The sequence below is a fragment of the Vulpes vulpes genome, chromosome 2, assembly GCF_048418805.1.
Source record: "Vulpes vulpes isolate BD-2025 chromosome 2, VulVul3, whole genome shotgun sequence".
NCBI classification, from domain to species: Eukaryota; Metazoa; Chordata; class Mammalia; order Carnivora; family Canidae; genus Vulpes; species Vulpes vulpes.
In genome coordinates, this window is record NC_132781.1 from 105155704 (window position 1) to 105299882 (window position 144179).

Sequence of the window (144179 nt, forward strand, 5' to 3'; positions counted from 1 at the left end):
TATGCTCTCCCCCCAAATGCCATATGTTGAAGTCCTAGCCTCCTGCACCTCCAAATGGAACTTCTTTGGAAATTGGGTCATTGTCGATGCAGTTAGTACTGGGGTAGGATGAGACCCTAAGGTAATATCACAGGCATCATAACAAAAAGAACACCACTGAAGAGAAAGACACACAAAGACATAAGATAATATGGGGGCATCTGGATGGCTCAGTGGGTTAAGCAGACGACTCTTGATCTCAGCTCAGTCTTGATCTCAGTCATGAGTTCAAACCCTGAGCTTAAGACACACACACACACACACAAAAGAAAAGATAATGTGGAGAGACCAAGAGAGAAGTAGGCATCTGCAAGCCAAGGAAAGAGGTTGGAGCAGACCCTTCCTTCACAAGGAACCAATCCTGCTGACACCTTGATTTCCATCTTCTAGCCTCTGGAACTGTGATACACTAATTTCTTAATTTCTGTTATTTAAGCTACTCAGTGTGATACTTTGTTATGGCAGCCCTAGCAAACAAGCAGTTTCTCGGGAGCTAAATGGTATCAGAAAATTCCGAAAATAATAATAGCTAACATCCATTGAACAATTTCTGTGTGCCAGAACCTGTGCTTTATATATGCATTGCTTCTCTTAGACCTCACAGTTTCAATATCAGTTGCCTCGGACATGATGTCTGGAGCTGTGGCAGCTACTTGTATCCATGAATAAAGACAAGCCTAAATATCGAAGCAACATTCTGAGGATGTCAGGTGGAAGGGCAGAAAATACCTGGGTCCTTCTTGACGACACTGGTTGACTGAATTAACCAGTTCTAGAACCTTCTATCTTGAGGCTTTTTTTTTTGATGTGAGAGAGATATCCTTACCATTTAAGGCACACTTTGTGGGGTCTTTTGTTACTTGTAGTCAAGAGCATCCTAACTGATTGAATTCATCTATTTGAGTGTGTCCTCAGATAATATCAGTAGCATTTAAGAGAGAGAATTGAAATGATTTTCTGAAGATCATGGAGTGAATCTGTGACTCAGATGATGGGGATCCCCTCATCCCCCTCAGTTTTACACCAAATTGTCTTTAGTACTGTTTTGTGTCATTTTGAAATCTTCTCCCCAATATCACTGTCCTGTCCAGTGCTTCCAACTTATACCCAATGTGCATATTTCCTATTTCTGCATTGTTTAGAATTTTTTATTCAATCTATAAATACTTTACTTGTTCATATCAGCAGAAGCCAGGTATCACATCTGTATTATTACCTTTATACAGTACCTGAGATAGCTCCAGTTTAATTTTGCAGTAAACAAATCTCTGTGGATGATGATGACATCCTAAAACATAAAGTGAACTCCTCAAAGAAGTAATCTCATCTTCTGAGCCTATATCCTATGTGTTCTTCAGGAAGGAATGAGAAATGCATAGGATTGGAAACATTTTATACCTGTGGCCTGGGCCTCATAGGTAGTTGGTTTGGTTTGGTCAGTTTAAGTTTGTGAGTTCAGGTTCTTGATATTTTGAGTAACTTATATTTGCACAAAAGAGATTTGCAAACCCACAGGCCATCCACAAAATTGTCCTCCCCCTTTTGAGATCCTATCTCCACATTTAGGACTGGTACATGTGGAGTATCTCCACACTCTGCTCTCTATCTCTAGTTGTCTAGTGGTCATGTCTTTGGATGTCTCACTGTGGCTTCAAATTCTTCCAATTATGAAAACACTCAAGATCACTGATGAATGAAAGGTAGCTTTCTTTCTTGACTTTCATACCTGTCACTTTTCGCCTCATCCTTGTGGCCACGCAGCTTCAAAAACTTCATAATCCTTGATTCATTGCTCTGCTTCACTTTCCGTATCAGGCCAAGTCCTGTTCATTCTCTCTTTAAGATACATTGAATCCATTGCCACCCCTTCCTGTGACCATTGCCAACCACCCCATTCCACTCCCTTAACTACCAGTCATATTATTATTCGTTCACAACTTGTTTCCCTGAATCCAGTCTATTCCCCATAAAATCTATCCTTATGAAGCCAGTCTCCCTTAAATGTTCTTTCATCTTGACAGTTCCCTATTCACACTTCACAATGACCTCTTTGATGTCTAGGTACATCTGTATTTCCAGAATCTTATCTTTCCAGAATCTTTGCCTCTGTAGCCACATTTTCCACTGGTCCCTAATACACTCGAGTTCTCTCAGACTGTCTCATTTCCTGCACATCCCCCTGAAATGGATAGCATATTTGGCCATCTCATCCTCTGTCTTAAGTGCTCCCTCTTTTCTCATAGTCTATCAGAAATTAGCCTGGTCTACTGCAGCGTTCCCAGCTGGGGGTGATTTTTGTCAATGACATTTTTAACTGTTACAACTAGGCAACAGAATTTGACTGCTCTATGGAGGGTTGGGACCAGGGATGCTTCTATAAACATTGTGCAATGCACAGGACAGCCTCTCACAACAGAGAATAACTGGCCCAAAGTGGCAAAGGTACCAAGATTAAGAAAGTAGTAGAAGGGGCGCAAGAAACAGAAGTCAATCTGAGCTCTGCTGAGTAACATCACTTAGCTCCTTAAGGCTGATGCATCTCACTTGGGCCACCATGCCATGAACCCTTGCCTCTCTTGGGACTCCTCCTAATGTCTATAATGGCTGTCAATGTGCACCACACAGTTTAAAGCTTCAGATTATGTGTCGGAGATTGTCTCCTGATTCTTGTATGGGTATCTCTTGCTCTGATCCTGCTCTTCACCTAAATGAGTACCATGTCTCATTCTTGCATTCCCTACAGCACCTTGCCTACTGAATGCAACAAATGCCTAAGAAGTCTGTGTTGAATGACTGGATGGGCAACCAAGGAAGATGCATTCCTCAGAGGCACCTTCCTCTTTCTGTTAGGCATGCTTAGAAGATAGAAACGTTGAGTGTTGTCTGTTCCATTGGAAGAGAGCTTGGCACAACACTAAGGTTTTTTTATATATACAAATTTATTTTTTATTGGTGTTCAATTTGCCAAACATATAGAATAACACCCAGTGCTCATCCCGTCAAGTGCCCACCTCAGTGCCCGTCACCAGTCACCCCCACCCCCCATCCACCTCCCCTTCCACTACCCCTAGTTCGTTTCCCAGAGTTAGGAGTCTCTCATGTTCTGTCTCCCTTTCTGATATTTCCCACTCATTTTTTCTCCTTTCCCCTTTATTCCCTTTCACTATTTTTTATATTCCCCAAATGAATGAGACCATATAATGTTTGTCCTTCTCCAATTGACTTATTTACTGGAAGGTATTATGCTGAGTGAAATAAGTCAATCGGACAACGCTAAGTTTTTAAATACCAATCAGACTATAGGAAACGGAAAGGTGTTTACTTTCTCAGACCAACCAGTGCATCCTGATACCCGTCACAAGGCCATCAGAAGCCAGTGGCCAGAAGCTGGGAACTACCTCCTCATGCTCTTGTAGTTTCATGTTTGTTCTCATGTTGAGACATTTTAATCTGGAAATGATAGGAACTGATGGCTAGTGTAGTCCCAGACAAATAGTGCCAAGCCACCTGAGACATAAGAGTGTATCTATGTATGCTCGGGAAACTACAACACTCTGCTTTGTCAGTCTAAATGTTGAGAATGTGTTCTTTTGCCTAATGAGGTAAAGGACATCATACTCTTTCAGGCTAACCCATTTGGGGTGGCTAATAGAGCCAAAGTCCAGAGAGAAGGATGTCTCTCCAGGGACTAAAAAATTTATTAGGATTATAAATTAATACATATTCATTAAGGAAAATTTTAAAGTATAAAAATATAGAGAGCATAAGATTCAAAGTAAATCTTAAACCCACCATCCAGAGAGCACCATTGTTTAACATTTTGATCTATTCACATTTTTAATGAATTATATATATGAATATATAATAAAAAGTAAAAAGCAATGTAATTCAAATATTTCCATTTAAACACACACAGACTCTCACTGCAAACATCTAGGAGTTGCTAGGATGACAGAAGATTCCCCTCCCTTCTTATCAATATTTTCCCACAGGGTTAACTGCTGTCAACAATTAGCATGCGTTCTTCCAGATTTTTCTATTCCTATACAAATATATATCTTTTTACTTTTTATAAAAATAGTATACATATTGTTATGCAACATATGTTTCTACCTAATATATTTTGGATAACCTCCTACATCATGTAAATCTACCTCTTTCTTTTAAAACCTACATGGTAATGCAATTGAATAAATGCAGCAAAACTTTTTAAACCAGTCCCCAGTGATGGCTTCGTGGATTGTTTCAATTTTTGCTCCTATAAGCACCTTTGCAAATAATACTTTTGTACATTTATATGTATTTTTCTATACCAGTGCACATTTTACCATAAGACAGATCCTAGAAGTAGAACTGCTGAGTCAAAAAAATACAGTCTAAACTTTGTCAGATGCTGCCAATCTACCCTATTCTCCAAATTTACTAATTAGGTCTTAAAATAATGAATTTATTTTAGCAACCTTATAAATTAGTAGAGTTTTAGTGGAGGATGAATATATAAAACTCTGACTCTTATTTTAATATCTTTGCGAGTATATTGCAAGGTCAAAATTAGATTTCAGATTGACTTTTGGATTTCACATGAGTCTATTCATATTCTCTGTGCAAAATCTCTCTCCCATTGAACATGGTCGGACTGTCCTTGATGTCTGATTAAGTAGCCACCTTTCTCGATAAGAAAGTCTCATGCCTTGGTGACTTTGAAGTTGGACCGACTACATTTAACTCCTACCTCCTCTAATTATTAGCTGTGTGTCCTTGGGGAAATTATATAACCACTCTGAGTCTGAGTTTTCTTTTTTGCAAAATGAAAAAAAATAACCAAAAATACACTTTGTAGAGAAGTTCAGAGGATTAAATTAAAACTTTCTCCAGCACCCAGCAAATAGGCACTTGTTGGTTTGTTTTAAGGGAGTGATGATGTGTCTCAAGCAAGAATGGAATCCATTACTGAATATGGGACAATAAGAGATGCCAGAAGTAGATGCTACATCATGCAGGGTTTGGGTGTTGGTTGATTCTAGAAGACTTTCAGTTTATCCTTATTCAGTTTCCCTAATGGCTGCAAAGAAAAACAAAGCAGAAAGTGAGGTCCCTGCATCCCCCTACACCGCAACCTGTTGTAGCTTGGGACAAAAGGGGACCATTCCATCACGAGTGGGTTGACAGGTTTCTGATCAGCACCTTAGTGAACCAGGAAGGGAACACTTTGCAAAGATTAAGGCAGCAAGGAAATGTTGTCATTTTGGGGTAACTGAAGTCTGTTATTTTGCTATAACCAACACTCTCTGCAGTAGCACAAAAATCCCTGTTCCCTGTGGATATGCCAGAGCTCAAACTTGTCATTGAAAGGCAATGGCAAGAAAGTCCACAAAAGAAAGGGTGACAGTAATTGGAAAATTTAAGTAGAAGTGATATGAAAAAGTAGCTTTTTATTATTAATTCTCCTTTTATAATATAAATGATAGTTTGTAACACATTTATTTTGACAGTAGTCTAAGACTTTAAAATTTTCCCCATGAACCAGTAATAAACGGTGATAATCAATTTGTTGGGGATTACACTGATTAAGGAAATAATTCATCCACTATATTTTTCATCTCAGATATTTTTCAAATGTCACTCTAAAGCTTTTCTTACCTTGTTATTAGCCAGTACGCATGGTAAGTTTAAAAGTGATGGCACAAATATTATGAATAGTACTTCTTAGGACAAAATTTGATTTGTTTGAAGACAGATGACATTATAAAGGATAGTCAAGATGTCAGTAGAGGGAGTTAGTATGCTACTTGATTTACTTAGCATCTTTGTCACTTTATAGATTGAGATATGATTGATGGTAACATTAATATAGAAAGTATGTTAATATTAGAACAGGCTTTAAGATCCCTTACTTGAAAATTCTCCCCCTCCTCAAATTGGTATAATTTGAAATAAAGTGCCCTAAGGATAGAGTGCTTCTTAGACTACAAGCCCTTTGGTATAAGGATTCTTCATTACTTGTCTTTAGAAAGTTAATCAATTTTTGAGGTATACTTTATATGTGTAAAATGCACCCATTTTCAGAATACATTTCAATAAGTTTTGACAAATTTATATACTGATGTAACCACTGCCATAATCAAGGTATGGGATATTCGGGATATTTTCATCACCCCAAAAGTTCTCTTTTGTCTCCTCCCAGTCATCCTTTTTCCTCTTCAGCCTTAGGTAACTGCTAAACTATTTTCTGTTACTATAGATCGGATTTGTCTTTTTTAAAGTTTTATATAAATCTAATCTTACAGAGTGTCATATTTTGTGTCTGACTTCTTTCACTTGATATACTGCTTTTGAAATTCATCCACATTGTTGCATGTATCAGGATTCATTACTTGTTTATTTGTTTATTAGTATTCCATTATGTGAAAGTAGCACATGTGTGTATCCATTTTCCATTCACTGGATGATGAATATTTAGTTTGTTTCTACTTTTGGTTATTATAAATGAAACTGCTTTATACATTCATGAGTAAGTCTTTGTGTGAACATATGTTTTTTTATTTCTCTTGGGTAAATGTACAATAGTAGTTACACTCACTTATTAGATCTAGTGACTTTTTTGTAGACTATAGGATTTCCTATATTGAAGATCATGTCCTCTAAAAATAAAGAAAAGTTTTACATCTTAAAAAGATGCAGTAGTAATATGGTAGGATGCATAATAAGTGCTTATTTAATGTCATAAGAAACTGTCAAACTGTTTTCAAGAGGCACTGAACAATTTTATATCCCTACCGCCAGTTGTTCCATAGATTTGTCAACACTTATTATTGTCAGGTCTTCTTAATTTGGGTTATTATAATGGGTATGTAGTGATACCTAATTGTGAGTGATGACTAATAATGTTGAGCATCATTTCATGGGCTTATTAGCCATGCATATATCTTGTTAAGTTCTGTTCATATCTTTAGCTTACTTTTTAAAATCGGGTTGTTCATCTTAAAAAAGCTGTTTATATATATTTTTAGATATAGTCCTTTGTCGTGTGTGTGTGTGTGTGTGTGTGTGTGTGTGTGTATCTGACAAATATTTCCTGCAGTGTGTGGCTTGCTTTTTCATTTCTTAACATTGTCACTTGAAGACCAAAAGTTGTGAATTTTGATGAAAAGGGACTCTTTTTAACACCTACTCTTGTCTCCTCCACAGCTTTGAATTTCAAGTAGAGCTTTTTAAACACAAAAGTAGTCCCTTAGTGACTCTCTGTTTATTGACAAACTGAGAAAAGCCAAAACATTAGCTCTGAATCGAGAATTCTATTTTAAATATTGACATTCTGGTTTCCTTCAAATAAGTTATATAAATTTTTTAAGCAATTCTGTGAGGTAGAAAAAAATACTGCTGCTCCCATTTTATAGAAAAATAATCTGAGGTGTGAAAAAGTGAAGTACATGACCCGAGGTGAAGAAAAGTGGCTGAGGCAGAGCAGGGAATGCAGTGAAACTAATTGATCACAGTGATGGGTCTGATCCAAGCTCTTTGGGGTCCACCTCCTGGCACCCAAACCCACTGAGCTAAATAATTACAGCAAGGCCAGGGCCTGAAGGGATCAACCCACATCTGCTGGTATGGATTCTTTGCATTTTATTTTGTTTCTTTTCTTTTTCCACCCTCACACCCTTTCTTCTTTCATTTTCTTTTTCTCTCTCTCTCTTTTTCTGCCTTCAGCATCCTTATGTGTTCCATCAGCTGTTACTGAGTTTTGCTGTTCTTTCTTCCTCCCTTTCTTCTCTTCCTCCCTGCACTCTACCCCTTCCCCTCCCTTCTCTCTCTCTCTCTCAATCTCTCTCTCTCTCTCTCTCTCTCTCTCTGCCAGTCTTAAATGAGGAGCTCACCTTTTATAACTAATCAAAGACTGATTTTTCTATCATGCAGGAAAACACCTTTTTGATTCTGTCTGATGGTGGTAGAACCAAAAGCAAAAACCAGAACCCACTTCAGAGCCACAGATGCCAGTCAGGGAGGAAATACTGACTGCATAGACCAGTCAAGTGGACTGAAAAAATTCACCTCATTTCAGGCGAAACTCCTGATATGTTCTGGCTTTTTTTTTTTCTTTTAAATTAAAGTTTGCTAGCAATGATTATATTCTATCACTAATCCTCTGTAAAACAGCAGCCACCTGGGTAGATTTTTAAAGGAGTGATCCTTTCATTTTACAAATCTCAGCATACTTCCCTGCTTCAAACTTGGATAAAGTCTTCAATCCTTGAAGCAGCCTGCAAGATCCTACATAATCAGGATCTCTCTCTGTCCTCATCTCATCTCTGGCCACACCCTCATGTTCCATTTTGTGTTCCTGTGTTTGTTTGTTTGTTTTCTCAACTACCTGGCTATTCCTTGGAGTCTTCCCATTGGCATCACACGTTCTTCCTCCTGTCCAATTGACCCTGTTCCTACCTCTCTCCTTACCCCCTTTCCTCTTCATAACCATAACAACTATGTATGTTTACTAAAAAGTTTACATGCCTGAAATAAATGCAAGCAAAGTTCAAAATATAATTTGGAGTTCAAAATATTTTTAAAAATTAACCCACTACTAAGAACTTTCATGTTTAACCTTATTTCAAACCTTATTAATATATATAAACACACATATACAAATATATATTTTTGTAAGTGTATATATATATATACACACACACATACATATCCTTACATATTATACATAATAAAATACATGTACACACACAAGTAACATGTACTTCATGTGTATTATTATATGAATGACAGGATAGATTCTTAAAACTTCATTAAAATGGGATTATATTATATTGTACATAGTGTCTTAAGTTAAAAGGTTACATTTAGAGCACTTGGCAGGCTCAATCAGTGGAGCATGTGACTCCTGATCTCAAGTTTGTAAGTTAGAGCCACACAGTGTAGAGATGACTTAAAAAAATTATAATCAAATAAAATCTTAGGGGATCCCTGGGTGGTGCAGCAGTTTGGCGCCTGCCTTTGGCCCAGGGCGCAATCCTGGAGACCTGGGATCGAATCCCACATCGGGCTCCCGGTGCATGGAGCCTGCTTCTCCCTCTGCCTGTGTCTCTGCCTCTCTCTCTCTCTGTGACTATCATAAATAAATTTAAAAAAATTAAAAAAAAAATCTTAAAGTTTTATATTTGTGTGGCTTTATAAAAAAAATAAAGAGAAACTGAAAGGAAACTGAAAGAAGAGTTGAACTTCAGATAAAGGTTTTTTGCTATAACTAATATGACTTCCTAGAAAACTGCTCTGAAGTTAATAAAAACGCAAAATACCAGTGGAAGCATTGTTTTGTAACAACTTTATTGAGGTAGAATTTACACACAATAATCTGCATATACTTAAAGTGTACAACTTGGTATGTTGCATGTATATACACACCCAGTAAAGCATGGCCATACTCGCAATAGCGTTCATACCCTTCACCCCTGTAGGTTCTGCGCACCCCCTCACCATCCTTTCCCTTCACCCTCTCTGTCTCCCTCCCCCAGGCAAAGGGGTCTGTTTTCTCTCACATAAATAAGTTTGAATTTTCTAGAGTCTTCTTTAAGTGCAAATAGCCTGTATTATCTTTTGTCTGCCTTCTTTCACTCAGCGTAATTACTCTAAGATTCCTCTGCGTTGCTTGCTACGTACCTCAGCATAGTATTATTGCATCATAGTATTCCCTGGGATGTATATACCACAGTTTGTTGATGGCTGCCTGTGGCTGGGCACTTAGGTTTCTTTTCCCAAGTTGAAGCTGTTACAATGATAAGTTGAATTTTATGAAGACGTAGAACTCGTGCCCTTCCAAAGACATTGTTAACAGAGAGTAAAAATACAAGCCCCAGGCTAGGAAAAGAGATTTTGCAAAGCACATAACTGATAAAAGACTTGTATTCAGGATGTAGAAAGATCCCTCAAAACTCAAGGAAACAAACAACACATTATGATTTTTTTAACTACGTATTTTGATTTTAACAGAATCTGCTTACACCTTGCTACAAAAGATGAGGGATTTAGAACTAACACTTCTTCCTACGATTTTTCCTTCTTCTTCCTATTTTTGTGGCTATCTCACTGTTTTATACCTACATTGTGGTCATAACCATAATTCCCAGTATATTTATATTTATTTTTAGTCCTTTATCTAAATAGACTCAGTGCTCATGGCTAGTTCTCTCACTGTATGTTTCTTATTTCTAAAGGTTTAATTTTTATTAATTCACACCTGGCTGGATCTTGCCAGCAAGCAACTTTGTTCAAGAAGAACTCTAGCACTGCGTGCCCTAAGTTAATGTATGCTTTCTCATAGCTTGTGGATTCTATTCTTCATGACCACTGGGTTGATCAAATGCCCTTAGCCTAAATATCAGTGTCTTTTAAGTGAAGCCTCCCGTAACTTGAATATTAGGTAATACCCCTGCAGTTATCCTTCAAAGTACATAAAATTATAAGTAATTGATTCATTGTTTGATTTTTGTTTAATAGGTCTTTCTAGACAATATAAATTTTAAGGGTATGAATCATACCTGTCTTATGATAGTGGTGACATATTTCCTAGCACAGTTTTATAGCTCAAAATGGTGCTCGATATAGTGTTCATTTATTTAACAAATATTGAGAAGTTGAAGATATAGCAATAAGTAAAACAGACCAAAATTTTTTAAAAATCCCTATCCTTACAGAACTTACATTCTGGTGTGGGGGGAGGCAGAAAATAAATAAGTAAATGTATATAGTATATAGAGTATTTTAGAGGAAAATATATATATAATAATTCATTACTAGGCTTTACTAGCAGAGTAGTATTTCAGAAAACACCTGAAGATGTTTTAGGACCAGAATAGAGATAGTAAGGGGGAAAGAAAAACTATAACTGATACAGATATGAAGAAAAAGAAGAAGGCAAGGTTAGAGTAGATCACTAATCTCTTCCTCATTACCCAAGTTCTCATTCAAAGGAGCAGGAATGTGATTTGGATTTTCAGACTTACTTCCTTCCTTCAACCATCCCTGTTCTTGACCCAGGAAGGTAAAGGTATCAGAAGGTACCCTTGAGCTTCTGTTGCGATTGCAAGATCTGTCACAAATTGTGAACAAAGAATAACCAGAAACTTTTTAACACAAGGAATTTTAATAAAACAACTCTCCAAATGTGAGGAGCTTCTGTTTTCTCTTTATTTCACAATAAGGAAGGCAGAGAAGACTTACTTATTCTTTCAGTGAGTCTCTTTTGAGCATCTGTCATGTGCCATGAACTGTGCAAAGTCCTGGGGAAACATCAATAAGCATAGCAGATGAGGATCTGTCTTGCCCTCCTCAGGCTTCCAGCTTAGCAATGGACACTTGAGGGTTATATACCGAGATTTACACCACAGAAATTGGTGGGCATTACAGGTGTGCACTAAATTTATGGTGTTGTTGATTTTCTAGATTTAAGATTAAGTGATGCAGAAACAGTATCCCCACAGATTAAACGTTTGTTGAGTTCATAGCTGTTCCACTGTGTAGCACAAAAAAATTGAGGCAATATTCTAGTATTCAAGAATGATTACCTGATTCAGCAAAGAATTCACTCATGTCATTGACAAATGAGTGAAATTCCAACATATGTCTTCTCCGTTGTTTCACTTTCCTCTTACTCATTAACGTAAACGAAAATGTCAACCAACATTCATGTCGGAACTCCGCTCATTTATCATTTGCAGCCATAGCTTGGCTCCAGATACAAGAATTTGTCAAAAAGGCAACAAAAGCATCCTGCAGAAACAATCATCTCCCATTTGAACCCATTGTTGTTAGTTTTCCTGTCCAGAGCATCACTGTGAATTCAAAATCAAAGGTCACAAGGCAAATGTTCTGCACTCCCTGTTGAATTGTAACCAAACATGTCATGTGGGCATCTCTTCATGGCCCAAGGTGGGTAATGGCAAAACTGATTGACACACTGGTGCTAGTGATTCTCCCGAGCAGCACTGGGTAGGCCAGCCAGTGTAAAATGAAATGTGCACATGAGAAGATGGCTACACTGATCCTCCATTAGGAGTTAGATCACATAAATCATTCTTTCCTTCTCTGTCTAATGCTACCTTTGGGCTACTGATAGGGGAGACATCTGGGTAGGTCTAGTGATTGAGTCAGCATTCATGCAACAGTTTTACCTCTGAGAAACTGAGAGCCCATGTGGAGCGTTAATCCACGGTCCAGGCCACTGACTAGCCTTTCAGTGAATGTGAAGATGTTAGCTGATGGGATGATGCAGCAGCTTCACTTCTGTTCCATCACTGAGCCTTTGCATCTGAGTGTCCCTCCCTCTCCTGAAGTTTTTGGTTGTTTGGTTGGTGGGTTTTGTTTTGTTTTGTTTTAAATGTAAGCCATAACTGGCATGCCACAAAAAGGGCAAGAAAGTTGAAATTTTAATAATGGTCTAAGAAGTCATTGCTTTGAGGAAGTATCTCTTAATTTATAGCAAGATTTGCCAACATGACCAAACAAGTAGGTTTCTGAAACATTTTATTTGACTTTACATGTAATATGTTTTTGAATGACCAGGATACCCTGGGTATCCTTGGTTTAGTGCTTGTAGATTCTGGGCTTTGTGGGTTTAGACCAGTGCTGCAAGTTCATACTGAAGGCAGGAGAAGATGGTTGGGGAGAAGGGGGAGGTAGAATTTTTCTCCTGAATCCCTAGAATTGGCTCCCCTTCTAGTACAGGAAGGCTGGGGATGCCCAAAGATTAGTGATGTCATAGATTAGTCAGCCAGGCGAGACTTGGGATTCCCAGTGAGGTCAAAGATCTATCTGTGAAAGCCTTCAACAAGTTATTTCACTAAATGCAAGCAAGTATATTGTTTTTGAAGTTTCTTACCAACCCAAAAGCATTTGGTGATAGACCATTGAATCCACTTTGGCTCATTCTTCTACCAAAAAAGTTGACGTGTATGCATACGTATTTCCATATGTATATATACATATATACCTATATACAAGGATGGATGGGTGGATAGGTAGATAGACAGACAGACATGACTTATGGGATGCTCTATCAGTCAGGGTCTAATCAGGCATCAAAAACCTTTTGAGTCTCTTAGAAAGAGGGACTTTGAGGCAGGGGAGTATGTTCACCGAGTGTGGAGTCGCTGAGATGTGGGGTGGTGTACACATGGTGAGGGGAGCCAGAGAATGGCAACATCGGGAAACAGGAGGGGCAGTGAGAAGAGGTGGAAGTATTGGAGCCTGCAGCCCAGGGAAAGCGTAATGAGCTTTTCCTCTATTCCCACTCTTTGATTTTTCTACTTCTCTTCTCCATCTTGCTGATAGCAGTTTTTGACATCTCTAGCATTAGAAAGGAAAAGAAAGAGGGGGTGATGTGGGAGGGTGAAGACAGGTCTTATCTGACTGGTCACCTGATGGCAGCTGAAACCTCTAAGGCCATCAGTGACTATCCCAGAGGCTGTCCAGGGCGGAGAGGCAGTGGAAACACTCTGGTTTCCTGCTCCTCCCCTCACCTGGCACCTCCCTCTCTCTGCAGCCCTTCTCACTGACTGAACCCTGCCAGAGCCCAGCTGATGTGGGAGCCTGGGCAACCAGCTTCCCAGAAGCACACCTCTCTTCTGTCTTATGTAAATTTTCTATATTTGTGTAAGATATTACAATAAACTTAGAAGCTTAAAACAACATATATTTATTACATCATCCTTTCCCTGGATAAGAGTCCAGGCATGGGTTAGCAGGGTCTTCCACTCAGGATCTCCCATATTGAAATTAAGGTGTTGAACCAGGCTGTGGTCTTATGTGAGGCTCTGGTCCTCTTCCAGACTCACTCAGGTTGTTGACAGAATTAGTCTCCTGTGGTTGTAGGACTGGTTTTCTCATCCACTTTGGAGTTTAAAAAGGCCCCTTGAAGTCGCACTCAGGCCCTAGCCATCTGGCCCTCCCAGCATGGTAGTTTTCTTCTTTCAGGCCAGCAAGAGAGCCTCCCTCCCATCCGCTAAGGCAGATTCTCTTATTACAGAACCAAATCCGTTCCCATTCAGGGAGAGGAGATTGTACAGAGTGTCTATACCAGTGGTTGGAGATTTGAGGGCCATCTTGGAATTCTAAAATACTGAACAAAGTAGAAGAAGGGGGAAAAAAAGGACCTGGGGGCAGCCAGGCCCAGGACCAGCACAAATGCAAAATCAAAGCAACTTTATCTGCCCTTTGCTTAAATTTCCCTAGTGAGGCTCCTTAATTGCTTACCTTGGATGAAAGTGTTAGCAGACCTCATGACTTCTCAACCCTCTTAGGTCATAACACCCCATGTCAATATAGTGATGCCAATGTCCAGGTTCCAGTAGAAGTCAGTACATTAAAGGTGGTCAGAGTTGATACTTGGCCTTCTTATCCCAACTTAGGGCCAGTGGAGTCCAGAAGCTGCCATTGAGAAAGATGGTGTGATGGGGTTCTGCTCTGTCACCTGACTCTAATCTCCTCTCCCCTTTGTTGCTAAGTGCACACTCTAACACCCCACTATTGGAGCAGAGGGGAGAGAGGGCCACAAAGTGAGGGTGAAAGGTGGGTAGGAGAGTCCTTATTTGGGGCTATCACAGCTGACATCATGCTCTCTGGGCCTGGCAGATATCGAACACCTTCTAATGGATGCTTCTGTGGGTTCTTTGGAGGCATCTTCTTGATGAGGGAGAATGAATCTCTCTTCCCACTGGTCTCTGAGGCTCTTTCCTCACCCTCTGTGAATCTGGATTCACCTCGACCTTCTTTCCACACAAATCCCTTCACCTGCCAAGTGGCCGTCTTAGGCTAGATTAAGACCATCACCTGTCATCTGTCTCCAACACAACTCATTTCCAGCCTATGAGACACTGGTGGATCTTTCTCTCTGATAAACTCACAGGCAGGGTGATTCCCAGCTCAGCCACCTTCCTTCAGCAAGACAGCCTGCTTCCCAGTCTTTAGGAGTCGGAGCCAGATACCAGTCCATTGGAGCCCACCAAGTCATTCTAGTTATGGGGGAAGGGAGGGGGTTCCTGATGAAGCCCCACTAGGTTTAAACTACAGGGCATAGCCCCTCCCCCCTGCTCCCCTGGGGTGGGTGTGGGGAAGTGAGGCTTCATGAAGGCACCCTAACAGCTCTCCTTTATCCCCTTTTATTCCTTAGATATGGGTAGGGGCTTAAAAATCATGTAATACTTTTTGGTTTCCTCTTTTGGGAAAACTTGCATCTTGACTTGATACCTGATTTAGGAATATCATCTAATTAATTCAGGGCTTCAGTTGAAACTTTAAGTTATTTCTCCCAGATGGGGAATCTTAAAATCAAGGGAATCCCCTGATTGCATATAGCAGACATACCCACGTTTCAATGGAAACTGATCTCTCCTCCAGCCCCCACTTTTTTTCTCCCACAGAGAGACCCAGCTGCTGTGAGGAGCTGTCCCAGATATACTCCCGGGAAGATCATTTGATTTTAGAGACTAGAATCCAACACCATACTCAACAGCTTTCAGGCCTATGCAGTAATTCTAATAAACTTAATAACTTGGACAAGTGTCTGTGAACATTATAAATCATGTTTCATCAGCAAGCTGTCATAAGCAACTTTAGCTGACTTACAGCCCAAGCAAACGGATGGAATCAACTTTGTTTCCCTGCAGCATTCTTGTTATGCCGTTGGTGTTTCAAAGATTTCTCATGTCTCAACGCTAAAACATCCGTCTTGACTACTGGCAAAATTAGACCCATAGGGTTTTACAAAAGACAAAAATTTGTCCTCATCGCCTATGTGGGTATCTCCTGGAATGCCGTGTTTCTTGGACCATGCATTCCTCCCTGTAGATGGTAGACTCTCTATGATTTTTCCTCTTCCTCTCTTGCTGATAAAAATCGCACACGAAGACATTTTCCATGCTACCATTTAAAAGGAAAATATCCCAGGTTGTATCAGGGAAAAGAAACATGTCGTTCACAGAGTAAAACAAAACAAAACAAAACAAAACAAAACAAAGAAAACCACCAAAACTATAAAGTCAACCACCCACACCTTAGAAAGCCGTTATTTGGCAATAAACTGTCAACAGAGGCTCAGATCCTCCTTCCCAAACTTGTTCTTCACCATTGTCTTACACACCTCGTCACTCACAATTTGACATCTTTCCCAAGTATCCATTTTCCCGCAGATTCCCCCAGTTCCAGACATGTTTCTACCTGCTGGGCATGCCTTTCTCTTTTGTTGCCTGATAGCCAAGGCTTGATTCACATGTCTACCTCTTATGTGTGGGTGGTGTTGGTACTTGATCCTTGTAATCCCCTAACATAGAGCAGGGACGTTGACAAGCCATGCTCCTGTGTTTCAAATCCAGCCTATCACTGTTTTCATCAAGATTTATTGGAGCACAGCCACCCCACTTATTTACATATTGTCTACAGCTGCTTTCTTGCCCCAAAAGTGGACTTGAATTGTCCCAACAGGGACTGTATGGCCCTCCAGGCCTACATATCTAAATCAGTGACAGGAAGTATGCTGACCCCTGCCCTAAAAAGTTTGCATACATAGAGTAGGGCTGTTGACATCCTGGATGAAAATTGTTTTGCTTCCCAGTTTGCCCCCTCCCATCATCAGAATCCTAGTCATTCAAAGTATAGACCACGAAGAACCCAGGTTCTGCAGGTGAACAGCCTGGTTTCAAGCATCAGCTCTGCCATTTATGAGCTGTGACTTTGAGAAAATCACTTCATAAGTCTGGGCTTCGGGTTTCTCACTGGCAAAACAGGGATGATGATAATAGCCTCACAGGGTCGCAGTGAGGATTAAAGAAGACATTAAAAAAATTCTTCAGTGGGGCACCTGGGTGGTTCAGTTCGTTAAGCAGCTGCTTTCAGCTCAGATCATGATCCCAGGGTCCCAGGATCAGGCCCCACACCAGGCTCTCTGCTCAGTGGGGAGCCTGCTTCTCCCTCTCCCTCTGCCTGCCACTCTGCCTACTTGTGCTCTCTCTCTCTCTCTCTCTCAAATAAATAAACAAAATCTTAAAAAAAAAAAAAAAACCTCTAAATAATACGTAGAACACAAAATCTCAGCCATAAGTAACCTTTGTATCCCACAGGCCATTAAAGTGGCCCATACTGGTGGAGTTCCTTATGAGGAACTCCGTGCATTCTCCATAAAGGTTTCTTGTATTTGTAAGGAGTGAATGAAGAAAAAAGAGATCCTCTTGGGAGACTAAAATGATGGAAAATATCCAAAGTTGTCGACCAATTCCATGCACAAAGCAGAAGTTTGACTTAGCTTACTTATGGAGCAGCAATACAGCAAAAACATAAAAGTCTTCATGGAAGACATAGAAAGGAGGAAACGGGAAAGTTTTTGCTAAATAATAGACATTGAGTTACATGGGCGGTTCAATAACAGAAAATACAGATGCGCCGTAGGAAAATCTTGCCTTCCACCACCCTCCCCTCTTCCACTTGGGTTTGAAAGGAGGGAAGCTGTGACACCAACATAACCCTCTCCTTCAGTAGATGCAAAGGGAGCAACTTCTCCAAATCAACATGTGCCATGACTATTAAATTAACCACATTTGTGCCTACACGAAATACCAACCACCTGGCCCCAGATGAGACGAGATCGTTCTGTAGCTTGCGTCCATCCAGGGCCTCACCTGCCCATGTCTCTCCTGAGCCAGAGATCCCCATGCCCTGTTCTACCCCACAGCCTCTGAGCAGCAACCAAAGCCATAGCACTCGAGCTCCGTCGCTACGAAGGGGAGCTGTGCTAATTTGCCATGATTAGAAGATCTTTGAAGGTCTTTGCCAGTTTTTATCAAGGCGCAAAAAGCGATTATTACAATTAATGCAATTTACCATGTGTTACTTTTCCAAAAAAGCTATTTCAGGGTAGATCTCCCATCTGTCCCTTTCAGAGTTCTGAAGCTAATAATTAGCTCCATCCACGATCCCAGGTTTTCCATGTAAGACCTCAGAGAGAGTCCTCAGAGGGACCCACCTCAGCATTTGCCTGGTGGGCTCTCCGAGGTCCCTGATTCTCTGATGCCCTTCACCTCCATTGTGGGAAAGACTTTCATGGCCTGGCCAGGTGAAGGAGCCAGCCTCTTAATGGCTCTTCAGATGTTTCTGTCTGCAGAGGCAGCTCACAACCGGCAGAGGGAGCTTCCTTTTTGCCTTCAGCAAACCTTTCCCTTAACAGCACACTGATGTTCAAAGACGCTGTCTACCAACATGGCTTTTGACAACCAGGAAGTATGGAGGAAACACTGAAGCTGGCATATGTTGTCATCCGAGCCAAGGGAAATAGAAAAAAAATGTGTGCCAGAGGGATGCAGGCTGAACAGGAAAGAAAGAAGGAGGCAAAAACATGATTCCTAGTTGATATGAGCTGTTTTTAAGAAAATGAACACAGACCTTTGAGATCAAAGTTCAGCTATCAAAGATCAAATTAAAATGTAAAACAACTGCTTGTTACCGGTATGCTTTGTTGGGGGGGGGAACCCCACTTGATTGCTGTCTTTGTCATCCTTTCTTTTTAAATAGATGATTTGGGGTTCTGGGGAAGTACGAAGCGGTATCACCCATTGTAAAAAGCATGGTGCCAACCAAATGTCTGGAAAACTCATACTTCACTTCTCACCAATCTCCCCTCATTCCTCTGAAAGAAATCTGGCTGCAGAGCTGCTAAGTGTGTAGTGAAAGGAGAAACAGGACAGCCTTTTCCCAGTGAAAACAGGATTCACAAAGACTGTGAGAAACAAGTTCCCTGTTCACGCATTTGGTGGAAGCTGCCATTTTCAGGTTTGGCACTTCTTTCCTTTCCAATAACCAAGAAGATTTTCTATGAGATATTTATATATCTATAAAGTACTATCTAATGTTTTTTAATGACTAAATGTTTTTATAATTTTTTTATCCCAATGCTTTGGCTTGTACAGTAACTTTCTTTTTTACTGAGATCCGTGTAGCCCTTGGGTTTATGAGGACTTGCTGGAAAATAAATGAAGTTCTTTGAGATGATCTTTAGAACCCTCAGGATTTGTTGTTCAGGAGACACTTTTTCCTCCCTTACCCACCTTCAGATGAAGCCAAGGGACTGGGACGGGGGCATTTATCTGAGGTGTAATGACAGTGTGTCCTTCTTCAGTTGAAAGAGCTGTGGAGGGACAGAGAGTTATGCTCACCATTGCTGAAAACTGCCTTTTCCTCACATCACGTGAGCCAACGTCATGCCCTCACTTATGTGGCAAGGGAAACAGACAAGTCAGTTTCCACTGTCAGCTTCTTAAAACATTATTTACCTGAAGCGTTTGAACCATGTATTTACTGTCATATTTTTATATTTGCTATCAGGCTTCTACTTACCAGTAAAAAGATATATTGAAAAATTACCCTCAAGATGTCGCATCCAAGTTAAGATCTATTTGAAGGTTTTAAACAAGATTGGGTTTCATGTATACTAGCTATGTGCAAATGAAATACAGCTCACAAAGTAAATTAAATAAAGTTAATAGATATGAAAACAACTAGTAACGAGATTATCGTTGTGATCTTAAGCTTCTGTCCAACCCTCATAAACCATTTCAGACTATGAGCCCTTAAAGAAGAGCCTCAGTGGCAACCAAGAGTCAAGTGAACAGGATGTAAAAGTAAGGCATGGTGGACAAGCCTGTCATGGTCACAGATACTCCAAATGTTCCTTCCCAAAGAGGGGACTCTGACTGGACCATGTCCAAGTGTGCACATGGCCCATGGGCAGCCCCACAGTCACTGTGCATAACCTGCAGAGCCCTATGAGATGGTCATGGGCAGCCTGGCCGTGAGTCTGCTTAATGACCTGAAGTGGCTTCCTATAAGGGACTCTGCCCAAAGCTACTGTAGTCATCAACTAAGCAAAGAGGACTAGATCCCTCCAGAATCTGAGAACACATAAATGCAATGATCATTTAGGATTTAGAGGAGAACAGAGCCCACTCACAGACAAAAATCAGAAAAACAAGAATGGATGCTTCTGAGAAAACACAGGCACTAGACAATCAAGCCAGTCTTTGAAGACATCTTACTTTCCAATGGTTTGTGCATGTTTTCATGATACACACCCTTTATTTCAGTTGCTGAAGTGAGCCTTTGTCCCTTCTTTCAAAATTATCCTACTATAGTGTCTACTACCACAGACTACCATAAATAACCTAGTTTAATCCCTGGAATAGATATTGTTGTTATTCTTAAATATTTTGTTAATGTACTGGTAAACCTATATAGGACAAAGATGACCATTTTCCATTTTCACTTGGTACTAACTGGAGTTGGTTTCTAGGAATAGAATATTTCTGCTGTACCAGTGTTCAACAATTAAACAGATAATATCATCACCTGGTGCAAACCACCTAGAGAACCAGGTGTCCCTAGAGACTTCCCTAGTTCAAAGGGTGAGAAGTAATTCCTATCTGTTTGCTTGTGGCTTTTCCTTTCATTTAGATTGGTGGTTGGTTGGTTGGTTGGTTGGTTGGTTGGTTGGTTGGTTGGTTTTTTAAATTGGGGAAAATAGAAATAAATAGAAAGTTTAGAAGAAAAGGAAAGTGTGTGTGGCATTTTTCAATCCTGTGGAGGATACAGGCATTAATGTAGGACTGGGTTGGGACAGGGTGGCCCCCCATTCCCTATATGAGGCTGGTGACATAGCAGTGACGAGAACAAAGCCTCTTCCCTCACAAAGCTTATATTCTAGTTCAAGGTGTCCCAAAGTGAGACCTACCAAATGCTAGTCTGTGGAGGATCAGTAGTCAGTAGTGTAAAGGAAGTGCTCTGGTTTTAAATGTTGGAAAATACTTGGTTGAGTGAGATCAAGCAGGTTTTCATATAGCGTCTCTTTCATTGCTAGGGCTGTTCTAATAAAGTGCCACAGATTTGGAGGCACTAAACAATGGAAATTTACCATGTCACAGTTCTAGAAGCTGGAAGTCCAAGCTCAAGGTACGGGCAGGGTTGTTTCTTCTGAGGCCTCTCTCCTTGGCTTGCACATAGCCGTCTTCTCCCTGTGTGCTCACATTGTCTCCCCTCTGTGTGTGTCCGTGTCCTGATCTCCTCTGTAATGTCCTATATAAGGACACTACAGTAGTTATATTTGCATTAGCACCCATCCCGATCACCTCATTAGACTTTAATTGCCCCTTTTAAAGTCTCTATCTCCAAGTAAAGTCACATTCTGAGGTACTAGGAGTTAGAATTTCAAACATGTGAATTTGAGAGAAAGAAAAAATTCAACCACAACAGCTTTGTGAACCTGAGTCTTGCAGAATTGTAAATCAGACCATGTTGATTCCATCCCCCTACCTACATCAAGGCCCCTGGAATAAAAGAGTGAGTCCTGGGCAGCCCGAGTGGCTCAGTGGTTTAGCGCCGCCTTTAGCCCAGGGCCTGATCCTGGAGACCTGGGATTGAGTCCCATGTCGGGCTCCCTGCATGGAGCCTGCTTCTCCCTCTGCCTGTGTCTCTGCCTCTCTCTCTCTCTCTCTCTCTCTCTCTCTCTGTGTGTGTCTCTCATGAATAAATACATAAAATCTTAAAAAAAAAAAAAAAATAAGAGTGAGCCCTAATGTAAACCATGGACTTTAGTTAATAATCAGCACTGGGTCATCACTTGTAGCTAATGCACCACACTAATGCCAAGATGTTAATTATAGAAGAAATTGTATGTGGTAGGGAGGTGGCACATAAGGAACTCTGTGCTTTGTGCTCTATTTTATGGTAAACTGAAACTGCTCTTAAAAAAAATGATTTTTTTAGGACAAATCCTATATAAACATTAAAAAAAAAAAAAAGACCCCTCAAATGGCTGCACATTACCAGAGACCATGAGGAGCTGCTCTCTTTCTGTGTCTCTGACTGACTCTGCCCCAGGCTTCATTCTGTTCCAGCCACACTGCCCTTCCTTGTGGTTCTGGAGCATGTCAGTCTGGAGGGGCTTTTGCCTACTGCTTCCTCAGCCTGGATTCTTTCTTCCTCCCCTGTCTTTCCAGCTCTCAGCTCACGGGTCATCTCCTCAGGGAGGCCCTTCCTGACTGCTTAGCCTATGGGAACCTGCAGAGCACTGTCCCATCCCCCTGCTTTTATTTTCTTCACAGAATTTATCCTTGCTTGTTAGGTTTTATTTCTGTGGCTGTGATCTGTTTGTTCCTTTCCTGCCCCCCGGGTTCTTGTTCTCACTGAGCCCTCACTGACCATTTATCCCCATTTCCTCTGAGGCTGCCTGGTCCAAGCCACCATCTCACCTGATCAATTATAGCAGCCTTCTAACTGGTTATCAATAAGATACAAATGAAAATGAGTGTGATCCTTGAAGATGATTCCAACAATGGGGTCCTTTTGGCCCCATCTGGATTTCATTTCATACCCAAGGATTTCCAACGCCCCCCATCTTTTTCTCCTGAACAGCATAGCTGTAAACATAGGGGAAAAAAGAACGCCCTTCTTCCCATAAAGATCTTTGTTTAGCATTTAAGATTTAACATCTTGGAACTGTTAGGGTAACCACCTGAGTTGATCTCAGCTGGCATAGTTGAGAAAGGTGATCCTGAGAGCAGCGAGAATTTATGAGGCAATTTAGAAAAAGATAGATTTAAAAACACTGAGTGTTCCTGGTAGATTTTGAAGCACAGGTGTACTTTCTTCTATTTGGAAAGAATTGCAAAGAAATGCTATCCAACACGATACATTAGCTGACACATGGCAAGGGCTCTTCACTTACCCCAAAATAAATGGGCTTCAGTGGGAAATCTGAGAGGTAGGGGAGGGGGCCAGGGATTTTAATTCTTCTTTTCCGGAAGGACAAGGCCCCTGTTTTTTCCAAAAATTGTCACATGGGTGAATGAGTTCATGGTTTGGGTGTTTGGGTTTGTTTTTTTTTTTTAAATTATTATTTGTTTTGTTATATCTTTGTGTGTTGTGTTTTACAAACAGCAGAAACAAACTCAAACCAACTTAAGCGAAGAAAGGGGAATTGATGCCAGGGACACAGGGGTACCATGGAAATAAAGAGCAGAAATGGAAGTGGGCTTCTGGAAAGCCATCAGGGCTCCCTGTCACTGCTCTTTTCTGCCTGACTACACATTCTTTCACTTTCTATGTGAACGGCCCTTCCTTTCCTGGACCACAAGAGCACCAGTCACACTCCTACCAACACCTCCGTATACAAAAAAGAAGTGTTACAGCTAGTAGAGACTGTCAGGAGTTTCCATCTCAACCCACATTCCTGAGAGAGTAATCTTAGTGGCACAGTGTCCATCTCTGGTCCAGTATCTGTAGCCAAAGGGAAGAGAAGAGAGATCCAGAGTGCACACTCACTGACTTTCACCTCTGTCTCACCACATCTCATACATTGTGGAAGTGAGGTGAAGGGTGGTGAAATGAGAAGACCTTCAGCAAAGGGGCCTCACTGGGAGCTGCACTGATGTTTCCCTAGAGCTCCACGGCATGTGCATGATAGTCACCCACTCATTAAAGACTAATGGAACCACTCCTACAAATGGGCAGACTTGCTGGCACTGAAGACAACTCCTGCCCTCTAGAAGCTGGGAATCAAAATATGCATGTATGAAATTGCCAGGCAACATGGAAATAGGCTATTTTTGGATGAGATATTTATCAAGTACCTGCTGTTTGCAAGATACTGCAGGCCATTAGGGAGTGAGGGTACTAGTACCTAGCTGCCCTCTCCTTGCCCAAGTTCTAAAGCCACTGAGAAATAATATAAAACCAGCAGAGACCAAAGTGCTGCCTTTATTACCAATAAAGGCTGGGTCGGGGGATGTAGTTTTTATCTGCAGCTAAATGGGCTTCCTTTGCTAAACCACAGAATTAGGCAGAGATGAGTGGAGCCAAGCATATGGACTGGTCCTTCAAAGTCCATGTATTGAACACCTACTGCACACCAGGCACTGCTCTAGTTCTAGTTCTAGTTCTTGTTCATGGAAATGAATAAAATTAAGTTTCTGCCCTTATGAAGTTGACTTTCTGAGGGGGTGAAATAGACAAAAATAGGTTGTGATATATACACCTGTATTTGTCTGCTAGGGCTGCCATTACAAAGTACCATGGACTAAGTGGCTTCAAAACCAGAAATTAATTTTCTGACAGTGCTAGAGGCTGGAAATCTGAGATCAAGGTGTTGGCAGGGCTGGTTTCTTCCGAGAGCCATCAAGGCAGGATCAATCCCAGGCCTCTCTCCTTGCCTTGCAGATGGCCAACTTCTCTCTGTGTCTTTACTTTCCTCTGTCTTAATCTCCTCTGATAAGGATGATAAGGATACCAACCACATTGGGCTAGGGCCCACCCCAATGACCTCATTTCAACCTAATTGCATCTCTAAAGATCCTGTCTCCAAATACAGTCATGTTCTGAGGTCCTGGGGGTTGGGACCTCAACATATGGACTTACGGTGGGGAGACACAGTTTAGTCCCTAAGGGCACCATTAGGAAAATCAAAACAGGGTTATAGAGTTTTGATGGATGGAACACAATTTTAGACAAGGAAGACATTTCTGAAGAAGGAAAATTTGAGTAAAAGTTTTAGTGTAATAAATAGTAAGGCCTTTGAAGACATTCCAGATGGCCTACCAGAGCAAGGACTTGGGCATGGAGTATGTATGGGATATGTCAGCCAGAAGTGAGGAAATCTGTGGAGGACTCAAAGGTTTTTTTTTTTTTTTTTTTTTTTTTTTTTTTTTTTTTTTTTTTAGTAGCAGTAGAATTTAGAGTCATCCACAGGGTATAGTGAGGTGATAAATTACACTTAGCTTGAGGTTAGGAATTTGGGATTTATCTTGAGACGACTAGGCTGAGAGTCCTTTGAGGATTCCAGGAAATGGAAGGAACAATGAACGCGGTCTCTTGGGAAGAAGAATCTAAACTCAATAAGTAGAATAAATGAGAAGAGGGACCAGCTGGAGGCCAGGGGATCATGCAGAAAGCTATTAGGAGAGTCCTGGCATATGGTCATAAAGACTTGCCCAGATAGCACTCAAAGGAAGAAAAAATTCAAAATTAGAGATAATTTTAAAGGAAGAGTCCACTGAGTCAAAATCAGCATTCAAATATCTTAGTTACATGAAATAAGTCATACTCATTAAACTCCCTGGAAATGGTTACCTGGAATAGAGCTATGCCCATATCTATAGTTCATCTGCTGCGGCAATTAAAATGCAGAAAATGCAGTCACACTTGGAATTGAAATGCTGAGCAGCTCTCCAGGCTCAAGGGATGGCTAGCTCCTGGCCAGGCTAGCAGTTGGGATTTTCATCACACCTTGGTCTCTCAGCCATGTCCACACTGTGACCATTGGTTACAGGTAGGATTGTGTCCTCCCAAAATTCATACTCCTAAGTCCTTAACTCCCAGCTACCTCAGAATATGGTGCTATTGGGGACAGAATGTTTCAAGAGGTCATTGGGGTGGACCTTAGTGCAATATGACTGGTGTTCTTATGAGGAAGAGACAAGGAAGCAGACATGTGCACGAGGGAAGATCATGTGAGGACATTGCGAGAAGACAGCCATCTATAAGCCAAAAAGAGAGCCCTCAGAAGAAACATCCTGCCAACATGTTGATCATGGATTTCCAGGCTCTAGAACAGTGAGACAAAAAATTTCTGTTGTTTAAGCCACCAATCTGTGGTGCTTTGTTACAGCAGTCTAACATACTAATTCACCATTCTGTTCTGATGGCCATTTCTGAGCATGGCCGAGGATTCCAGGAACTCTCCTTGACCACCTTCTTCTCATGTTTACTCACAGCCAATGCTTAGCCTCCTTGCTTTCAATTTAAGTCCAGTTTCTCCTGTTCTATCCATAACCAGAGGAAAAGGATTCCCATCGTCCTCATCGTGCTGCCCCATCCAATACCTAGGCACTGGTTGCCTGTGGTTATTTATACTTAACTCCATTAAAATTAAATAAAATTAAAAATTCAGTTTCTCCAGCACTCGTCACATTTCAAGTGCTCAGTAGCCCCATGTGACTGGTGACCATGTTATTGGACAGCACATCAATAGAACATCTCTGTTATCACAGAACGTTGTACTGGCCAGCACTGGTATGGAAGACAGCTTAACCTTCCTTAAAGCCCAACCTGTTGTATTTATTAAGGTTCTCTCCAGTGTCAGCAACAGACACCCACTGTTTGTAGAATAAGGTTTAAAAAATGGGACAGGAAGGTGGTGGTGGGTCTTCCTGGGAAATATCAAATATCCCACAGGATCAGAAGGACAGTTGAAAGAACCAAGGGCAGCTCCCAGGACTTGGGCAGTAGGCTTCTGTGGGCCTTTCCTCCACGGAGCTATCAATTTCCACATTTTGTGCACAAGAAAGAGAAACTGAGTGACCCATTTTGAGGCAGGAGCTACTCAGCCAAATGAAGCTGATAAAAAAAATGGCAACAGGTCGCTATAGGACAAAACGGCCGCATGATGTCCACCCTGGTGTCTTCCCAACGATGCCAGAGAACAGGAGTCACTGTGACTGAAGCTGCCACCCCAATCAGGGCACTGCTCTGGAGAAATAAGGTATCTCTTTAACAGTTGATCCAGAACCTTCCATTGCATAGTTAGCATTGTATATGCTTTGATTTTTACTTTTTGTAGGATGAAAGCAGCAAGCATGTTGGTTGCCTTTACCTATTTTGATGAACATTTAACTGAGGGCTTGCTTGGTGCACAGGTGCTGATATAGGTGCTATGGGAGATATAAAAGGGAATAAGGTATGTTTTGTTAAAAATATATCTAGTCCCCTAATAAAAACTCGTTCTATACAAAATGGAATAATCTGGGAACCAAACGGAGGCTAGGTTCACTGGGTTCTTTGCCCCATACTTTCCCAACCTTAACAAATACTTTTATTCTTTTGCTGCTTCATCTCTATGAAAAATTATACAAAACACACAAGAAATCCTCAAACCTAAGGCCCTCCCTTCGAAAGCAACCACCTCATTTACTTTTAACGGGTTCTGATTGCCAAGATCAAGTGTAACAACATCTTGCCAAAGCCCACATTTTTGTTAGGAAAATCCTGCAGTTTTCCACTTTTCATGGACAGTTTACCCAAAAAGGGTTTTCCAACTTGAATATTCCTTTCATTTAAGATGTTACATTTTATTTAAGTCAGGACCCCAATTCTTTACCCCAGTCATCCCGTGACACTGAGCCCTATGCTTGCAGTTCAATTCCACACAAAGACTTCAGATCCCTTGAAAATACGCTGTCTACCACGAAGAGGCCACTTCGTTTCAGAGAACTCAGTTCAGACTGCACTCTCTCCTACTTTCAATTAAAACATGCTACACAAGCGAATCATTAAGATAATTGCACTTGGTGGTTAAAAAAAATTAAATCACTAATGATTCCAAAATTAATAATCAGAAAACAAAGGGAGGAGCAAATTGAGTGGATGATAGCAAAAATGAATCTCCGAGCCAACAAAACAGTGACGATTTTAATTTGGAGCTGCTTCCACTCCCAGCTATCCATTCATGGCTCAAATTCATCAAGTCCCCACGGAGACGGGGGAGCACGGTCTGTCTCGACCCCAGTGCACTGACCATGGATGTCCGTAGATCTGGACGTGGGCAGGGGACAGGACAGACACCTGTTTGGTGAATCTTCTCCGCTCCTCTCCTTCCTCCCTATGGCTCATTCCCAGTTGCACCGATCAGAGTGTCATTGTCATTGCCCAGGGACCCCAATTCTTTAGCCATGCCTACCTTGCTTCAGAGTCTGTCCATGGCCATGATGAAATATAAACGCTGACCTAAAACGTGCTGCCCATCTTTGAAGCTTGTGTTATTCAGAGAAAGCTGGTATGTAACGCCCTCAAAGAGAGAAAACCAGCAAGTCCTCTTCTCTCTCATTCAGCTTCCCCTTTACTAGTTTAAACCACCTATATTTATTCTTGCATTTTTATCTCCCTGGCTCCATTCCCTTTTGTGTCATGAAAGCGTATTTATTTTCCCCCTTTGTAGTATGTACTGTTTATCACTTTGTAAGAGCAGTTTGCCTTTTATCTCTGGCTGACGGGAGACTGTTACCTTTTGAGTGGTTTCTGGTCCTGGGTATTAATGCACCCATCCTGGGGATGGCATTACCATCCACTGAACCCATTTCAAGTTCATTTGCATTTCACAATACATATTTCTATATTTGTGAGTAGATCTAAGAGGAGCTGAAAACCATTAAAATTCCTACTATTCTGCACACTCAAAAATCTTCAGAAAATTCATCAGCTGTGTCGGGAGTACTGGGACGCTTTTACCTTGCATACACTTGTCTGTATTTTAGAGATTGTGAGTCAATATCCAATGGCTTAATATAGGCTTGATTAAGGCGTTACTAGGGTTGAAATACTCTTAATTATAAGTAACCAATTCAATATGAAGGGAGAAAAGTGATTTTCGTATTTGCTGTAAGTAGCTCAGTGCTTGCAATTCAGAGGGGTGCATGGGGTTGGCAATCTTTTATATGAATGGTTCTTGGTGTTTGTGAATATTGTTATCAGACAGTATATGCAATCATTTTGTTTTCAAAACTGAACACTTAGGTGTGATTTAGTTAACTTCCTATCCATTCACGGTTGTGTTTTTATACTATAAGTAGTAACATTTTTCTATCTGTAGTAATTCATCGGTCAAAATATTGTAGGCATGACTTGGGAACAAATCTGCCAAGTGGTTTAACTTCTTTTCTTTTTTCTGTAGCTAGTCACATTTGACTGATCTCCTCAAATTACATACTAAAAAGAAACTGAAATGTGGAATTTATTTGCATTTGTTTTCGCTGAGCTTCGTCACTCCGATGATAGCACTTACTACACTCCTGATTTTTATTTGAAAATGAGTCGTCACCCCTTCTGGTTTAAACAGCACCCTCTGCTCTTTCTCCCATTCATTCTGCTCTTGCTAATTGCATATTTTCTGGGAGTAGTGTTTGCTTCTTGTTCAGCATGTCAGCTTTCTTTGAATGAATTTCAAGATGTACTAGGGTTGGTAAGCTGAAATAGATTTGGGCTCCTTCAGTAGTTTCTCACTGGGGAACATTTCTTCATTTTCTGTGAAACTGTCTCTGACTGTTATTCATGATACAGTTTCATACCTCTCACTTAATAAATGCTTAGAATTCAATAATCAAAAAAAAATCTCATTCTACTGATTGTTGAATTGTTTCTCTCAATACAGCAAAAAAATGAAAATAACCCATGATGTTTCCCTTTTTGCCTTGGCTACTGGGGAACCCAGAAGTATTTTATTTTCTATAGCCACCATCCTCAATGTAACACTTCCATGAAATTATCTCTCCCTGTCCCCAGCCTTTCTTTCTATCACCTCGCTGTAATTCTCTTATTTTTATTTTTAAGGTGCTCTTTTGTGCTTTTCTCATTAGAATGTCAGATTCTTCTTTGGAACTTGGAGAAGTTAAAAAAAATTTAATATCATTCTGTATTTCAGAAGAAATATATTGTCTCCATTTCTTGACAGATGATAGGTAGAGTACTTTTCCATGAATCTTAAAGAAACGAAGGGAAGAACCCCATAGGAGGTCCACTGGGGCATACAGTTTGGTGCCTTTTTTTGTTTTTTAAAGATTTTATTTATTTATTCATGACAGACAGACAGACAGACAGAGAGGCAGAGACACAGGCAGAGGGAGAAGCAGGCTCCCTGCAGGGAGCCTGACACGGGACTTGATTCCAGGACCCCAGAATCATAAGCTGAGCCAAAGGCAGATGCTCAACTCCTGAGCCACCCAGGTGACCCAGTTTTGGTGCTTTATATGGCCATCCCCTTGGGCCACAATCCCTGAGGAATTCATGTGCTCTTTCAGTAATCACAGGTGAATTTTTGTTCTCCACTATGCACAAGGTATGAGGCATTTTGAAAATACCAATCTAACTGCTAGTTAAACCAATCTAACTGGTGTTTTCAACTATTAGAACCAGTCATGCAAGCATCCGTTACTGGGAGATAAACACATATTAGCTCTAACATCTAACAGCCTAATACATTTCTCTTTTTTTTCACATTTATTAATTTATTTGAGAGAGAGCACATGTCGGGGGAGGGAAGAGGGAGAAAATGAGCAATTAACCCGAAGTGGGGCTTGATCCCCGGAACCTGAGATCGGTGACCTCAGCCGAAATCAAGAGTAGGATCCCTAATCTACTGAACCACCCAGGTGCCTCAGCCCTAATACATTTCTAACTCCGATTCTTGTACAGGTTATTTCTCAGCTCTTATTTTTCCTTCTTTTATCAATATTTGTTACTAATCTGGTCCTTAATCTAACATTTTTAGCAGTCAAAGGGACTTTTAAGAAAGTTGAGTCCTTGGAAATATGTGATTTCCAGTTCAGGCTTATTCAGGACATCCAGATTTCTTAAATCTTAAAACGTTCTTTTGAAAACTCTGTTGTCCAATCCCAATTTAACAATTCTAAGCAACAAACAGACAACCCATTTGACCCCTAGTCAACATACCATTAGTGCCTATGGGTGGGTCAGGGCCCAAATATGAAATGTCCTGTCCTGGCATTTCTCTCAGTAACAGGAGAGGGGACAAGCCCTCCCCTCCCCCACACAGAGCAGCAGGAGGGAAGCACAGTGAGAAGAGGACAGAGCCACAGGCTCCAGAGGCACCAGGGAGGAAGGGGGCAGTGTCGGGGGTGCAGGGAGAGAATCAGCAGGAGGAGGGATGATGGAGGTTGCTTTAGAACTAGGGGGCAGGGGTTGAAAAAGGATAATATTGGGAGGTGGAAAGAGGAGAGGGAGGATGTTGGCTGCCAGGGGGAGGAGAAGACAAGGACAAAGGAGGAAATGGCAAGACTACTTCTGGCAGGATTGATTAACTGATAACCAGAGGATGGCTAAAGAGGGAGACCAGGTATTAATATCAAGGCTGGGAAGGTAATAGGCCTGGTGGCAATTTCTGAAGAGCCTGGCATTCCAGTTGGATGTTCTGGCCATGCAGACAACGAGTGAGTTACTGTTTCTGGGCAGAGGGGTGACACACTCTGAGCAGGCACTGAAGGCAGGTCGTTGCAAATGCCACTGTGAGACTGTCTGGTGATGGGAGAGGCTTCGGGACAGCAAAATCCAGTTCTTGAGAGTTTTAACTCAGTTCAATTGAATTAAATTGAACACATTAATGAGAAGATAATAGAAGTGACTTATCCAGAGAATTCATTCTAACTAGTACAGTCAAACACTGGATAAAACATTAGATTAGGGCCTTCTGAGCTTGTTCTGAATTTCTGAAAGAAAAGTTAATTATGTAGTTTAGACCTAATGCATGATTATATCTGAGAACCACATGTCTAAAATTCCTTTTAATTAGCTCCTTTTTTCCCCCTTTTTCTATTCAAGGCCTTTTGTAAAAAAAGACCATGCCACCTTCAGCCCTGGGGGAAATGGGCAAAGAGGGCCAATCAGTGATGTGTGTAATGCTAGAACAAATGTTCATATGTACTGAGGTGCCAAAATCACATCATGGGGCTTTAGCTAAGAGAATCCATCATGGATTGTCCATGTCTGGCTCTTATTATCCAACTACTAAGACCTTCTGCCCACCCACAAAAACAAACCCCTAAGAGTAAATGTAAAGAAATCATATGTATATGAAATCATATACATATATATGATTTCTTTACATTCTTTACATTTACATTTCTTTACATATACATATATATGATTTCTTTACATTCTTTACATTTACATTTCTTTACATATACATATATATGATTTCTTTACATTTATATTTATATATATATGTTTGTAAATACACACACATACATATATAAATGCATGATGGCAGCTATTGGATAGTAGACATGCTCAGATAATCCTCAATTTAGCAAATAGTTTTGAACTTTCTCTTATAAAAGCAGCGATTGGTGATATAATGAACATTTTTTCCTCTGTTCCTGCCCCTGTGAAGTTGCTAGCCTGCTGGAATTGTCCAAACAAGAAAGCAGCAGACAACAAAAGGCTAAAACACCAAAAATGATAAGCATCTGTGGAGCAGCTCACACTCAGAATATTCCCGTGTGCAGATCGGTCTTAGAAGCCTGAGTGAAGCCATAGAATCTTTGCAGATATTGATAAGTGGAAAGATTACCCCTTGTATCTTGGACTATCTGGGCAAAAGAAAAACATCAAGCCCTCATCTAAGTATCACCAACTTGTACTGACTCTTTCCACTTTCCAGAGCCAAAGATAAAGTAATTAGCAAAATTATGGATTGTTACAGGGTGCCTGGGTGGCTCAGTCAGTTAAGCAACCAATTCTTGATTTCAGCTCAGGTCATGATCTTGGAGTCCTGAGATTGAGCCCCACTTCCGGCTCCATGCTCAGGGGGGAGTCTGTTCATGATTCTCTCCCTCTCCTTCTGCCCCTACTACCCTCCATGTGCTTGCACACACATGCTCTCTCTCAAATAAATAAATGAATAAATCTTTAAAAAAATAAATTACGAATTGTCACAACTGCTTTCAATGAGAAACATTGAAATATACAACTACTTGTATTCAATATACAACTCCCTCTAATAGTTAATTGTTTCCCCTCCAGCTTATTACAAATAACCTCTGCAATTTATTTTTAGGACTATGGCTTCAAACTATTTTTATATAGTTTAAGACTATTCCCAAGCGGTTGCCTGAATTAGGGAAAAACTGATATGTCTATTCATTCACTTACTAATACCCAAGGAATGCAGTATTTATTCACAGGACAGATTGTTCATATTTGAAGGTGAGTGGCTGTGGGGTCACACTCTTATTAGGAATGGGGCCAGATGTACCTTTCCTTGCTATTCCTATCAACTCCATCCCAATTTTTCTTAGAACCAGATTCTAGAATATTCTAGAATATCAGCTGCTCTTGGCAGGGTCCGGCTCTGTTGGTGGTTCTCTGTAAGTTCTCTCAGAATTCATGATGTTTTAGATTTTTAAAACAACACAATAGGACTACTGCAGTTCTTACCTCTGCTTGCCTGGTTGGTCTGTGTGCTTCACAGCTGGGTTCCTCTGATGTATTCTCTGCTTGAAATTCCCTAAGGTCTAATGGCAGCTGTGTTTAGTTTCTTGAATTCACCCATCTTCCTTGTATGGCTGAGTTATCGTGACCATCCTTTGGGAGGACTGGCTGACCCCTTAGATTTCATTCTCGGTAACTTTTTCCTCAGTTCTACATCAGATAGGGTCTTAGGGATGGAATATCCCACCCATGGAAAGCAAGTATAAAATATCATATTCATACTAGAGGTTTCATCCTTGTAAATTTGAGACCAACTTGAAGCCAGACGTGGTACCCAAGCCTTATGTTATGTGCTGCTTATCATCTCCATCTGGCTATTCAATAATTTTCTGACAATAGACTCCCCAAGCTAGCTCTCCAACTCACTATCCTCCATGGAGAGTTTTTCGTTGAAAATTCCCTACTACGTGTGGTTATGACTTAGGTATCCTTCAGAGTGATTACTCTTCTGGCTAACTCAAAGCAGCCCTCTCTGGGATGTGCACTTTTTTGAGAACCATCATCCACAGGAGCAATTCCTGAGTAACCACCATCTCAGTGATTTTTAAACACACTTGCAACTTGTTGACTAAGGGGAACTTTCCAGGGCAGGGGAAAAACACGTTTTAGTGCTTCCCAACTAGGTTGTAAATCCAAAATCTTGGTCTGTCAAACTGCAGTGAATTCAAATTATCTTGCTCTAAAACTTTTTTTTTTCTGACTTTGAAGAAGGGTGAAGTGATCCTTGTTTTGAGTTTTCTCTTACTTTGTTTTATGTGCTACAACAATACACACAAGCAACTCTGCTGGAGAACTTGAGTGTTCTAATTTTGTCTAAATCTATGATATTTAGTATCCATTTGATGTCATTTGTCTTAAGTCTGACTCTTTAGCTTCCTTTCCTAAGCCTGTGTTCCACCATCCAGCCCATATGCACACACACTACTCAGCAGTCCTACAGCATATGAACGTGGAAATGGACATTTGCTTATGAATTGGGTATCATTGTAATTGTATGCATTAACTTGCTCAGTCTTCACAACAACGGTATATTAGTGTTATTCCCATTTTAGAGAAAAGAGAATTAAGCCTCAGGGAGACTAAGTAACTTTCATAGCTACTAAATGAGGGAACCAGGATCCAAATTAAGACCCATCTAATTCCAAAGCCATAAGGATATACTACTTTCCTACATTACTCCAAGCAGACCCTTTCTGGCTGGAAACCTGTAACTCTTCAGTCAAAGGAGTGTAGGCTCTAGATATAATTTGGAGATCCTGAAATCAAAGGTAAATAGCTAATCCAGCATGGGTTGTTTTTTTTTTTTTTTATACTTTTTATCTCTATTTTTGTAGATAGTTCCTTGGTTTTGTTAACTCATGTTATTTTCCTCTTATAAATGCTATTTCTGTTTAAGTACTGCTGGATTTGGAAATCATTCTCATGACTAAAGATTTGTTTGCCTAGTAAGAGCCCAGTGTAGGGCTGTGCTGCCAGTGGGCGCTCAATAAAGATTAATGGATGGTGGTGCACGTCTGTGTGGGAGTCGTGTGCTTCGGATATGCTCCATTCTCCGAAAGAGACAGAAATGATGCAGGAAGATGAAAATCACTGGATAATCATCTAAACCAGATCTCGAGTTTCTGTATTTGACTTTATGATCTGAGCAGTCACAAAGGCCCCAGGTACAGAAGGAATGGGAATAGAGAGTCTTGTGTTTTCTTTAGAAATGATTGGGAAAAATCAGATTCTAAGGCTTACTTCCAAGATTAATATCAACTTCTAGAGAAAACTTGCTTCTCTGATGAGGACTGAAGAGCATCAAATATTTTTTTTAATTGACACATTTTCTATTATTATATACATATAGAGATGATGAGTAATATGCCAAATCAGATGGCTTATTCAAACTGTCAGAATAAGGGCTGAAGCGTGAGTAACTACCCAGAGAACCTTCTGAGAAATTCAAGCAGTAGGAAGTGTCAGCAACCAGCCATTAGTTCATCTACTATACAGCCATCCCTGAACAACAACAACAAAATTTCTCCCAAAGTACATGGTGGGACGCTTCTAGAGAAAAGGGAGGAGGTCAATCCTTGAAATTTACTTCAACCAAAAGCCAACTGTCAATGAGCCCACCTGGATTTGTGCGCTCATTAGAAAAACGGGTCAGCCATGTGACCTGGGTAGTGTTGCCTGCATTCGTGTATGATGCCTACAGAGCACTTTTCCAAATCTCAGCAGAACTTCCAGATGCTGGGGCCCTCTCTTGCAAAAAACAACCTATGCTTTGACATTAGAGAAAGTGGAAGGAGAAACGCTTCCATTACTGGGGTGGAATGTTCGGTCCCACAGGTCTGGTTTCACAGTGTAGAGGGAAAGTGTGCCAGCACACACACTGGGCGGCCCTTATTCTGCTCACAGCTGTGTCTCACACCTACCATCTGCAAAAGTATGGCCTAGCTTTCTAGCATTCATTCTGACTCTCCCATATCATGGTATCCTTACTGGGTTCTTCTGTAAGACGAGCCGTCTTCGATGGAAATGTATCTTGAGGTTTTCAGTGAGAATTTATTTATTCAACTCTCCCTTTTAAAAACTCCCTCTTGATTCCCCCACTGGACTCTCTCTAGCAACAAAGAGGTCTTATGAATTTTGATAACTTGGTGCATTTGGAAAGAGTTTGATTAATACATTAACCTTCACCATCATTCCGACCCCTTACTGTCTTGCCCCCCAAAAGAAATGTGACTTTTGAGAAGCAACCTAGATGGTGTGTTAGGAATATAGGTATTGTGGCCAGGGGCTGGGGGGGGGGGGTCGCGGAGAACTTTCCATGTGTCTGCTGCTCAAACATATGAAAATACGGTACCTCGTGTGAACCCAGGTATTCTGAAATAGATGTATAATTATGCCCAAGACATGGGCACACACTTTTAAAACCACTACCCTAAAAGTTAAAGATTTGGGGAGTGGGAAGGACTCTTGTCCAGTTACATACAGGAGCAGCGGTAACCTTAGCAGCCAGAGGGAGAGAAAAATACAGAGACCTAGGCCGGGCTGAGCCCCAGGGACCAGGGCCTCACTCTAGATTCTCCCAGGAAAGATCTGAAGGAGCCGCTGACATTTCTTTTAAAAGAATCAATGAATCTTTGTTTTCTTCTGCCTCTCATTTGACCTTATTTCGTTTCGAAACAGAGAAGAAGGAAAGAAAGAACCAAATTGGCGCGGGGTGGAAGTTAGGCAGAAGAAACAGAAATGGAAATGCTCTGCTGTGGAGGCCACAGACAGGATCCCAGGCCGCGGATCGTCACCCCGGGGATGTCATCGTTTGCTTGCTGTAGTCTTATTTGTTCTGGCTTCTCATTTCTGATTCTCACCCTGATGTAATAAGTCACCATCTTCCCAGCCATCATCCCCGTATTGACAAGCAAATGTCATCCACATTTGATTGACATCTATTGCTCCTGAATGCAAAAGTATGATTTACAAATCAATTCCACTTGTTTATTTAAAGCTGTTCTTGTGCCTTATGTATTTGTTAGTGGGATAAGTTGCCTAATACCTACTCTGGGGGGTTTTACATTAATATTACAAAACCAGGCTTTTCCTTCTCCCGCTCTCCCAACTGCAAATGGGGCTCTTCTTTCTCATATTTTTTCCTTTTTCCTCCCATGCCTCAGTGTACATGCAGGAAGTGCCCTGTGAAGCTAATAGGACACTTTCCATATCTCAGCAAAAGATCTTGCCCTGTACTTTGGTAAAGCCTGCCTGGTTTGTCTTAAGTCTTTTAAAGACCTTTTGACAAGTGATTATTTCCCATACATGTAGTGCAAGGAAATGCAGCTCAGGTCCGGTGGCAGGATCTCCCGAAAGGTAGCTAGAACTGTAATCCTGCGAATAGAGGGCATAGTTATACACTCGCCATCTGCAGCATTTGTTAAGAGAACCCCCCACCCCCACCCTATTGTGTGGTGGGCCTGTTCATCCATAATCCTCCAGAACGTCCTTTGGCTTTTCAACACCCCTTACTGTTCTCTGGGTAGCATCTTATTTTTCATTTTAGAAGGCTGGCGAGGAAAACCATAAGGTTAAAAAGAAAAAAAAAAAAAAAAGAAACCCCATCTGGAAAAATTCTAAAGGGCCCTTCTTATGTTAAAAGTGGCATTTTGAAAAGCACCTGAAGTACCGGTTGATGGTGGGTGAGCCAGTAGAGAAATACTGTCAACCAAGCCACCGTCTTTTCAACCTTCACCTCCATCCTCCAACTGGCGCCGCGGGGCGCGGGGTGGGGGGGTGGGGTAAAGAGAGGGCTTAGGTGTGACCTTCGAGGACCCAAGGCTATTGCACATCTGTCTCCCCCCCAACCCCCCAGGTATGTCCAGCGAGAGCGCTGCCATCACCTGGGTTCAGCAAGGGAGTATTCACGATCTCACTGTTCATCCATGTGCGGAGGGGAAAAAAAAAAGAGAGAGAGAGAGAGGCTGGGGGGGGGGGGATAAAATCCCACATTGTCAGAGTAATGCCAAACTCTCTCTGAGTGGGATGAGCAGAGCAGATGCTGCAGTGAGATGCCAAAGCGGCTCCCCTTCCTCTGTGCCTTGGGTGCCTATAAATTGCTCCGGCGCGCGTTTGTCAGCCTCCTCTTCTCCTGGCAGGTGGTGCCCAGGCACAAGTCTGCGTTCAGTCTCCGTGGCGCTCGGCTGCCGGCCGCGAGGCGCCCGCCGCTGCTCGCCCGCTCCTCCGCCGGGCCCCGAGCCTCCCGAGCCTCCCGAGCTCACCGGGGCGGCCGCCGCGGCTCCGCGCGCCCGGGGGCCTGGGGTGCGCGTCTCCAGAGTAGCGGCGGCTGCAGGGGAGGCGGAGAGAGGCGCCGCGAGGGCGAACGGAGCACGCGAAGGAGGCAAAGGGAGGAGGCAGGAAAAGGCAACTTCAGACGGAAAGTTGGTGCGAACTGGCGCAGTCGGCAGAAACGGAAAAGTCGATCGCACGCCGCGGCTGCATAAAAGTGTGAGCCGGCCCGGCCGGCGCGAGAGGCGGCGGCAGGCTCTGCCCTGCGGGTGGCCGCGCCCGCGCCCTCGCCCGCGCCCTCGCCCGCGCCCTCGCCCGCGCCCGCGCCCGCCGCAGCCACAGGTGCCGAGGGGCTCGCGGGAGGCAGGAGGGCGCCCCGCGCACCCCGCCCCCGGCCCCCGCCCCCAGCCCGGGACTTCAGCTCCAGTCACTCGGCGTCCGAGCTCCGTCCCCGGCCGCGGCTTCCGCGGGGCAGCGGGAGCGGGAGCAGGAGCAGGAGCAGGCGGGGAGCGGCCGGCGCGCGCGCGCCCAGGGGAGTTGGGGTTCGCAGGGGGTTGTTTTCGGCTCTGAGGAGGTCCCCGCCCAACCTTCAAAATTTTGTCCAAAAGCAGACAAGAGGATCGCCCCGCGCTGAGCCGGCTGGTGGGCAGCAGGAGGCGCCTGATCGCCGCCGGGGCGCTGGGGGTGGTGATGGTGCTGCTGCTGGTCATCCTCATCCCGGTGCTGGTGAGCTCGGCCGGCACGTCGGCGCACTACGAGATGCTGGGCACCTGCCGCATGGTCTGCGACCCCTACGGGGGCACGAAGGCGCCCAGCACCGCCGCCACGCCCGACCGCGGCCTCATGCAGTCCCTGCCCACCTTCATCCAGGGCCCCAAGGGCGAGGCCGGCAGGCCGGGGAAGGCGGGCCCGCGGGGGCCCCCCGGGGAGCCCGGGCCGCCGGGTCCCGTGGGCCCTCCGGGCGAGAAGGGCGAGCCCGGCCGCCAAGGCCTGCCGGGCCCGCCCGGGGCGCCCGGCCTGAACGCGGCGGGGGCGATCAGCGCCGCCACCTACAGCACGGTGCCCAAGATCGCCTTCTACGCCGGCCTCAAGCGGCAGCACGAAGGCTACGAGGTGCTCAAGTTCGACGACGTGGTCACCAACCTCGGCAACCACTACGACCCCACGACGGGCAAGTTCACCTGCTCCATCCCGGGCATCTACTTCTTCACCTACCACGTCCTGATGCGCGGAGGGGACGGCACCAGCATGTGGGCTGATCTCTGCAAGAACAACCAGGTGAGTGCAGGCAGGCAGCGGGGTGGGCGGGGAGGGAGCGCGGGAAGGTGCAGGCAGGAGGGAGGAGACCCCGGAAATGGGGGTGGGAGCCGAAGGGGGCGCCCGGAGGCCTGGAGAGGGCGGTCCCCCCGCCGGGACCTGCGCTCCGCTCCGCTCCGCTCCTCTCCGCTCCGAGCGAGCGCGCGGGCGGGCGGGCGTGAGCGCCCCTCGAGGGTGGGGGAGCCCGGAGCTCGGTCCCCTGGACAGCCGGGGCGCCGGGGTGCGGGGGGAGTGGGGGGTTCTTCAGCAGCGTAGGGTCGCTCTCGGGCTTTGCCTGGAACAGCAGGGCAGGGGGAGCCCCGAAATGGGCGTGCCAGGCGGGAGAAAGGGGCCCGCGGGAGAAGGAAGGGACCCGAAAGAGCGAGTCCCACCCAGTGTGGCTCGTCCCAGGGCCGACCAGGGGACCCGCGCACTGGCGGTCGCAAGGCCCCAGCCGCGCCCCAGCCCCGGGAAACGAGCAGACCGTCAAATGCAAGGGACGCACTCCGGTTTAGATTTCAGCCCAAGGAGCAGAAGGGGACGGAATGAGTCCTGGCAACAAAAGAAAAAAAGTTGAGACTCATGGGTGTACTCAGTAAAGCGCGCACCCAAATACAGAAGCGGGACTCCACTGGCTGGAGAAGGAGGCCGCACAGGCAGGCGCGCCGAGGCGAAGGGCCTCGCCCCGGGGAGCCCCGGGGCCTCCTGCGTGACAGTCTTTCCAAGCTGCCTCCTCCCAAGCCAGGCGCCTCGGCCTTGACTGTGAACTAGCCTCAGATTAGCCCTGGCCTCCTCCGAGACGCTCTCCCGAGCTGGTCGGCCCTGCCACGGGGGTCACGGGGCTGCAGTTTTATTGCTGGGGCCACTTTACCGTTTGCTTGAGAAATTCGGGGTCACCCCAAGTGGGTCTGATCTCTTCGGAGAGGAAAATAGTGGCTGTAACTACCTGAGAGTGTCATCCGGACCTGAGGTGCGCGCTGAATCAGCAGCCACGCTCTGGGCCAGGCCTTGCAACCTGCAGCCTGCAGTCTGGGCTGAGTTCTCTGGCTTTTGCCAATTTTGCCGATTGGGTGGCACAGGGAATGGCCGAGAACCCCGCCATGGCCAACTTAGATTTAACAAGCGCCACAGGGCTTCAGGTCACCCGCTCCTTGAATCCAGACCTTCTTCAGTTATAATCCAGGTTTCCATTAAAGCAGCATTAAGGCAAGATTTCTTCCAAAGACCTAGTTCGGTATCAGAGTTTTGCAGGGTTTTGATTTGTTTTGTTTTGTTTTTTTTTTTTTTTTTTTTCAAAAGTGAAAGACAAATATTCTAAATGTATCAGAAGGAAAGGACAAAAAATCCTGTCCCTCCTCTCTCTTCCCACCCATCACTTCTAAAGGAATTTGGAATTAAATAGCTCCAGGACCTCACAGGACAAGTAAAACAAACAAACAAAACAAACAAAAAAAGGAAAAATGGCCACCAGGAGGCACTGACAGGGTTGTTTATTATAGTTATTATGCACAAAAATAATATTAAGATAAAGATTATTTACAGAGCAGTGAGTTGGTTTTAGGTAAATGGCTAAAAAGGGCATGACTCACTGTACCAAAATAGAGCTATTGTGTTACCTTTACAAAATGGTTTATGAGCAGCCCCTTAGCAGACAGCGCTGAGGCACCCATTTATTTACCAGTTGGCTCTCTCCTGACTCAAAGGTTAGGTCTGGAAAATACTGTCAAGACTGAAGGATTGTTTTTAGAGATTTTAATTAAAATGGAATAATGTTCAAGTTTTATCAGCCACTGAATAAAAATACATCTTTAAATACCTGGAAATTGGCAATTGCATGAAAAATCAGGGGATGACACATTTAAATTAGTTTAAAGGTGGCTGGCTGTGTCAACTGCTGAGCCCGGGTATATTGAACTGATCCCAAGAAAACCATTTTGTACACATGTTTTAGGTGCATTTTGTTTTTAAAATTATTTCATTGTTTGGAGAGCCGAATGCTCCTTTGTATCAGCCTAGCATGCACATTCTACGAGCATGAGGAAAAAAAAATAGGGCAAACCAGCTGACCTTATCATGTATAAAGCTCTCCATTGGCATTATTAAGCTGTTACTTCTTCAAAAGGTGTGCAACAAGTAATTCAGGAAAATACAGGTAGCAACAAACAATGTATTTTCAACTTGGCATGGACTAGTTTGGAAAATAGCTATTAAAATATTACTGTTAAGGAAATATTACTGTTTAGGAATTACAAAATAGAACTGTTTTGTAAAGTCTGATCTGTAGACAGTTGCAAGTGAGAAATATTTTATAAAGTTTATTTTCTTAATTTTAAATAGTTTATCCATGATTTTCAGTTCTCTTCTTGTCTGATCACTTCTTAGAATGGCAGCTTCCCCCCTGAGCAGACCTAATTTGTTTTCACAAAACAGAAACTCAGAGATCCATGTCAGCGTAATGTTCTATGGATTAAGTGGATTTGAGAAGCACAAAAATTAAACTAAAAATTCAGTTCACTCTAGGATAGAGGAATGCCTCTGGACCGTAACCATATGAGAACCATTTTATTTATGCTTTGTGTTGAATGCAGGATCACAGATGGAAACATCAAAGGCCAGTAAATTAATCTGATGCACCACTTAACCTTTTGTTTATGATTCCACAGAAGTACAATGAAAATGAAATTATGAGAGCATCAGTAGCAATTAATTAAATTAGCAAATGTTACCATAAATATTGTCTCTAATAATAAACCCTCACTAAGAAGATAATGCTAAAGCCACACAAGCTACTATGTTCTCACAGACATGCCACTAAAAGGATCACAGTTCTCATATTCCCCATGAAACCATCAACCTAAATTTAATCATACCATTCGTTGAGAGCCCATGACAGTGCATATGCAAGGTAAAAGTTGGACTTGAATGGCTTCACAGACAGGAAATATAATTTTAATGTGTTCGCATACCTTTAGCAGAAAACCTGAATTTAAAAATTGTTCTTTGAATACAGCCAATGTAATACCACTATAATAACCCCCTATCATAAAAACTAGAACTGGCTCAAGATTAGAACTATAAAATAATTGAAGGCCTGGTTTATTCTAAGAAGGTATTAATTACAACACCAATGAACATGAGATATATTGGAAACAATAGTTCGTGGGTGGATATTCCTTCATAAATTAGTGAGGTTAATGAAATGCCAAATTAATACTCTCTTTTTAAAAGCTGTGAAACATGCGCTACAGATCAAGCAGGCTCCAAATAGTTAACTTATAATATGAAAAGATATTAGAGTACATTTAGGCAGAAATGAGTATATCGGGCAAGGAAAGGATGCATCATATTCCCGGAGAAAATGCTGAAATCGGTGTACATTTAGGAACCTGAAAATAGCCTCCAAGGTGGATGCATTACCTTCCCTGTAGTTTGATGGCTTTAAGGCAGAGTTGTTGGAAGTCACCGAGCTGATTACTAGAGCTTGAAATTTCAAGTTCCATTATACCTTTACGGTAGGATCAGGTGAGCAGGTGTACAAAAATCATGCAAAGTACACTGGAGTATGGCAGTTATTTAATTGGGAAAGTCTCGTGGTACAGTATAGGTTAAAATCTTAAGAGAATCACTTTCATTAAAAAGCTATCACACAACAAAGGAAGTGAAAAACCATAAGGGTAACCTTCCAGTCTGTGGGATCGCACTAATGCATTTGCAGGTTTTTGTGGTTGTAGCTACAGAATCAAAATGGTCATATTTACATGGCTTTGTGCTTATACCCTGTAGAATAAAAACTGCATTACATGTATATTTAAGACTATTGTCTCTAAATGGAGGGATTTTAATGAGTACTCGTTCCCAGATGTCTTTATATAGAAAACAGTGTTAAAGCAATACCCAGAGAGCATATATTAGACACCTAAAGCACTAAATAAAATGTGTCTGGTTATTAATAATAGCTGAAAAATATATTTATGGATTGCTCATTAATATGTTACTGGCATGGCTAAATGACTGATTTGTGTTTTAAATTTTCTCACCCATTAAAAAGTCCACAGGTTAAAAAAATTAAAAAAAAAAAAAAAAAAGATGAGGTCATAACGGTGCTATCCTCCTTGTAGATTTTTTTTCCCCCAGGGCATTAATGACTAGGCGAAATTAATAAATCAAAGCACTCAACTCCTACAAACTTATGATTAATTTCTAGGAAATATTACAACATTAAATTGTATTATTACTTAGCGGTCAAAACAGATCGCTTCACTGAATTGGTGTATACATTTGAGTCAGTGTTTCTGAGCATAATTGCATGGCATATTGCTTTCACTGTATTAGTGTCAGCACAGTGTTAAGCAATTCTAAATCTTTTAAGCCCCTTTCTCCTTTTGCTATATGATACCCACGAAGAAATTTTTTAAATACTACTCAAATTACTTTACAAGTTCAGCAGTGTCAAAGAGCCTTCTCCTTTTTTAACATTTCAGCATTAATGTGAGAACACACCGCATGAAAATTTAATTTGAAAACCTATCGTTTAAGTTTTGAAAGAAATGCATGGAAATTCTTGACTTATGTCTCTTTTCTCTCATTTTGCCAAGTGATAAAATCCAGCATACTCTACCCCAAGTCATGCATTATTACATAATGCAGGTTTACAAAACCACTAAATCACTTGCTATGTTATTCAGGGAAATACCATTATAGTGGAATAGAAACAAGCCACAGAGTGGATGTTTTACCAAAATCAATCAAATAAAAGTCTACCTATTGAACATTTTTTTCCAAGGCAGGATCAAGATATAGCTAAATAAATAGGAAGCCTAATTTGAGTTGAGGATATGATGGAATGTCCATATTACTTGAAATGATAGGCAATTTGACTGTTTGCAAATGTCTGTCAACCCACTAATGAGATCACAGGCTCAGCATGAGTGGATTCTAGGCAACTTCTGTCCTCAAAGCAAACCACACATTTTTAGGATCACTTAAATGTAAAAGGATATTCAATCATATCAGTCAAAAATTTTTAGGAATTTTAGAGGCCTCAAAGCTTAGTTCCCTCTGTAACTTTTAGGTATGCTGACATTAAATAATTTATTCAAGTGCACGCATCACAGGTAAGTAATAAAAAGGCAAAAATGGAAAAATGAACTCAGCACACTTGGGTGATGTTTAAACGAGGTTTCTGGCCAAGATTTTCAAAAGCCCCAAATCAAAAGGCTCTCTTCTTCTTTTTTTTTTTTTTTTTTTTTTTTTTCCTTCTCCCTATACAGTAGAGTCGGAGTCATGTTATGTCTCTGAGCCTCAACTGCTCTGGATCTCAATTTTCTCATAATCGTGGGGACCAGCTGAGGTTCGGATTGAACCTCTGTCCTCATAAACATCTGGTTAGCATATTGCTAATTGGCTTAAATTAAAATGCAAAAAAAAAAATACCCTTATTTCCCATTTCAAGAAGGGATTGGGCCTGGAGATTCAAGGAATTAGAAAAAGTGCTGATTTAGGAAGAGGATAGCGTGGTGTGTGTTGTCGACAACCTGCGATGGGAAGAGACTGCTGGAATGGCCCTGGCGAAAGCACCTCTTACTCGGTTCTGCTCCTTTCCAGTGGCATAGTTGAAACTGTTACAGAGCTAGCCCTGTAGAGCTCCGGGGTGTCCAGGGGGACTCCCCCACGCTGAATCCTGTGCTATGGCAGCAGGTGGGCTTCTGAGGCTGTGTGAATGGCAAAGAGGAAACCTGGGCATCTTCTCCTCCAAATTCTAATTCTTGTTTGTTCCACACAGGTGCGTGCCAGTGCCATCGCTCAAGACGCTGATCAGAATTACGACTATGCCAGTAACAGTGTGGTTCTTCACCTGGAGCCGGGAGATGAAGTCTACATCAAATTAGATGGTGGGAAAGCCCACGGAGGGAATAACAACAAATACAGCACATTTTCTGGATTTATTATTTACGCTGACTGATACCGCAGAAACTAAGCTGCTTATTCTGAGTTTGGACACTGGATTCGTTTGGCTAACGTCCGTGAATCAAGGATCCCCGGGGGATGCCGGTTGCGGGGCACCTCAGTTGTGTATATGTGGGCAATGCAAATGCTACCTGACTCACATCTGTACACTCAGAAACATCATGTAAAAAAAAAATATTAAAAGCAAGATAAGCAGATGTGTTATCCACTACCGCCAAAGCAAATACTCCTCCTTATCGTTAGTGTCCATGTGAATGAAGTCCTATATAGATCACAAATTTTTATAGAAAAATCTAAGACACTGAATTATTTCTCCAATATATATGATACTTTGGTGTACTGTGATCTTGCTGCTTTTATCCATATGTCAGCTTCGGTTCTTGTGAGTTTACCTGCTTATTATGATACTTGGAGTCCATTCATAGTGTGGGGAGAATGAGTTTACCCTGCAGGAGAAGGTCTGATTGAAATAATGCTGCTTGTCCCCAAAGAAATTGTTTGCCTTGTACTTTTGTTAACTTTAGAGCTAGTCCTGGGAATGATTCAACTTCAAGCCTTAACCTGGAATCTTCTGGATTTGAGGGAATTCCCAAGCCTGTGATCATTTTCACATTTTCTTTTTCTTACAAATTTTCTTTTCTCTCTTTTCTGGTGATAGTCTTTAAATATAGAGATCGAAATTGTATCATAGGATTACCCTCTAAGTGTGAAAATGTGTAATTATGTATGGTATTTAGAAATTCCCCTGTGTGTCCATTTTGTCAATAGAATGCGTTTAGATTTACTTAGAAAGTCAGAGACATTTATTCTTTGGTGTTAAATCAGACTGAGGCTTTCGGCTTCTTTGGAACAAAAGATTATTCATAACCCAATGCACAATGGTTTAATTTGAGCTACTGCATGAGTCACCAAGGGGACCCTAAGTTAAGGCCTTCGAATAGTTACTACAAGTCGTGGCCCGAGGTTATTTCAAAATGAACGATTTCACATGTAACCAGTAAGACAACAAAGTGTATATATTTTATACAAATACGTGCTACATATACATGTATTTGTGTGTGTACACATAAAAACACACACATACACACACGTTAGATCAAATATTATATATATATATACACATATATATGTGTATATATATATATATGCATATATATAATGGCTTCAGACCATAGGCACAGTGGCTGTATAGCCTCAGAAATTTAATTTAAAAAATATGTGTATATATACACACAAACACACATAAATTATTTGACTTATTTTGGATCGAAATATATTTTGGATTACAAAAGTATATGGAATAGCAAAATAATTTAAATGACTTCTCTTGTAAGAGTTACCCAGAAAATTAAATTTCATTTGGTTAAAATGCCCTATACATCACATGTCTATAAATTAAGCCTATGGTTTCTTTATTACCATATGCCAATCAATACTTCCACTGCATTCTGTGGCAGACTGTTAATATTGGGACCGCAGAAACAAAGTGGCTCTCTTTTGCAACGTTTATGAATTATATGCGTTTGAATTATCAATTCCTTTTCTTTTTTCTCAGGTGGATTAAAGCGGACAGTAAAGTAGATTCCGAGAGTAGTGCAAATCATTTCTCTCTGGTTAAAACACACTGCCAAAGCCATCTCTTTAACCTAAGAAAAAGATTAAAAATGCTTGTTGATATACCCTATCAGACAACTTCCACTATTACAATGAAAAATCTGTTTCCCCTCTCCGTTGCCTTTGAAGACTCTCTGGATGCATAGATTTGAAAAACAGGGATGTAAAAATCTGCTTGTTTTACTGGTGAAGGACATTTGCATTTTTTCATTTAAAGGAATTAGTTTGTTCTGGCTCATTCCTCTTGGGTACTTTCTGTTCTAATACACAGAAAGCTTGATCATCTTTGATCCACAGAAATATCTTGTATTTAGAAAACCTCAACTTTCCAAAAGAGTTACGCATGTTCCCATCTGAAGGTGCTGTTGGCTTGGTTTAAATGCCTTGGTCTGAGTAACTGTCATGATTTTTATGATTAAAAACACTTAGCCCGTTCATCAAGAATAATGACTAATTCTGTTTGGCTTTTTCTGATATGTTAGCAGATTCATAAAGGAGTTGCAATGGATTTATTTCTGTTTAACAATATATATTTATCAAAGAGGGATTGGTAGAAAGAGTTTGGGGATTTTTTTGGTGGTGGTGGTGGTAGGGGGGTAACAAACAGCATAATGAGGAATCAACCAAAAGATTAATTTATAAAACAGCAGTGCACATCTTCTGTGAGTTTTAAAAAGGCTTTATTTACACAAAACATCAGTGCTGGGTACCTTTTCAAGAATAGGCTCTAGAATCAGAATGTCATTTCTAATGGATCTGACCTTTTCTTCAGATAACTAAGCATTATTTTCTCTGTTTAGGCCCAAGGAAAAACAAATAAAAGGTAAAGGAAATAAAGGGAAAATATATAAGGCTAACATTTCTCTCTTTTTTTTTTGCATTATATATTATTAATTAAACTGTGGCCTTTGTTATTATCAATGTAATTATTCATTAAACTATATTATGTAATATATTTTGACTTTTATGATTGAATTTTTATAATTGAGCATTATGCGTTCATGCTCCCTTCTACAAATTTTTTAAAGCAACAAAGTTTTACAGCAAAAATGGATACCAGCAAGCCAAAGGCAACCAAACTTATTTATTATCAGTAAATACAGATAAGAGAGACGGCATATAATTAAGCTTACACAATATTTTTACCATTGTGAATTGGTAATTGTATTACAGTATCCTATGGAAAAAAAAAAAAGCTGCAAAATTTAACTTCCCTTGCTGCCGAAGCTATTTTAAAGTGCCATATTATTCATTAAGCATTAATTAAAGAACAGCAGGATAATTAGTACGATCATCAATATTACAAGAAACATTAGATTGCTTCAGAAGGGGGTAATTTGACTAGAAACACTTTAAATTTTCTCAAGTAGTGCAGCTGATAGATTAAGAAAACAAAATGAGACTCCACTAAGAGGATACAGACTGTAAATCACTGGAAATTGGTATTTCTGTGTTTATTTTGTGAAGGCAAAACAATAGGCCCAATTAAGTCAGTAGCTTCCTAAAGGCACAGAGGTCATAACTGGTTTCTGAGAAGGCAAAACTCTTCTGATTCTCCTAAAGACGAAACGACCCGTCATTAGTCCTGCAGAGCTCTGATTAATACAGTGGGTTTGAAATCACTGAGAAATGTCCTCCGCAAGCTTTATACTCAAGGTGTGAATTCATAAACAACCATCCTATTTGAAAGTTAGCCATTGCTTAGGGTTTTCTATGAGTATCTTATCAAGTGCATTCTCGGTGATACCTCTAAGCAACATTTTAGGAACAATGTTGGTAAGTATATGAGAATAGCCGTGACCTCCGTATTTCATTAGCCGGTGCTTCGTATGTATGTCATGCGCCATCAGAATTCGATCTTCATAGCCCTCATCCACCAGAAGACGCACTCTGCGAAAAATGTTAACTCATTACATGGCATTGGTCTCACATTTAAAATGATCAGGGTGCTTTAAACGTTTTATTCATAAACCTGTTGTGCTTGCTGTAGAAATACAGTCTCCTGCTATGGCATGTGTAGTGGGAGACCCTTAATAAATATTGCATGGTAATGATAAAGATAGTATTGCATCCTACTAGGAACGTGACCCTGATTCCATGCACACAGAACCTTCTAGCCTGCGGTATTTACCACAATGCCTGCAATACTGCATTAAAAGCAGCCTCTAATAGGATGTGCTGGTCTGTATGAACGGCCACTTTGGCATGTCACAAAGTAACTTCATTCTGGATTTGTATCCAGCCCTCTGCTCTAAAATCTCTCTCTTAATGGGCCCATTTTCCAGACCCCATTTCCTTTCTCTCTCTCTCTCTCTCTCTCTCTCTCTCCTTTCTTCCAGCAAATATAATCAATTGGAATTTGTGATTAAAATAGGGAAACCAAAGAAATCTTTGTACAAGTAAAATATTCTGAGAGTAGAATCTGCTTGTTTGAAAGTGAAGGGCATACGATAAACTAGATGGTCATTTTAAAAAGGTCAGTAAAGGTACCTCTGTATTTTGAACAATGGTCCCTTTGAAGTCTGCGGGAATTTCGACTTAGTAGTCATCTTGAGGCATTGGATTAAATCAACCAGTAAAGACTTACTCTATCTTCCTTCTATCTCAACAAGATTATTCTAAATATTGAGCTGTTCCTTTAAATATATAGTCAGTTGCTTAGAGAATGGCTTTCCAACTACTGTCTAAACATCTAATCCTCTTTGCTTTGTTAAATGCTGTAATCTATAGTGTGAGTCACCTCCTGACAGCCACCATCTGTGTGCGTCTGGACTCTGGGCAGTGTCTGTCGTGACTTCCACGAGTCTCTGATGGCAGGATGTGTACTTGGAGACAGTGGTTCTTCTCTGGCATTCTTTATGCGGTCTTGTCAGTCTCTGGATTCCCAAATGAATCTAGATGGTCGGACAAGCACCTTCTTCCAAGGGCTAATTATTTAAAAGGTATTCTTTTTGTTTCTATGACATTTCTTGCCATTCTAGTGCATGAGTCATATTTCATAACTACTAAAATAAGCAAAATGTGGGCCACTACACAAAAACGGCAAGCACAAAGCCCTGCCCTCTGAGAACATACATTTTAAAATAAAATGATCATTGAAGATGAGGTCTTGTGTTTGTAGGTCAAAGGAATGCAAGTGCCAGAGAAGAGCCACCCTGAGCCTTTTCGTCTAGAAATCTGCATTCATGTCACGTGTATCCCTGCATGTCCTATAAGTACTTGGACTGCTGTCTGTGCCACCATGGATATTTACCTCTTTAAAATTTGTAATACGTCCCAAAGCTCTGATCTGGCATTACTTTTGGAACAAACCCCATTTAAGGGAATGCTCTAAGAGAATTATATGATCATTTATGTAAAAAAGAGGAAGATTTGACGGGATGCGCACACATTGCTGAAACTTAGTATAACAAACCTGAATCCCCAACTGAAAAGGAGTATCACGTGACCAGGAAATTTTAGGGTACACCTTCCCCCTTGTATTTCCTGAGCATTTGCCAAAATTTCTGTTTCTTTGCCTGGTCTTTGCCTGGTCTGAGAAAAAAGAATATCACATTACTACAGAGGCGTATCATAGGAATAGACAAATTTCTGCCCATGGCCTCGTGCCAGACCCTGAAACACAAAGTTATAGAGCTGTGAAGTAGTAAGGAAAGAGTATGATGGATAAGATACTCATTGAAAAACGAGAACCCTTAGAACCCGTTAAGTCAAGAATCTGGAGACTAGTTCTCTCACGAGAGAGACACTGTCGTGGCGCTACAAACATAGTTATCTCCTGCCTATCAAGACAGAACTTGGCCACTCTTGAAATAAAAGCTCATCTCCCATGCTATGCCATTGTATGGAAGAACAGTAGTTCCAGAGATGCCGCCAGAAGGAAAGAACCACTGTAGATGAGAAGACAAATATGACAGTAATTATAGAAATACAAATGAGTTAGTGTTTTGCAAACAAATATTAGAGAGAGACTACAAAGTGTGAAAAGGCAGAGATATAATAAGATTTGAGAAATGGAGCATAAGATTGAAAACAGGTGTTAGACACAGAATTTCTGGGGCTGAAAACCAGAGGTAGGCAGAAGCGTGCTTCTATGTTCTTGCAGTTCCGAGCTGTAAGATGACTAAGGCTCGCAAAAGGACTGCCAATGGGTGATGAAAATCAAGTGTCCAAAGGGGGGGGGGGGGACAGGCGGGGTACTGGAGCACACCCCCCTCCCAGAAGGTCATTCGGTAATTACCGTGAGCTGTGCTTGAGTCAACTGACCTAATGCATGATTTTAATTTAAGAACAATTAAGTATATCTACGTATGTAGATATACATAAGCACACATACATTAGACATAAATTCTGATGGATTTCCCTACATCTAGAATGTTTACGTTTGGTTCAAGGAAAGCTGACTGGGATGATATTCTTGTTCTTGAAAGAATAGCCAAAAGTTGCTAAGGAGGAATATGAAGTGAGGTGTGGGTGGTCCTCCCCCCCGTACCTCCTTCACAGACCCCCTCTGCAGACCCCCTCTCTCTTATTCAGGCCTGGGAGCCTCATGGATGGCATAGGGGTCCTCCAAAAGATACAAAAGATACAGCTCACCACCACGAAGGGGCTTAGGAAAAGGAAGCAGGTCCTAGAATCAGACTTCCCATTTCCAAGATGAATGGTGAAACACGGGTGGAGGGCATTCCTCAGGAAATCATGGTTTTGAGATCATGAAAGATGAGAAAGCCCTACCACACGGCCCGCTCTAAATCCCAGAGAATATCCACCCCCGAGCCCGGCCCCAGCTAGTAGGGCCCTAGGGACGCTTGTTTGCCTGTACTGAATGGTGCTCCTGGGCAAGTAAGTGAGAATCATAACACAGAATGAACGAAGCAAAAACAAACCATAAATCTGTGTGTCCAAGAACTGATTTCAGTAGTTTAAAAACACTTTTAAAAGACCTAGCTTCATCGGTCAGGTCAGCTTGCTCATGGCCCCTGAGCATCTCCATATCCACGAAGCTAGTGTTACCCGGATCAACCAGCTCTCCCTGATGACAGGGAAGCATCTTTTACTGCTAATGAGGCCATCGGAGAGGAGTGACCCTACCCGTGGCGGCAGAAGGCACACGGCTGTGAAGGTGGGCCGCCAGGGTAGGCGCCGAGGCCTGTCCCAACCGTGGCCCCCGGCTCGAGGTCTTCCCCACGACCCCCGTTCCCAGCCTTCCTCCTCGTCTACGAGGCCCTGCCCTGAATCTGGTCCTTCCTTCGCAGAAGAGAAGCATGTCTGCTTCCCAGGGACACCGCAGAACACGTGTGGCCATAGGTCCTCAGTTTCCTGGTCTCACCATGACGTCTGTCTGCCTTCACTCTGTCGCTCGCCTTACACCTTTCAACCAACTTTCTGTTTGCTCCTCAGATTCCATCTGTTTGTCTCCTTCAAAGCCTCGCTCCGTCGCTCCCTTCTCCAGATTGTTGTAAGTTAGCATCGATTGACTATTTTCATATTCTGCACCAGGCGCTCCCATAAAAAGTCTGCATCCTTTATTTCATATAAATTCCATAACAGCCTTGTAGAATGATAGGCACAGCTTCCCAGGCCTGGTCGTCTCTGTCTCTCCGCTTTCGCTCTCAGGCCCAGAAACATTGCTCAGCTCTTAACAAAGCCTTCCCTTGATCCAGCCAGGGCTTCTCACTTTGGCCCTACACCCCGGCTTCTGGAAAGAGTAGCCTCCACATTCTCTCTCCTCTTCCTTACCCCCGCCTCATTCCTCATGCCCTTGCTACAGAGACTGCACTGACTGAACGTGCAAGAGAATCTCCAGACTGTGAAATCCAATGGACACTCTTCAGCCTCTGCCGCACTTGACGTCTGCCACCTGTCAGGTGTCCAAGCCCTTCCGCGTTGAGCGTTCTCCTGCACTAACTCCCACAACAATACATTTCCCTGATATTCTTCTTACTTTGAAAGCTTTTCAGTTTGTCCCTGAGTGACTGTTCCAGAGTCCATTCCCTAAATATCAGTGCTTTCCAGAGTTCTGTCCTTATCCTCTTCTCTGAGTGGTCTCATTCACTCCCACGCTGTCAGCCTGACATACAGACCAAAGATGCCTCCGTTGATGTCTGAGTCCAGATCTCCACCCTGAGCTTCACACCCTTATCCATGGCTCCACTGGGGAGCAACTCTTAAATATTCCCAAACCAGTCACCCTTGTGAACCCCAAATCTGTTTCTCCTCCCATTATCCCTCACATGCCTCATTCAGTCTTCACGTCACCGTGCAACCAAGACAAACCAGGTACCCATCCGTCCTTGGCTCCAAACATAGTCTACTTGGTTGCAGAGAATGACTCTATAATTATTTGCTTGGACAACTACGAGGGATTGGATTTTGTATGACGTTTGGTCTTTAGACATTCAACTTACAGCATTTTAAGTTTCAGTCATCTCCAGAGTGAATGTTTTTGATAAAGCATTTCAAAAATTCATTGTAGGAGGTTAGGACTTCAGTGTGGACAACATGGGCAAGAAACCGCTTACTTCATTAGGGAGAAAAAGAGGAAAACATCTTTGTTCTCGTATCGTCATGGCAGGGGTTAAGTATTATCTGTTTCTTGTCAGCTGCCCATCTGCAACTGAACTTCTAAGGCGCTGCTAAGCTTTTGCCTACTTAGGATGACTCATTTGCTTCTTGAAATAATATATAGAGATTTTTCTCCCTGAAACAGCATCGATACATTTTTTTTTCTGCAAGTCTCTGGTTCCGCCTGCATACTGTTTTCCGAATCTTTGCTAATACCCACCCAGATATGAATCAAAAAGGGCTGGTAAAAGGAAATGCTATCAGAGATTTCATCATATTTACCTTCTAATTCTTTTATTATCATCGGGCATGTCGATATCCGGGTTGAATTGGTAATGAAGGAGTGCAGTCCCAAAGAGATCATATTCCAAGTAACAGCCAAGTTGAGCAAACTCTAGTAGTTCCTTTTTATCAAGGATAGTCCTAGAGACAATAAGACAGACACACTGTTATTGTCAAGAGCATATCTTTCACATACACAGATTAAAAGTTTTAGTGTACTACGTACTGGAACATAATTTAAAGTAACAGAATCTTTGAGTTAGCTCTTAGGATGTGACTATAAAACAGTGAGTTCAGTTTGTTACCAGAAATAAGGGAATTTACTCTTATCTAAAAGGGAGTTTTCCCTTCTAAAGTACTTGGGAACTATAGACATTTTAATTATGCTGCCATTACTCAAAAACGATTTTGTAATTCTCCAGACTTGTCCTCGGGCTATGTTCCATATTCTGTTGAAGATCCTTCCTATAAGTGGGACTGCTATGAGCTCTGGAAGCTATCAAAGGGAGTTTGGCATCAGTCTGGTGAATTAGGTGAGTAATACTAATCTGGGTAAAATTCGGAGCTAAGGTAAGGTAATCGGGTAATTTTCTTGTGAAGATCATAAAATGATTCCAAAATTAATTCCAAAGCCTTTGTAAATATCACTGCAACTTTTCCAAAAGGGGCAAAACTCCTATAGATATTTGTGTTCTAGTATGCCTATCTTTTAAATAGAATTTATTATTTCATGATAATTTTTATGGATATCTTCTCATTTCTTTAGGGATCATAGTAAGAACAACACTGTTTTATGATGGAAGATGATGTAAATGGATAAGAAAGGGAAGGTATATCAGAGAAGCACCAGCTGCAGACAGGGGAGCAGAGTTCAGAGCAAGAGTAGATTATCTCAAGGAATTTAGATTAGAACAAGTAAAAAGGGATGCATTAAGTTAACCAAAAATTCCATGGTAGACATTCAAACACATAGAGAAGAAAGAAAGAAGGAAAGGGAAAGAGAAGAAGGAAGGAAGAGAGAGTGAGAGAGAAAGAAAGAAAGAAAGAAAGAAAGAAAGAAAGAAAGAAAGACAAAGAAGGAAAGAAAGAAAGAAAAAGAAAGAAACCTACCTGGAGACAATATGGAAAAAATATAAAGGAAAAATACACCCCTTAGACATTATGTGAGGGGAGTTCAGGGCTCAGAGAAAGGAAGTGATTGAAATCCCAAATTGGCCTGGCACAGAGTTGGAATATCAGATGATCATTGTCTTACTAGGCTTTTATCCACTGATATTCTATTACCTTGGCAATTCTAGGATGCAAGGATTAAAGCACTGTTACATGTCTATAAATCTGCTTCGAAGAGGTCAGAAGTATTTTCAAGGCCTTTCTTCCAAACCATAGGAGGACCAATTAAGCCTCTGTGTGTCATGAGTGCGAGAGATTTCTGCTGCCTTGGGATGCTACCTAGGAGTTGACTATTGACTTTCACTCTGAGCAGTCATATTGTAGCTGGTTCCTTTTTATTCAACAATTCAGCATAACTGATAGTGCACAGTGTTGTTTTAGGCAGGGAGGCTAAAATATCTTTCTTTTACACTGTAAAATGCGCATTCTGTGCTATCTTCTGCTAATACTACTCCTTTTCCATCTTCATACCCTGGAGACCATCTTTTGCTTCCAAAATTACTTGCCTAAAAGAATATGTGTTTTTCTATAGTAGACACATTGTGTTTTCCCCCAAAGAGCCATGCTTAAAAACAAAATACACACAATTAAAATAACATAAGAGGGAAGAGGAAGTTTTGTGTATTTCTTTGGAGTCCGTTGCTTCAGCTTGTTAATTACCAATATGGGCAAGGTGCTAGGGGTGGGTGGGGAGACAAGCAGGGGATGAAGGTGCCAATAACACATTGGATCAGACTCTGATTTCTGTTCCTAATGTATTTTTGCCTTCCTTTGCCTAATTCCTTGAGACTAGGTTTTCTAAATTTTAAGTGACACATCGAAATAGGTATTCAATGAAAAGTCTATAGTAAATGAAAAGCCACAGGGAACTTTTTTAGTCTTTAGTTACAATTGAAAACAAAAACTAAAGTTGCTTATCATCATAATAGCTGAAAATTATAAGAATTTGCTTGTGTCTGGCATTGTACTAAGCACTTTCTTTGTATTTATTACTCCACTTAAGATTCTCTATAATCCCACTGATCTCAATTTTACAGATGAGGAAACTGGAGAAGTGAGAGATTAGAGACTTATTCAAGGTGATGTGTTGGAATATGAATTCATTTTAATGCTAGAATCAACTATCTGAACCATCATTCTACATGACTTCTACTGCTAAATATTTTGTGCTCAAAGGACATTTTCCAGAATTGCATTGACTGTAGCAGACATAGTGTTGTCTTAATCTTTATTTTGAACTTTAATTTGCTCCCTACAAAATACGCTCGAGAAATGGGGAGTTTCTCATCAAAGTAGCATGGGGGCAAGGCGGTGGTAAACCTGAAAAGTAAAAAAAGATTACTTTGTAAATGTCTTTAACTGTTAGCTCAGAGTGTAAATACATATGGTAGGCAGTATTTGGCCATTACAGTTATGTTGGATGATTCAAATGACATAGTCAAAGGAGAAGGAACTATATGAATTATGACCATTGCTTATTTTCTCACTAGGAGCCTGACAATGCTCTAAGCCTCTTAAAAATATCAAGAGGCACGTCTTAAGGGTCTTCTATCACCAGACCAGACCTCTCCTAAAGTTCAGAATTACATATCTAATTGCCTGTTTGCTATCTCAACGTGGATGTCTATTAGACAGCTCAGGCTTAACATGTCTCAAACTAAAGCCTTCATCTACTATCCCAAATCAGCTTTTCTAACACCCTTCCCTCTCTGGGCTTACAGCAACACCATTTATGCATTTGCTCAGGCCAAAAACCTTATAGTCATCCTTGACTGCTTTCTTTGTCTCACACTACACATCCAGCCTATTGGGACAGCTTTTTGGCTTGACTTTCAAAATCTGACCAGAATCTGGAGATGTAACCAGCAGGAGAGGTCCTGCTACCCTTCTGGTCCAAATCACCACCATCTTTTTCTCAACTGTTCTTCTTGCTTTTCTGCCTTTGCTCAACTATGGTCGATTAAAATATAGCAACCAAAGGCTATCACCACAACTAAGTCAGATCAGGTCTCTCATGTGCTCAAAACTCAGCAATGGCTTCCCATTTCCCTCAGAGAAAAAGCCAAGGCTTTGCAGTGGCCCCTGAGGCCATGTGTGACCTCTTTGATGTGGTCTTATAACAGCCCCCTCTCAGAGAAGAATGGGGAATCCAGTTTTCCAGATGTCATTTTATGTAAATGCTTCCTATATTAAAAATGTTATCTGAAGAATATCACCATAGGTGAAGATATCTTTCTAGAGGAAGACTAACATGTTTCATAAGATTCACCTACACATGTGAGTTTCAAAAGTAGCCCCTGGGAGTTCTTATTCTGTAGAATAGCATATAGAAAGGAGTATGATTTGCGGTGCGTGGTGGTGGTGGGGGAAATGGTCCTTCTGTAAAATATCCTTAAAATTTTCATAATCACGTGGAGAAAAGATTTCTTCAGAAGGGGAAGCAAAAGCTGGTATTTTGGACATTTGGAACATGCAGTTAAAAAATGAAGCTGGCAAAATTGCTATCATTAAAAAGCCAGACGATATAGATAAAATCATACATTATATATTACATACTACATATTATGCTATATATATATTATTTTTACTGACATTTGGCGATATGACACCCTCTGGATAACTGAACATTAGTGTGAAGGAAACTGAGAAATAAATTCACTTTCATTCCCTTACTGATGTGCAAAATCCATGCGGAAAAAAATAGCATTGGTGATCATGCACAATTTTCAAAGGAAAATCCTGAAAAAAAAAAAAAAAACCCAGAGTTTGGGATTAGATGTTAATGGGGGATAGGATGAGAGAGTTAGATGAAGCAAAAATAAAATAAACACATAATAATTATCAGGTACTTAAAACAGCCCTATCTCATTTAATCCTTGCAAAAACTGTATGAGGAAGGTATGATCATCCCATTTCATAGATGAAGAAACTAAGACTCAGAAAAGTTAAGTAACTCAACTTCCAAAGTGACAGGTTGAGAATAAAGCCAGAATGTGTTTGTCGTAGAAGCCATGTTTTTAGGCCATGCTGCCCCTTCTGTGATAGGAGGGAGCATCTCCCACATGTAGCGGCCCCATGCCTTCTCACTAGCACTTAGCTATGGAGCAGTGCACCCCACCACAAAGGCACCTTGGACCAACCTGGCACCACATATGTCTAAGAGGGTGACTTAACCACGTTAAATTGGCATCCCGCTGGATGACTTCCAGGGACTGTCAAGGTGCTACTGAAGTTGCATTTATGCAAGTGACTTTTTTTTTTCACTTGGAGGAAGGATTGACTCCAAATGTCAAAATAGTACCATGGGAAAATGTACTCTGCTTGACGTCTTTCAGATGAGAATTAGCAAAGGTCCTGTCCCTTCCAGTCTTCAGTGACCTCATAGTACTTCTCATACAAGGGGAGGTGTCAACTCCAGCCAGTTCTGCTCATTCCATATTCTATATCCATGAAAATTATATTCTTTCTTATTCCAATCTTCCCAAGTGCTTAAGGTAAGTATTTTTCACCTCTTGCCCTAAACAGTCAGTGGGGTGATTTTGAGATACAGAGAGGCTATACTGCCCTTTTACACTGGAGAAAGTCCCTTCTTCCAGGTGGATGAAGGGGTGGCAGTGTCGTTTGTAAAATGTGCAGGGATTTCCTGGGAAAAAGGTGAAATTTTTGCATCAAGTATTTGTTCTTGTCATTCATATTATATATACTATTTTCTTTCTTCCATATTTTATACCTTTGCTCCCTAACTAATAAATTCGTTCTATATAAGGAACAAGCATAAATTAATCACAAACATACTGCCATCAGCCAAAAAAATGGCACCTAAAGTGATGTGGGAATCTTCATTTTCAGAATATGGTTATCATTCACTAGTATTTTAAGGCTGGTACTAAATCGCAAGACCGTTGATTCTGTTTTTCAAACCTCCTTATCCAAGCGCTGAGGGGTTTAGTTTAATGTCAAAATGCATTCTGAATGGGAGCAAGGAAGTCTGTGTGAGGTGATAATTTAGACAAGGGTCTGTAGGATGTCTAGGTAGAAAGAACTAAGGAGCAGACAGGAAAGGATATGATTCGTGGGTGTGATCCAGATGATAACAATATCTAACATTTGTCTTGGACTTTCCAGTTTCAAAGAACTCTCAAATACATTATTTCTTTTCATACATTCAGGCATACCTTCATGAATTAATTCAGCAAGCATCTACTATCTTGTACTATCAACCACCTTATACACTAGCCTCTGCTGGGAATACAGATATGAGGAAGGAATTTAAGCTGCTGTCTAAAGGAATGTAAATTATAAGGGATCAAGATAGGTATTTAAACTCATAATTACATTTAATATGTTGAAAACTTTATTTTAGTACAACTAAATATGAAGAGTTATGAAAGAAAAATGAAAGGAATAAGTCATTTGAGTGGAGTCTATTTAATAGAAGACAACTCAGAGAAAGGTTGGTGGGGTTCAGGTGTTGAGGGATGGTTGATTAAAAGAAAACCTGTTGAGAGTCTGAAAAGGAAAGAAGAAAGAAAGAAAGAAAGAAAGAAAGAAAGAAAGAAAGAAAGAAAGAAAGAAAGAAAGAAAGAAAGAAAGAAAGAAAGAAAAGAGAGCGAGAGAGAGAGAGAGAAAGAATCTTGTTGTTCCTGAAGATAAAGCTGTAATTATCAGAGCCAAAGTACATGAGGGTAGAAGCAACTATTCACCTATTAAGAAATTAATTTGTTTAGATTTTATTTATTTACTCATGAGACATAGAGGCAAATACATAGGCAGAGGGTGAAGCAGGCTGCCTACAGGGAGCCTGATGCAGGACTTAATCCCAGGACCCCAGGATCACACCCTGAGCCAAAGACAGATGCTCAACCACTGAGTCACCCAGGCATCTCCACCTATAAGAAATTATTGATCATCAATTTATACAATGAGATATTAGCTGGATAAACAAAGACAAATAACAAACACACTGCCCCATCCTTCAAGAAGTCCAGTGTCTATTAGAAAAAGGAGACATGGAAACATGTAATTGTTTTACAGACCTACCTAGTGTAGTAATAAAAGGACTAATAGGAACTGGGCTGGCTCAGAGAAAGAGATAACAGACCCTGCTCAGCTCATTCAGGAAAAGCTTTGTAAAGAAGAAAACCTTTCATGAGCCGCATATTGAAGAAAGACTGCCAGGTAGATAAGGGAGAATGGAGTATCCCCAGCAGAGGGACTAGCTTGTGTGAGAAGCATCTAAGAACAATCAGCATGGGGCGCTCAGCATCACAGTCAGTGTGGCATTAGCGCAAGCCTGGTGTGGGTGCTAGAGATAATGGGAGGGGAGGTGGAGGGATGAGTTCAGACCAGATGATGAAGATGACTGGATTTCGTGTGGAAGTGAAGGGGTTCTTAAAGAGCTGTAAGTCACGGTTGAGAAATGTAATCCAGTTTGCACTTAGATCAAAATGGTGGCCATGTGGGCAAAGCTAAGGGAGCGATTCCTGTTTGGAGACTATTACAATGGTTCAGGTGGTAGATGAGGGCCTGACTTAACCATGGAGGACTGGATAAGAGGGCTCATATTTGGAGATCTTAGTGAGGTAGACAGGTGTCACCATGTGGGGGTGCAGGGAAGGGAGGGATTTAACATCTGGGTGAATAATGCTGTCCTTGACAAGAATAGGGCAAGCAGCAGGAAGAGTAAGTAATGAGTCACTCTCCCCATAGTGACAGCAATGGAGAAGGAGAATGGAGGGCAGCTGATTAGATGTTAGTAGCATTAAATGATACCAAGAGCATGGGAGGAGCCAGTTCTGAAACTCCCAATCCACTAGTGAAATCACTATGCCACATATTATCATTATTGGATAGATGAAGAAGCTAAAGCTTGGATCTTTTAAGTGATCAAAACCCCCGGTATTCCTACTCCTGTTCTAGTGCATTTTCTTTCCATTACACTTCACTGTGACTTTTCTATGAATTCCTGAGCCTAGAGACTTAGCAGCACTAACTTGAGATCAGACTAGCTCAGGGCCTGACACAGAGAGAAGCACAGAATATATTCAATCCTAAAATTAATGAATTGGACCACGTAATTTTTTAGAGCTGGCATACAAATACAGAAATAGGTGGATATATCTATACAACTGATTTATTAAAAACAATGCTGAGTTTCAATGACTATTTTAAAAGTTATCACAAAAGTAATTCCAAAAAAACCCTTTGTCTCTCTCCCCACTGAGTTGCTCAGTTTAAAACCAGTGAATATTTGTAGATAGTGTTATGTGCGACTCTTTAATATTTTATAGGAGTTTTTCAACAACTGCTTAAGAGAATTACTAAGCTCACCTAGAACTATCCATGTAATACCAATGAATATTTAATTATTTATAATATAATGTCTCAAAGAAATTAATATGTAAGTTACTATAATCTAATAAATTCAGTAATAAATGTAATTCTAAAACACTATTCATGTATACTCCTTTATTGCTAATGGCAGTTGCACTTTATACATCCGAAACATTCTTAACTGATAAATTTCAACTATTTTATTTTTAATGTCAAAATAGAAACTAAATGGAATGAGGCAAGTTGTTTTTCTTTTTTTTAATTTTAATTCCAGTGTGCTTAACATACAGTGTTATATTAGTTTCAGGTGTACAATGTAGTGATTCAACAGTTCTATGTATTACTCAATGCTCATCAACATAAGTGTTACTCTTAATCCCCTTAACCTATTTCATTCATCCCCCCCACCTACCTCCCCTCTGGTGACCATCTGTTTGTTCTCTAGTTAAGAGTCTGGTTGTTGTTTTTTTTTTTTTTTTTGGTCTGTATCTCTCTTCTTTTTTTTTTGCATTGTTTGTTCATTTTGTTTCTTAAATTCGACATATGACTGAAGTCATATGGTATTTGTCTTTCTCAACTTGGCGTATTTCACTTTGCCTTATACTCTCTAAATCCACCTATATTGTTGCAGACGGCAAGATTTTGTGGGGGTTTTTAAATGTCTGAATAATATTAATATATATACATATATATAATGTCTGAATAATATAATATTCATATATATGTATGTACATACATATACATATATATGTATATATTCGTGTGTATATATACATACATTTTACATACATATACATATATATGTTTATATTCGTGTGTGTATATATATATATATACACACATATATATATATATTTCCCTTGTTCTTTATCCTTTCATCTATTGATGGACACTTGGGTGGCTTCCACACTTTGGCTATTGTAAATAATGCTGCAATAAACATAGGGATGCATATATCCCTTCAAATTAGTGTTTTTGTATTCTTTGGTTAAATACCCAGTAGTGCGATTCTTACAATGTAAGGTAGTTCTATTTTTAATTTTCTGAGGGACCTCCATAGTTTTCCAGAGGCTGCACCAGTTTGCATTCCCACCAACAGTGAATGAGAGTTACTTTTTCTCTACATTCTCATCAACACTTGTTTCTTGACTTTTTGGATTTTAGCCATTCTGAAAGTTGTGAGTGATAACTCATTATGGTTTTGATTTGCATTTCCCTGATGACTGAGTGATGTTGAGCATCTTTTCGTACGTCTGTTGGCCACTGGATGTCTTCTTTGGAGAAAGATCTGTTCATGTCTTCTGCCTATTTTTTAATGGGATTGTTTTTTGTGTGTGTTAAGTTGTATAAGTTCTTTATATATTTTGGATACTAACTTTATTGGATATCTAATTTGCCAATATCTTTTCCCATTCAGTAGGTTGTCTTTTAGTTTTGCTGGTTGTTTCCTTTGCTGTGCAAAAGCTTTTTATTTTGATGCAATCCAAGTGTTTTATTTTTGTGTTTATTCCCCTTGTCTCAGGAGATGTATCTGGAAAGATGTCGCTATGACTGATGTCAGAGAAATCACTACTTGTGCTCTTTTCTAGGATTTTTATGGATTCAGGTCTCACATTTAGGTCCTTGACCCATTTTGAGTTTATTTTTCTGTATGGTGTAAGAAAATGGCCCAGTTTCATTCTTTTTCGCAAAGCTGTCTAGTTTTCCCAACATTACTTGAAGAGGCTTGTTTTTCTTTTCCCTCATCGCATATTCTTTTACCCGTTGTCAAATATTAATTGACCATATAATTATGCGTTTATTTCTGGGTTTTCTATTTTCTTTCACTGATCTCTGTGTCTGTTTTTGTGCTAATACCATACTGTTTTGATGACTACAGCTTTGTAGTATAACTTGAAATCTGGAATTGTGATATCTCCAGTTTTGTTTTTCTTTTTCAAGATTGCTTTCACTATTTAGGACTTTTTGTTTGTTTGTTTTGGTTCCATACACACTTTAGAATTGCTTGTCCTAGTTCTGTGAAAAATGCTGTTGGTGTTTTAATAGGGATGGTATTAAATCTGTAGACTGCTTCGGGTCATATGGATATTTTAACAATATTTGTCAAAAAAAAAACAATATTTGTCTTCCAATCAATGAACATGGACTATCTTTCCATTTGTGTTCTCTTCAATTTCTTCATCAGTGTTTTATTGTTTTCAGAGTACAGGCCTTTCACCTCTTTGGCTAAGTTTATTCCTAGGTATTTTATTACTTTTGGTGCAATTGAAAAGGGATTGTTTTCTTAATATCTCTTTCTGCTGTTTTATTATTAGTGTACACAAATGCTTGGATTTCTGTATATTGACTTTGTATCCTGCGACCTTACTGAATTCATTTATCAGTTCTAGTAGCTTTTTTGGTGGAGTCTTCAGTGTTTTCTAGATATAGTATCATGTCATTTGAAAATAGTGATAGTTTTACTTCTTTCTTGCCAATTTGGATACCTCTTATTTCTTTTTGTTGTCTGATTGCTGTAGCTAGGACTTCCAGTACTAAGTTGAATAAAAGTGGTGAGAGTAGACATCCTTGTCTTATTCCTTACCTTAAGGGAAAAGCTCTCTGTTTTTCTCCAGGGAGTACATTGCTAGCTGTTGGATTTTCATATAAGACCTTTATTATGTTGAAGTATATTCTCTTTAACCCTCCTTTCTTGAGGGATTTTACCATGAATGGATGTTGTACTTTGTCAAACGCTTTTTCTTCATCTATTGAAATGATCATATAGTTAAAAGGATCATATCCTTTTTCTTACTGATGTGATATATCAAATTGATTGATTTGGGAATATTGAACCACCTTTGTGTCCTGAAAATAAATTCCATGTGATTGTGGTGAATGATTTTTTTAATGTATTCTTGTATTCAGTTTCCTAATATTTTGCTGAGGATTTTTGCATCTATATTCATCAGAGATATTGTCCTGTGGTTTCCTTTTTTTGTGTGGTATCTTTATCTGGCTTGTGGGTAATGCTGGCCTCACAGAATGAATTCGGAAGTTTTCCTTCCTCTTCTATATTTTCAGAATAATTTGAGAAGAATAGGTATGAGCTGTTCTTTAACTGTTTGGTAGAATTCACCTATGAGGCTGAAAGTCCTGGACTTTTATTTTTGAGAATTTTTTGATTAATAATTTAATTTCATTCTTGGTAATTGGTCTGTTAAGATTTTCAGTTTTTCCCTGCTTGGGTATTGGTAGGTTATATGTTTATAGGTTGTCCAGTTTTTTTGGCATATAATTTTTCATAATATTCTCTGATTTCTGTGGTGTTGGTTGTTATTTCACCTCTGTCATTTCTGATTTTGTTTATTTGAATACTTACTCTCCCCTCCCCCCTATTTTTCTGATGAGTCTGGCTAGAGGCTTATCAATTTTGTTGCTCTTTTCAAAGAACCAGCTCCTAGTTTCATTGATCTGTTTTATTGAGTTTTTGGTTTCTATCTCATTTATTTATGCTCTAATATTTATTATTTCCTTCCTTCTGCTAGTTTTAGGTTTTGTTTGTTCTTCTTTTCTAGCTCCTTTAGGTGTAAGGTTAGGTTGCTTAGCTGAGATTTTTCTTGCTTTTTGAGATAGATATATTGCTACATACTCCCCTCTTAGAACTGCTTTTGCTGCATCCCAAAGATTTTGAACTATTATGTTTTCAATTTTCATTCAATGTAACTTTCACTCCTTTGATTTCTTGTTTGACCCATTTATTGTTTAGTAGCATGTTATTTAAACTTCCATGTATTTGTGCTCTTTCCAGATATTTTCTTTTTTTTTTTTAAGACTTTTATTTATTCATGAGAGACAGAAAGAGAGAGGCAGAGACATAGGCAGAGGGAGAAGCAGGCACCCTGTGTGGAACTCAATGCAGGACTTGATCCTAGGACCTCAGGATCATGACTGAGCCAAACGCAGATATTCAACCACTGAGCCACCCAGGTGCCCCTTCCAGATATTTTCTTGTGGTTGATCTAGTTTCATAGTGTTTTGGCCAGAAAAGATGCATGGTATGATTTCAGCCTTTTTGAATTTGTTGAGACTTGTTTTGTGGTCTAAAATGTGATCTCTTCTGGAAAATGTCCCATGTGCACTTGAAAAGAATGTGTCTTCTGCTGTTTTATGGTGGAATGTTCTGAATATATCTGTTAGTTACATCTGGTCCAGTATGTCATTCAAAGCCACTGTTTCCTTGTTGATTTTCTATTGGGTGATTTGTCTATTAATGTAAGTGGCACATTAAATTCCCCAACTATTATTGTATTATTATTATTTCCTTTATGTTTGTTAATAGCAACTTTATGTACTTGGCTGCCTCTGTGTTGGGTGATGGATAATTATAATTGTTCTAACTTCTTGTTGGACTGTCTTCTTTATTATTATATAGTGTTCTTCTTTGTCTCTTATTACAGTCTTTGTTTTAAAGTCCTTTTTGTCCATTATAAGTATTGCTACCCCAGCTTTCTTTTGACATCCATTTCCATGATGTTTCTCCATCCCCTCATATTCAATCTGCAGCTGTTTTTAGGGCTAAAAGAAGTCTCTAATAGGCAGCATATAGATGGGTTATTTTTTTTCCCATCCTATCACCCTACGTCTTTTGATTGGAGCATCTAGGACATTTATATTCAAAATAATTGTTGATAGATGTGTATTTATTGCCATTTGTTACTTGTTTCATGGTTGTTTCTATAGATTTTCTCTGATCCTTTCTTCTCTTGCGCTCTCATGATTTGCTGCCTTTCTTTAATGATATACTTGGATTCCTTCCTCTTTATTTTTGCATATCTATTACTGGTTTTTGATTTGTGGTTACCATAAGGTTTGTATATAACATTTGCATATAGCAGTCTATATTAAGTTGATGGTTGCTTAAGCTTGAACCCATTTTTTGTTCCTCCCACCCATGTTTTAGGTATATAAATGTCATATTTTACATCCCTTTATTTTGTGAATCCCTTGACTGACTTTTACAGAGATATTTAGTTTTACTGCTCTTATGTTTCCTACTTTTCTTCTTACTCTTACTTATGGTCTTTCTTTTCCACTCAGAAAGTCTCCTTTAATGTGTCTTGTAGGGCTGGTTTAGTGGTCATGAACCCCTTATCTTTTGCTTGTCTGAGAAACTATTTCTCCTATTCTGAATGGTAGCCTAGCAGGATAGAGTATTCTTGGCTGCAGATTTTTTCTTGTCAGCACTTTGACTAGATCATGCCACTGTTTTACGGTTTGCAAAGTTTCTATTGGAAAATCTGCTGATAGCTCTATGGGGTTTCCCATGTATGTAACTGTCTTCTTTTGCTGCCTTTTTTTTTTTTTTTTAAGATTTATTTATTTATTTCAGAAAGAGAGAGAGAGAGAGAGAATGGGGGAGGGACAGAGGGAGAGGGAGAGAGAGAGAATCTCAAGCAGATTCATCCCCACTGAGCACAGAGCCCAACATGGGCCTAGATCCCAGGACCCTGAGATCATGACCTGAGTTGAAATCAAGTGTCAGACGCTCAACCAAGCCAGCCAAGGTGCCCCCTTTTTTTGCTTTTAAGGTTTTTTAAAATCAGAACTTTTTACCATTTTAATCACTGTGTGTCTTGGTGTGGACCTCCAAGCAGATCCACTGAAGTCAAGGTGAGTGGGGCTTGGTGTAAGCAAGTTAGGTAGTAGATGGTGGTGCCCTGCTGGTTCTCACAGGTGGCTTGGTGTTTATGCTGGGGGGTGAGAGAGGAAGATGGCACCTGGCAGCTCTTTGATTCCTGAGGGGGTCTTCCAGTGATCCCTGCCCCTCCAGACTTGCTCTGAGATGACTAAATAGCTTTCTCTCCCACATGCCCCAGGCATTTTTCAAACTTTTGCTTCTAGGCTGTATCTCCATGGGCTGTTTGTTATACTGTCTCTTGAAGGGCAAAATTCAGCTTATCTCTGGGCTTTCCCAGAAATGAGTCCTCCAATTTTTCAAAAGTCCAGGCTTTAAGGTCCTCTGATTAAATTCTGGTAAGAACTCAGAAAATTTGGCCCGTCTTGCTTTCAAAGCCAAATACTATGGAGATGGGTCTTCCCTGTGCAGCCCAAGTATTAGCCTATTTCTCTCTCCTCTCCTCACCCAGGGCTCCTCCAGCCCCCAAGAAGAGCCAGCCTGTTTCATTCCACACACTGCATCACTGCCCTTTGTCCTCTCTGATATGGCCTCTTCTCTACTTTCAGTGATGGAGTTTGTTCTGGTAGACTTCAGGTCACTTTCTGAGTTATTCACACTGACGCATTGTTGCATTGTATTTGTGGGATGAGTCAAGCTTAGGGTCCTCTTGCTCTGCCATCTTTCCAGCCCCCCCCCCCCAAGTTCTTAATGTGTGGTCTAAACACTGCCTAGGGTTAGAAAGTAAAACTCGTTATTCCAATTAAAGATTGCCCAGAAACTTTGGTTTCACACAAAGTCAAACCTGCAATTAGAATGGTGCATTCACATGAACACATTCGTTTATTCCATATATGTATTTTAAAGATGCATTTTTTTCTTTTTGTATTAAGGCCTTACTTTTATGGAACAGCCTTTTCAACATGAGAACATAATTGGAAATGAAAAGCAATAGAAAAATAATTCAAGTTGTTCTGTATTAATAGTATTCCCCATTACCTATATTTGAATAAGCATCTTCCTCCTACATTATTCACTTCCCTGACTGCCTGGGTCTAGACCTTACAGAGATATTTAATGACATCATAGAAGGAATGATGTCACACTTTCAATATTATGACTTAAGTGTAGACTTACGCAAAAGGAACAGATGGCTTCAAGAGAGAAAAACCCTTGTTTAAATTAGACTAAAACCAGAAGTTGGCTCTGAATTGTGAAGTGTAATTAAAACTTTATTTTAAAATACATTTCACAGTTTATATACCCTAGGAAGAGCTTTTTACCATATGAACTTTCCAGCTGCCACATAGCACAAAAGAGGTTGCGTTTTTCATGTAAGGCAGTACACAGTTCAGGGAATGATGGTATTGAGAAGATTGAAGATAAATCTCATAGACATGGCAATCCTATTTTTTAAAATGTCACATTTCATGGGAATGGTGTCAGAGTCATGAAAAATCGCTTTAGAAAAAAAAAATACTGGTAGGAGGTTTGGATGGATATAATGTACTGGAGAGAATACCTGACCAGTGCTTTGGCCCTGACATGGGCTGGTCTGCCCAAATGTCTGTTAAAGAGTATGATTTGGGATACTTCACAAATATCAATTACCAGCATAGCTTAAGTGCATTTTATTTGGCATTATTTATGTGTTTTAAAAAGTTCTGCTACCTTTCAGTCTGTCAAACGTTTGTCTGGATTTTTTTTATTTTCGTATTAAATAGGTCCTGCAAAGAAAGGAAATCCATGATAAACAATAATAGGGGGGAATCCCCATAATGCTTTAAGGGGTTAGAAGTAATTTTTCTTAACCTCTTTTGACAGATGAGCAAAGGACTGGAAGGTTTAAGTGACTTGGTCAAGATCACACAAAAAAGTGCTGGTGTCAGACCCGGAAATTAAGCAACATGACGCCAGCACACCATTTCTCCATCGTCCCATGCGTAGAACAGAGACAGAATGAATATACATTGCACTAATTAAGGAATAGCTGCTGCCAATATCATCACACAATTTTAACCTTAAATGTATTCAGAGTTTGTGTTTCTATGTCAGTGAGTACTCTCTACAAACTAACGTAGATTTTTATATAAAATTTGGCCACAGTGTTACAAGTTACAGACAAGCGGCCATAATGACATGTTTAAAAGCATTTGGGTTTTTTTCTCTTTTTTTTCTAGTTTTTCTTTCCTATCATCTGTCACAGTGATAGCAGAAGAAATGTTAGTGGACATTAGTAAACTTAAAAAGGAGAGTGTTCTTAGTACACATTTTCTTTTTTAAAACTCTCACTTGCTTATCAGGCCTCTACTTTGTTGCCTGAACTGATTTCTTTCATTTTTCACTCCATGGTAGGATCTGAGCCAATCTGACTAAATAAGTTGTCTTTACTATAAATAATGTTCACAATGTATATACTATACAATGTGTACTCATTCCTCTCAGGCGTACTCTACTTATGCACATAATGCATGCATATGCATAATGCTAATAATAAACCGTTAAGCAATACAGCATGGTACACACAGGATTCTAAATGTGATAAACCATTTCATGTGCAGGACATACCAATTGTTCTTTCTTAAAAATCCTACCTTACTATTTAAGTATATAAAGATGTTTTGCCCAGTTTAAGTTGGCCAAACATTTGCCTGGAATTGTTTTTGAGTGAGTTCATGTTAATTCACTAGCATTCATAGGAATTAAAAGTGTACAGTTCGGAGGATACCAGATAATAATTTTTTGGTGGCTTTTCAAAGACAACCGTAAGGTTAAAAGTCACTATAATTATAATTCAGTCGCTATAATTATGCCTTCAGTTGGAAAGCAGAGAATGTGTTGTGTTCCCTGCTCCATCCCAGCATCTAGTACATGAGGCACTCAATAAATACTTGTTGAATGAATGAATGAAGCAATATTCCATCCTCTCACTTCATCTAAATAAAAGCATGAAAAAATGTGTCAAAATTGTATTCTTTAAAGAGTTAGGTGAATTTGGCATGAATGATCAGAGGTAGAGAGAATTAAATGCATTATTAGGCCATCCCTTGTGTTCTACCTTTTCTTCCAAAACCCTTGGGTCAAATCCTACCCTCCCCAGGGAGCAATTTTCAAAGAGAAAGGTGGACTCTTTTCCTGCACTTAATTATTATTGTGCTCCTCATCAAACTGTAGGCCCTGGATTTCCATCAAAGCTCCATGGTTTGTTAGATAGATAACCAAGTAGAAAAAAAGATCAGAGGCATAGCACCTGTCTTTTGCCCTCCCGAGATGCAAAACTTAATCAGGAAATAGCACCCAGATGCCTTTCAGCCACGTTGTTTTACCCAGCTTTCACTGGTAACGAAAGAATCGTGTTGCCACAAAAATCCCTCCAGCTCCTCTACAGTACACGAAGGATAATATTTCCTTGGAAATGAATTGCAAAAAGGCCATCCATGGTGCATCTTCTTTAATCACGCACACCCTGTATTAGACCAGGGGCAGAGGCAGTGCTGTGATCATACACCAACTGGAAATGTAGAGAGAGTTTTAACAGGTAGTAAAATCATAATACATGATTCAAAGGCATAAACCCTTTGTGGATTCACAACCCAAACAGGGACACCTAAGTGCAGGTGTTAGTTTTCCAATAACTGTTGACTTTGGGTGGCTGTACCTGTCAAGGGCAGCCCCCTGCCACGTTCCCTGGGGCTAAATTCACAGCCATCCACAAGCATGTCCGCAGGCCCATATTTCTTAAGGAGAACAGATGGTTGGGGGAGGGCCTAGACACAGAAGCAGATTTATCTTGTCAGGTTGTTATCTCCAGGTAAATGACCTTAAGCAGGTCACAAATGGTCACATGACAACAATGTGGTTCAGAGGTGTCCTGAGGTGTCCGCCATTCATTAACTCTTCCTTCTCAGGGTCCCTAGTGCTCCTTTTGGATAGGTAGATGGCGGTTTTACTATTGTGGCCATGTTGTGTGAGTGTGTGCATACGTGTGTGTATATGTATTTTGAGATAAACTGCCTTGTGCATGAATGCTAGTGAAGATTTATACACCTTCAAAAGATTTCATTGCTTTAACGTGCTGGTGAACATCTTGGAATTTTTTTTTTTTTCTCAAGCAATAGAAGTCCTAACTTTAAGGGGATAAATGCACCAATTTTATAGGTAGTCAAGGCTGAGTGTCAGTCCTGGTGAGGACCCCAATGTTCTAAAAAACAGCTTCAGAGCAGAGCCTGCTCCTTGCCTGGTCACCGCACAATCAGAACAGCCTGTGGGTTCAGCTCCTTCTCCTTTATGCCTAAAAAGGCGTGGTGGCGAGAGAAATGAATGATTCTGTGTTTTGTTTGGCTTGTTTTGTTTTCCTGAAGGTCTTGTTTTCAGAACACGCTTCTTTCTTTGTGTGTGTTGTCTATGCATTTTGTTGCATGAAATACATGCCCTTTTGTGATTTGTCCCCATTAGAAAAGCTGAAGTCCTTGCCCTTTCAATACAGATCAGATTGTGTGTGCAGCCCAGCAGACCTCAGAGAGTCTGTGAAAGGCTGACCTAGTCAAGCTTCAGCCTGGCAACTGTCTTGCTGTGAACCCCCGCATCAAAAAGCTAAAGTTGCTTGCATCTGTCTCCGATTATTTTTTTTTTCTGTTACTTTATTCCATTTGTTTTTCCAAATGTACCACTCTTTTTCTGAAACCATTTTGCCCAGTTGCCTCTCCACTGAAATGTTCCTACTTCTGTGTATTGCTTTTTCAGGCGCTGGAACCCTGCATAGTCCCTAATATAGGTACAGAATGGGTGGCTGCTCTAGAAATGGTTTCAGGATTTTCTAGCATGCTCTGAATTTGTCTGATGTCGGGCCAACCTCTCAAGTGCATCCTGAGCCATTCTAGAGGGAGGACTGACTGGAATGGCAGCCACTGAAAATTAGATCATGTAGCTTTGTTATTTAAAAGAAAATACACATATGTGCACATGTATGTGTTGTTTGATTTTATGAGCAAGGATGTCCTCCTGTACTCGGAGTTAAGACTTTTTTCACCATTTCTAACAAGAGCCTACTTTCTAGTAATGTCAAACATAATTTTATAACTTACCTACTTGTCTAATTGTAAAGAGAATTAGGAAGGATTCCTCTTTAAGGATCATGGTGGACTAAATGTTCCCAGGAAGCTTTTCCAGCATAGTGCATGTAAAATACTGAATAAAATGAATGGGGGAAAAGTCATATTTTTAAATGCTTGGGTAGGCTGGTGGGGAAGTGAAAGACTGGCTCATGGTGCAGAAACAAGAGAGCAGAAAAAATGAAATGTGAGGGAAGACCTAGAGCGTCCATCTGCCTGCCAGGGAGCGGGGTAGGTTAATGGGCCAAAGCAAGACAGAGCCCAGCCTGGATGAGGAAGGAGGTAAACTGGAGACATGGTTTCCATCAGCACATAAAAGGAGTTCTCTCTCCCCCAGACCATACTCATGGGGGTGGCGGAGCACGTAAAAAGCTGGTCCACAGAGGGAGTCTTCTGTGCTTTTCTCAGTCTTTTTTTTTTTTTTTAAGATTTTATTTATTTATTCATGAGAGACACAAAGAGAGAGGCAGAGACAGGCAAAGGGGAAGCAGGCTCCCTATGGAGAGTCCGATATGGGACTTGATCCCAGGACCACAGGATCACGCCCTGAGCCAAAGGCAGACACGCTCAACCACTGAGCCACCCAGGCATCCCCTTTCTTAGTCTTGGTTTCTGCTGAAAGGGAAGGAGATTGAGAAAAAACATCTTCAGGAAGAATCCATAGCCATGAGCCTGCCTTCATTGAGTACGGGGGCCAGAATTCATAGAACTTCTGTGGTTCTTAACTCCTTGAGTCAAAAGTTTGAAGAGTCACAAAAAAAAAAAAAACCCAATACTTTATTATTCCACTTGTATGAGGTACCTGGAGATGTCAGATTCATAGAGGTGAACGAACGGTAGAATGGTGGTTGCTGTGGCCAATAGGGAGGAGGAGTAGGGACTTGTTCAGTGGGTATGGAGTTTTACTTTTGTGAGTGAAGGGTTGTGGAGTTTGGTTGCACCACAGTGTGAATGAATGTATTTAACACTACTTCAAAATGAGTAAGATGGTAGGTAAATTTTATATTATGACAGTTTTACCACAAATAAACATTTTCATTTTTAAAAACTGAGTTTAAAGTAGACCCATATTGGTAGTGCCCCTACTGCCTACAAGTATAGGCAAAATATCCAAAATAAAGAAGGTTAAAACCTTAAGAAAAAAAAAGCAAAAACAAAAACAAATAGAGGACACCTGGGTGTTTCAGTCAGTTAAGCATCCAACTCGCAGTTTAGGCTCAGGTCAGGATCTCATGGGTGGCGAGATAGATAGATAGCCCCAGGATGGGCTCTGGGCTCAGCAGGGAATCCGCTTATGATTCTCTACCTCTGCCCTTCCCCCCATGCAGGCTTACTCTCCCTTTCTCTCTCTCTCTCTAAAATAAAAAATTAAATGTTTTTTAAAAAATTCTATAACCTATTTACTTTTTTAAAAAGATAAGTTTTTTGTTCTTAATATTATAAACCAAATTGATAGACTAGGCAACATATTGATTGTGCTGGAGAGAGAAGTAGTAAATAGGAAGATAGAGCTTTAAGAAAATAGATCATCCATGCAAATGGATGGAAATATGAATGAGATGCTAAGAGACCTGAAGGGCAGGTGTTCAGATCCTACATATATTAAACTGGAGTTTATGATGTAAATAATCAAGAAGATACAGATGAAGCACTATTTGAAGAGACAATGGCTGAAGTTTCCCAGGAACTAATGAAAAATACATCTTCATATCCATGAATCCCAAGCACACACAATAAAAAGAAATTTACACTGAGATAGATCATAGTGCAGATACAGACTCCCAGAGACAAAGGTGTTAGAAACGGAAAAGTCAGGTTACCTCCAAGGAAGCATGATTAGGTTCAGCCAGCTTATTAACAGCAATAACGTTATTGAAAATGGAATATCTTTAAAGTGCTTAGAAAAAGTAACTTTTTAAAAAAGATTTTATTTATTTTTCGTGAGAGACACAGAGAGAGAGATTGACAGAGACACAGGCAGAGGGAGAAGCAGGTTCCATCCAGGGAGCCTGATGTGGGACTCTATCCTGGGTCTCCAGGATCAGGCCCCGGGCTGAAGGTGGCACTAAACCGCTGAGCCACCCAGGCTGCCCAAAAAAGTAACTTTTAAGTAGAATTATCTGTTTTTTTTTTGTTTTGTTTTTTTTTATTTTTTTTTTAGAATTATCTGTTTTAATTAATTATTATAAATTATGTATTCTATTTAATTGTCTCTTATGAATGAAGGAATGAAGTGAAGACATTTTCAGACACATTATATTCTAAATATTCATTACCAGAACAGACACACAATTAAGGAACTTCAAATGATGTATCTTAGGATATTCAAAGATAAAGATCTGAGATGAAGAGGGAATGGTAAGCAAAGAAAATAGCAATCAGAAAGGCTAATCTAAATATGCATTAAGCATCTATATGTTTTATGATAGTAAAATAATGTCTAATCACTGGGTTTAAGAAAAGAAAATAAGCACAAAACCTGGAAAAAATAGTATATATGTCAGACGGTGATTTAAGGTGAAGGATTCTAAAGTCTTTGTATTACCAGGAAGGTTGGTAAAATATGCATTATATTTAAAATTTGGTATGTTAGATATATGTGTTACATTTTCTATTATAACCACTGATAGGATAGAAATAATATAGATACCTTCCAAAGTGTTAAAGGAGAAAGATAAAATAAGTTGAAAAAAGTCAATAAAAGAAATAAGAAAGGATGACATTAACTATGACAAAAAGAAAAAGTTGGGGGTGCCTGGATAGCCCAGTTGGTTAAGTGACAGACTCCGTTTTGACTCAGGTCATGATCTTGGAGTCACAAGACTGAGCCCTGCCTCAGGCTCCAGACTCTGTGAACAGTCTGCTTGAGATTCTCCACCTCTCCCTCTGCCCCTCCCACCACTCACATGTGCTCCCACACACTCTCTCTCAAATAAGTAAATAGATAAAATCTTAAAAAAAAAAAAAAAAAGGAAAAGTGGAACAAATGTTTTAGTGAGTAGTCAATGTAAATAAACTGAAGTTTTCATATAGAAGAAGACACTGGGTAAAACCCAAAACCCAGCCACATGCTCCTTATATAAGACACATTTAAATTATAAAACTAACATAGAGAGGTCACTATAGTCGCATTAATATCAGATAAAACGTCCTCTAAAACAGGAAGCATTACTCAAATTACTAGGGATAAAGCAGCTCAATACATCAATACATGTTGAAATAAATTTTAATTCACCAGGAAGGTGAAACAACTTGTATGCATGTGATAACAGAGTTTCAAACTGAAACCTGTACAATTAGAAACTAAAAAATCCACCATAATAGATTTTAACTTACTTCTTTTTGTAACCAATAGATTGAGCAGTCACAAAGTAGGAATATACAATTTTGAACATGGTTACTAATGTAATCTAATGGACCTATAGAAAGCATAATAATAGCAGAATACAATGCTTTTAAGAAACTAAGAAATATTTATAAAATTTAAAAATGTATCTTATCTTACTCATTTACATGATATATATCACACTGTTTAAAAAATGTGAAGAAATTATCCTTCTTGATTAAAGATGCTACATATGTTCTATATCATACAAAGTAACATTATCAAGTACATTATTTTAAATTTGTATGAACTTACCCTAGATCTCACAGCATATGGTAGGGTCAAGTTCTCATGTTTTAAGCCACCCAGTTTCTTATAATATGTTATAGTAGTCATGGGAAACTAAGACTACTACTAAACAAATAATATACTATTATTTTACTATTATGTTTTTTTTTAAGATTTATTTATTTATTATAGACAATGAAGCCGAAGAGCAGAGGAAGAATCTCAAGCAGATTCCACTCTCAGTGTGGAGCCCGATTTGGGGCTCAATCTCACAACCCTGAGATCATGACTTGAGCTGAAATCAAGAGTCGGATGCTCAACCGACTGAGCCACCAGGTACCCCAGTATTATGGTTTATAATTGCATTTTCCAAAATTCAGATGATGCAAACCATCAGTCGCAACAGCAAATTTGAATATTTACATTTTCTCAGGGTGAAACCATTCACTTTCCCTTCCCTTTATATTTGCAGATAAATTTATCACTCCAACTACTGACAAATACTGAGCATATAGACTTGGCAACTACTATAATATCAGACCCTGAGGCAAAGAAGTGAAGTAAACAGGGACAGTTACTATGAATGGTTATGAAGGATTAAGTAAATAAGAAATGATTTACACAAAAAACCTAGAACACTAACAGACCTAGAGTCGGGACACAAAAATGGCAGCATTGACTTTTATTAACATCTGTTGTAAAACTTTATAAATACTATCATCCAGGTGGTTAGTAGTTTTCTGTAGGTGATTAGTATTTCATTAATCTGATGATATTAATTTGATCATTCATAATCATCTGGTGACTTGAACTACTTTGGAGAGAGTCTGCTTACCTATCAATGTGGGACATAACTGTTTTGGAGATGTCTACGCCTGCTTCTTGCAACACGCGGATAATCTGAAACGGTGCACTTGGATGCCTTCCAGGATGAATAATAACAGGACAGCCCAGCTGAGCCTGGGCATGAGCTGTTGCTTGAAGAATCTTCTTCTCACTCTCAGTTAGAGGCCAGGAGCAACCAATTTCTCCAATGACGCCACACTTGATAGTAGTTCCATCAGCTCCATGGAGAATTTCATTAGTGAGGACATCAGTAAGCTAAGGAAGAGCGGGAAAGAAAATACATTATAGGCTGTGGAATTTATCAACCCAGAGTCACCACAGTATGTCATTGGCTTTATTCCTTTGGTCATTCATTCTTTAAAAAATGTATTCGCCATCCATTCCATTAATATTGGTCAATGAGAAAGGCCAAATCTCTAATTCAACAAGTTATTCTAAATCAGAGATTCAGTAATATCTTACTGTGATTATTTAATAAGAAATTTGTGGCTTTAGGAAGCTGTAGGGGGAAAAAAATGTGATTTCATGAAAGTACATTCAGATGAGAAAAAAATGTATAATTTCACCTAAGGAACATCTAGAACATAAAAAGACTGCCCTTGAACATACGTCAACTGTATCAACTAATCCTTTAATTCTCCCTTATTGACACAGTCCTTAAGCCCATACAGCAAAGAGAATTCACAGCACGCAATACTAATATCACATTTTTTGGTTCGTGTGTATATTACTACTAGAAGTGGTTGGGAGCATGTGTAATAGCTGACTTCAGGATAGTCCTCAAATAATAATAAGCATGTAAAAAGGTAGAGGCCCAGTTGGAAAATAATGCAGATAAGGTTTTGAAATACAAAGATTTTAATGATTGACTGAATCTTTGCAGACTGTGGCTGACCTTTTATGCCTGTCAAGCAGGCAATGGAAGATACACACAAATATAGACAATAGGTATAAATATGCATAAACACATACAGGCCTGTACAGAAGAGCACATAATTATTTCTTTTTATCTCTGAAAGATTTCCTTCCTTCTGCCCATTCTTGCCTAAGATCATATGATAACAAAAACAGGAATGATTTTCTCCTACCCTTCCTGTTTTGTAAAAGAAGGAAACATATTCGCCAATGTGCCAAGTCTCTGCCTGCCAAGTCTCACCCTACAGTGAATTTTTATTGCTGGTTATTATAAAATCCAGAAAGAAAATCAAGATTACATAACTGGGATTTATCATGGAAAAATGAGGTTTACAAACAGGCTGTGGCACCATTACTGAGCACAGATACAGTATATCCAAATCTAAATGTCAATGCTTTGGATTTTCCCGTGACCAGTGGATTAAGATCTCCTCCCTGATGCTTCTTTTCCTTTATGAAATGAAATGTTCCTAATTTTGGGTCCCAACTGGCAGATGTCTTTGCTAGCTAGCAAATTTCTGTAGCATGCCCAGCTACCTCTGAGTCCGTGACATTCCCCAATGGAGATGGCATGTAGGGATAATCCAACGTTGGAAGTTCTGGCCTTTCTGAATTTACACACAAATATTGTCGAAGACCTCAGGGCTTCTCACCTGCTCCACTGACATGGCTCTGGTCTCTGGAGAGTGAGTTGCATCCACATAAAACCCAGCTCCAGATATAATATGGACACCAGTCTCCTCCGCAAACCACTTTAGAGTCTTCACGTCTCGGCTAATCCCAACAGTCGTGTTCTCTACCAGAGCCCCTCCACCTTTGGCTTTGAAATTCAACAGTTCTTCCCTAACGGCTTCCATCTCCTGATTCAGCTGAAGATTCTCTTTATGGGAATAAGGGTTTTTTTGAATCCAAAATAAATTTTTCATCATAATAGGTTCCTTGGAGATAGCTTCATAACATGGAGGAGGTGGGTAGTAAGAGCAGTCAAAGGTCATCGTCAAATGTTCATGGGTCAGAGTACGGCCCAGTTTGCTTGGCTCTATGAGGCCCAAAACAGTTTGGACTTTCCCACTTAAGGAAGACATTTCCGATGATACCAGGAGATGCTCTGAAAAGAATGTTTTCTGGAGAAAAAGAAAACTAGAGTCAGAAAATTTAACACACACATAAATTCTGTCCATAGGGGCTGGGAGGCTGTTGAAGGTATACCTGCGTAAGGAAGAGAATCAATGAAACTAGAGATATGATCCCACTTATCATCCTGCCAAAGCCAGAGTCCGTCTCTAGTAAATTGTTTAAGCTCACTGCAGCCTTAAGTGACATGCATGGTGTTAAATGTCCCCTGGCCATTTCCACTGGGACTCCTTTGCCTGATTTAATCCCAGCCTCATCTACTGAAAATTTTTCTTGGTATTCACTGTTTCCTTTTGCTTAATTTTATCTCACTAGTCACAACTATGCTTCCTTGGTTAATTCAACAATAATCTCCATTTAAAAAAAAAAAAACTACCCATAATTAGTAACTTATACCAAAACCAGCCTTGTATCAGAACTTTTCTCATTTGTCATTTTTTCAAATGAATTAAATATACTGAGGCTACTGATCATTCCATTGCTCATTCACTGTCCAAGTGAACAAACTTCTGTTGAAAGTCCATCATGTGCCAGAAATTGTAGACATAAACACATGTAGGACAAACATCTCTGACTTAATGATTTAACAGATTATTCCCCCCCCAAAATGGGGGGGGGGACACCCAGGTTTAATAATAAAAGAACAAGAATAAAAACCTCTCTGCTCTGGATGTTTTCTTTTGGCTAAGGCTCATACTCAGAAATACTTCAAAAAAGCAAAAATCCAGGGTTCCTGGGTGGTACAGTTGGTTAAGCTTCCAACTCTTGGTTTCAGCTCAGACCCTGGAACTGAGTCCCCTATCATAGGGGTGGTGTGTAGTCCATGCTCAGCAGTCTCCTTGAAGGTTCTCTCTCCCTCTGCCCTTCCCCCTTTGCTTCCTCTCCCCCTCTCTAAAATAAATAAAGTCTTTTTTTTTAAAGAAGCAAAAATCCTTCATTATAATAAAAGTGACTATAATTTATTGAAACTGAAATTTGCTGTCTCCAAAGAGTAAAAATCTCTCTATTTATTTTCATTTGTAACACCTACCTACTAAGGATTCACCATGTTTCCATCACTGACAACAAAAACCCCAATTCCAGAGCTTTCATGTGTCCGTATGTTTCCTAAATGAAGGGATTCTATTGGAAAGAAGAAGGCACAACTCAAAGTATGAAGACAAACACCTTCATAGCCAAGAGTGAACCCCCTGCCAGAAACAGTGGTCTACACAGAGCGCTAGCCGCTCACATTCGGAGGATGGTGACAAACTCCCTGGGAACCAAGTAACAGAAAATGCCTTTGCTGTTCCTTAAAAAGACATCTGAAATCATTTTCCCCACCTCCCTGACCTTCTGAGCATGAGTTTTCTTACTGGTAAATTAGAATAACAATGCACAGTTCCTAGAGTATCATAGGAAGTCTTAAAATTAAATGAGATACCACAAGTAAAAAAGGATACCAGAGGTTTGGCACCCAGCCCATAAGGTCACCGAATAATAGCTCTGTTCTGCTAGTAGAAGGAAATATTATGTATTCCCTAGATTTTTTTTTCCAGAGGAAGTATTTGGTTAGAGGGGAGATCATTTAGGGGAGCAATTCACAGCAGGTGTAGTACATTTAAGAGACAAAGTGAAAAGAGACCCGAGTTGGGGGGAAGGGAGCACCAAGCTAAAGGCAGTTTTACGTCAATCCACAGCAAACATCTGGAACCGAGGAATGTGATATACATTGGTCCATAATGTCAAATAATTGATTTCCACTGTTTGGCAAAGAACGGTAGGACTTGTGGCTAGCCTGGCCATTTGTTTTTGGTTGGTGGTGCCCTTCTGTAAGACAAGCTTCCATCATCTAAATAATTTACTTGGTGACAGAAGCTGACATCTGTTTAGAGTCACTATGTAGCTGCCAATCACTGCACAGGGCAAGGATTTTCATCAATGATGTCTAGGACCTCACTGTTCAGTGCTTTATTCCCTGTTACCAAGACCAAGGAATATGTAGCTAGTTTATTCTGCTGAAAGAAAACCACAGTTCCATTAATAATTGATTCAATCTCCATATGGGTTGATTGACTCTTTCCTTCCTGTTGGCTCATGGGGGCCAGAAATTTGGATGAAACTAATGAAACATGATCACTATCACTGTGTGTCACCTATCCTTCATTTTTTAAGAGGGAAGAAAACAAACAAAAAATACTAGCACTTTTAGGAGAAAAGTATCAAACTGCATAGTTAATTGATACAGATTTGAAAGAGCAATGTTAGGAAGTTTCAAGCTCACAACCTGTGAATTTGTGGGGGGGAAAAAAAAACACTTAAGAAATGTCATCTCTCCTGGGAAATTCCTCAGGCAGAGCGACTCTGCTGCCTCCTGTGATCACAAACAATGTAACCCTGCACATTAGCTTTTTTTTTTCACATTAGCTTTTTGATCATTTTTATACATTTTTTCTATGGTACAAGAGAAAAATAACCAGCACTCACAATACTCTTGTTTGAATTCCTCCTCTATTTAAGATATATACATGGAATGGAAGTGTTTATGTAATAGTTCTATCCTTTTGCCTGCGGGTCAGTTTGCAATAAATTTAGGATGTGATGATGACTTTGTAATTTGATTTCCTGAAGTCAGACCCTGAGAGGGGAAAATCAAGTAAATTCCATTAAATTATCTGCATTAAAAAAAAAAAAACACCCAAAAAACAACAACAACAAAAAAACCCCAATGTAACCCATACTTAAAGGATGAGACTGGATGAAAGAAAAAAACCTGTAGCAGACGTGGCTCTAAGCTGGAATGTGCCTTTCAGTTGGATGGAATATGCATGGTTGCTGCGCGGCGGCGCGGTTCCTACAGGAACCAGGTGGCTCTTCCACCCACATTCAGCCTGAGCATTTGTTTTCGGCTCAGGTACCAGCAGAGGGTTACCACTCGCCTTCCACCATCGAGGTAAGGATTCAGAGTTAGGAGGACGGTAATGGGCACGGAGCTGCTCGTGCACAACTGTACAGACAGGAGTGACCCACACCAAAAAAAAAAAAAAAAAGGCAGGCTTCAGGCATTTTGCAGGGCATCCGCGGGAAGCGTGAGGTTGCACACACCTGCAGCACAGGCAGTGGGGAGAGTCGGCCGAGCTGTGAACGCAGTTGCCAGGAGCCTTGGACCACAGGTGGGAAACCTGAGCAGAGACACCAAGGCTAGGCTGCAATCGCCTGACCGCCGCTCAGAGGAAGCAATGCTGCTAATCCCAGCGGGTACGGACGTAGGAAGGAGCACCAAACTTTAACGGGGGAAAAAAAAAAAAAAAAAAAAAAACAAGAGAAGAGAACCAGTAGTTCTATAGTATTGTTAGTAGTATTGAGCTGGAAACCAGAGACAATATGTAGGATGTGGCATTTTTGAAAATATATGCATAAATTAACTTCTATAAAATATAGAGCAAATTTGCCAAACTGTTGAAGATTTGGTGGTGGTGGGTGGGTAGCTTGGGGGGTAATTTTGGTTTTGTTTTCACCCTGGCCATTATGCTTATTTATGATTTTTTATGATTTGTGATTTTTCGGTCTCCCTGAGTTGAATATTCATTTAGGTTACATTTCCCATTTCAGAGGATAGGACTTCCTGAAAATTTTACATATGAATGAGTGTCCTCCCGGACTCCATAGACTCAGTGCCTCTCCCCTGCCCTTGCCTCCACCACACCTGGTCCTGGACCTGGCTGAAGGTACCTGCTTTGCAATTTTAGATGCAGTAGTCAGATTGGCAAGGTGATGTTGGGTGAATTGATTCTCAGCTCACTTCCTCAAGAACTGTGTAAGTTTGAATCTCTCTAATAAATCCTGTTCTATTTCACCTCCAGGTGTTTTCTTTCCCTGATCAAACTCTACCTGATAAAAAAATATATATATGCATATATATATTTTATATATATTTATATATTTATATTTATATTTATAGGAAAGCATTTCAAAAAAAAAAGGAAAGCATTTCAGAGTTTTATGCAGAGAAAATATGAACTGAATAACTAGCAGCCCCCACGGAGAATGGATGAGGGAGGAGGGCCGGTGTGCCTGCAGAGACCAGCAGGGTGTTGCTAGAATCTGGGAAAAAAAATCAGGTGCTGGCTTGGTCTGAGAGGACACCAGGGGAGATGGTGAGAAAGCAGAAGCAGTAAGAGATACTGGAAGTTTCTAACTGGACTTGCTGGTGCTGTAAAAGTATCCTCCAAATAATGGGCTCCTAAGAAAAAACTGCCTTCTGGTGCAAATATGCCGGTGCTTCTATCTTTTATGGGTTGTATCACACAGAGCAGCAGTAGTCTATAAACACTGCACTTAGAGCTGACATTTGATTTGTGACCAAAATATTTTTAAAACCACATAATATTTTTTTAAAGCTTGTTTGAATACTTCCATCATGTGCAGGTTCAAACCTGTGGCATGTCTCCTCTCAAACAGCATTGGTCTGGTGGCTGAACAATGGCAACACGATTTCCTCCTCACACCCGGCGCATGTCCACTTGCCCAGATATTTATGGTTATATGGCTCTACTGCATGGAGATTTATAACTTTTCATATTAAGCATTGTCAAAAAATCAATAACCAAGGCTGCACAAGGAGAAGGAAATCCAGCCACTTCAGTACACAGAGCAATAATGGGACCCAGCAAGTTCTTAAAACTGTGACATAAATAAAACAAAACCACTCAGAGGTGCAAATGAGCAATGTGAATCTTGTATTCAGAGGAAAATGGTGGGTTTCATTCCCAGCTTTTCTTTTTTTTTTTTTTTTTTTGCCTTTTTCTTTTTCTTTCCTATTTGATTAAGGAAGTTGGAGAGACATCTGAGGTATTTCCAAATTTCAAGTAACAAATATGAAGATGGTGATGAAGATGTACCCAGGAGGGCGCCTGGGTGGCTTAGTCAGTTAAGCTTCTGCCTTTGGCTCAGGTCGTGATCCTGGGGTCCTAGGATCAAGTCCCGTATTGGGCTCCCTGCTCAGTGGGTAGCCTGCTTCTCCCTCTCCCACTGCTTATTGTTTCTGTCTTTTTCTCTAATAATTTTTTAAAAAGTATAAATTAAAAAAAAAGATGTACCCAGGAAATGACACTCCTGGACAAAGGCATTCACAGGTGGGTGCCTCCCCTGGGTTGGTTCAGGCCTTCCTGGTCGTGAGCAACTTGATGTGAACAGTCCATATAAAAGGATATGTCAGTTCAGTCCAGTAATTTTTAAGGTCAGCAGTCACACTAGGCTGCTCAACTATTGGGATGGAGCTTGTAGCTCAATTGACTTTCGTTCTAAATTTTTTATTTTTAATTGAAATACGGTTGACATAGTGCACTATATTAGTTTGGGTGTACAATCTAGTGATTCAACAATGATATACATTATGGAATGCTTGTCATAAGTGTAGTTACTTGTCACCTGTCATCATATTACAATATTATACAATATTACTATATTCCTTATGCTGTATTTTTCATCCCTGTGTTTTGTGGCTAGAAGTCTGTGCCTCTTAATCTCCTTCATCTGTTTTGCCCATCCTCCCATTGCCTCCCCTCTGGCAACCACCAGTTTGTTCTCTGTGTCTCTGAATCTGTTTCTGAGGGGTTCCCTGGGTGGCTCAGTGGTTTAGTGCCTGCCTTCAGCCCAGGGTGTGATCCTGGAGTCCTGGGATTGAATCCCACCTCAGTCTCCCTGCATGGAGCCTGCTTCTCCCTCTGACTGTGTCTCTGCCTCTCCCTCTCTCTCTCATGAATAAATAAATAAGGTATTTTTTTTTAAAAAAGAATCTGTTTCTGGTTTTGTTTTTAGATTCCAGAATAAGTGAAGTCTATGGTATTTGTCTTTGCCTTATTTACTTAGCATAATGCCTTCTAGGTGCACCTAGTTTGCAAATGCCAAGATTTCCTTCTTTTTTATGGCTGAGTAATATTCCAGTGTAACACATCTTTTTTACCCACTCATCTCTTGATGGACACTTGGGTTCGTTCTCAAACTTGGCTATTGTAAGTAATGCTGCAGTAAACATAGGGGTGCATATATCTTTTTGAATTAGCCTTTTTGTATTCTTTGGTAAACACCTACAAGTGTAATTGCTGCATCAGATGGCACTCCTATTTTTCAGTTGTCTGAGGAATCTCCATACTGGATCTCTATTCAGGTCAAAATGCAACATAACTCACTACTTGTCACAGTAACATTGGAGCTGAGACAAGCACGATGCTGTCCAAATGCTGTCTACAGAACTGACCTTTATGGGTTATTTCACTTGAAATAAACCAAGATTTAGCTCATCTCAACCCCTCATTCTCAGAAAAAGTTTCCACACTCACTTCTGTGAGAATGTTTGATGTAAATTCCTTGATTTTACTACTAGTATAATCCTAGGAGTGGAACATGTAACAAGTCACAGAATGCAACGATCATACCTTATTTTTCCTCAGAGAAAACTCTCTATACTGAAGTTAATTCTCAGCTTTTCTCTCCCATGGATTCTTAGTACTAGATAGCTCGAAGAAATACCAGTATTTGCAGCAAATTGCATGGCTGGTCCTTAACTGCATTTAGTCACTTAAAGAGCTTATGACTTGTGTTGCTTTTAACTCCAGGTGAATTCATGTTTTAAACATATAAAGCGTCTATGTTCCTCACACAATTATCTGGAAGGCTGTTCTTGAGTGGGTTGATTTAGTTACAAGAACAATAGGTTCAGTCAAGAGCTCTTGGCCCTTCCATTAGATAGCTGTGTGATTTGGAGCAAGTAACTTAACCACTCTGAACCTCTCTACCCATCTGTGAAATGAATGGGTTGGACCAGATGAGTTCCAGATGACATTCATTGTTCTGTTATATCCTTTAGCTTGAAATGTGTAATGACCTTCCAAAGATCATTCAGTGAAGAACATTCATCTATCAATGAAGGTGTATTTCAAGACTGGTTTTTAAAATGTGTATTTGCATACACATATATATATGTGATGAGAATGAATTTCATTCATTACCTATCAGTTTTACTCATTACCTAACAGTTTCATTCAGTATCAGTATCTATCAGTAAAGGCTGTACTTATTAAGAATTATTTTAATGTATATTTTATATACATGTGAATACATGTACACATGTACATGGAATGAGAATGAATGGGTTTCCATTGGAGATCCTTCTCAGTTTATTTTATTTTAAAGGTTTTATTTATTTATTCATGAGAGACACAGAGAGACAGGCGGAGGGAAAGACAGGCTCCTTGCCGGGAGCCTGATGTGGGACTCTATCCTGGAACTCCAGGATCACGACCCGAGCCAAAGGCAGATGCTCAACCACTAAGCCACCCAGGCACCTGATCCTCCTCAGTTTAAAAGAACTCTGGGAAGGATGGTTGGTTTGAAAGAATCCTCAACTTGGCTCCAATGTTTCCTACCAGTGTAACCGAAAAATCTAAAAATTTAAAACATTTTAGAATTTACCATTAGTTTCCTTACTTGAAAACTGGAATCATATCTGCCATGTAAGATTTGAAAACAAATAAGGTGATACCTAAAAGCACTACCTAAATTATAAATCTCATGCAAATGTTCAAAATTATTATTATACACTGAACTTTAAATTATTTTCCAAACATTTGCTGAGGATCCTTAGGCAAATACACCAGAACTTGTTCTTTGACAAAGCTAATTATAAGGGGCTGAAGTTTATCAAATTGAGGCTGTAATCTGCTTATAAATGCACTCCTTCACTTGAGATCTGTGATCTTTAAAAGCAGATTGACTGTTACAATTGACATCACAGCTCATTAGGCTTTAGGAAATGACCCACTAAAGTGATTACAGCTCTAGGGGGTCCTCATTTTCCACGGGCAACTAGTACTAGAAATGCCTTTTTAAATGAATGTACTTAACACAATGTGTTAGCTGGTGTCCATCGATGGCTTTCAGTGAATGGTGCCTTCCAACATTCACATATTTGTGCAGCCCCCTTCCACGTGGAACCTGAGCTGGTTCGTGACGTGCATGAACCTACAGTGTGTGGCGCAAGTGATGCTATGTGTTTGGGACCCAAGTCTTTGGAAGTCACTTCTGCTTTTGTGACTCAGGAAAACCTGAGCCGCAATGTAAGAAGTCTGGCTGCCCCTCATGTGGAGAAGGAGAGGCCCTCAGGCCACATGGGGAGTGAGAGAGCACATCACCCCAGGGTCCCTCTTGAGCTCAGCCTTATGACTGTCCCTGAGAAGGTACTAGACCCATGAGTGAGTCATCTTGAACATTCTAGCCCAGCCAAGAACCCATATGACTGCAAGCCCAGCTATAGGCAACCCGCAGAATTCTGGGACATAATAAAATGGTCATTTGAAACCTGTGGTTTGGGCTGGCCTGTTTCACAACAGTAGATAACCAAAATATTGAGAGACCAACATCACATAAGAGGTTATATTAAAAGACTTAAGATTTCAGGGCACATGGGTGCCTCAGCCGTTGAGCATCTGCCTTTGGTTCAGGTCGTGATCCCGGGGTCCTGGGACCAAGTCCCACATCGGGGACTTCTCTCTCTGCCTGCTTCTCTCTCTGCCTATGTCTCTGCCTCTTTCTCTGGGTCTCTCAAGAACAAATAAATAATTTTTTTTTTAAGAAAAGATTTCAAGTTAGAAAATAAAAGTATTATAAAAATAAGTCATAATTTTAAAAAATAAATCATAATTATAAACCTGTCCTAATTCTAGAACAAAGAAGTAATTGAATGTTGGATTTGGGGGTAACAAAATTTTGTGATATGACTTCGTTCCTTGACTTTTGCACCCCAGTGGCAAAAAAGATTATTTTTGCAAAAATACTTCTGAAGGCTTTATCATTTTTTTTTTTTTAAACCAGGGTCCTCTAGTAAGCAGCTGCTATGCAACCTATTCTTTTGTGAAGCACTTATCCTGATGTACTATCTGTGCCAGCTTCTCCTCTGGCGTTGACAAGCGTCTAACTCTGTCACATGCTCCCTGGGCTTTGTATGGGTTTTAGCTTTCCTCCAGTATCACTTTCATCAACTTCACTGCAACTTGTCTTTTTAAGGTTTTCAGTTTTACTTTGCAATCTACTTGCATCACATTTCTTGATACTTATCAATATTTACAACCATCAACCAGAGAGAAAGAAAAAGATGCTGAGATGCTAGGCAGGCAAAGAACTTCGCCCAGGGAACTAGGAATGCTTGAATGGAAATTGGTTGTCGAGTGGTCAGTTCCTCAGAGCATAGATGTGGTTTATCTGAGTGACCTGTTAAGCGGGGGAAGTGATGCTCCTAGTGACTGTATCATGTGAGATGATCGGTAGTGTGTTCTAGCACGTATCACGTGGTACTGCATTGATCTGGTAAGGGACTGGTCTCTGTTCCATCATGTTCTCTCTGTGTGTTATGTGTGTATCCTTTGTGTTAACATAGTATCCAGCGTTTGATTTATCTGTGAACCTGAACTGCACTGAGTAGAACGAAAAAGTAATTAGTTTATGCCTTTATTTAAGGATGAGGGAGTCAAAAGTTTCATTCTGAAATGAATAAATTTGCCATTAACTCGAAAATCCCAGTAAGATTAAAAATTTCCTTTCTTTCTTTCTTTCTTTCTTTCTTTCTTTCTTTCTTTCTTTTTTTTTTTTTTTTTTTTTGGTTGAAGTTTGTAAGTGGAACAGGAATTTCAAATAAAAAACTATACCCCAAATCCCATTGGGCTAGGATATCCTACCAATAATTACGGCTTCTTTTTTTTTTTTTTTTAAAGAAATACTTTACAGCTTTTTTTTTTTTAATTTTTATTTTTTTATTTTATGATAGTCACAGAGAGAGAGAGAGAGAGAGGCAGAGACATAGGCAGAGGGAGAAGCAGGCTCCATGCACTGGGAGCCTGATGTGGGATTCGATCCTGGGTCTCCAGGATCGCGCCCTGGGCCAAAGGCAGGCGCCAAACCGCTGCGCCACCCAGGGATCCCAATTACAGCTTCTTTTATAGACAAAGGTGACAATCTAGTTTAAAATATTCATTTTTAGTGATAAATGAAGAAAGCAGTGGCTACGTGCAGAAAATTCTCATGTCTACATATTAAAACTAAAGCATGATGGATCTCTTAAAAATAATTTCCAGAGGATGCAACATAATGGAAAACTGCCCAAATTTCAAAAAGCTGTCCAAATGTCCAAGTATGAACTAACTAGGATATCTCTTTGGAATTACTGCTTCTAGATAAGCCCTAACACACAGCAGGGAAGAGGGATGCTTGATTTTAATTTTATGTGAATGATACTAAATAATAAAAATATTTAAAGTGGTTGCCACATTTAAAGAACTCAACATTACTGCCAACAGTGTAAACAACCATTTGAAATTTTTCGGGATTAGAAATCTAGCTTTATGCTTCAGGGAAAACAGCTCTCCCTTTTAAATAGCAAGTTAGTCCTAAAAGTGTCCAAAAGTCACATTGTGGGGATAGGACAGAAAGTATCAGTTGGGATGCAGTTAAAACAAATCTGACCAACCAGTGGACTCTTTGGTTTCTGCGAGGTAAGATAGATCTTAGTGAGTAGCGGTCTGGTGACCATGTGATACACAACACTGGCCAAAGTGCAAAGTTGCTCAACTTTTCTGGAACGCTGTTTAGCAATATGTAGCTTGAGTCTCAAAATGTTACTTTGCTGCGGTGGATCTGTCTTAAGGAAATATTTAAAGACATGTAAAACATATTTACGCACAACGATTTCATTATGGCATTATTTAGAATAGCGACCAAAATATCTCATAGTACGGGAATGTTTACATGTATAATGGAACATTATGCAAACGTTCAAGCTCTACTTTCAAAGACTATTTAATGATACAGGAAAATGCTCTTATTTTAACTTCTGAAACAGCAAAATACGAAACCGTATTTTAAGTACTATAAATTTATAGAGAGTGCATGTATCTACATATATGTAGAGCTTAACTAGAAATATTATGTGTATCTTTGGGTGGTAGAAGGAGCCAAAATAGATCATTTTTTTCTTCATTACAATTTAATGTATTTTCCAGGGCAAGTTTTTTAAAAAATGTTTATCTACTTTCGTTTATAACCAGTAAAAGGGAGTAAAATGGGAAAAGATCATTTCACACCAGTATAAACTTAGTCAATGCTTATACGAATGCCACATGTGAAATAATAGAATACATATTTTGAATCCTCCATCTGAAACACAAAGATTCATGGACTCAAGGGCTATTTCAAATTCTTCTTTATTATCACAGAGTTGCTAATTTCCAGTCACGCCTGAGAATGGATAAGTTCGTGTGCAAATAGTTCTGATGAAATGTCATGTATTTGCAGCAAGTCTGGTCCACTTTGATTAAATTTGAGCTATTTTACCAAATCCTTAATGGATTGATCTTTGCTAGTGGAAGTCCTGGAGCACAATGAGAATTTTAGAAAAGGTTCCACACTCCAAGCAATTCTTATCACAGTCAAGTCACTCAAGGACCAAGATCCCACTATTGGATGTCCCTTTGTGTGAGGTTAGGCACGCAGATGGGGGATTGTCAAAGAGACATTTTATGGGAAAATGTTAGAAATTATGAAATGTGGGTCCTCGTTTATAAGTGAAAAAAGGGGGATCAAACGAAATAAGGTTTAAGTAAAAGATAAACCTCACAAGGACAAAACCATTAAAAAAATCTTTTTCAAAGACGGTTAACAGCCTTCGACACGTTAGGAGAAAAACAATCAGAAAAGAAGAAAGAGCAGTTATGATAGATTCAATAAATATTTATTGGCCATCCATTAAGTGTAAGACCCTGTGCTCTCAATTAGAGAGAACCCCCACCCTCACTGGGAGGCTGAGAAGCAACAGTGATACCTTTATTCATTCATTCACTAAGCTGACATTTCCTGAGCTTCTACTGTGCAGCAGGTGCCATGCAAAGCACTTGATCTCTCTCATCGCAGGTTCTCACTTAAACGCTGCCAGGCTGATACTATAGGAGGAAGATGAGGCCAAGAAAAGGGAAGAAACTTATTAGAGTCACCGAGCTGAGAAGTTGCGATTTGCACCAGTCTGCTAGAGAATGCCAAATATCGATCGTGAACAGCACTTCCTAGAGGATTCCGTTAGAATTATCCAGATGAGTTTAGCCTACGCTTACACTGATAGCCACCCCAAGTGGAGGATTACTACATGCCAAGCATGTGTAGTCCTCAGACAGAACTTAGAGGCCTGCTTTGTCTACTTTCTCTCCGACACTACATCTATCCAACTGTCTAGGTAAATAAATAAATAACCCAAGTGTCATCCCAGACTCCTGCCTCACCCAAAAGGACTCAGTTTCTAAATGCTGTAAACACCACCATTTTATTTTATTTTAAAGATTTTATTTATTTATTCATGAGAGACACAGAGAGAGGCAGAGGGAGAAGCAGGCCCCCTGTGGGGAGCCCGAATACGGGACTCGATCCCAAGACCCCGGCATCATGACCTGAGCCGAAAGCAGGTGCTCAACCACTGAGCCACCCAGGTGCTCCACCACTTTATTTTTTAATTTTTTTTTTAAAGATCTTATTTGCCTATTTAACTGTAGGGAGCAGCAGGCAGAGAGAGAAGCAGGCTGCCCACTGAGCACAGAGCCTGATTCGGGGCTTCATCCCAGGTTCCTGAGATCATGGCCTGAGCTGCAGGCAGACACTTAACCCACCGAGCCCACCAGTCACCTGGCACCACCACTCTCCTGGCCCGAGCTTGTAACCTGGTCTCCCAGCCCTTCTGGTCCGCCTTCACCAAGCCTACAGAGAGCCCCCTCTTTCTGAAACACAGGTTTAGAGAGTGTCCCTTGGGGTCATCCTCGTCACCTCCAGAACCAAATCTGAACCTGGAGCCCAGCCAGGCCCCTGAGGCCACTCTGCTCCCTCTGTGTTCAACTGCAGGCCCTCCTCGGGCTCAGCATGTCCACACCTGCGTCGAGGTCCTTGAATGTGCCTCTGCCTCTTTTTTTCTGAGTTTACAGAGCCAACACACACCACCCTTTGCCTGTCCTAATTCTGCTGGGCTTTGAGGTTGGGGCTTTAGGGCCATCCTCAGCTTTCCCTGTTCTTGTTCCTTGTTGCTTAAGCAGTCTGGGTAACATGCCAAGTCGAGGTTCTCCTCTAGCCCTCAGACCTTTACCTTGAAACTCACTTCTTCTATGAATGGTTAATGTCCCTCCCTAGACTCTAACCTCCTGGAGGGCAGAGTCCAGGGCTCCTCGGTCTGTTCTCAGCCACCCACAGCGTCTGGCACATAGTTAATACTTAATTAACATGCCTAGGCTTGCTCGTGTTGAGCCAGCCTGCTTCCACAAAGGATTTGCGGAAACTTGCACAAAAGATGCAGAGAGTGAAGGAAAAAAAATGTTAAAGCAGGAGCAGGGAAATTATAAATCTAAGTAACATAAGGACCGGAAAGGAGGAACAGGTTAACAGCTGTTGGCAAAAGGCTTAAAAAAAAATTGTCCTGGAATTATTTAATCAATTTCTGACTATAGATAATTCCTTTTATGGCACCTCACATTATTTTCATTGATCAAAGCAGCCAAAAAAATGTTATTAAAACGCTAGGAAAATGCTTTTCTGAAAGTTTTTGGGCATGGGATTTTGAAGCCATGTTTGTTTTTATAGCTTTCCCTTTATTTTTGCACTCCAAGCTCTCAGAAGATGCTAAACATGCCATTTTCGCTTCTTCTTCTGCGCCCAGCACAGTACTACCTAGGAATACATAAGTTTGTTTGTTTATTAACTTTCCCTTACTAATAAGGGCAAGTTTCTTTTTTCTTTTTTTTTTTTTTTAGTTTTTTTTTTTTGGAGGTTATGTCTACACCCAACATGGGGGTTGAACTTTCAACCCAGAGATCAAAAGTCACACGCTCCACCATAGGAGCCAGCCAGGTGCTCCAGGGCAAGATTCTTGAACACATTAAATACAAATCTTCAAGGACATTTCCTATTTAAACCGGTAGAAGCCAAATATAAATCAGAAAACTAAAAGCACTTGGTAAAATTAGTGCAGGTGATTCATGGCAGTAGCTCTTCCTTTACAAGGAGTAAAACTGGATAATGACTCGTAAGGCTAATTTCTTAAATGTACAGATCAGCCACACTAATTTCTTTTTAAGGCAGTTTAATTTTAAAGCACTTTTCCTTGAGTTACGGAGAGCCTTTCAGTTGCACAAATAAATGTATATCTAAAAGACGTTTCTCACAAAATCCCCTCAGGTCCTTTATTTTGAAGACCACACAGTAGACTCGCTTAGAAACGTCCTGACTTTCGCCGCCCTGCTTGGCTAAATCAGAGTTATGAAGAATCAGTGCCATGTGTGTGCTTTCATGTTGCCAGGACTCGCCTATTTGTTGTAAAAAAGGATTTGCAGAAGAGGGTCCAAGAGCCACTGCACGGAGAACGATTCTGGCCCACCTCGTCTTGTTCTAGTAACTTCCAAAACCTGACCTGCTGTATGAGAAATGCCATGTTGTGCTTGATGAAAAGGAGAGGTGTATGTAGAGCTAGCTTCTGTTTTGCTAATTCCCCAATTCCATCCCTGAGCATGGGGAAGGAGGTACCAACTGAGCTGCAGGAGCAACTGGCCAAAAAGTGGGTGCTCAGTGTCTGTTCAACCAATGACGGTTTTTGTACTACCCACCTTCAATTCCATACTGATGAAATGCAAGTTCAGCCAAAAGCACTCTGATATTTTTAATAGCATCGTGGCTTGCGGCCAGCTATCGTATGCTCCTTGAAATATTTTTTTAAAAAGCCACTGTTACAGGTTGAAGGGGAGAGCTTGGACTTCAAATTCTTGGCACATAAAAAAGGTAACATAAAGACATCTGCCTTCTAGGCACCCAGAAATTTCACCTGAGGACATTTCAGTTCATGTGGCAAATATTTGCTAAAGATCTAGTAAGTCCAAAGGAGGATACTAGGTGACACAAAGATGAAAAAGAAATAATTTTATTGCAGGAAGCTGAAGAGCCCCCAACACGGTGCCTGGTGCACAGTAAGCATTCAATGGAGGAGGAGGGGTGTTTGATATTTTTTATATATTAGTGGGGCACCTATGATATTAAAGTGAATGCAGTAATGTTGAAAAAGAAGTTACAAAGCAAATGTTCTGGGAAGTTGCATCTGGAGACCTTTCACCAGATGCATCTGGTGGGACTGGGAGGGCTTTTTGGAGGAGGTGACATTTAGGTGTGGCTGCAGAAAAGAAGATTTTTACAAGGAGGCATCCTAGTGGCATGAGCAATAAAGGGCCTGTTTTGGGATTTGTAAGCAGTCTGTAGAGGCTCATACACAGGATGCATGGCAGGTCCTCAGTGAAGCACCGACACAGGCACTGGGCCCCCAGGAAGAGACCAGCATCAGGATGGTAATTAAATGGGCAGTGTGAGTATAGACTGAATGCTGGTGGGAGGAGGCCAGCGGAGAAGTCAAGAAACTAAAGCAATTTTCATTGTTCCTTTGGGACTTTAAGAGCAGGAGAACTTTCAGGGCAAAGGAAGCCTAGAAGAACATTCTCTTTTTTGCCCTAACTTACAAAAGTATTATCGTGGCAGCAGTGTACTCTTCATAATCATACTTTAAAACAAAATGTTGGGGGAAAAATAGAAATAAAAAAAAAAAGTCAAGTCTTAAAAGTGAACTGTAAATAGCATGACTTGAATACTTTTGACTTCTCCCCAGGGAGCCTGATGCCGGACTCGATCCCAGGACCCCGGGATGACACCCTAAGCCGAAGGCAGATGCTCAACCACTGAGCCACCCAGGCATCCCTCAAATGTGTTACTTATTGATGGGAAAACATTAAATCAAAATATTTACCATTAGAAAGTTCACAGTAATTGAACTCTGTAGTTTCAACGCCACATGATGACCATGATTAATGTAACATCAGAGGAAGGGCCTTATAAAATCCCGTATTGAAGCCGTAGCTTCCTATATTGCTGGTTTCATTACCTTCAAGAGATTGTGGAATATCAAAAGTATTATCTACAATAATAATGCTGTGTGTTTCTCTGAAGAGCTTCAGGCACTGTGCACACTTTAATTAAATCTCCTAATGTCCTTGTGAAGTTGGCAAGGGATTAGCAGAAGGTGAGTCATCGAAAAGTATCCAACTAGAAGACTGGACCATAGGACATACTTTTAGATGAAACCTACTTTTTATTATTATTGTTCCCATTTCACCAATGAGGAAATGGAGTTATTCTTCAGAGAAGGATGATGAGCTATCCTCCATTTTTACTGAAGGCAAAATACACTGCTGTAGGCTCTAGGAGTGTTTCCTGGGAGACCTTTGAAAATAGCACAAAAACCATGTCCTCTGAGGTTCCTCCTTTGAGAGCCAACCAACATTTGTTAATAAATAACTGAATGGGCACCAAAGAGAACATACCTTGCTCCTTTCTTGCAAAAGACCACAAGACAAGGATCCCAATTTATCATTATGACCAATCTGTTGATGGACTGGTCAATCAGAAGTTTGGCTAAGTTCTTTCCATAGTTTCCTTCTGCCACACTTCCCCAGGCAACACCAGAAGGAAGAGTAGGCACTGTCTTTAAGGAGATAATACTGGGCATAGAGCTGATTGGGTTGAAGACACAGTACAAATTGCAGGGCTAGAAGAAACTGAAAAGAGTGGAAAATGAACCCCCCGACTCTTGGTTCTACCCTTAGGATAGTGGTATAGATTCAAAAGTCAGGCGGTGAAAAACAAACATGCATGTAGTTATCATATAGGACCTTGTTTATAAACCAGCTCCTCTTCTAATAAAGGAAATGAAAGAGCTCATACCACTTTACCAGACCATGATGCCACTGTCTCAATCTGCCTGACGTCCCAGAAAATGAAGTCATGGTTCCCAAAAAAACAGATCCCAGCTTGAAAAAAAAAAAAATTCATGAAAAAGGCAAATACTGTTGTTTTAGGCAATAATTTCACATCACTGAAGTCTTGAAAACAAAGATACGAATAATGAAATCCTACGGCAATATTTGGTTGAAGATGGTTATATTGGTCCAGACTATGCTTAAAATTTTTTGGGTTCTCATAAAAATAAAAACGCAAAATTAAACATTTTGATGAGAAGTTGTTGACTCTCAAATTAGGGGGAAAGTCTCTAGAAGACAGCCTTTTTAAAAATGGAAATAAGGAATAAGGCAAGATGACAAATTTTGCCTAGTCCTAAAAAAGTGTGGCACCTGACACAGAAACCTCTATTTTTGGGAAAGACTAGTATTCTGTGTACAAAAAATAAAATAACAAATGGCTTATTTCTACTCTGGAAAGTGGATTTACTACAATGGGATCAGGGGCAAATCTAATAACTTCATGGGTCATAGAGCAATAATCTCTCCTTCCCAGTCTTTGAGATGGCAGGCGAAAAATGCTCTAATGGAATTCTCTACAAAAAAGGACTCACCAAATTAGGAAAATTCTCTATAGCCAAAGAACAAAATTTTAATTAACCAATCCCTAGTCACATATCTGTATTTAAATATAAAGGGAATGTAATTGCTTATGTTTTTTCCCCATAAAAATAAGGTGCCCTGAAGATTTAGAAAGGTTTATCTAGTGCTATGTTTTTCAAAGTTTATTTTATTTTTATTTAATTTATTTTTAATTTTTATTTTTAGACAGAGTACATGTGAGCGTCCATGAGTGGGGTTTGGGGAAGGGTAGGGACAGAGGGAGAGAGAGAATCTTAAGGAAGCTCCACACCCAACAAGGAGCTTGACTCGGAACTTGATCTCATGACCTTGAGATCATGACCTGAGCAGAAATCAAGAGTCCCACGCTTAACTGACTGACCCACCTAGGCACCCCAACACTATATTTTAATTTGGCATCTCAATCGTTACTGTCACCTGCTTCTGAAGAATTCACAGAAAGCAGGTCTTTTAAATATTGTCCAAGACAAGTATTTATCTATATATTTATTTACAATTATGCAAGCAAAAGTTTCCTTTTACTGCAGTTCTGACGTATTTTAACAGTATAGCCAGTGTACCAAAGGACTATAATTTTACTATCTTCTTTGGATAGATTTATATCTGTAGCTTTAATAACTTCAATACATTTTCTAATTAAAAAACATTTTTAAGACAAATTACAAATCTGCTAAAACATATCAAATTATGAAATGTCTAAATAAGATACAAGGGTTTTTTGTTTTATTTTGTTTTGTTTTTAAATAGGCTCCAGATGGAACCCAGCATGGGGCTTGAACTCATGACCTTTAGATCAAGACCTGAGCCAAGATCAGCAGTCACACACTTAACAGACTGAGCCACTCAGGCACCTTTAAATAAGGTCTGGTTTTGAATTTATATTAATAGTTTAAAAATAAGTAAAATCAAGATTTTATTAAATATTATAAAAACTTTTAAATTAACATATATAAATTTCAGTTTATATCAAATTCTATTTGATCTCAGAATTTTTGAGCAGAAAGGGACCATGGAGGTCATTGAATTTGATGACTTCATTTTTAAGTGCAAACGCTAATGCTTAATCTTTTGAAGCCCAGACTGCCTGCACTAGAACCCAGCCTCCCAACTTGTCAGGCAAGTGTTTCTTATCTTTAACCATGTTGATATTAACTATAAACATCACATGATATAACCCTGTATCCATTAGTGTGGAAGTACTATTTGGAGATAACATCACTCATTGGCTTAAGGATGAAGCTACAATTATCTAGGATCAGAAAATCCTATCTCAACTCCACTGTTGATCAGATGACATCAAGCAAGCCATTTAATTGCACAGCGCTTTGCTCTTCCTAATTATAAAAATAAGGACTCCGGTAATTTAGACTTCCCTACTTAAATTGGTCGTTGCAATAAGTAGTAATAAAAATAACTCTAAAGCATACAGCATATCTAAGTACAAACGAAATACTTAATAGCAAAAACTCATCTTCACTATATTTAAAACCAAGGAGTAATAAGCTCTTTTAGTTGTAATCAGGAAGGAGTATATATTAGCTGTTGTGCGTCCTTATAACATCTGAACAAGCTAATGCGGGGTTATATCTAACAAGTTCAGTAGCTCCTAGTTTTTCATAATCTCTTTTTACGTTGAGCTAAGCCAGATAGTAATTATTAGTTGAAAATAAGCAAGAAATCTTTGACTTCAGAAATGCACCACTTTCCTAACAGAGAAGTGTTAACGAACTACCTTTAGTGTTGCTAACAGAATCAGAAAATTTTACTATACAATCATCCAGCAACTGATATTATGCAGAGCCTAAACCCTCCCGAATATTACTCCCGAACAGTAAAATATAGTTTCCTGGGCGACACGTAAAATCATCCGGCTTCAGCTGACCTTTAAAAGACAAACAAAAACTTATCAACCAGATTCTCTTGAATAAAAAATAGATCTTGCAACTGGGAGGGATAGAAAGAATGGATAAATCGGTTTGAGAAGCATTGTAATACACAAATTTTTGGTAGAAGAAAATGCATCTACTTTGCAGAGAGAATAATCTGAAAGAAAATAACTGGAGATTCTAATACAGGCCATTGCCAGGGGATGGAATTTTAAAACATTTTATTTTTCTTTTTCTCCTTTGTGCTTATCTGTTTTAGAACACAAATTAATTTTGTTGTATTTTGCAAAGGTTACTTTGAGTGGAAAAAAAAATTGCTGGAGTCTCCTGTGTGGAGGCAATTAGGGACTATCATGCCTGCTTCAAAACTGAAACAGGAAGGCTTGCAATGTGAAGTGGTGGTCGTGCTAGAAATGTGGTTGGATCTGAGGTGCTCATGTCCTGACTGGTTCTGGGTAATGAGAGCCAGCACACACAGAGAAAGTCTGGAGAGGCCACTTTGCTGTGAGCTTCCATGCCCGGGAAGTACCAAAGAGCAGAGCTGGGAATGCTTTCTCGCCATCCTCAGCTCGTACCTGGCATGCATCCTTTACCCACGACTTCCATTTCTGGATTGTAGGTCTCCGTCTTAAATTTGAACAAGCATTGCTTTTCAGTGTTTAATTACAATTTAATGGAAATACTCCTCGCATTCAAATTAGCTTTTAGTTTTCGCATCACGAGTGTGCATGCAAGTTATTGTGTCATTATAATCTCATGTTATAATGGCTTCATAATGCAAGTCCCTGCAGGGTTGAATTAGTAGTTTCCTATGGTAATCGCCCATCACTATAATATCATAATCACATAAGCACAGTCCCCACATGCTTCCACTGCAATCATTTTGACATTGTAAGAGCATTTTAATAGTATTAGCATAGATTCTCCGGAGAAATCATCTCATTGTCACTGCATTACCATATAAGATTAATTGTGGCATGAAAGCTTAAAAAAGAAAAAAAAAAAAGATGATGCTCAGCAATAAAGCATTTCACTTTTCCAAAGGTCACTGCATTTTGCACCAAGGTTTGTGACATGACCCTTAATTGAATAGAGGCCCTTCCATACCATGGAGGTTTTTTGTTTTGGTTTTTCTTTTTGTTTGTTTAGGACTCAAACTACCAGTAATCAAATAGGCCAGCCCCTCTCTGTGATAAAGCGCCTGGTGCCTGTCCTCAAGGAGCTGATAATCTAATCAGGCGTGCGACAAGTTATAGACAGCTTGTAGGTCAACCCAAGGAATGCCATTGGGATAAACACGGTACTTGGAAGTAATGGGCATTAAATAGCAGATGTGAGAGCCAAGGACACAAGGGGTTCCTGAAGAGGGATGGTTGCTAATTATAAAGGGTTAAACCTGTTATTAAACCTAAGGACTGTGTGGCAGAAAGGGAGTGCAGGTCAGCCGGGTTCAGGAGAGTCTGGCTGTGTCTTTGCCTTCCCTGCGGGGCCTATGGAGGAGGAAGGCCCCCAGAGTGACCAGCAGTGGACATGACCCTGGCCCACGGAGGAAGCAGAAGGAACAGGTTAGTGACAGGAAGCACCCCCTCTGCACACCTGCACACACACCCCCTCCCCCACCCAGCTTTGAGCAGCAGGGCCTTGTCGTTTATTTCTAAGAGAGTGAGCAGAGATGGCCCACCGTGCAGCGCAGCATCCACTGGAGGACCAGAAGAAGGAAATGCCGCTCAGAAGAGCACTGCCCAGGCCCTAATTAGCTCTCCCTGCATTGAAGCCATGTGTAGAATGACTACGTTGTGTCAGGGACAGATGACCCCTGCTGCAGAGCCTGGCAGGCTACTGTGCTCACATGGAGTGGGGTGCTCACCCTGGGCTACCGTCGGGGGCCACCATGGGAGAACTGCCCACAGATGATCCTAACTCTCAAGGAATCGTCTCTGCTCAGTGTCTGAGTGAGAATAACGTCCCAGCCCGTGTTTAGCACCCCAACTGGCCCATCGCAGGCACCCGATCGCGCTCAGGATGGATGGATGAGTTAACACAACTGGAAGGTACGTGGGTTCGGAGCTGCTGGGGGACTGACTGGGAATACCTCCCCTCCAATAGCATTAACGGCCAAGGAGTCCACAACTGGCAGGGTCTCTTGTATTATTAAAGACTTGCTTGCTTTCTTGCTCTAGTAGATGAAGCATTCTGAAGAGTCAGGATTGCTCATTTCCCTCTTTTTGAATTGCTTGGGCCTCGGAGATCTCAGAACTACTCAGTGGCTCAGTTTCGGAAAAGCAGTAATACTGCTTTTTTTAATTGGAACACTATGAGGGTAAAGATTGCTCTCTAAGTGCTCAAAACTACTTTGACCAACAAGCTGTGGAGCAATATAAACTTATTACATAAACAAAATTAGCCGTCCTTCCTTCCTTTAGAAGTTATTTTTAATTTCATAGGTAAACTCTATGGCACCTGCTCCCCTGTTCTTCCTTGAGGTCTTGTTTGAGCATCCTATGTAATTACCCTCTTCTGGCTCATTCTTCACAATGACATCTGCCATTAGGAAGTCATATCAAAATTTACTTTCATTGCCTTTGATCACCAGTTTTTTTTTTTTAATTTTTTTTTAATTTTTATTTATTTATGATAGTCACAGAGAGAGAGAGAGAGAGAGAGAGAGAGAGGCAGAGACACAGGCAGAGGGAGAAGCAGGCTCCATGCACCGGGAGCCCGATGTGGGATTCGATCCCGGGTCTCCAGGATCGTGCCCTGGGCCAAAGGCAGGCGCTAAACCGCTGCGCCACCCAGGGATCCCTGATCACCAGTTTTTATTGTTGTTTGCTTTGCCATTAGACATACAGATGAAAAAAAATCAAGAATGGGATTTTTTAAAATTTTTTTTAAAAAAATATTTTATTTATTTATTCATGAGAGACACAGAGGCAGGGACACAGGCAGAGGGAGAAGCAGGCTCCATGCAGGGAGCCTGACATGAGACTAGATGCTGGGTCTCCAGGATCAGGCCCTGGACTGAAGGCAGCGCTAAACCGCTGAGCCACCTGGGCTGCCCAAGAATGAGATGTTTGAATCTAAATGTACTCACCCTAAGAACACAAATTTTATTTATTTTGTAAGATGCATCTTGACACTGCTTAGAAAAGTGTCCTAGTTTTCCTCTCTCGTTCAGATGTATTAAAGGCAACAGAAAACATTGCTGATAATGTTCAGTAGGGTTAGTCTTTTATTTGATACAAACAGTAGTCAGTAGTTATTAAATATCTGGAGTGCCACCAAACATTAATGTCGAACTGCTGTATTTCAAAAATGGAAGAATACACACAGATGGGCCAACATAATGGTCCTATGAACACATCCCTATTTCCCCAATAGGAAGAAACACTAAAACTTCATCAATAGCATTAAGGTTTGAAAAACTTGATATGACCAAAGTGTGTCTTTGGGCAAACTTAGCATATGAGTCTCAGTTTTCTCCCAGATAATGAAGGAGTTAAACAAGGTGGTCTCCACCCAGTTCCTTCCAGATACAAATTCCATGATTCTAGGCAAAAAGGCAGTAAATGACCTTTATCCAACCTCTCCAGTGGCTCCCCCATGAGTTCACCTTGTTTAGACTTTAGATAAATGGGGATATTCAGATAGTAGAAATGAGAAACCTATTGATAATCATTCTAATTCTTTTTCTGAACCATTCTCGAACAAATCATAGTACAGTGTTTAGTTTATTATAAACTTCAGATTATTACTAACAGGTGAGTGAAATAAAAATACCTCACAACCCAGATTATTACTTTCTTTATTATCACTCTTTATATTGCTTATGACTCACAGTAAAATAGAGGCACCTAGTATAAAATAATGCTGGCTCTATTAGCCCTCAAATAAATGATGCTGAGTGCCTAAGCCACTGAAAGCTCTTGGCTATTTCCCAAATAGCAGCTTAAATGATCCATTGTGTATATGTATATATGTGTACATATATTTATACACGTACATACCCAGTATTCACACTGTCTGATTATCACAGTACAAGTAGAGAGACTATTCTGAAAATTGTTTTGTGCCAACTTTACAGTCAAGAATTATTTCTTAGTGGATAGTGAGATAAGTAAAAAAAAAAAAAAAGTCAGTCATCTGCTTGTTTTTTGCCAATGTTTTCAGAAGGTGTGATATATATCCCACTGGTGGTTCAAACCAATTTTAGGTGATATATGGGCATTTAAAATGTCTTAAACACGTATTTGTTTATTTTAATGTGTATTGGAAAAAAAGTAATAAATGTTGCGACCCTCTGATTTTTATGGATATTACTGTTTAGGATGAGGAGAAAAGTGGGCGAGTTTAAAGAAAAATATTAAGTAATTAGCAAAGGTAGTACCTGGGGATAGCAAACATGCCTTCTTTTCTTTTTTTAAGGTTTTGTTTATTTATTTGAGAGAGAGAAAAAAAAGCACAAATGAGGGAGAGGGGCAGCGGGAGAGGGAAAAGCAAACTTCCTGCTCAGGAGGAAACCCAACATGGGGCTCTATTCCAGGACTCTGAGATCATGGTCTGAGCTGAAGGCAGATGCTTAACTGACTGAGCCACCCAGGTGCCCTGCAAACATGCTTTAAAAATGATGGGAAAATGAATCAAATTTGACAAATTTGATAAATATTAGTGATGAATTCTTTCATTCTGATAAACATTATTCTGAGTTTGTGAAAATTAAAAGGCATTTAACACCTCTAAAGTATATTGTAACACATTTATTTTCTCTGGCCTATTAAAGAGCTAACTCCTGTTCTAGGGGTAGCATCTTCCTAACTCATCAGAAATATAATCATGACTTCTAATTAGGCAGAGAAAGCTGTCATCCAGTTTTAACTCTCAGACTTTTTTGTCGGTCCTGTAATTGTTGACATCATTTTAAATGATGTTGATTTAAAGATATAAATATGATATATGGTGTCAAGAATATGGATTGAGACATTATGGTCAGACATGGTACAGCTACTGAGTAAGCTTTCAATTTTCATAGAATAAAACTCTGAAGTTGAATACATCATTCTTTGTAGAGAGGCAATATGTAGGTAAAGAAATTTTCTGCTAATGGTATAAAATCGTTAGATTATATAAGAATAATTAATGAAGGGATGCCTGGATAGCTCAGTGGTTGAGCGCCTGCCTTCAGCTCAGGGTGTGATCCCAGAGTCCCGGGATCAAGTCCCATATCGGGCCCCTTACAGGGAGCCTGCTTCTCTGCCTCTCTCTGTGTGTCTTTCATGAGTAAATAAATAAAGTTAAAAAAAAAAGATAATTAATGGAAACTCATTTTACTGAGGTAATACTAACACAAACATAAAACTAAAGTGAAAACAGGTTCACAAAAAAACTACACCATCCCTACAGAATGCATTGTGCAAATTCCATATGAAAAACTTTTTAAAATTCTGATTTGGTCTATGAAAAACCAAAGGAATTTAGAAACTAATCCTTTTGACTTCACCGTAGCAAGAATAAGCAGTAGCAAAAGTTCATGGAGTGTCCCTAATGTATACATTCTTTTCATATATTTTAAATCTAACAATTAAATGAAATTCAATAGACAATGCATAGAACTATATAGAATCTTCACAGAGATCAAATTAAACCTGGATTTCTTAGCTTGAAATATTTTGATCTTTCTACTGACATACCCTGATAAACAAAGAGTGAAAACATAATGCCTAGGAGGAAGGAATTATATCAAAAAGGGGCACTGGGCGCCAGTTGCAGGAACCTCCCTCTTCCCCGTATAGCCAACAGATCAAGTACGGCTTTAAGGCCAAAGGCTCGGTAATATCAGTGCCAAACACAGCCGATTTTTTTACTTCTTATTCTCTAAGCTGCTCCAAAGTATTTATACACCTTGAAGATGCTTCTGAATGAGAAAGGGCAAGTTCAAAGCAACAGGGAAGCTAAAGGGAATGAATGTCAGCTCTTTGACTTCTGTGGAAGTGTGAGTGAGACTCATGAGAGATGCCCAGGGCAGTCCCTGATCCTACCTGTGGATGCTGGGGGAACTGGGATGGGCAAAGGCAGTGACAAGCTGGAGACAGGGCTTTGGAGTAGCAGCCCTTGAAGTACACTCAGCAGAGATCTTTTCTTGCTTAGTGGCAACCTGTAAAGACCCCTCCTGTGGTAGCAGAGGACATTTTTTTGGAAAGTACTAGACAAGAAGGCATTCACCAGGCATGGTGCATTGGAAGCCAGTGCCCCTGTCCCTGTTCCTGTGAAATGGATTTGGGCAGCTGCAAATGGAGAGTGTCTGAAGTTAAAGACTGCACTTGGAGAAAATGCAGGCTGGGCAGCTCTGTGGTAGGAAGGCACTGACTCATGAAGTGATAGACATGCCATGCACCAGGGAGTGATAAATAAAAACATGTGTCAAATAATCTAGGTCAAAACCAGCGAAGGCACTCTTGTATAGCCTTTCCTGGATAAGGGTTTCTCAACGATTACTTTGCAATGGAGGATTGGTAGTAAAAACCACACTCTACTAACACACGCATTGTCTAACATATGCACCCATACCTCATTATTCAAATGTTATTTCTCCCTGAAAACATGATGGGTCCTGAACTTTGCATTGCAGGACTTTATATATTACATTCATTTTTTTAAAAAACTATTTCATTTCAACTTTTTATTTTTTTTAAGATTTTATTTATTTATTTGAAAGAGAGAGACAGAGAGCAAGAGAGTGCAAGTGAATGCATCAGCCGGGTTAGAGGCAGAGGAAGAGGGAGAAGCAGACTCCCCACTAAGCAGGAGCCCCATGTGGGGCTCGACCCCAGGACCCCGGGATCATGACTTGAGTCGAAGGCAGATGCTCAACTCACTGAGCTACCCAGGTGCTTTAAACTGTTTAATGTGGGCATTTTTAAAAGCTTGCACATGAGGAGAGAAGAGTATGATGAACCTCTAGGTATCACCCAGCTTCAACAATAGATTCTAATAAAAATAGTTTTTAAGGGGAAAATTAATGTTTTGCAGCCCATCAAAACCACCAACCAATTATCCCAGATATTACTAACATACTGTTGTAGACCTATATAACAACCCTCTAAGGATTCCTGGCAATTAATTAACTGTGAAAGACATTTTTTAGAATTAAAAAAAAAAAAACAGTATTACTGTATTCTGAAGGCACTCTGTAAAGTTTTCCAGAAACAACTTTGGTACCCATGGTAGATGTAGACAGGTAACAGTCAAACTGAGGTATTTGATGCTTTCATCATTCCTAATATTTTCTCAATTTTTTTCTAGCTTCTTAGGCTTATCATCTCTTTTTAGAACTCCCCTGCTTTCTTAGACATTTTCAGCTGATAACACGAAAGCAAAAGTGCACAACACATTTAACAATGCGAGCCCAAGATGTTCCCCTCCAGGGGGAAGATCTGAGCTGGGACCATGGTGTCCATTCCATCTTGTTGCCCGTTTTGATGGCACAAGTATGTGGACTCATCATAGCAAGAGTTTTGGTTTAAAGAGGAGATTCTGAGTATAAATATTTATAACAAATATTTAGATGGTGGTAGTTCAGATGGCAAGGTATACTTAATTATGTACATTTTATGGTCAACTGCTTAATAGAGTGCATAGAATGCATGTAACAATGCTGCTACAGTTTTTATCTAATTACTTCATTGTTTTAAGTCACAAGCATAAAACTCTCCTCCAAGTACTGTTAAGAAGTTCATAAGCTGAGTAGATCCTTCAAAGATTTCTAGTCATCATTTGGTTGCTCATATTTGATGATCAATGAAAATAATTCCAAAAATGGCAGTTTCTGCAGACCATTAGTACAGCTCAGTGGTGTGGGCTGAATTGTGTCCCCGCCTTATATGTTGGAGTCTTAATCTCCAGGACCTCTGCATATAACTGGATATGGACATGGGACCTTTAAAGAGGTAATCACACGAAAATGGGGTTTTGTAGGTAGGTCTTAATTCAATATGACGATTTTATGTAGTTAAGAGCAGAGCTTAGGACGCAGACAACATAGACAAAGGGAAGACCATGGGAGGACACAGGGAGGAGGCAGCCGAGCCAAGAGAGGCCGTAGAAGAGACCAGATCTACCAACACCTTGATCTTGAACTTTCAGCTTCCAGAATTGTGAGAAAATAAATCTCAGTTGTCGAAGTCACACAGCTGGTGATATTTTGTTATGGCAACCCTAGCAAACTAATACCATCAGTAATGGAGGTCACCTAATCCAAGCTACGGACGTGACCTTTAAATACACCTGGGAGATCTGGGTCTACAGAGTGAGTAGAAAATTTGTTGAAAGGGCTGGCCAGGCACGTGTGATTCAATCCAACACTTTTGTGACAAATTTCGATGATAATCAGGTGATGGCTCAGTGTATGGACTTGGAGTTGTTTATTTCAGTTATCTGTCATGGTATAATAGGCCAGCTTGCTGAAAAGCAGATACTACACACAGATTATGTAGAAGACGTATCATGTGAAATACCCTTGAGCTGAGGGTTGGCCTTTCTATTTCCTCCAAACTTTAGAGAACAAGACAATAACATTTAACTTTTCAGATATATAACGAATGTAATAGATACAACATGTAGAAATGTGACAGTATAAACATGATAACTTGAGGAGTTTATGAAAAGACTTTAAATATTTCAAAAATCAGGGGGCAGCCTGGGTGGTTTAGTCAATTAAGCACCTGACTCTTGATTTTGGCTCAGGTCAGGGTCATGAGATCGAGCCATATGTCGGGCTCTTCATTGGGTGTGGAGCCTACTTAAGATTTTCTCTCTCTCTCTCTCTCTCTCTCTGTTCCTCCCCCAGCTTTCTCTCTCAAAAAAAAAAAAATTCAAAAATCAGTACCTATGTAATTTTGAAAATAGTAAGCAATTTTTTTTTAATAGTAAGCAATATTAAGAAATCATTGTTGGTACACAGTAATGCAAAGGAGTATTTGGTTGCAGTGGACTTGGAATTACACAAAGGAGCATTACATTCACAACAATATTTACCAATATTCTCTTCAAAGTGCTTTTCAAACACTAAATAATTACCCAATTAAGCCACTGCAAGATAAGCTGTTATTACTCTGGATTTAGTGAAAAGGACTAATAATTACTATTTTAACACTTTCTGTGAAGAAAGTCTCAATGTTTACTGAACACAACTGTGAGAACACCCCATCCGTTTCGTGCGTAGGAAACAGAAAAAAACAAAAGGTTGATTAGTTAAGTGAATTCAGGGAGAGACAGAGTTGATTAAGAACTAAGAACCATGACCTGTGAAAACAGAGAATTTAATATGCAAAGCGGTGACCAAAATTGGCAGAAGGCTGTTTATGAATCCTGCCAATATTCAATATTGCAGACTGACAATGGAGAATCTGTGGTCATGCCCTCAACAACATAATTCATCATGCTAGTGCTTGGGGCAGTCATGTCCAAGCAATTTATCATCATCATATCACTCGTCTGAGTAAGAGAGGGGGAGAACTTTGATTGTTAACCTCTAGGGAGAATGGATTTATAGTCAACATCCCTAAGAATGCAGCACGGCTCTGCCCAAAGCAAAATGTTCCCTGCTTCGCTTCTGTTTAACTCAGTAAAAGTGTGAACATGTTGCCTCCGGGACATTGAGAGCAAAACCTAGGTCTGATGCCCTTAGTTCAAAAATAAGATAGCCAGCAAACCATATTTAAAATCATCGAAGCTGCTTTAAAAAATGCGTATGGATGATGCATTTCAAATGTCCTTTGGTGACAAGATCATTTCTGAAATGCATCTGTGGATAATTCCATTTGGGAAGAATCATCTCTTAACACTGAACCCATGAACCCATGTCCTTTGTATTGGAAAACTTGGAAGTGAGCTGATAATTTAAAAAAATACACACACACACACACACACATACAGAGTGTTTTTCAAAATAAAAATCACTATCCCTCCACGCATTAAGCCTTTCTGTTTTTTACACTTTAACAATGGCTGCCCTTACAGGGTGTAATTAAACACCTAAATGCCATTTTGTCCCTTTTGATGAAAATCATGAGGCTGAGTTGTGCATTATGGAAACAAGTACCCCTGCTGTCTCCCCAAGAGTAAGGGGAGCGTTAGTCCCAGCAGCGAGCTTTCTACGGCACCTTCCCTCCTAGGCCTCCGTGTGTCTGGTAAACTGGAAATCAGTAATCCCTGGATGCATGTGGCTCAGCAGTTACTGAGTACATTAGTCAGGATAGACTAGGTTATGCTGTGGTAACAACAAATGCCCGCATCTCGGGGTCTAAACACAAACGTTTATTTCTAGCTCTCATGACATATCTAACACAGGTCGATGGGGGGCTCTGCTCTCTGTCCTCATGTCCTGATCCAAGCAGACAGAACAGCCTCTATCTAGAAAATTCATGGTCACGGTGGCAGGGGGAAAGAAAGTGTGACAGATGACAGACCTCTCGCTGGCTCTTTTTTTTTAAATATTTAATTTATTTATTCATAAGAGACACAGAGAGAGAGATAGAGACACAGGCAGAGGGAGAAGCAGGCTCCCCGCAGTGAGCCCGATATGGGACTTGATCCCAGGACCCCAGGATCACGCCCTGAGCCCATGGCAGACACTCAACCACTGAGCCACCCAGGTGCCCCCTCTCAATGGCTCTTAAAGCATCTACCTGGAAGTGACACGTCACTCTATTTACATTGCATTGGCCAAAGCAAGTCAGTCACATGGCCATACCTCACTGGAAGGGGACAGAGAAGTGGATGAGACTCGCGACTCCCATGCAGAGCAGAGAAGCACGCGGATTCGGGCAGACACTGTTTCCATGAAGGGGCACTCAGAACCACAGCTGCTTTAGGCCAGGTGGCCAGGTGGGAGCAGATGTTTTATTTTTCTTCTTCTTCCCTCCCCTATTTGTTTTTTTTCTTTTTAAGGGAGGGAGATGTCTATGAATGAAAAGCTTTTTTTTTTTTTTTTAAATGAAAGCCTTCTTAGAAAAACTTGGACTCCTGAAAATACACCCTAAAGAATATTTGGTGCGTGAAAAATATATTTAACCATCTTAGGTTGTCCTTCTATTAACAGTGAAGTTCATAGGGCTCCTGAGCAGGACACCACTTAATCAGGAATTAATTTTCCCCATTGTTACTGTAGGGCTTACTGGGCTATTTAAGACATTTGAGGAGAAAGATTTCTCCTATAGTAATGCTGTAAAGTGTATATGGAAGTAAGGATGGGCATTTGCCAAGGCCAGTAGTCCTTCTGTTATATAGTTCATTATTTTGTCTTCAAGTTTAATTCCTAGAGCAACCTCTAAAATCCTTGCATAGGGGCTCTCTACCAACTATAATCCCAGACCAAGAGGGCACTAAGGTTCTAGACAGGTTCCTCAAAACTCTGTTCTATCCCATATATGTGTTCTCCTTTTCTCTGCTTCTATCTGGGTTAAAGTTTAACTATTCACGTTTCAAACTGTATTAAATTGCATTTTTTTCAGAAATCCTTTTCACTTCAGCCCCATATTCGAGGTATGTTGTACCCTTCATGGGGAAGGGGGAACTTGTCCAGTGAAACCTGTCATTCAATTAAGTCATTAGGTCATCACCCACCCCCACAATGCATGCTGTACTGGTTCTCCTGCCTCACTGGCCAACCTCCTTTGTTGGCTCCACTGACCTCTTAGCATTGGGCTCGTGGACACAGGTTCGAGGTTCCTCTTCCCTACCTATATTCTCTCCCTAGTCCTTTTATACACTTCCAACAGCTTAATATACCATGATTAATGACTCCCTAATAATTATCTGTAGCCCAGATCCCTCCCATGAGCTATGGTATAATGTACCCACCAGCCCATATGACATTTCCCGTTGGACATCTCATAGACCTTGTGGTAGGCAGATGCCACAATGGCACCCAACAATTCCATCCTTCCTGGTATTCACACCCCTGTGTTGTACACACACACACACACACACACACACACACTGGACCAGGGTTGGTCTGTGTAATCAACAGCATACAGCAGAATCAACAGGATGCTACTTCTGAGATCAGTTAAAAAAAAAAAAAAAAAAAAAAAAAAGATGGCTTCTACCTCCGGTTCTCTTTCTCTCTCGGAACATTTGCCCTGGGGGAAGGTACATCAGGAGGAGCCCTATGGAGAGGTCCATATGGTAAGGAACTGAAGTCTGGCCAACAGCAAGCTAAAATCTGTCAACAGCCTTATGAAGAAGCTAAGAAGCAGAACTTAGGCTCCAGTCAAGCCTTGAGAGCACTTACCAGGCTGCACAAAGCCCTGTGTGACCTAGTGCCGCCCTGTCTTTCCAACTTCATCTTGAACCAATCACCCAAGCTCCAGTCACAACAACGTTCTGGCACTTTCTAGAACATGCCAAGTTCTTTCATGGCTGCTTTGCCTCAGCAGGTCCCACTGCAAGCAATGAACATCGCCAGGTCCTTCTCACTCTTCTAAATCAAAAGGTCTTCATGAGGACTGTTTTCAGCACCACATGCAGAGTCCTCCCAACTCCTGCCCCCTGCTCTATTTTCCTTTATTGCAGCCCTCTGTTTACAATTTGTAGCTGTTGGTGAATTAATTTGTTTGCTCATTCCTTCTTTGTTTCCTCAGGCTTCTCTGCCTCCAACCAAAATATAGACTCCTAGAGGCTAGAATCCTTGCCTGTCTTGCTCTGTATTAGAGCAGCTCTGGGGCACGTCCAGCTATACCATACACATTTATTGAATGAATAAACCAACCTTTCATGACCACCTTGTAATTTCAACACCAAGTGTGACCACATATATCATTAAATGGTAAAAACAGAATCTTGTCTTCACAAATCTATAGGCTTTTCGATCGAGTATAGAGACCTAGAGATCAATGACCTTTATGTGCCCAGCAAAGATAAGTAATTCATCCAAAGTTGCAGAGCTGGAATCAGAAATAGCCTTAAGTTCCACTGATGAGTCCTCAGAGTTCTTTAAGCCAGCAACCTGGCTTCCTGCCCCTTCTACCAGTGTACATGCAGTTCCTGTTGCATAAAAGGCAGACTCGTGAAGAACAAAAGTATGGAGTGGCTAAGTGGTAGGAGCACAGATTTTGGAGTTAGAAAGATATGGACTTTTTTCCCTAAGCTTTCCAGTAGTATGGCTTACCCATCTGTGCCTTTCTTTCCTCTTCTGTAACCCCAGAATACCTCACAGAGCAGTGCAGAGTATTCAGGTGCACAGAACTCAAAGAAGACCCCCTGGCAATGTGCTTTTACTAACTGGCAAATGTATATATATATATTTGTTTTTATTTGTATTGTATATGTTTATTTGTGTATATATATATATACACACACATATATATGTGTGTGTGTATAGCATATGTATATATGCAAAAAAAATATGTATATATAGGTTTGGGCAACTCAAAGAAGACCCCTGGCGATTCGCTTTTACTAACTGGCTATATATATATAATATTGCATATATATTGCATGTATATTGCATATATATATTGCATGTATATTGCATATATATTGCATATATATTGCATATATATTGCATATATATATATTGCATATATATATATATATATATATATATATATATATAGGTTTAGGCATTCCTATTCCTATTATAATTCTAAGATCCAGGAATGGAAATAAAATGCATTTTGCTATTTTATGCCCCAAATCTATGTTACAGATCTCTTAGTAACTTTCATAACGACCGGGCCACATCTAGCCTCCATCAATGAAAAACATAAATTCATAAAGTAGCACGCTGTGAATTTTGTGTTCGAAGTATCCTCTTTAAAATTAAGTCGCTATCTTGCTATCAACAGCAAGTTGTCTGGTCTCCTTTTCTTTGCAGGGTGCACTGAGGTTTCTTGTTAAGGGCGGTTAGTTACTTCCGCAGTCACACCGGGATTTTAGGGTAACCGCTGTACCCCGCTGTCTATGCGAAATGAAAACGTAACCGGGCCAGGTCGGTGCAAGTCTGAGGGCTCTGTGCTCACCGACGTTTGTTCTACTGGGCAGTGAAAGGACGATCCTGTAGGGCAGGAGCGAGCGCCTGTGCGCCTCCTCCCTGCGGCGGGACTTCAGGACTCACGGACACGTGTCACCGGGAGGGCGCGGTCCCCGTGGATGCGCCCCCGGCGGAGGCGGCCCTGCCCCCAGGCCCCGCGGAAGGTGTCCCAGCCCCGCTCGCGTCCCGAGTGTGCTTGGGGAGCTTCAGGTGGAGCGACCCTGGCACGGCGCGCTCGGGCGGCGCGGAGGCCCCAGGCGCGGAGCGAGGCACGACTTCAAGGCTTCTGAACGGAGATGGAAGGTGGACGTCGCGGAAGAGGCGCCCCCGGCCCCGGCCCCGGCCCAGCGCAGCGGCCGCGGGCCCCCGAGCCCCTCGGTCCGGGCCTCCGCCGCCTCCCGCCCCGGCCCTGCAGCTCCCCTGCGCCCCGGGGAGCGCGCAGCTCGCAAAGGCGCGGGCGGCCCCGGGCCCCTCCCCGGGGGCGCCGCTGGCGGGGGGTGGGGGCTCCCCGCAGGGACTGACGGCCCCGGCCGCAGCGGCTCCCCGCCCCGCCCCCGGCTCCCGCCCGCTCGGCCCCGCGCACCTCGCCTCCTCCGGCCGCGCGCCGCCTTCTCCCCGGGACCCCGGCACGGCCAGCCCGCGGGACCCCGGCCTCCCCGCTCCCCGCTCCCCGCTCCCCGCCCCCTTCGCCCGGGGCCTATCCCCGCCCGGGTCCCGGGGCCAAGTTCGGCCACGCCCCACCCAGCCCTAGGTCACGTCCTGCGGCCCCGGCCACGCCCCTTCTGCCCTAGGCCACGCCCAGCGGGGCGACCCCGCCCCCTCGCCCCCCTCGGGGCCTGCAGGCCAAGTCCAGGCTCAGTCAGGCTCGGGCCTGTCCAGCCCTCGGGGAGGGCAACGAGCTACTAGCTGCAGGCTCCGATCGGCGTTAGGAGTCTGTTGTACCCCCAAATACCCTGGCGGGAGAGGTTCCTCGTCTCTCTCTAGTTCATCTGAGTCGACAGGATTAGGGGCCAGATCCCCCAAGGGGGCTGCATTTCCCCAGATCTCAGGTCTTATAGAAAAGCCTGGAACGTGGAGGCTTCAGTAGCGATTTTAATTTCCTCCAAGGATAACTAATCGGGGTGAGCTTTCAATTTAGTGTCTCGAACAGGATTTGGATCATCATTCTGAATACAACGCAGCTTTGGGTTTATTTCCCCACTGCCTTCTGCTGGGGCCTAAGGTGTCTCATCTCTGCAAAGTACGTGTGGCCTTAGCAACTCTGGTGGCAGCTGACTCAGGGGAAGTGAGTGCAGCTGTCCACAGAACTCAGCCCTAGGAACCCTCATCATGTTACACAGTAGTACCTTTAAGCATTACACTGTATTAAATTAATTTTATCCTGAAACCTGGGAAAAAGAGGATGATTGCTGGGAAGAATCTCCAGTTTTCATTTGAAAGGAAGGTCAACATTTAATAATAATAATAATAATAATAATAATAATAATAACGTTTCATGAGGCCAATTTTGCTCCTAGAGGTGCTGTATATATGCTATCCTGCTTAACTTTTTTATTTTTAAAGATTTTTATTTATTTATTCATGAGAGACACAGAGAGAGAGAGAGAGAGAGAGAGAGAGAGGCAGAGACACAGGCAGAGGGAGAAGCAGGCTCCATGCAGGGAGCCCTACGTGGGACTCGATCCCCAGTCTCCAGGATCAGGCCCTGGGTCGAAGGCAGGCGCTAAACTGCTGAGCCACCAGGGCTGCCCCATACTTAACTTTTAGAACAACCTACATGTGGTAGGATCATTGTCTCCTCTCTCCTTACAGATGAGAAAAAAAATCCCAAGAGAGAAGTATCTTGTGCCAGGCCAGGACGAGAACCCACTTTGGTCGGTGTCAGTACACCATACCTTCGGAGTTTGATAGGAGGCCAGATAATTAACTGATATATTTAAGTCAGAAAAAGAAAAGGAAATGAAGTTGTGTGTGTGTGTTCATTTTTTAAGGAGGATAAAACTATGAGAAGTCGGCCGGTGAAGGATAGGCAGAGACAAAACTGAATGATGACAATGATCCTTGAGGATGGCAGCTGCTCAAATCCTAGGAACAGAGAACCGGATAAAAATAGGGCCCAAGAGTGCGAGAGAGGAGAATAAATGTAGAGGTTAAGAACTCTGGAGGGATGAGTACTGAGAGAGTTGAATATCACTAGGAATGACTGGGGCTCATTCTGAGATTGTATAATGAATAGATGGATCGAGGGAAGCTTCTAGAGTGATTTCGGAGCTGGCTACCACTTTGTCCGTGCTGCCACCATGAAGCCATATAAATGTGTACCTGACGGTGGTTGTTGAAGCAAAGAAGCCTCAAAGTCCAGTATTTATAATGCTACGCGTTTTACTAGTCCTTGCTGCCAGATGTGAAATTATACACAAGATCCGTGTTTAAAAATGACGTCAGCTTTTCTTTATGGAAGTTGCTAAACTCTCTACTGCTCACACTGCATGCAGAGTGCAAGGTCTGTGATGGATTTCACAGGCAGGCTCTTATATCTGTGGCTTTACTCCTTAAAAGACAGTGTTACAGAGAAACTAGTCTAGATTTTATTTCTCCTCCCAAGAAATACCTTCAAAGGAACTTCAAAATAATATGTAGGTGACTTATATCAGGAATGTTATCAAAGTCCTGTGAACGCATGTGCTCAAACAAGAGGAGCAAACGCCATGCAAATCCAGTGTATAGCAGTGAGAAGCATTGGTGGCATCTAGTATTTGAGTATATACTGCATAAGTCCATTTCACATCATAAGTGATGTAAGCACTGTTGTGAGTTAAGCACCAAACGCTCTCTTATTGAAAAATAATTAAACATTCTCCAATGCTGACCCCCCAAATCTGCCGGCCCTGAGGACACGCAGACAAGAATGGATAGAAGGGGTCTTTTACAGAACATGAGAGACTCCTAACTCTGGGAAATGAACTAGGGGTGGAGGAAGGGGAGGTGGGCGGGGGGTGGGGGTGACTGGGTGGCGGGCACTGAGGGGGGCACTTGACAGGATGAGCACTGGGTGTTATTCTGTATGTTGGCAAATTGAACAAAAATAAAAAATAAATTTATAAAAAAAAAAGAAGGGGTCTTTTATGATGTGCTGCCATCAAAAATGATAATCTGATATCAAACCTTGGGCCCAACTTCATTTTTCAGCCTTTTGTCCTGGAAAAGCTTAACTTGGAGATCTTTTTTGAAACCTAGCATATCAATGTACTGCCGTACAACAGTGATGAAATAGCCACGTTAAAAATCATATTATTAAGGAACCAAAGGTTTCCAAATCAATCTCTCAGAGAAGGGTTCAGTTCAAATGTGCTCTCATTTCCACAGTACCTGCTTTTCATTTTTATAGTATCTTTGAATTTCGACAGTACTTGTACTCAGAAACCCTAAATTGGCAGAGAGAATGAAATCAAAACCAAACATCCAAAACCCCTCGCTGTTTGGCTGAAACTTCTGGAAAGCACTAGGTTTTCATCACCCTAGTTAGTTGTTTTAAATATTTACACAAAAATAGTCAATGAAAAAAAAATCCAAAGAGGTCAAAATACGAAGTCACCCAGATAATTATCAGATGAGCCGCAGAAACAAAGCACAGCCAACGATATCAGTTGGTGAATGGTGCGGCTGTCAGGTTTTAATTGTTAATTGGAAGTCAAAATTGACAGTGCCGCAGAGATTTTCTTGGTTTAATTTTTAGTCTTAGTGTGATAAACTAGTCCCATCACTTCCAGGAAATCTATTAGATACCAGTGTCACAAGAGGGCTAGGACAGAGCTTCCAACACACGTTTTCCTAGCAAATTCCCATTCTTTACACCTCCCAGAGAGTACAACTAATTACTCGCTGTGTTTTATCACTTCACTTAGAGGCAAAGGAAAAATGAAATTAAAACTTTTCTAGTTCTTAAAGAGCTAAATTGAAAACACAAAATCCTCCAATTCAGGAAACTTTTTAATGGGGACTGTACCTTTACAAATGAGTCATTACAACCTTTTGTAGAAGCCAATTACAAGTTGGTCTCTGGAGCTGTTATGACTTTAACAGCTACTGTGGTTAAAGAGTAGAGCAGTCCCTCAAAAAATTAAACACCGCATTACCAAATGATCCGGCGACTCCACTTCTGGGTGTGTATCAAAAAAAAGTGAAAGTAGGGCCTTGAACACCCATGTTCAGAACAGCATGATTCACAGTAGGCAAAAAAGGTGGCAACAGTCCAAGGGTTCATTGGTGGATGAATGGAGAAACAAAACGCGGTACATGCATACAATGGCGTGTTATTTGGCTTCACAGGGGATTTTGATAATGCTACAAGGTGGATGAACTTTGAAGGCATTCTGCTAAGTGAAATAAGCCAGCTGCAGAAGGCCAAACACTGTATGCTTTCACTTATATGAGGTGCATTCCTAAAATGGTCACATTCATAGAGGTTTCCCAGAGGCTGGGAGGAGGGGAGATGAGGAGTCAAGTGTTCAATGGGTGCAGGGTTTTAATTTGTGGAGGTGGATAGAGGTGACAGTTGCCCAATAGTGGGAGTGTACTTAATGTGGTTGAACTGTACACTTAAAGACAGTTAAGATGTTAAATTTTATGTTATGAGATATTTTGCCGTAATAAAAAAATTTTGACCTTAGCTGCTTGTGAGTGACTTGTGAAAAGTTGACTTGAATTTAGAACACCTCCTACTCTCAGTAGATTTGCTACTACAAATAAAAGGTCATGATTTTCAGTTATATCATCATTAATTTAAAAAAAAAATACTTTTTAAACTGAATTCCCTATTATTTTTTCTTGCCCAGCAGTTTCTTTTGGTATTTGTGACAGAGACTCAATTTTATTTGGTGGCTAAGTGATGCTCCTTTTCCTGGGCACGTAGCTCTACTACTTCCCAGCCTCCCTTGCAGTTAGGTGTGGTCTGGCCACTGGGTGCTGGCCAGTGGGACGTGGTGGGAGTGAGAATTGGAAGGGCCCATCAAAAAGCCTCCCACCCACCCAGTATTCTCCACTCTTTCTCCATTCATGGATAGGACAGAGAGAATTCCTAGTACCTGGAAAATGGAGCCATAGGAGAAAAGCAGGCTGCACCTGAGTGGCCATGTGGAGCGGAAGCCCCCTACCAACCCTAATGGTGAGAAAACGTGAGTGAAAAATCGGATTTTTAGATTCTTAAGCTACTGAGATGTGGGGATTGTTTGTTACAGCAGATAGTTGACCCTAATTAGTATAGTATTTGTCCTGGTAAGAGAATAGGGTCATTCTATATGCAAATTAAAAACTACCATCGTTTAGCCAGCTAATATTAATAACGAATATTAAATGGCTTCCACGATGGTTTCCCAAATCCTTGAGAGAATTGTTTAAGTGTTAGAGGCATCTGTTAGCACGCAATAATGCGATTATTGATCTCTAATAAATACAGTGTTGAGAGCTAAGTTAGACAGAATGAAATTAAACCCAAAAAAGTCAGCAGGGAAGCTATTCATTAACTGTAAGTCCAGGCATATGTGTCTGTGAAGAATACCAAATAGTAGTCATCTCTGTGTTGAAAAACAAAACAACGTGGACTTGAAGCAAACGTTAAAGCAGTGGCTTGAATTTATAATTCAAATAATTCGACTTTTTGCTCTTTACGTAAAATGGATAATTTTCTTGCTATCATTTCAGGATATTTTTTGATAGTGTATGTGTGTGTGTGTAATTTTTTCCCCCATGAAATTAATTTAAATCTCTCTTCAGAAACCTGGTTGAAATAAGGTTTGAAATATTTTGTACTGTGTGAGGAACACAGCCTTGGCAACCTTAACTCTTAAAGAATTCTTCTGTGTGAGTAATTGGCAAGATCATGCCACTTAGTAAATATTAAAAATATGCTGGGATATCTAAAATTATATGAGGGTATGTGAAAACCATGTTGTAGCTAAAATCATTAAAGAGAAGAGTTTGCTTCAATCTTCCAGGTAGAATGGGAGGGGCATGGGGATCAAGGACAAATCTCCTGACGGAGGGTGTGGGGGACATCTACATTATCAGTGAAAGTGGGGAATCAGCAGGTACCTGACAGGTACTTTCAGGCATAGCTCCAGAGTCTGAAAGACCTGCCTTCAATTCCTGGTTCCTTGACTTCCGGGCTGGGGGACCTCTTAATTTCCCTGAGTCAGAGGAAATGAAAACACTCTCACCTATGAAATGAAAATACTCTGACCGGTCTCTGGCAGCTTGCTGGCTGTCCTGAAGATCTGTTCTGCTTTGCTTTCATGCTAATAATTCAGCAGGACCCATGGCCACCCTGTTCAGGGTATACTTCTCAGCCTCTCTGGCAGCTAGGCCTGGCCGTGTGACTTAGCAGATTTGGTCCGTGCCCCAGCTGGCTGGGAGATGATGGGAATTGAAGGGCTGGCCTTGGGACAAGAGATGGAATTTGCTTGTTGAGGATGGCAGAGACCCTGCACTTTCGTAGGGTTTGCGGGTGGGTTAAGTGGGAGGACTACGCACACGTCTTATCTGGAGTCTATAGAACAATCTTGGGAGTGTGTGCTAGGCAGAAGGCCTGATGGGGATTTAAGTACAGAGAAGTCAGATATAGCAAAGAGAACACAGTAAATGATGTGAAAAGAGTAGGTGGGCCTCAGGGTGCAGCAAGTTAAGAAATCACCCATGTGGGGAGCCCGGGTTCCAAAGGTCAGGAGAAGGGATTTGACACACAGGCCGGGGGCAAGAAAATCAAGTATCAGAGCTGCGAGTGAGGATCCTAGGAGCAGGGATTTAGGAATACTGGTCAGTGTGATGGCACTGGCAGTAATGCTAATAATAAAAACAACAAATAGCATTTTTGACATTTATGACAGTCTGTGTGCCAGTCTCTAATTCTAGTAGCCCTTTGAAAATGTTTTTAAGATTTTATATTTATAATCCCCCATTTTACAGATGTGAACACTGAGGCTCAGAAATGTGAATTTTTTTTTTTGTTCAAGGTTTCATAGCTTCTAAAGGGCTAACCTGAGATGTAAATCAAGGACTGGCTGACTCCAAAAACCAAAGGCTAAGGAATAATGCCCCAGTAATCCAAGTTAAGTGCTTAGTGCAGGATATAGCAAAGGATCAAGAAATGTTAGCTGATACTATCTAGACAGGGGAAGGAGTAACAGCAAGAATAAGATTGGACCTAAGCTGGCAAATCCATGAGGCCAGGCTCCTTATATACTATGTGTGTGTGTGTGTGTGTGTGTGTGTGTGTGTGTGTGACAGAGGTGGGAGGAAATAGGAGGTGGTCAGCTGGTGATTCACATTGAAAAGTAAAGAAGTGAGAAGTCAGGGAGCAAAGTAATCTCTAATTCCATGCATTCTTCTTTTTTCTTCAATTGTGTAAAGAAGGAACCAGATACTTTGAGAAGTATGGAAAAGCATCTAACACTTTTTTCCCTGGATTGTCACAGGATCAGATTTTTTGAGTCAGAAGATCTTAAAAACAATCTAGTATCCAACTCTCTTCTCTCGGAAGGAGGCAAAGGACATTTGCTGGGATTTTTAAAAATCACCAACCGCTGAGAAATAAGCAAACTCAAAAGGGCTCTTAGCTCAAAGAATCTGAAGTCCCAGAAAAAGGTTTTAACTTTAGAGAGACCGAGTGAGTCACAAAGCACTCCATAATCATGGCATATGTGTGAGATTAGGGTTAGCATTTGTGTTAAGAGTAACAGATGTAACAGGAAAACATCTATATTAGATTTTAGGATCCTTTTCTTAAAGTTCCTTAAAATAGGGCATTTTATTATTCTGATGTTTTCATGGTAATAGGATGTAAGGATGATGTGGTCATTTTAATACAGAATTATTATTTTTTTTAACATAAGGTACATGCATTTGTGGAAGCTTTAACAGATAGTCCTATTTGAGTATCAGGCACATTGTAGTTTTATTTATTTATTTATTTATTTATTTATTTATTTATTTATTTATTTATTTATTTTAGAGAGAGAGACAGAGAGAGAGAAGTTGGGTGGGAAGGGGAACAGGGAGAGGGAGAGAATCTTAATTAGGCTCCATGCCCATCTTGGAGACCATCACAGGGCTTGATTTCAAGACCCTGAGATCATGACCTGAGCCGAAATCAAGAGTTGGATGTTTAACAGACTGAGCCACCCAGGCTCCCCCAAGCACATGGTATTTGTAATTGATACAGAAAAATATGTTCAATGAACGTTAGGGATGTTATAAAGCCTGGTAATAAAATTAACATCTATGAACTCACCACCCACCACTACCAATACCATAAAGGCCCCGTGCACTCCCCTCTCTGGTCTCATTGCTCCCTTCCCCCGAGAGGCAGCCACTCTCCTACTGTTAAGACATCAAGTATTTCAATATTTTAGGCACCTCCACCACACCATATCCTGGATGCAGGATTCCAAAGAGTAGGAACAGTAGATTACTGTTATAAATCAGACTTGCAAAGTGACAGGAAATGCCATCCCTCTTAACACGGTTTTGCCAAATTTGACTTGTTCTGAAAATTACCTAATAATAGTACTTCTCAGAGACATAAAAAATAAGGTAGAAGTAACTTATAAAAGTTCTCTCACAACAGAATTAAGCACAAAGGATGCTAGTTAAATTCCACAACAAATAAATAAACTTGACTTGGTCTCGGTCTTATAATAAGGGATTATAATTCCCCAAGGAATAATGTCTACAACAGGTACATCTTGAGAAGACTATTTTAACATTAATTCTCAAAATCCTATAACATTCAGAGCAAAAGTATAATGAAAGAGGCTTCACAAGTTCACAAAATATGCATTTGTGAGAAAGATTATATCGTAGAAATAATCACAGATTTGGGGTGAAGAGGAAAGCCTCCTGGCTTATTCCTCTTCTTATTTTTTTAAAGATTTTATTTATTTATTTGATAGATAGGGAGATCCAGAGAGCACAAGCAAGGGGAATGGCAGAGGGAGAAGGAGAAGCAGGCTCCCCACTGAGCAGGGAACCCAATGGGGGACTCCATCTCAGGACCCCAGGATCACAACCTGAGCCGAAGGCAGATGCTTAACCAACTGAGCCATCCAGGTGCCCCATCTCTCTTTTTTAAATCAGAGATCTGAAGCCTTTACTAGTGAGGCCCTGTGTGACACTTCTCACAAAGACCCCTTTTTATCTGTGTGGTGTGGGGTGAAGAAATTATGTGGGGAGGATCCTAAGTTGCTAGCAGCAGGACTGACCTCACTGGCTTCCCGGCTAGACTTAGGGCAGGCACAGATCTGGAGAGCCTGAGCTTCGATGGGCACGGGGAAGGCCTCCCTGCCCTGGGAGGTCATGCTGGACCTCGGTCAACTCCGTGGTGTCCCAGGAAGACCACCGATGATAGGGGCTCCATCTCCATTCTGCGTGGCCCCTCCCTACTAAACATTCTGACCTGGTCATTAAACATGAAAAATGAGTATTTGAGATAGGAAGGCATGTGACTTGTGGGGGAGTGGATTAGAGACCATGCCAGGAATTGCTGGCTTTGTTTTTGCCCCAAACAAACAAAAGGCAATGGTGTTAACTAACTTGCTTCACTCTCTTGATCAGAGCAGTATTTGGTATCATTGTTCTGACTGTAATGTTGGTTGTGTCGTTTTTTTTTTTTTTTGGTTGTGTCTTATTTTGCAACAAATCTTGGTGCATTTCTAGGTGCCTTTGGTTCTAGGTGCCTCTGGAAACGGTGTTCAGTGATGGCACTGACAAAGCCTTCAGACCAGCAATGCCGGTGGTTAACATGTATCTGCTCCAAGACAGCTGATGCTGAGCTTTGTTGAAAAGCAGCCATGAGCTATTGAGAATGTGCCGTAAAATTCCTCTCTCTGATCAGCTGAGCGGATCGAAGTCCCTTTGCCTTGTCTGGAAGCTGTTTTTTGCCTGTGAGTTGCATGAAAACCTAGTCGGACTCTTCATTGCTCATGCCTGACTTTGCAGATGTACCTGCCCTGAGTCATTCCTATGGCTCAGACTCGTGATCCTAAACCGGCCTTATTTGAAGATAACTCTGTAATAGGTTGGGGAGGGGAGGGGGTGCAGACAGAAAGATAAAGAAGAAGCAAGGTGGAAAATACAGGATTTGAGACTAATCCAGGACTTATTTAAAAGGACAAGCTACTCTTAACATCATTGATTACGGTAATAGAAAACAACACAGTATTTTTTTTTAACATCAGACACATTCAGTATTTTAAAAATAAATCGTGTAGCAATAAGTGATCACTTAGACCTCTCGGAGGTGGGATTATTACTTTCCTCTGGCATGAGTGAAGTCATGGAAATGTTTATTTCCCTAATTTTTTTGCTTGCCTTCTTTCCTCTTTCAGATAACAGGACAGCCTGACTTATCGGCATAAAAAATATTTCGTCAGCATTCAGAGAACATGGGGTAGGTGTGAAAGGAGAGTAGTTATGTCAGCCTGCACTTTTAACCTAAGCCAGGATGCCAAGAGCTGCACTAAATTTAAAAAAGAAAAAAAAGAAAACACTTGCAGGCCATCACTCTAATTAACAGTTGATAAAGTACAAATATCTCAGCACATCACGTAACAGGCAGATTGGGCCTTTTGACAGGCGGTAGAAACCTCACATGAAAATATTTCATCGGATGTGAGTATGAAGGTGGAAAACATGACTTGAAGTGGGAAGAAGGGAAAAAAAAAAACCCCTCTTGCTGTGGCAAGACGCATTTTTCCTTCACTTGGGGAAGGATGCAGTTCAAAGTAACAGTCCACACATGTATCATGTCTTCATTGGATTATGGTGCTGACGTGCTCATCTCCCAAAATAGAGCCTCTGTCGCCACTTTTGAACCGTATTCAGTTCTATAATGAGAGGCAATGCACCAAAGTTGCTTTTAGGTTCAAGTGGATCCCCAATCTTTCGAAATATCTGAGAATTTTAATTTTAAAATGAGAATGGTATTTATTTATGTATTAACTCAAAAGTCTTGACTAAAACGTCACTTTGCAGGAGAAATTAATATCTCATGCAGGAGAATTAATATGTCATGCAGTAAAATTAATATCCCTAGGAGTAGAATCTAAAACTCTCATCATAAGAATACACGTGAAATACAGAATTAAAAATTGTGGGGTTAAAAAAAATTGTGGGTTTTTTTTCCTAAGTATTCCCTATATACACTTTTAACTAATACCCTTATTTTTTTCTATAGCTTTAAAAAATGTTTAATTCCAGTGAAGTTAACATACAGTGTTTTATTAGTTTCAGGTGCACAATATAGTGATTCAGCACCATACGTCACCTGGTGCCCATCACAGGTGCTCTCCTTCATCCCCATCACCTATTTCCCCTACTCCCCTCCTCACCTCCCCACCTCTCCTCTGGTAACCTTGTTTCTTCTCTATAGTTAAGAGTCCATTTTTTGGTTTGTCTCTTTTCCCCCTTTGTTCCTTTGTTTTGCTTCTTGAATTCAACAGATGGGCGAGATCCTATAAAAATTCTGTGGTTCTGAGTAATGGTTTTACAAGAGTGAAATGAACCCATTTTCTGTCACACAAAGGAGGAGTTCAAATGTATCTGGTGTTCAGAGCATCGGAGGGTCACCCTAGATGGCATGTTAGGCACCAACTTTGCATTGCTGGAGGCCTCCACTATTTTACATGCTGTAATCATACTCCTTTATGTTTGACAGCAGAAAGAATTACATTTGGAGGACTCTGAAGCAGGGATGGCTGTAATGGCTGGCTGCCACTGGAAATAAGAAATAGTGAATATTTCTCCTGGTTAACGGAGTTTGAACCAAAAGATTTTCATGAATAAAAATTGCCTTTGATGACTCTCTCCATTTTCCCTGTTCACTTCCATTCTGGTCTGTTTGGTGATTTTCTCATGTTCTCTGGACTCCCCATTATGCTCTCTCTCCTTGCCCTGAAAGGGGTAGTAATTCTTTGGTGCTACACTCGAGTCCGTCTGTCAGGCAATAGTCCTCAGCCCTGCCAGCCCCCTCTAGGTAACCCCCATTCTCTTTCATGCCCAAATGTATATCCCTTGTGACTGCAAGTTTCTGTTCTCTGAAGTGACCTATTTTGATGGGGGGAAAAACATGCTCCAATATTCATGAACGATAATGAGCTCATGAATTGACCATCTTGTTAGGACATTTGTATACTATTAGGGGTCATCTGGGAAAGATGTGCTTTCTAGTCTTAGAAAAAACTAAAAATTTAGTAAGATACATTTTTTTAAGAAAAGGTCATCCTATGGCCAATCAAGTTTGGAGAAACCACCTGTGTATGTCTGTTATTGGAGAATCATAACACTTTTAGTTTTTCCAAGCATGGATAAGTTCTACAGTAAAGAGAGATATTTGTTGAAACCTGAGATTTCCCCAAATTTATGAGCATTAACGAACATATCTATCTGTATGTATGTTTTTTTCCCTTAGTATAACAACTATTAATGTCCCATGGAGAACATGCTTACAGATATACTTCATTATTCCAAAGTAGTGATTTGTCTGATGGTGTGAATTTCAGATACCATGGTGGTACCTTGAGTAAGCATTTTTTTAAAGAGATTTTATTTATTTATTCATGAGAGACACAGAGAGAAGCAGAGACATAGGCAGAGGGAGAAGCAGGTTCCCTGCGGGGAGCCCAATGCAGGGCTCGATCCCAGGACACAGGGATCACAACCTGAGTCAAAGGCAGACACTCAACCACTGAGCCACCCAAGATGCCCCTTGTGTAAGCATTTTGGAATTAGGTTTTCTTTCAATTCTTCTAAAATCACACTGTGTGATAGTTGCTGCCTCTACCTATGAGGATTTGGCTTTCTTACCCAGTTCACTGTAATGTGTGATCAGTTCTGGTTTTAGGTTTACGTAAATGAATCATTCACCTGTTCAAGACATCGTCACTGAAGTTGAAGTTCTCTTCAGTGGCTTGTTTAAGAAGAGGAGTGAGTATTGCTTCCTAGAAAGAAAGTGTGTACTTTCTGTCTGCAAAGGCCTTATCTTGATTCTTCTTACCAGATTTTGACCATTTCTCTTCCTCTGGCAAAGAGAGTCTGTGATATTAAGAGTCATTGCTTCCAGCGCATAATTCCCACCAAATCAAATCCTGTAGGACCAGCAATCAATCGTTGTTGTAATCTAGAGAAGAGAGACACAACATTTCACTGGCCATGTGTCAGCTCTGTTGGAGAAGCTGTGTGGGTGGTGCTGTGGCTGCTTCTGACGAGTCAAGTTGCCACTTCAAAGCAGAACTGGCCAAGTCTGCATGCCTGTGAGACGGCTGGCTTTTATTTGGAACAGTTTCTCTGCATTATTTGAGGTTAGAATGGAAAGACCGTCCACAGGACATCACATCTCTCTCTGTGCTTTTGGCAGAGCAGTAAAAGAGCTGCTTTTCACTTAGGATCCCCTTTACACAACCCCATCAGCAACTCCGTCTGGACTGTACACCAACTGTTTACCTCTGGGATTTGTGTCAGCTGGTGAATCCGAACCTTCTTGGCGATGTCATCAATCATTTTATTCATCTGTAGGTTAAGTTAGAAAGAGGTTGGAAAGAGCTACATTAATGGAAGCATAAATGCTATCCACTGAAACTACTGTAGGATGTATAATTATTGTTGAAAAGTAAGTAGTAAGCACTGCTTTGTAAAGAAAGTAATGCTCTAAGAATTTACTGAAGAAAGGAGGATTTGTCCGTTAAACCATTATTTGAGAATTTATAGGGGAAGACATTGTTCTCCAAAAGCAAACCAAAGCTAAAACAAATTAAAAACAAAAATTGTAGAAAAAGAAATATATTAGAATCTTAATGTTTGTCCGAAAACAATGAAAAAGGTGTATTTGTCTACATTTCCTTAAGCTTTATTTATTTTTTGTAAGATTTTATTTGTTTATTTGAGAGAGAGAGAGAGAGAGAGCATGAGCAGGGTGGGAGAGGGGCAGAGAGAGGGCAAAGCAGACTCCCTGCTGAGCAGGGCGCCCTACTGGGCTCGATCGCAAGACCCCGAGATCACGACCTAAGCCAAAGGCAGATGCTTTACCCACTGAGCCACCCAGGTACCCTACATTTCCTTAGCTTTAATGTGATTCTTTAAAAATATTGCTCAGAGATTTCAAACATTACTCGTGAAAGCAGATTAGAGAAAATGCTTATTTTTTTAAAAATGGAGTTTAAAAAATGTTTAATTTTAAATATAAATGTAAAAATGTATAGTATTCAACTAAACATCAGCTTTGATGAACTCCACTGAGTCTCACTTTACCCCTCTGTAAAAGGGAATATAGATGGAGCATATCATTTCATGGGTTATAATAATATGAAAGTATTTCATAACAGAAAAATACTAAGCAGATAAAGTTACTATTATAATCCAAATCATTTCTAAGGGAAAGTTCTAAGAAAGCAAGCTATTCTATTTAGAAAAACATGAGAAGACAAAAACCACATCCCCATGCCAGTATATATCAACCCATCCAAAGCCATCTATGTATAGTCTAAGCGCTTTTTTATCTGCTGTTTTTTCACTGGGTCTCAAGGCAAGTGAGACCCCACTTGAGCCCTTTTTAAAAGGGGAATCTCAGTTTTCTACTGAGGTCCTCTGGACATCAGGTCTGTTGGTTTTCCAAGCCAGGTATCTTGAGGGCTCATGTCTCCTGTGCAGATCCCAGGAGTTGGGGTACCTAATGTGGGTCATGAAACTCTTGCTCTGATGGGAAAAGCACCAGGCTGGGTAGACCCTTCCCTGTTATACGCTGCCACTCCAGGGCTGGGGTCTTTGGTGACACCATGTCTCTGCCTCTCCTACCCATCTGGATGTGGTCTTTCTATCCTTTATTGTGGAGAAGAATTCATCTAGTTTTCCAATCTTTTTCAGAGTGGTAGCTATAGATTTGGAGTGTCCGTGGGAGGACGTGAGTTCAGGATCATCCTACGGTGCTGACTTGCAGAAGTTCCTCACCATGCTGGAGCACTATTTACAAGGACCAAGATGTGGAAACAGCCTAAGTGTCCACCAACAGATAAATGGATAAAGAATATGTGGTATATGTAAAATGAAATGTTAGTCAGCTGCAAAAAAAAGAAGGAAATCTTGCCATTTACAACGACACGGATGGAACTTGAGGGCTTTGTGCTAAGTGAAATGAGACAGACAAATACCATATGATCTCACTCATATGTGGAAGCTAAAAAATAAAACAAAATGAGCTCATAAATACAGAGAACAGATTGGTGGTAGCTAGAGGCTGCAGCACAGGGGGTGGGCAAAATGGGTGAAGGTGGTCAAAAGGCAAGAATTTCCAATTATAAAATAGATAAGTCATGGGGATGGAAGGTACGGCTTGTTTAGTATAATTAATAATACTCTATTGCATATTTGTATCTTACTAAGAGAGGAGATCTTACAATTTCTCATCACAGGAAAGAAGTTTTATAACTATGTGTGGTTATGGGTTTTATCTAGTCTTACTGGGTCATCAAGTTATAATGTATACAAATATCAAATCATTTCATAGTACACCTAAAACTAATATAATGTTATATGTCAATTATACCTCAATTTAAAAAAAGAAAATAGTATCTTTATGTACTCTTGCTATTCTCCATCCTCTTTCCATACGTTTGCTGAAATCAAGCTTCTAATTGCTCCTATTTTTTCCCCATTTTTGCTTCTCTGTATTTTTTTCCCATTTTATTCATGAGAACCAAGAATATTCTTGCCTGTTTTCCAATACAATGCACAAGCTCATTTCCTTTATATAGTTTCTCAAGGCTATTGGATGACCATGTCAATCATCTGGGTGCTTGTTAAAAGCAAAGATTCCTGGACCCTTCTGTAGTCCTTCTGTATCAATGTTTCTGAGTGTGCACTCTGAATTTCCAGAAGATTCTTGCACACACTGAAGTTTGAGAGCTACTTAATTTTTTTAAAACTTACTTTTCTCACTACTTTCCCTTATTGCAAATGGGAAAACAAAACTTTGCAATCCACAAAGAGCCTATTTTCTAGATGGCAGAAAATGGAAGAAGTACTTAAGAGTATCAACATGCATTATACTATCAAGTCTTTGTATTTTTTTCTTAAAAAACAGGACCTGTGGCCACTTTGAAGTGAGTCTAGACACAGTCTCTCTTTCAGTATATTGATGAATTATTCCTGAAGAAAAGAGAAGGTACAAGAGAATGGCAGGAGGTGAGCTCCTCTTTCTTTGGAGGAGGTATGAAATGTAGGCAAGAACTAAATGCCCAAAGACATGACTTTTGTAACCTTGGATGGACTCCTTCATTTACCTGGGTTTTAGGTACCTCATACACAACTGAGCCAAATAATCTTAGTTCCCTTTGAGCACTAATAAACAATATATCATTCTTCTTCTCCAGAGGAAGCAGAAAGCTGAACCAAAAGATAAAAATGAATAGAAGTTCTTGTAAACAACAAATACTGAAGATGTATACTTTACCGCCAATTTTCCTTCTTACATTTTTAAAAAATAAATGATGTAAAAAGTACCATACAACAGTGAAAAAGAACAAAATACACATCCAGTTGTATGCATCGCAGGAAATAATACTGAGTAAAAAAAAAAAAATCACGTTGCAGAAGAATTCAGTGATTCCATTTATATCCCCTCAAAACATTCAAGACTCAACTGCATGTTGTTTGAACATATCAACATATGTGCCAGACTACAAAGAAAAGCAAGGGGATGACAAGCCAAAATTCAGGGCAGTGGTTTTCTCTAGGGAGAATCCCCATGACGTGATGAAGGGGTGCACAGGAGCCCTCAGAGGTACCGAAAACACTCTATTTCTTATCCTGGGGGGTGGTTTCATGGCCATCAATTTTACCGTAACTCATCGTGCCTTATGTACATGTTATCATTATTCTTTTGTTTCCAATCAGCTGTTAGTGAAAACAACTAAAAATAAGTCAGAAACATATAATACTTGGATATGTAGTAAATTTTGCTCCTTTATTGGAGAAAGCAGCACTCCCGTGCTGTTACTCTGTTTCTTTACAGACTTCCATGTTTAAGTAAATAGATATTTCATGAAAAACATAAAACAGAACCCTGCACTTCGGCAGCTCTTCATGTAAAAACAAAACAGCATCAACAACACAAGGTAAGAGAACATCAACAAATATGTAACAGGTACCTTTGGTAGAGTAACTAGAACTGTATAAACACGGGTTGTGTGCGGCATGGATTTCTACAAACAGAGAAATTTGGTGCCAGGTTTCCAGAGCATTATCCTCTAGAGCTATCATTAGCTCCTTACATTTGAATAGCGCAAATCCCTTTTATTCACAAATATTAAAAATGATGGCTTATTCTGGCCCATCCCCTTGGTCATAAATGCCATGATTCATTTTTTAAATATCATTATCCAGGCACTGCTTCGCAAGAACTATTCTTCAAAAGAACACCAGGTTGTGTGAATGTTGAGTCTGGTTTTCTTGGCCACGCTGTTGAACCCAGGAGTCTCCCGCTGGTAGATCAGTGCTTTTGCAGCTTTGGAAAATGTTACATTAGTCATCATGCCCCTTACTGCAGTTGGCCAAGCTTCTCAGCTCAGAGGAGATAAAATGTCTCCTGAGGTAGGGAAAACAAAACAGTGAGGTCCAAGATTTTAGAACTTGTGAACTTTCCCCCAGGGCCAAACACCACCAGCAGTGACCACCATATTCCCCAACATACCACACTCCCTCCTTCACTGAATCCCAGCCATGATTCAGATCCTGGGGATCGTGTAGCTCTGGGGGGTGAGGGGGGAGGGGGTAGAGACTGAGGAAGAGGGTGGGGAGAGAGATTAGCTTCCTTGAGCACGTCTAACTTCTCCGTCCCCCAGATTATATATAAAGAAAATAATGTCATAGCTCATGTAAGGGCACAGTACAAGGATTTTGCCTCCCTGAAAGTCGGCATCTAGCGCGGGCCAATTAAAGATGTAGTTGCAAAAGAGAAATAGTTTACTCAGTTCATTTTGAGAGACATGCAAGAAATTTGGGGGCTTGTTCTATCTGTGAATGCTATGGAAATGCATTTAAGAGGCTAAAAATCAAAGTAGCTCATAGCTGTTTATCCTAGAAAATGCAAAAGAAAGCCACATCCTTTCTTATATCTTGTTGCTATGGAAAGTTTCACAGTCTGGAAATGCACCCTAAACTGTTTTCAAAAATGGAATAGACAATGCAATAAAAGTGAAATACATCGCTGTTCTAAACGAGTAAAACAGAGGTAGCATTTGCTGCTAAAATTTAAAAGTTTGCTCTTCTATTAAGACAGAAAATAATTTTTTTCCATTCACAATTTTTATAAAGGCACAGTCTTTTTTGTAATTGTTCAAAAATAGGGTGATAAAAGTGGATAGAACAGAGCTAACATACATGACGCCTAAAAATGGATGTGAAGACATACATAGCAACCGAAGACGCATGGCTGATGAGATGTGCACGGAATCCCGACTTGAGGAACCTCATAATTTGGTGGGCTATTACCCGATGGCCAGTTGTTTACACAACTGAGATGAAATGAAAGCAGAGAAAGAGTTAAGTGCGTAGAGAAACAAGATAATCCCTTGTAGGAGCCCAGCCTTATGTACAAGTCAAATGAAAGGGCCCCATTATCAACATGATCAAAAGCAGCTGACATTTCTAACACAAATAAGAGCTGAAAATTTTGGTGGAATTGCTTATACTTCTATTCAGACTCCCAAAGAAAGACCCTATTAAGTCCAACTAAATTGTACCAAGTGCCTTAAAGAGGGGCCTGTCTGTTTTAATTTTCCTGACCCTCTTCACCGAGGCTTGGCCTAATAGTGATTGTATAGCGCTATTAGGAATGCATTTGATAGAAAAATGCAATTGTCAGCTAGTGCTTTATTATTTTGATGCTACACAATAATTTCTCTCATAGCTGTTGTTACATAAAAGGATATATTGGCCTACTATCTCAGCTCCTAATTAAGCAACAGTGAAATTTTATACTAATATTGGATTTAAAGGGAAGATTGCAAATGCATTTATCTTCCAAACCTACCTAATTGTCATTAGTGTGCTATTCTAAAGATAAAGAAATCCATTTTAGAAATGGATTGAACAATGCAATGCATTTTGTATTACTTTTCTGAAATCTAATTCCTCTTGGGTATTAAATAGTTACCTTTCCTTTAAAAATATAGACTGGAATGGTGGTGCCTGGGTGGTGCAGCTTGTTAAACATCTAAGTCTTGGTTTTGGCTCCAGTCATGATCTCAGGTCATGATCCCAGGGTCTTGAGGTTGAGCCCTGAGAGGGGCTCCACTCTTTCTCTAAAATAAATAATTTTCTCTCTATCTCTCAAGTAAATAAACGTCTTTTAAAAATACAGAGACTGGAATGACTATGTGACTAAGACATTTTCAGGTACTTTATTCTGCATGTATTACAAAACTAGGTGCTATAGAAATGTCACATTTCATCAATAACTTGTTTTGATTTTGAAGTGATGAACCAATCGGATAAACACTGAGCAGGTATAAATTAATCTAAAGGAAACAGGGAGTTCTTTTACAAACAGGTGACCATTTCAAAACCAGCAAGAAAATCAATGCGATTAAAATAGTTGGCTTGTGAAATGCAATCAAACAAACAAACAAAAAGGATTGATCCCGTCAATCTGCCCCTGGCTGCATTTGTATCTAATTTAGGCACAGGTTAGTGTTTCCGCTCAACATCAGCTATTTCCATTCCCATCTTTGTCTGCCATAACTTTGTATTTCCTGGCTCTGACCATCCTAGTAATCACTAACCTGCTGGCAAATGCCCGTGTAATCTGTATCTGCCTGTGTCCCTGCCTATCTTTCCTGACCACCCCTTCATTCCCAGTACTTCTGATTTTGATTCTTGTCCTAGTTGATCGAATACTATTTCAGCTCCAATGGACCACCTGTTGTTAGCCTCAAATTGTTTCTTTGGTGTCTAAGCAATGTATTTCCAATTTTTATTAAATTTTTTTTTTTTAATTCATGAGAGACACACAGACAGAGAGGCAGAGACACAGGCAGAGGCAGAAGCAGGCTCCATGCAGGGAGCCCGATGCGGGACTCGATCCCCAGACCAAGGATCACACCCTGAGCTGAAGACAGATGCTCAACTGTGAGCCACCCAGGTGTCCCTATATTTCCAACTTTATAAGCTATCATGAAATAAGGACCTCCAGATGCTGGCAGGGGCTTTACATGTGATATTTAATCAGCAACACTGCTACCGAGCAGATCTAATTATTCTTATATACATATATATAAGTGAATGAAGCCAAGATTCAGAAAAAAAAAAAAAAATGACTTGCCTAAAGGTCTCACAAGCTTCCAAGTGGCAGAGGCAGGACTTGAAACCAGGGCCAGCAAATGTAGCAACAAGTACTCTCCTCCTTTTCTCCCAGGCCATACCCTCTAGATAGAGCCCTTGAGACAGTTTGGTGGAGCTATCAGCCTAATGTCTAAGAAAGCAAGGTGGTCTGCACAGGATCCATCTAAGGGGAGGTGAGGGGGGGAGCCAAAGATAGAATGGATGAACACATTGGAGGTGAGGCCCTCCCTCGATACCTGAGGAGTGGGTGATGATGTCCGATGAGTCTTATCAGATATCTAAGTGCACCACAGCCTGTGGGTCAGTGAAAAGCAAGGTAGGGTTTAGGGCAGCGCTTCTCCACTGGGGATGATTTTGCATTCACCCGTCCCCCCACCAGGGAGCATCTGGCAATGTCTAGACACATGTTTGGTTGTCAGCACTCCGGGGACAGTGGTACCAGCATCTAGTGGCCAGAGTCCAGGGATGCAGGATGCAGCCAGACATCCGACAATGCCCACGGCAGTCCCTCCATGCCAACAAAAAATGACCTGGCCCCAAATGGCAATAGCTAGAAAACCCAGGGCGGGGGTGACTTGAAGGTTTAGGAGCGGGGGAGTATTGCTTCAGTATGGCCCATTTCCCTACACTGATATTTCTTTGTGGGGCCAACTGTTTTCACTTAATTATGTTCAAAGAGTTGGATTTAAATTATTTCAAAATGAATGAAGCAATTTTCAGCTTGTTCTTTTCTGATGGGTTGATAGCTGATTCGCTATTATGCTACAGACAGAAAGTCTTCCATAATCTATCTTCTCTCAATGTTCTTTGACCCTAATGACTTTGAAGTAACTGTGAACTTAAAAAGAGCTCTCAGCTTTGTCTAAGACGGACAGCACAGCCTCACTCTGGCCATTGTTTTTAAAGCAGAGGGGTAAAAAAGAAAAAAAGTGCTTCTTTGCACCCCTTCTTCTGTTTGCGGCCAATCCTATAGAAATCTGGGGTGCTATTTTGGCTGGTGACAGGAGACAACTCAGCACCTGGTATCACACTCTCCAATCTTCAAGTGGAGACACTTCCTCTTCATTCTCTGTGGGTTTCTTTTCAAAACACCACAATGAAATCATTGCTTTCCCCTCCAAGATGGAACCTTAGATATAGCAGAGTATTAGCAGCTCATATATTCATCAGGGTTTCATTTTTTTTTTTATTTTTGGAAGATAAGGTTTCTTCTGTGTCGAATATGAAAAGGCATTTCACTGCTATCTCCCTGACTTACTCTCCCGTGCTTTTCCCTTTACATGCTCACATTATTCATAGCAATACCCGCTCTTATTTCTTTTTAAATAGTGTGGCTTTTAAGCTGGGCAGACCCTGGTGGAAATGATCAGGGAGGATTTCATAGAAATATTGCTTCTTCGGCAGAGCTTTAGTTGCCATCCAGCAGATTGAAGGAAAGCAGTGTTTGTCCTCACCCAGCCCTGCGCACAGTGTTTGCCACTCTCCCTTATCAAATTCCCCTCCTCTGGAGTCCTTGAAAGATGAAACAGAAATAAAGTTTTATTTTATTTTATTTTATTTTATTTTATTTTATTTTATTTTATTTATTTATTTATTTATTTATTTTTTTATTTTTTGCCATCTCAGCCCCCCCATCCTCCCCCCATAGCCATTCAGGGCTAAAGGGTACGGATCATGATCTCGGGTGGAGAATAGAGCAGAAGGGAGGAGGGGGCGGTCCTCAGCTGCTCAGCTGCTGGGTGGCATGTGTCACTGGGTCCTCTACGTCCTTCTGGGCAGATGCTCCCCCGAGCAGTCCCTCCAGGCCCCCACTGCTCCCGCAGGTGCCCGACGCCCCGCGCCCTGGGGCCCAGTAGCGGCCAGGTGGTCAGTGAGCCGAGTGGGGCTCCAGGAAATATTTATCAAGCGCTCGCTAATAAGCAGAGTAATGAGGGATCCCTGGGTGGCTCAACAGTTTGTACCTGCCTTCAGCCCAGGGCGTGATCCTGGAGACCAGGGATCCAGTCCCGCATCCGGCTCCCTGCAGGGAGCCTGCTTCTGCCTCTGCCTGTGTCTCTGCCTCTCTCTCTCTGTGTCTCTCATGAATAAATAAATAAAATCTAAAAAAAATAATAATAATAAGCAGAATAATGAGGATTGTGCCCAGCCCTCTCCAGGCAAAGGATGGGGTCTGCCCCAGACCTGCACCCATTGCTATTGTCATCATAGTTAAGTTCAAAAGACCTGGAAGGTGTGAAAAAAGATCTTAAGGATCAAAGGTCAGGAGAGGAGATACATGGTACCGAAGTCAGAAACTTTTCATTTCTGGTCCCCCCAAGAGCCAAAGCTAATGGGAGGGAAGGAGCCAGACCTGTCAATGAGGCATTGTGTCATTACTCCCCTGTGCGACATCTGCCTCCCACCCACCTACCCGCAAAAGACCTGCTCTCATCCACACAGGCACCCTCTCTCCACGTAACGTTGCTCCTTGGTGGATTTTTCTCTAGTGTCTCGCCTCTCTTCCTCTGATATTTATTTATTGGGGACTAATTGCAAACGAGGCTTAAACATTATGACATTTCCAGACAGTGAGTACTATTATCAGCTCCCATTTCATCGGTAAGAAACTTCTATTTGGATAGTCAGTGACATGCCCAGGGTCACACAGGGAGAAAGTGGTGGCATTGCACTTGGACCACCTGTGATTTAACCTCAGACTCAGTTGCATCTGCTCAGGCTGGTTTATTGCTTCTACCACAATCAAACCAATGAATCCGTACTTGATGGACATCTTGCGCTGAGAACCACCCTGGTCCTTATCACTGTGGGGACCCAGACGTTAGTAGGAGTCACATCCCTACCCTCATGAAGGTCACCCTACTTAACATGGAATGGGGAACCCTTTTTTTCTTTTTTTTTTTTTTTGGAACCTTTTTTTTTTTTTTTTTTTTTTTTCCCAGTGAGCCTTGATTTACAGGAAGGAGTCATGAAACTGGAATAAAAATTAAAATTTTGGGAAAGTTGTTGAGTTCTCTTCAAAAACAGTGCACCATTCCAAATTAGGAATAATCCCCCTTATTTACAAACTCACACCTAACATTAAGTAAAAGTGGACCAGACAGGAGAGAGCATGAGGTCGCTTTCTTCTCTACTTTCTGAGACCTCTTTCAGTGATTTCCACAATTTACTTTCTGGGATTTAGGGGTGGGGGTGCCGGGATACTGTGTATTGCTCCTTACATGTTTGTTTTCTCATGATGCTTAAGTGGAGTGACTTTTTTTTACCCTTCATTGGTCCCCAGTTAAACCTTCATTTTGCTTAGAGAAAATTGAAGGCCCCTGTTGCTAAAAATAAGAGAGATGAATTGATAGTTAAACGTATTAAATAAAAACATTATACTTGGCTGAATGTGAGAATAGCAAAACATAAAAAGTACCATTATAATATATTCTACTTCTCTTAATTTGACACTAAGCTGCTTGCTTTCCTTTATACATAGTCAACATCAGTTCACCAGAAGGATGGTAGTTAAGAAACAAGCTGTTAAATATTAAAGCTGCATCTATGTAATTGAATGTTTTTGGTATGGCTGTGTTCTAAATATATGCTATTAAGATACTGTTCCACAAAGATATTTAATTACTGACATCTAATCACGTTATTGCTGTTTCTTTAACCAAGCAAAAATATGAAGTGCTGGGAAGAAAACAGTTTCATTTTAAACAGAAACATTTTATTAATTTCAGCAATAAAACCAAATTCAAATCTGCAAATGAAATCATCCCATTTTTAAAGATAGCACTTCTCAGTTTGGTAATCCTTGTGTAATGCTGAGATAGATGGCTCTACTTAACGTGTTCACACATTCCCACAAATAATACACGCAATAAAAGTTAATTATGCTCGTTTATTACATCAAAATAAAATCTAAACCACGGAATCCACAAAGGAGAATTTCATAGTCAACGGTGGAGCATTATTATAGATGTTTATGACCATAACATTTTTAATGCCATAGACAATTTGGGGAGACGTTAAGGCGACAATCAGAAAATCATAATATCTTTCACTGGAATAGTGCTTGCACGAATTCACAAAGATTACCACATTTCATCATAACAGCAACGCTATGAATTAGGCAAGGAAGATATTGTTAGAATAATTTCACATATGGGGAAATTGAGGCCACAGAACTGTATGTGATTTGTAGTTCACATGGCAAGTCCAGCAGTAAGACTGGAATTGAAACCCGAGGCTCTTAATTTCAATTCCTGAGAATTAGAAGGTAGGTTATATGTGAGTAGTTTTATAATGGTGGTTTCTGATGGTCAGTCTCACATTTTTTTAAATTAAAGGATATTGTTTAAAATGATATGGTCAAGATGATTTGATCAAGAATTATTTTCTCTCAGACCAAGCATATGAAATGTTCTAAGTTCATGGAAATAGAATAATGGCTTTTTTTTAAATTTTTTCATTTTATGTTTTTTTTTTTTTTACTAATAAAGCCATCTTTGTTAAAAAGGTAATATTTCAGATTTTTTTTTTTTACTTTCTGACTTTTCTTCTCATCTTCATTTTATTTCCTCTTAAAATAGGTCAGTTTCTACTAGGAGAATTGAGAGGCTATTTCTCCTTAGTGTCTGTGAATGCATTCAGGGAGGCAAGCAGGAAGTAAAAATGATGCATCTTGAACACTGAAATAATTTTCTAGGGTGCCACTTACATTAAAGACTGACAAGATGACTTGGTCCACATTCATAAGGCAGGAGTTAGGAAATTTGGAGCTTGATCACTGCATAAAAAATTGGATACACCACTATTTTATCTCAGTTACCACTGAGACATTCAAAACAAATCAGCTGACCAGCTTTGTAATTTTATAACTGGATTAGAATATCAGTCTACTCATCTAATGGGTAAGAGGGAGCCCAGCTAAATAGTTGGGCATTCAGCTGCCACGATGATGGAGCATGGGATTCAGCTTTCGGAATGGCTCATCCAACCTGTCTGGGACAAAATTCTGATTTAATCTTGTTCCTTTTCTAGACCAGGAGTCAGCAAATATTTTATGTAAAGAGCCAAGTGGGAAATATTTTAGGCTCTCAGGGCATATAGTCTCTGTTGCGATTACCCCAACTCTACCACTGAAACACAAAAGCACCCACAGCCAATATGTAAACACATGGATACAGCTGCATTCCACTGAAGCTTTATTTATAAAAACAGGGGGCTACGGCTCTAGTTTGCAGATCCCTGATCTAGATCAGTTGGATTTTGTTCTGCGGTCATCTACTAAACATCATGTCAAAATGCTGAATTTGATTGTTTTCCCAACCATTTGTTTTGGTGTCCATGTAAATGTAAAATTTCATTTATTATACTTTATTGTCAAATAATAGCCTTCCAGTTAAAGTTCTCCTTGCTGTTTTTGTTTTTGTTTTTTTTCCCCCTGAGTTTCTTTCCCACATTCAATTGGATTTATTCAACAACTGCTGAGTAAGAAGCAGAGTTTTTGGCACTGGAGGAATAAAAACACAAAGTATCTTCTTCTGGGAGCCAGTAACCTGTTAGAGTGGCTGTAATAAACAAAATATATGTGACTGTTATGCATGGATATTTGACGAAGGAGGATGAGGCTTCAAAAGAGGGTGTGGCTGGGGCACCTGGGTGGCTCAGTCCATTAAGCGTTTGACTCTTGATTTTAGCTCAGGTCATGATCTCAGGGTCGTGACACTGAGCCCCACGCTGGAGGCTGCTCAAGATTTTCTTCCTCTGCACTTCCCTCCTCCTCAGGCTCATGTGTACATGTTCCTCTCTCAAAATAAGGCCTTTTAAAGAAAACAACAACAAAAACAAAAGGATGTTTGGTAGGCAGCATAATGCACCCCTGACCGAAGCAGCCCATGTCCTGATCCCAGAACCTGGAAATATGTTACCTTGCATGCAGAAGGGACTTTGCAGATGTGATTAATTTAAGTATCTTGAGATGGAGCACTTAGGCTGGATTTAGACAGGTGAGCTCAGTATTATCAGAAAGGTCCTAATAAAAAAAAAAAAAAGAAAGAAAAGAAAGAAAGGTCCTAATGAGGGTGAGAGGGAGATGGGTGGGTCTAGGATATGGGGCCGGAGAAGAGGGGGGGAATGCAGGAACAGAGGTCAGGGTGATTGAGGGAGAGGTCCTGAGCCAGGGAATGCCAGCTGCTTCCAGAAAACAGGCGAAGCAAGGAAACAGTGTGCCCTCTGGTCACAGTCCTCCTGACACCTTGATTTTTGGACTTCTGACCCCCCAGAACTGGAAGATGATGTTTGGGTTGCAGTGGGTCACTGAATGTGTGGCAGTTCATTATAGCTGCACCAGGAAGCCAACCGGGGGGAGAGTTCATTCCTCTCAGGTGGGGTGGGACACAGAAAGGATCTTGGGGAGGTTCCTGCATTGGCTTTTGAAAGATCACTTTAGTGTTCTGGAATCAAGAGAGGGGCGGGGAATGAAAGGCCGTCCCAGGTAGGCGTGAGCAGCGCAAGAACAGACTCCAAGGCACAAAGAGCTTGGTGTGTCTGGACGTGGGGAAATTGGCTAACTCACTGGCTGATTTAACAGCCAGGTTCTATTCAAGCAGGGCTATGGAGAAAGAATAAGGTAGGGTGTGGGGGAGGAGCGGGGATACATTTATAGGCTGTTGTGGTCATAAAGCGATAAGGCCTTCTCCCAAATGCCCAAAGCTCTCAATGTCATGGCTGCAGAAAAGGGAGCCAACCCAGCTCCCTTTTCCTCTGCTCACTGTTGCTGAAATTCAGTAGCTGGAGGCTTTGCTAGGACCCTCCATCTTCCCTACTTGGTCACCCCTCCAGGGCAGCTTGCAATTGCAGGGATGGGGAGAAACGTATTCTGATCTTAGTGCTAATTGTGTATTAGTGCTTAGTGTGAAGTGTGTATTCTGATCTTAGTACTAATTTATTGACTCAACTCTTTTGGACCCAAAACTATACTCTTGGAGCCTATCCTAAAAGAAAAGGTAGCCAGGTGCTGGGGGAGCCCTCACACACTGAACTACGCTATTTCAAAGCAAATCTCTGACCCCCTAAGCAGAAAAGGCCCAAAACAGGGGGTCGATGTTCCTAATCAAGCAGGTATTTACTGTTAGGTATGATTGTGTGCTCATGTGAGATACGTCCTGCCATAAAAAGGCAACCTAAACTTTCGGTCATGTGTGTAGAAGTATGTTTGTTTTCAGAAAGATAGACTTGCTGATCATTGGTTATTTCTGTGCCCATCATAAAAAAGGGGGTAAAGTCTAGTTGATTATTTGAAAAATGACTTTTCTTTGGCTATATTACTTAAGAAATGCAAACGGATTTGAACTTCTACATTTCCAACCAGAGGTCAGGTCCCAGGAAAGCATTTTTAAGTTGGACCAGCTCTAACTTGGATGTATACCAATAAAATAGATGAAGAAAAAGAAAGTTCATTAGTGTTTTAGTTGGACAGATGCTCACATTTCTTTTATAAAGCTGGAGCTATGCTTCTCAAAATTTAACAAAGTGCCAGGGTGCTATACTTGAGTGTCAATGATGCGAAGGTGAGAATCCTACCTATCCTTCGTTGTTTTTTCACAGGTTCTAATACAATATCTTAAACGCTTTAGGCGTTTGATGGTGAATGAATGAATGAAGACATAAATTAGGAATAAGTGAATAGGGGGCACCTGCTGGCTCAGTCAGTGGAACGTGCGGCTCTTGATCTCGGGGTTATGAGTTTGAGCCCCATGCTGGGTATAGAGATTACTTAAAATCTTTTTAAATGAATAAATGAATGGGTGGATTTTTATGCTTTATGTTAGTAGAGTTGGAATGGAGAAAAGAACAGAAATGATCATAGCATTTTATCTCTGTTGCTTGTTGCCATATTTTATCTTTTCCAAACTATCTTATTTGAATTGGATTTCTTTTTTCCTCTTGCTTACTCCCTTCTTATAAGGCTGACACTCTGTTTTCTAGGGATTTGGTGAAAAAAGAAAATATATCACAAGGTTCACACCAGGTTCATAGGATTTTAAACAGGAATTCAAACCAACTCTAGCAAACCATTGAAATTCTGATCTCTTTCCCCATCCATGTCTGTGCTGTTCAAGAGGATATCATATTGCTGCACTTTTAATAAGATTCAGTCATTCTGATAAATATAAATTATTTATCACTTACTTCCCATTTTATGGCCTTGATGGTATTTAGAATTATATTACCCGGCATCATAATGCTCCTTTTTCCACTTCTCACAGTGCTGAGCCCCTCTGCTAAAGGGACAAGTTGGCAAATGCAGCATAAGAGTGACAGCCTTTCCAACAGATAGATGACGTGATTGTATAATTTAATCCCAGCCACTTACTGCATAGAAGCCTTTATGAAGGAGAGAATCACATTAGCCATTTCTCTGCTTCAAGGATATAAGCAAAGGGGCATTAATCTTCTATGATTGAGATATTGGTTTGATTGCTTGGCAAGCATGCAGCACCCTTCACCAAGAGTGGAGTACATAGCATGAGCTATGTGGGTTGTTAGTCTCCCATAACAGCTTGATGAGGAGCCCTCAGATAGTTCAAATCAGAGACTGTCTGGGAAGAGGTCCCCTGGCAGATAGCTGAGCATCTAATTGCAAGGAGAGAAATATGAGTGCACGAGGAGACTAGAGATCAATGCATAGTGGCTTGCAGAGGTTATTAACTCCGACACCCTCCCAGTTGACCTCCAGAGCCCAGCTCTGTTCCTGGAGGTGAACAGAAATGAGCAGAAATCAGAAATAAAAGCAGAGAGAGAGTAAAGAGTTGATCTGATTGTGTATGACTCAGAACTAGAGCATTCTGTGCCAGATGCCTGTGGGCAATGAAGGGATAGTCTACATTGGTAGTCTGCACATGTAAACTGAAGCAATTCTGGAGTTGAGATTTGGCAAAGTTGTTCGAAATTTTCCTAGAGCAAGGTAAACAGAGCCAGTGTTCAAGATCATCTCGTCAGAGCTAGGAAACAGCACCTGTATGAGTTAAGCAGCGGGGTGTGTGATTCAAGTGGACAATCTTGTCTCAGGAACATCAAAGATATACACAGCAAAAGCACCAACAATAAATTAATTGGAAAGGAGGTCGTGGCCAAAAGACAAGAAAAATGAAGTAATCAATATGTCAAGGGGAACTTGTTTGCAGTGATGGATGTAACATCTGGTAGGTGGTGACCTCCTGTGCAGAAGTCAATATTGATAGAGTTAGGTGGTCACTTGGGGATGTTTAAAAGGGGGATGGGGCCAGAAAATCTGCTGTCTACATGTATAGACTGTGATGCTCTGGAGAATCTAGTGAAATCTTATATAGAGAGAATGATTTCATGGATAAGCAATTTTGGGATTTTTTTTTTTTTAGACTGAAAAGTATTCAGATACGTCCTTCTTGGCACAATTATGCTGCCTTGTCACTCCCTGCGTCCCCCTTTCACCTTTTTCTGTGTTCTTATAGTGAGGAAATTGCCTAAACTCCTCTCATAATTGTCTCCTGGTAGAGTATACACTCTATGAGGGCAAAGAGTAGGGTTGGGCTTTTTCCCTGCTGCATCCTCAATGCCTAGAATAGCATTTGGCACGGAGTATGTGCTCCATATGCTTCACTGAGGGCCCGTATTCCTTTTTGGTTTTCTCTTTCTGCTTCAACTTGCTGCTAAAACCCTGAGCCTAGCTAAGATAAAACAAATCACAGAAACCTTTCTTTGTAGTTGAAAGCCTTTCTGACTTATCACTCCCCTTCCCCAACAATATCAGTAGAGAGAATCGGTGATTCTGAGTCCTTATTTAGTGCTTGATTACCTTCACAATGGGGAGCTCACTTCCATTCTGGGTTCTCCATTGCATTTTTGGAGCTACCTAACTCTTTCATTGTCTTACAGTTAACTTAATAGGCTTTCTTATAATTATCACATATTGAGGGTTTTGCCTAGCACCAACAGCATAAGTCTATAGACAAGCCATTATTTGAAGAAAGACAGGTTCTAACCACCCCTCCCCAACTATCAGAGGTTGTGTATGTTAGCTTGTACACTCCTAATCATGATTCAATCCCCTTTTGGCTGCATGGTAATCTGAGAATGTCTTCTCTTAAAATGTCATGCTCAGAAATGCCTCTGTTCCAAAAAAAAAAAAAAAATACAGTTTAACTAGCACGGAATAGATTAGAACCATTTTCTTCCAAGAATTGAAAAAAAAAAAATGCACCTATAAGATCAGCAGTAACAGTATTAAACAGTATTTTACTGTTGGTTCAAACAAAACTTGCATCAATGATGCCTTCCTGAAACAATTCTGATTTTTCTTTTTACTCCTGCTTCCATAGCTTTGTTCTTGATTCTCATTCCAGCCTGTTGTTGGACTTTGTAGCTTGATCATTATCCTTTTCTAAGCATTTGTTCCTTCCATGTTTTTGTATAATCCGCATATTTGTAAGCATGCTTCCTAAGTTTCCATCCAAGTTAACAATAACAAGGTTGACCAGGACAGAGCCAGAGAGCAAGCATTTTGTCTTTCCACTGGAAACTTTGTTCTAGGCTTTTTGGGGCTCCTAATCCACCTTCTTCAGGAGGATTATATCCTCTGTGTGGCAGATCCACATTTCAGCTAGCGTTAAACTATCTTTCCCCGGGTATATAAAGAGACCCTTGATCTTGCTGAAACCATGGTAAAAGTGACATATGTGTCTAAATAGCAGGCTCTTTATCTATAACTGTAGTGGACCTATCAAGTAAGAAAAGGTACAAATAAGATTTCCCCTCTAAATGTGAGAGGGACAGACTGTAGAAGAATACCAATTTCCTGCCTGAGCCAGGCAGGAACATATGGGGGAATCCTGAGAAATACCCAATCGATTGTTTCGGTTTCAGTTGTAAGCAGGGGCTCTTAAACTTAGTGGAATTCAGAATCACCTGGGTGGGGGAGCTAGTTAAACAGAATCATGGGCCTTACCTCCGGATGTCCTGATTTAGTAGAGTGGGGGTAGGGTGGAGGAAATTGTATTTACACTGAAGTTCCTTAGGTGATTCTAATGTAGTCAGATGACAAGCTGTACTTGCACAAATGGTGTCCTACTGAGTCCATGGAGAGTGTCAGTTTTGGCTTTTGTTCTTTATCTCCCCCATACCCTCCAGGTGGCCACCCTTGGGGTCCTTGCAGGTGACATCCCTTGGTCTTGACTTTTGCACTTCTTTCTTGATTTTTAAGTTGACCCATCCTGTGATGCATTTGTTTAGAGCCTCATTTTCTAATATACCAAATATGGTTACACATTTAATATTATTAAGGTTGAAACCAAATGTGTTGCATCTTACCAGGCTTCAGTGTGGCCTATTTTAAGAAGGGTTAACCTTTGTATAACCTGCAAACAACACCACTATGTAGTAGGCTTCTATGCATTTATCTAATGCCAGATCCAAGCATATGGCCTGTGAGTCTGGTGAGAATAATACCTTTTGTTGGACAATTGCTATGGACCAATTACCTTTTATTATTAATTATCTTATCTAATCGTCATACGATTAGATTTGTGGGACCTGATGTTGAGAAGCTCTTTAAGGAAAAGAATCACAAGTCCAAGTACAGTATTATGTGGGGAGCCTTGAAGAGACCCACGCAGCTCCACTGCAGATCTGCCTGATTCTCCAATAGTGCTAAGGGATAGATGTGTGTAACCCAGAGCACAGGTGAGGAAACTGAGACTCAGCTAGTTTGAACATCTTGCCAGAGATCATCCAGCCACATACAGTAAAGCTGGGATTTGAACCCAGATCTGCCTCATTCCAAAGGTTATAACCCCCATGTAACAATGGACCCCTTACACAAAAGACACCCAGGGCTCCCAGTTGCTATTGATTTTGGTGGCAACTTGTTTTAGGATGTCCCTACACACCCTGAATTGAGGATGAAGAAGAATGAAGAAATTTGAAGAGACAAAGCATTTGGTTGATCTAGAAGAAAGCTGTATCTTTTTTTTAAGGTATTTATTTATTTATTTATT

General features: G+C 40.7%; 2 protein-coding genes and 1 long non-coding RNA gene across 7 annotated transcripts; 1 reads left to right on the forward strand and 2 right to left on the reverse strand.

Annotated features, from left to right (window-relative positions):
• Nucleotides 1-11166: 11166 nt before the first annotated feature.
• Nucleotides 11167-112433, reverse strand: PTER (phosphotriesterase related). Of its 5 annotated transcripts, none has more exons than XM_072749432.1 (6): nucleotides 112358-112424; nucleotides 79425-79516; nucleotides 77914-78384; nucleotides 76335-76600; nucleotides 53617-53757; nucleotides 47434-48660 (listed from the first exon to the last, which is right to left on the reverse strand). In XM_072749432.1, the coding sequence occupies exons 3-6, from the start codon at nucleotides 78343-78345 to the stop codon at nucleotides 48450-48452; spliced, it is 1050 nt and encodes a 349-aa protein (XP_072605533.1). In that variant the 5' UTR covers nucleotides 78346-78384; nucleotides 79425-79516; nucleotides 112358-112424; the 3' UTR covers nucleotides 47434-48449. The 5 variants fall into 5 exon arrangements, with proteins under 5 accessions (XP_072605536.1, XP_072605533.1, XP_072605534.1 ...); XM_072749433.1 differs by lacking the exon at nucleotides 79425-79516 and adding an exon at nucleotides 90243-90360 and having other exon boundaries at nucleotides 112358-112420; XM_072749435.1 differs by lacking the exons at nucleotides 47434-48660; nucleotides 79425-79516 and adding an exon at nucleotides 11167-14466 and having other exon boundaries at nucleotides 112358-112431.
• LOC140597915 (uncharacterized) lies at nucleotides 29661-37606 on the reverse strand. Its single transcript, XR_011999953.1, has 2 exons — nucleotides 37509-37606; nucleotides 29661-37373 (listed from the first exon to the last, which is right to left on the reverse strand). It is a non-coding gene; the product is annotated as an uncharacterized lncRNA (long non-coding RNA).
• Nucleotides 38268-47725, forward strand: C1QL3 (complement C1q like 3). The gene is made up of 2 exons (XM_026016050.2): nucleotides 38268-39171; nucleotides 44972-47725. The coding sequence occupies exons 1-2, from the start codon at nucleotides 38584-38586 to the stop codon at nucleotides 45149-45151; spliced, it is 768 nt and encodes a 255-aa protein (XP_025871835.1). The 5' UTR covers nucleotides 38268-38583; the 3' UTR covers nucleotides 45152-47725.
• Nucleotides 112434-144179: the final 31746 nt, after the last annotated feature.

What these genes read in the sequence shown, in the direction of transcription:
- C1QL3 (XM_026016050.2), top strand. Translation starts at nt 38,584, where the DNA reads ATGGTGCTGCTGCTGGTCATCCTCATCCCGGTGCTGGTGAGCTCGGCC. An exon ending in ATCTCTGCAAGAACAACCAG is followed by an intron (nt 39,172 to 44,971) that starts GTGAGTGCAGGC and finishes TGTTCCACACAG; the next exon opens with GTGCGTGCCAGTGCCATCGC.
- PTER (XM_072749431.1), bottom strand. Translation starts at nt 78,345, where the DNA reads ATGTCTTCCTTAAGTGGGAAAGTCCAAACTGTTTTGGGCCTCATAGAG. An exon ending in GAGCCATGTCAGTGGAGCAG is followed by an intron (nt 76,601 to 77,913) that starts GTGAGAAGCCCT and finishes GCTCTTCCTTAG; the next exon opens with CTTACTGATGTCCTCACTAA. An exon ending in GTTATGTCCCACATTGATAG is followed by an intron (nt 53,758 to 76,334) that starts GTAAGCAGACTC and finishes TATTGTCTCTAG; the next exon opens with GACTATCCTTGATAAAAAGG.